At 42.7% G+C, this 144,179-nt stretch overlaps 2 protein-coding genes and 1 long non-coding RNA gene across 21 annotated transcripts in view; 2 read left to right on the top strand and 1 right to left on the bottom strand.

Annotated features, from left to right (window-relative positions):
• Window positions 1–5,244, top strand: part of rsrp1 (arginine/serine-rich protein 1) — a 17,441-nt gene extending 12,197 nt beyond the window's left edge. Inside the window, exon 6 of the mRNA XM_068011345.1 lies at window positions 4,674–5,244. Coding sequence (XP_067867446.1) covers window positions 4,674–4,820 — 147 coding nt within the window. The 3' untranslated portion in view covers window positions 4,821–5,244. The remainder of the gene's footprint in view (window positions 1–4,673) is intronic.
• Window positions 5,245–25,503: 20,259 nt separating this feature from the next.
• syf2 (SYF2 pre-mRNA-splicing factor) lies at window positions 25,504–44,539 on the bottom strand. Of its 2 annotated transcripts, none has more exons than XM_068011343.1 (7): window positions 44,438–44,539; window positions 38,030–38,128; window positions 36,799–36,924; window positions 35,647–35,764; window positions 32,627–32,717; window positions 29,255–29,353; window positions 25,504–28,109 (listed from the first exon to the last, which is right to left on the bottom strand). In XM_068011343.1, exons 1-7 carry the CDS (start codon window positions 44,453–44,455, stop codon window positions 27,944–27,946), a joined length of 717 nt encoding a protein of 238 aa, XP_067867444.1. In that variant the 5' UTR covers window positions 44,456–44,539; the 3' UTR covers window positions 25,504–27,943. The 2 variants fall into 2 exon arrangements, with proteins under 2 accessions (XP_067867444.1, XP_067867445.1); XM_068011344.1 differs by lacking the exon at window positions 44,438–44,539 and adding an exon at window positions 44,272–44,431.
• On the top strand, window positions 44,353–131,308 carry LOC137347170 (uncharacterized). Of its 18 annotated transcripts, none has more exons than XR_010968895.1 (9): window positions 44,353–44,600; window positions 45,901–45,932; window positions 50,383–50,411; window positions 53,382–53,599; window positions 73,760–74,030; window positions 74,152–74,245; window positions 74,515–74,658; window positions 113,728–113,842; window positions 129,063–131,308. It is a non-coding gene; the product is annotated as an uncharacterized lncRNA (long non-coding RNA). The 18 variants fall into 18 exon arrangements; XR_010968886.1 differs by lacking the exon at window positions 50,383–50,411 and adding an exon at window positions 46,467–46,595; XR_010968887.1 differs by lacking the exons at window positions 50,383–50,411; window positions 53,382–53,599 and adding exons at window positions 67,117–67,234; window positions 93,442–93,619 and having other exon boundaries at window positions 44,487–44,600.
• The last annotated feature ends 12,871 nt before the right edge of the window (window positions 131,309–144,179 follow it).

The following is a 144,179-nucleotide window of genomic DNA, read 5'->3' as shown; positions in this document are numbered from 1 at the left end:
CCGCAAGTCCACCAACCTTTGTCATCCGCAAACTTTGTAATCAGACCAGCTACATTTTCCTCCAAATCATTTATATATACTACAAACAGCAAAGGTCCCAGCACTGATCCCTGCGGAACACTACTAGTCACATCCCTCCATTCAGAAAAACACCCTTCCACTGATACCCTCTGTCTCCTCTGATCCCGTGTGACTTCACCTTTTGTACCAGTCTGCCATGAGGGACCTTGTCGAAGGCTTTACTGAAGTCCATATAGATAACATCCACTGCCCTTCCTTCATCAATCATCTTCGTCACTTCCTCAAAAAACCCAATCAAATTAGTAAGACATGACCTCCCCTTCTCAAAACCATGCTGTCTCTAGCTAATATGTTCGTTTGTTTCCAAATGGGAGTAAATCCTGTCCCGAATAATCCCCTCAATAGTTTCCCTACCACTGACGTAAGGCTCACCGGCCTATAATTTCCTAGATTATCCTTGCCACCCTTCTTAATCAAAGGAGCAAATTGGCTATTCTCCAGTCCTCTGGGACCTCACCTGTAGCCAATGAGGATGCAAAGATTTCTGTCAAGGCCCCAGCAATTTCTTCCCTTGCCTCCCTCAGTATTCTAGGGTAGATCCCATCAGGCCCTGGGGACTTATCTACCTTAATGCTTTGCAAGACACCCAACAGCACCTCCTTTTTGATAATGAGCTGACTGAGACTATCTACACTCCCTTCCCTAGGCTCATCATCCACCAAGTCCTTCTGTTTGGTGAATATTGATGCAAAGTACTCATTTAGCACCTCACTCATTTCCTCTGGCTCCACACACAGATTCCCATCTCCGTCCTTGAGTGGGCCAACCCTTTCCCTGGTTACCCTCTTGCTCTTTATATATGTATAAAAAGCCTTGGGATTTTCCTTAATCCTGTTTGCCAATGACTTTTCATGACCCCTTTTAGCCCTCCTAACTCCTTGCTTAAGTTCCTTCCTACTGTCTTTATATTCCTCAAGTGCTTGGTCTGTTCCTTGCCTTCCAGCCCTTACAAATGCTTCCTTTTTCTTTTTGACTAGGCTTACAATATCTCGCGTTATCCAAGCTTCCCTGGTGATAGTTGAGCCTAGGTAGGTGAACTCTTGAACCACTTCCAGAGTGTTTTCGCCGATATTTATTGATGGGGCATTTCTGACGTCCTGTCCCATGATCGTTTTCTTGAGGCTGATGGTTAGGCCAAATTCGGTGCAGGCAGCCGCAATCCTGTCGATGAGACTCTGCAGACACTCTTCAGTGTGAGATGTTAATGCAGCATCGCCAGCAAAGAGGAGTTCCCTGATGAGGACTTTCTGTACTTTGGTCTTCGCTATTAGACGGGCAAGGTTGAACAACCTGCCACCTGATCTTGTGTGGAGGAAAATTCCTTCTTAAGACTTGAACGCATGTGAGAGCAGCAGGGAGAAGATCCCAAACAGTGTAGGTGCGAGAACACAGCCCTGTTTCGCGCCACTCAGGATAGGAAAGGGGTCTGATGAGGCGCCGCTATGCTGAATTGTGCCTTTCATATTGTCATGGAATGAGGTGATGATACTTAGTAGCTTTGGTGGGCATCCGATCTTTTCTAGTATTCTGAAGAGACCACATCTGCTGACGAGGTCAAAGGCTTTGGTGAGATCAATGACAGCAACATAGAGGGGCATCTGTTCACGTCATTTCTCCTGTATCTGGCGAAGGGAGAACAGCATGTCAATGGTGGATCTCTGCTCGAAAACCACACTGTGCCTCAGGGTAGACATGCTCAACCAGCATCTGGAGCTTGTTTAAAGCGACTCAAGTGAAGACTTTCCCAACTGTGCTGAGCAGGGAGATTCCACGGTAGTTGTTGCAGTCACTGCGGTCACCCTTGTTCTTAGAGGGTGATGATATTGGCATTGCGCATATCCTGTGGTACTGCTCCCTCATCCCAGCACAGGCAAAGCAGTTCATGCAGTGCTGAAAGTATAGCAGGCTTGGCACTCTTGATTTCAGGGGTAATGCCGCTCTTCCCAGGGGTTTTTCTGCTGGCTAGAGAATCAATGGCATCACTGAGTTCTGATTTTGTTGGCTGTACGTCCAGCTCATCCATGACTGGCAGAGATTGGGCTGCATTGAGGGTGGTCTCAGTGACAACATTTTCCCTGGAGTATAGTTCTAGGTAGTTTTACACCCAGCGGTCCATTTGCTTGCGTTGGTCAGTGATCATGTCCCCTGATTTAGATTTGAGGGGAGTGATCTTGATGGTTGGCTCAAAAGCTCTCCGTGCCATCATACATTCCTCTGATATTTAGTTTAGTTGTTTAGTTTAGAGATACAGCACTGAAACAAGCCCTTCGGCCCACCGAGTCTGTGCCGACCATCAACCACCCATTTATACTAATCCTACACTAATCCCATATTCCTACCACATCCTCACCTGTCCCTATATTTCCCTACCACCTACCTATACTAGGGGCAATTTATAATGGCCAATTAACCTATCAACCTGCAAGTCTTTGGCATGTGGGAGGAAACCGGAGCACCCGGAGGAAACCCGTGCAGACACAGGGAGAACTTGCAAACTCCACACAGGCAGTACCCAGAATTGAACCTGGGTCGCTGGAGCTGAGGCTGCGGTGCTAACCACTGCGCCACTGTGCTGCCCTGGTGTCTGATGCCAGCTGAATATGACTGCATAGGTGTTGCCAGTAGTCATTTGCGCAGCGCCTGGCTGTTCTTTGTGCAGCAGTTCTGGCTGCTTTAAGTGTTACGGATGTAAACTCGCTGGGGGCTTGTAGTTCAGCAGTGCTATGCGCTTAGCGGCTTTGACAGGTTCCAGCTCTTCAAAGTGAGATTGAAACCAGTCTGCATTCCGCTTCTCACGTTTGCCATCGGTGGTCGTTGCTGACTCATAGATGGCGTCTCTGATGTGGGCCCGCTTGGTCTCTGCATCCCCTGTGGGAGTGTTTTGAAGGGCTTTTTCAAGTGAATTTAGAAACTTGCGTAACAGCTGTGAATGATGTGTGGGCGGCCTTTCTGCTTGGAGTGATGCAGCTTCTTTGGTTTGAGGCTAACCTTGCTGCACACCAGGGAGTGGTCGGTGTCGCAGTCCACACTGGAATCTGCATGTAATTTGTACGCTCTTTTAAAGAGGCTCGCCTTGTGACGATGTCCAGCTGGTGCCAACGACGTGATCTTGGGTACCTCCAAGAAACCTGGTGACAGTTTAGTATGAAAGAATGAGTTGGTGATGCAGAGGTTATGATAGGTACACAAGTCAAACAATCTCTGTCCATTCTCATTCTACCAATGCCATAGCACCCAAGGCAAGAGGGCCATGAGTCATGGTCGGCCCTAACCCTAGCATTAAAGTCCCCCAGCAGGAACAGGTGTTCGGTGTTGGGGATGCTACTAATTATGGAGTTCCTGGTCTTTAGCTTCAGGTGGGGAGTGGAGTGTTGGAGCATAGATGCTGAGTAGGTGTACTAGACCAGAGGCGGTGAACAGTCGGATGGACAGTATGCGTTCCGAGCCATTTGAGGGTGGCTCTATATTGCTGAGCAAAGAGTTTCCCTGCCAGAAGAAGGTGTAGTCTTGCTCTCTTCGAGATCCGCTCGCAGGGAGGCGTGTCTCCTGAAGTGCTGCCATGTCCACATTGAGTCTACTGAGCTCGTTGTTAACGGCGGTCTTCTGAGAATCGTTGATTTGTGTAACGTCTCCCGACAGGCCAGGACACAGTTCTGACATTCCAGCTTGCAAAACGAAGGGCTGGTACCTTCTTTCCTTTTTTGGTCGTACTGTTTGGTGTGGTGTTACAGTCCGCTTGTCGGGCAATGACCCTGAGCTCCAAGCACCTATTGAAGTGGGTGGACTGTGGCGGGACAGAACCTTACTGACCGGGGGCTGCCCGGTTTAAGGTGGGCGGTAGCTGTCCAGTGAGATGCGATGACCCCTCCCACCGACAAAGGCGCCCAATCTCTACGACAATTGAGCTGGACCTATAACCTGTAACTGCTGCCTTCTGTGTTGATTTGTTCACTGTGGCGACTATGGAGTGAACTCTCCATGGCGCATGCCTGGGCGGATGTGTAGAGGTTGTGAGTTGCCCAAGCGTCAAAACCCCCCTCTCGGCCTTCCTGGTGGGGTCCAAAGGAGTGTAGAGCACGACTTATAGCACCGCAGTATGGCTGCAGGAACTGCTGGAAACATGCCAAAGGTGACACATGACTGCCTTCAGGGTTCAGCTCCGGATTTTCTGTTGGGGTTTACTCCCTTAGCCTTTGTCTCTCCTGAGACGCCCACAAGGCAGTGGGGTTGTTAAGTCCCCTACACAGGTAGGTGGATGCCGGTGGGGGGGGGGGGAGGGTGCAGGTAATAAAACATTTCATCAGCTCCCACCATTGTCCCTTTTACAATGATGTACTGCTACTGGGATCGGGATCCGGGAGCTGAGCCGGAGTTCAAACTTATTGTGATGCAATGTGTAATTCTATATAACTCACTGAAATGCCAACATGCAATCCCATTCTGGTTACAGTTGAGTTAGAATAAAGTTGACAAAGCCCAGGGTACTTGTGGGTTTAAATTATCACTTTAATCAACAATGGTAAAATAAAGCTTTTCTAGTTATGGTTGTTTTTGGCAGCTGCTCCCTGTTTAATTGACGTTTTCTTTTGCAGAATGCAGTGGCAAAACCATTGAATCAAAAAACTGCAAACACTTCTGCTAAAGAGTCTCCCGAGCACAAGCGGAAAGGAAGCCCATATGGACAGTGGGTACTAGTACATAATGGCCACAAGAATGCTGATAAAACAAAGGCTCGTTGAGGACCTTTTTAAAATGGATTAAATTATATTTTTGTACATAGGACCAGTTATTCTGATCAGCCTGACATAGCTGAGCAGAATATTGTGATAATACTCAGCTTAATTTGTGAAATGTATAGCATTATCTTGAGCTTGATCCAAAGTTTCCAATTTTAGTTTTGTGAAAGTTAAAAATGTAATTGGGCTAAACAGCATGTGTAGCAAAATGTGGTTAGCAGTTGTGCTAATATATTTCGGCTATGATAATTTTATGCCCAACGCAATATACTTCTGAAATAAGTTGCTGTTTTGCAGGTAAGATACTGGCGATTTACCCAAGATTTCAGGTGGGACTTTATTCTGTTTTTGCAACAAAATACTTTCATTTGTTTTGTAGATGTGTACCTTGTTCCAGAATTCAATAAAGATAATTTGAGAATTTAAATTGGTGTTTCTATGGCTTATAAATTATTTGTTCAAAGAAATGTTAATTACAAGGAAACAATAGCGTGGATTTTGAATGTTAAACTTTTACACCTTTTCTCTAATTTTGGGGAAAAGGAAGAGTTTTTAGGTTATTGCTAATATTACTGAATTTGCCAAGACTGACCATATTCAATAAATGTAGCAGACTTCGGTAATGCATCAGATATTCTGCAGCTCCTAACATGTGCCTGCCCATTATTGACTTCCAACAGCCAGAATTTTCTCTGCCTGCCTCGTTCTTATCTACATTTTATTTTATAATTTGAGTTTCATGTATCTAGATGCTATCTGAGGTCATTGTCAAGTCTTGCTTTCCCTAGATCAGAGTTTACTTTTGTATATTGTGTTACGATCAGGTGAGGAAGGGGTCTCTGGCTCCCCTTCTCCGGTTTGACAGCAACAGGGTTGATCTTTTAAACAGTGATTTAACTTAACTCAGTGAGCACTTGCTCCTGTTAACTTTAATTACAATTGCAAATTAACCAATCAACAGGTTTTCTTGTTTAAATAAGAAAGATGTAAGTTTAACATTATCACTAAACTGGTTTAAATTACTAAAATGTGACTCATCCATGCTCTCATTCATACGCGAGCTGCACGCACACTGGAAAAAGATGGAGGGGAAAAGATAGAGTTGGGAGGTTGAAGGTCTGTAATAAATGGAATTCAAATTGATTTTCAACATCCTTTAGTTGAAGTTAAAGTTGTGATGTCTTTGCTGGGCCATGCACAATTCAGGCTTGTTTCTCTGGTTCCGGAAGGCTGAAGAGAGGCTTTATCTGTCCTCTTGGTTGTTGCCTGAGCAGCTCTGTAGATTTGAGGTTTAGCTGCAGCCAAAGCTCCCCTAGGACTTTGCTGGAGATGGGGAGAGAGAGAGAGGTGCTTCTTGGCGTTCAGTTACTATCTGTCTTCTGGGGCACAATTCACAAACTGAGCTACACAGGCAGGTATGTCATGTGACCACCTCTGTTTGAAAACCAGTTCCTGGTAAGTTTTTTGAAATTCAATTCTTTCAAGCTGTGCAAACACTTGGTAGGGGGGTTTGGCTCTTTTAAAGTCAATGGATGTCGAGGCTTTTGATACTATTGACAAAACATTTCTAGGTAATTGAATCAGGATTTTTTGTCAATTTGTTGGGACATTAGTGATTTACTTAGTACAGCATTTTGTCTGAACAACTGACTTTATGGTTGTTGCAGTATTGTTACACATTTCCAGATAAGGCTAGGCTCCTGGAAAATGAACAAGATTCAATGGTCTGGTATGTTGTCTGGAGACTATGGATGCATGACTCCCTGTAGATAGGACAGTAGGTGTCTTGAAAGACCAGCATGTGAGGAAGAAGGATAGGTTTGGCAAATTAAAGGAACCTTGGATAATGCGGGATATTATGAGCCTAGTCAAAAAGAAAAAGGAAGCATTTGTAAGGGCTGGAAGGCTAGGAACAGACGAATCCCTTGAATATAAAGACAGTAGGAAGGAACTTGAGCAAGGAGTCGGGAGGGCTAAAAGGGGTCATGAAAAGTCATTGGCAAACAGGATTAAGGAAAATCCCAAGGCTTTTCATATGTATATAAAGAGCAAGAGGGTAACCAGGGAAAGGGTTGGCCCACTCAAGGACAGAGATGGGAATCTGTGTGGAGCCAGAGGAAATGTGTGAGGTGCTAAATGAATACTTTGCATCAGTATTCACCAAAGAGAAGGACTTGGTGGATGATGAGCCTAGGGAAGAGAGTGCAGATAGTCTGTCATCTGATTATCAAAGAGGAGGTGGTGTTGGGTGTCTTGCAAAGCATTAAGGTAGATAAGTCCCCAGGGCCTGATGGGATCTACCCTAGAATACTAAGGGAGGAAATTGCTGGGGCCTTGACAGAAATCTTTGCAACCTCATTGGCTACAGGTGAGGTCCCAGAGGACTGGAGAATAGCTAATGTTCCTTTTGTTTAAGAAGGGTAGCAAGGATAATCCAGGAAATTATAGGCCGGTGAGCCTAACGTCAGTGGTAGGGAAATTATCAGAGAGGATTCTTCGGGACAGGATTTACTCCCATTTGGAAACAAACAAACATATTAGTGAGAGGCAGCATGGTTTTGTGAAGGGGAGGTAGTGTCTCTCTAATTTGAGTTTTTTGAGGAAGTGACGAAGATGATTGAAGGAAGGGTAGTGGATGTTATCTATATGGACTTCAGTAAAGCCTTTGACAAGGTTCCTCATGGCAAACTGGTACAAAAGGTGAAGTCACATGGGATCAGAGGTGAGTTGGCAAGATGGATACAGAACTGGCTCAGTCATAGACAGAGGGTAGCAGTGGAAGGGTGCTTTTCTGAATGGAGGGATGTGACTAGTGGTGTTCTGCTGGGATCAGTGCTGGGACCTTTGCTGTTTGTAGTATATATAAATGATTTGGAGGAAAATGTAGCTGGACTGATTAGTAAGTTTGTGGACGACACAAATGTTTGAGGCATCTTGACAAATACATGAATAGGATGGGAATAGAGGGATACGGTCCCCGGAAGTGCAGAAGGTTTTAGTTTAGGCAGGCATCAGGATCGGCGCAGGCTTGGAGGGCCGAATGGCCTGTTCCTGTGCTCTACTGTTCTTTGTTCTTTGAAAAATCGCATGTGGAAAAGGAAAGTGGCTACTATGCTTGCTTATAATTGTCACTATTCCAAAATAATGTGAAGCTTTTGAGATGTGATGTTATGGAAATGTAAGCCTGCTTGACCTATAAATCCACTTCTTAAGTCAATGTTGATCCAGTTGCTTTAAACTCTGAGCTAAATGTAAGGGCCTCCACGTGTGAAACAGTACAATTTAGGTTTGTTTGAGAAAGAAATGATATAGCTGATCAGTCGTCAAAGATGACCCAAGATCAAATTATATAATGACCAAACTCAAGCTACTTTGTACTACTGTACCAATTCTATGCAGGTTAAGTATAAACAAATATTTTCAGATGTTGCTTAAATGCCTTTCTAATGACAATGAACTAAGCTGCCAGGCAACTCCTCATTCCATATTTAATACCAGCTTTGACTACAGGATCTTCACTCACTTTGCATGCTGATGCAAGTTCTGTACTTTTTCACATTGTATTTGCACTGATGAGTCCTTATGCAAGCTTTGGCCAAGATACTTCCAGATTTTCATTTACCTCCATGTTCCTTTGAAGTGCCATACAGATTTAAATTATATGGCAATCTCCATCTAAGAACTATTTGATCCTTTTGGTCATCCCCATCTTCAAGCAATCTGTTGCCAAATGGGATGAGTGCTTTTTCCCAACTCCCCTCATGACCTTTCCATAATTCTTTGTGGTAATGTTGGTTCAGCTGTGGCTCTTGATCTGGCTGAAGTGAGTTCATTCCCTGGTGAGAGTTCCTCTCACTCTCATGGTAGAAAGCTTTACTTACTCACTGCCACAGCAAGATTGGCAACTCACCAGAATAGGGCTTTGCAAACATGAGGCCAGAATGTAATACATTTCCCATCCCCCACACTGCCTGTCCCACCCCACCCCCCAGTTTAAAGGGATGTCTTTGCACTGTAATTTGGCTTGCATTAAGCCACCATGTAGAGTAAAAGCTAATCTGTTTAGGTGGATGAAGATAATTTGCATACATCTATAACTGACTTGTGTAAAAATATGAAGTAAGCACCATGTGTAGAGGAGGAATGAAAAACTGTTCCAATAACCTTGCAAAATGTAACTATTAAAAAAAAAATGTACAACAGAAAAACTGGCTTCTGTTCTTTTCATTCATGGGATGTGGGCATTTCTGGCTAGGCCAGCATTTATTGCCCATCCCTAATTGTCCTTGAGAAGGTAATGGTGAACTGCCTTCTTGAACCACTGCAGTCCTTGGGATGTAGGTACACCAACACTGCTGTTAGGAAGGGAGTTCCAGGATTTTGACCCAGTGACTGTGAAGGAACGACAATATCGTTGCAAGTCAGGCTGGTGTGTGGCTCGGGGGAATTTGCAGGTGGTGATCCCAAGCATCTGCTGCCCTTGTCCTTCTAGGTTGTAGAGATCGTGGGTTTGGAAGGTGTTGCAGGAGTCTTGATGAGTTGCTGCTGGTTGGATTTTGAGACTCCCAACAAACAGTATTCCTGACCAGAAACCTGTGAGCATATCTGTTGTATAAGCAGCCTATTCAAATGAAAGGGAGGGTCTTCACAATACTGTGACAGCATCTTCCTCCGAATATACCCATGCCACATGCAAGCTCTGATCTTTGGCAATCTTCTGAAAGTCTGGCTTAATCTTTAGTTGGGTCTACCAATAATGCTATCCACAAAAGGCACTTCAGAATACTATTCTTAGCCAGCTGTGGCTGCACCACTTGAAGAATTGGGCAATGCTCCATCGCTAAAACTGTTAAGTATTCAAACATTTTAGTGGAGATGCTGGCATAGTGGTAATGTCATTGAACTAGTAATCTAGTGGCCTAGGCTGATCTAGGGATATGGGTTCAAATCCCACCATGGCAGCAGGTGGAATTTCAATTCAATTGATTAATCAATCTGGAATTAAAAACTAGTCTCAGTAATGGTGCCATGAAGCTATCATCGATCGTTGTAAAAACCTATCTGGTTCACTAATGTCCTTTAGGGAAGGGAATCTGCCACCCTTACCTGGTCTGGCATACATGTGACTCCAGAACCACAGCAATGTTGAAATGGACTGGGGAGCCACTTGGTTGTGAAGGGCAATTAGGGATGGGAAACAAATGCTGGCTTTGCCAGTGATGCCCACATACCATAGAAGAAAATATCCATAGATTAAAATATTTTAAACAAAATTCAAGAATGCAAAGATGATACCTGTTGCCTTTTTCTACTACAAACTCTTGTCTTAAACCACACTTCCTTGCTTCCTCCACCCTCACCTTCAGTAAGTGCAACCTTTTTGTCATGATAAAATCCATCCATTCAGTTGCCTCTGTCACTTCTTCCTCCACCCCTAGCCTTTGGGATAAACTTCCCAAACATTCTCTGCTGCCCTGGTCCCATACTCACCTCTTTCTCTAGATTCCATCCCATCTCCTGCAATGCTGTCTTTGACCTTATCTTGTCTATCAGATCATTTCCTGCACCCTTGACCCTATTACAATCAAACTATTGACCACTCAGCTTTCCTTACTGGGCCCCATGGTAGCTGATATCATTAATAGTTCCCTTTTTTCAGGTACTGTGCCCCCTCATCCCTTCACGTCTGCTGTCGTGTCTTAAAAAATCTACTCTTGATCCCTCTGTACCTGCAAGCTGTTACCCTATTTCCAACGTCTCTTTCCTCTCCAAAGACTTGGAACACGTTGCTGCTTTCCAAATCCATGGCTGGTCTCTCTCAGTTCCATGTTTGAATCCCTCCAATCAGGTTTCTGGCCTGGCTGCAGTACTGAAACAGTGCTTGTAAAGTCACAAATGACATTCTTTGTGACAGTGACCATGGTGAACAATTCCCTCATCCTTCTCGACCTGTCTGCAGCTTTAATCAGCTGGCCATACCTCCTCCAACACCTCTCCTCCCTCGTCCAGGTGGGTGTGGAGCTGCCGTAGTTCAGTTTCATTCTTATCCAATCATGCAATAGCTTCTTTTCTGAATGTTGCTTTTTTACCTCTGAGGTTCCCCAAGAATCTATTGGATTTCTCATCTACATGCTACCCCTTGGTGACATTATCTGAACACAGCAGCTCCCACATGTATGCCAATGACACTCAGCAGTATCTTATCACTGTCCCCATGCACCTCTCAACCGTCTGATTGGTAACACTGCTTATTAGACATCCAATATTGGAAGTAGAGAAATTTCTTGCAACTAAATATTGGGAAGACTGAAGTGGTTGGACTGAATCTTCCCAGGCCATTGGAGACTGGCTGGGAGGGCGAGCAATATGGCAGGGGAAGGCATCGGGAGGGGAGCCCAATGCCTTCCCGCTGCTGTGGCATATCGCCAGTGGCACGAATCTTCGCACGGCCGTCAAAGACCCCACGGCAACAGTGCTGCTGGTACACCCCTCCGCTCCACCTCCCCCACCCGATCATCAGGGCCTACCTGCCTGGCCCCGGCTTCCCCCAACCAAACACTCGAAGGTGCCCCACCATTGAGGTGCTCTCATCCTGGAGCTGCAGCCTCAGTACTGGCCACCGCTAGTGGTGGTGCGCTGAGGCTACTGAATTGCTGGTCCTCTGATTGGGCCATTGTCCTCAATTGGATGGTGACCCCGGCGACAGTATGCTGCTCAGGGTCCTGCTGCTCGCCAAAGCAAGGTTGTTTCCCGCTGTCATCCCCGGCTGCAGGACTTGCAGATAATCTGAAAAATTCAGCCAATTGTCTTTGGCCTCCACCACAAACTCCATTCCCTGTTCACCATTTTCATCTCTGGTAACTGTCTTGAGCTGAGTGTGGTCGTTTGCAACCTCGGTATTGTGTATGGCCTCGAGTTTCCAACCACATGTCCACACCATCACCAGGACTGCCTACTTCCATCTCTGTATAATCCCTCGACTCTAACCTTTGCTCAGCTCATCTGCTGCTGAAACACTCACCCATGCCTTTGTTACCTCTAGACTTGACTATTCCAACGCTCTCTTGGCTGGCCTCCCATTCCTCCACCCTACATAAACTTGTGCTCATCCAAAACCCTACTCCCCATATTTTAATGCATTCCAAATCTCATCCACCCGTCTTCCCTATGTTGACCTTCACTGGCTACCCATCTGACAATGCCTCAATTTTAAAATCCTCATCCTTATTTTCAAATCTCCTATGGTTTTACTCCTCCCTAACTTGTGTCGCCACCTTCCAGCCCTACAAGCCTACAAGATCTCTGTGTTCCTTCAACTCTGAAGCATCCCTGACTTTAACTGTTCCACCCCTGGAAGCTGTACTTTCGGTCGTGGCCCTGGTTGGTTGGCATCCTTCCATCAATGAAAGATGATGGACATGCAGCAAACAATCCATTTAGGGCGGGTGTCTTCTCAATAGGCTAGGTGGTAACAGATGAGTTTGCCTTGCTGCTCTTCTGAGAAATACAAGTTTTGTGAGTCTCTTATTTACCCTACCACATCTTGTAGCTGACGTACAGATGCCAGGAAAATCTTAAGCTTTGTCCAACTACATCCACAGCTTCTAATGAGGCACTGGGATCAAAAGCTGTCTGAACATTGATGTCAGACTTGCCCTCGAGAATTAGAACACTTTTCAATGTAATGTAAAGCCACAACCCATCTGCGCAATCACAAAACACAACATCCAGCCTGCTTCTTTCTGATACTCCTTGACCCTCCAAAGCATTTGACATACTGCAGAAAGTCAAAGCCACACTGTCAGTGAGGTTTCCCTGTAGTTTTCAGGCTCTTAAGTACCCCCTAGTGGACAGAAAGCACAACTGTGCTCTAATAATATTGGCCTCAAGTAGAATTCTATTCATCTGCCTGATGAGGGCAACTTTATGGTGTGTGAGATTCCTGCCACTGTCCTCCAAAGCCATTGCTTTTCCTAACCCGATACCCAGGGCAGCTTTTAGTAGTTTGACAAAAATACTGTCCATGCATGCTGTCCTATCATTCGATAGGCAAAGCTGTGCAGAATCCATTTCGTCCTGTTGAACTGATTTATTAAGTTCTCTTCTCTATGCAGCACACTCCACTAGCTTTACCAACCTCCATACAAATGGTTCTTACTGCAAGCTTTTTGGTCAAATGCAGCTTACCACAGTGGTCTCTGTAGATTTTGTGGGTATAGCACCAAGCTTGTCAGTTATTGACATAAAGCCTTTTGACTATGATTTGACAACAGAATTTGTCTCATGGAAAAACAATTTTTGTAGTATTTCTGTGTAGTTTGTGCCTTTGTGAATGATCGCACCCTACCAGTACTGCTTTTTCTTCCTAATGGCTCTTCTGGCTTCATCATAATCTATCTTTATAGCGGATCTTTATTTCTATGACAATTTAAAAAAAAATTTATTTTAGAGGTACAGCACTGAAACAGGCCCTTCGGCCCACTGAGTCTGTGCCAACCAACAACCACCCATTTATACTAATCCTACATTAATCCCATATTCCTACCACATCCCCACACCACCTACCTATACTAGGGGCGATTTATAATGGCCAATTTACCTATAAACCTGCAAGTCTTTGGCTGTGGGAGGAAACCAGAGCACCTGGCGAAAACCCACACGGTCACAGGGAGAACTTGCAAACTCCACACGGGCAGTACCCAGAATCGAACCTGGGTCCCTGGAGCTGTGAGGCTGCAGTGCTAACCACTGCACCACTGTGCCACCCAACAAAGGGGCACCTGGATGTTTCAAGCACTGCTTTCATGGCCCTTTGCTTTTGCCTGACATCTTGCCCTCCCTTTGCAGTTTGCTAAATAGGCCACAGCTTAGTAGACTAGGAGGCTTTAACTTCAGTACGTTCATGACATCAGTTGTAAAGACAAGAAAATCATCTGCTGTTGACTTTGTCCTATCAGCAGTCACAAAGAAAGAGTTCCTGGTATCATGGTTAGCTGGAAATGGCCTCCTTGTAGTTAATCACCTTGGCCCAATTGTTTGTAGCACAGTGACCATCAGCCAGTCTGACCTGGCAGCCACCATTTGTCATGAGGCTGTCATCTTATATAAGACACCTAAAACTGCCTTCTTAACTAAGAAGATAACTAGCCAGTGGTGTTAAGTTTTCAAGTTGGATATCAAATTGATTCAAATTTTACTGAAAAGACATTGTGTAAAATTACCACTAGAGGGCAGCAACACAACAGTATACTGAAATACACTTAAGACTTATTAATTTTGGTTACAAAATTTAATCTTCTATTTGAAAATCACAATTGAAAATGAAGGTAGGAATACAATCGACTCATTTAATGTACAAGATTCAAATCATTTCTTGTTCCTTCGTTACATGTATGAACCTTTTACTATACACTTTAGAGCACTAAATAAATGCCAAATTAAATTTTACCTAACTTTTTTTTTAAGTGCTGAAAAGCTACCTAGGATTGCTTGTATTAAGCGAAGTAATGACTAATGAGTTTCTCAATCGTGTTGAGCAAAGTGTAAAATTTAATTATCTGTTTAATGATTATACTTCGATTTGCCTTATCTTGTCAATCAATAATGTTTCTCATCTCTGTGAAATAATAGGGTAGATCTTTACTGCCTGGGTGTTAAGCATCCCATAGGTGGTGCGCAGAGGGAAATTGGGTGGGGGAGAATGGCACAGATCCCATCCAATTTTCCTTCCATTAATTTGAATGGAAGGAAAATCAGGCACATTTTATTAGGGATATCGAATCCTCCTGCTGGATTTTACTTTCTGGTGATGCTTAATTCCTAGGCTATAAAGACAGGAAAAAAATCCCATTGTAGGAGCCTTGAGCCCATAATGTAGTCTGACTCTTCAGTGCGGCACTGAGGGAGAGCTGAACTGCCAGAGGTGCCATCTTTTGACTGAGAGTCAATCAGGGAACTGTCTGTACTCAGTAAATGATCCCATGGCACTATTTGAAGACGATCAGGGGCAGTCTCCCCAGTGTCCTGGCCAATATTGATCCCTCAACCAATGTCGCTAAAAAAACATTATCTGGTCATTGTTTCATTGCTCATTGTGGGACCTTGTGCATGGATTGGTTGCTGCATTTGTTACATTACAACAGTCGCTACACTTCATAGAAGTTGCTAAGGTCATAAAAGATGATATATAGAGATGCAAGTCTTTAAAAGAACATATCTATCAAATGATTCAGCAAATCTTTGACAATGAAAAAATTAAGAGATGTGTCATACTCAAAAAAAAATACAGAATTTAATTCCATCATGACTTTTTGAAAATAAAGATTTAAATTCTAGTATTAATATATCATGTATTTACTTAAACAGAATTGACTGAAGTACCTGTGTTGGTGTCTAAGTGCACTTACACAAACTTGATTTAAATCCAGACATAAAAGAGAATCATTCTGAATTGAGTTGAACCTGATCAGAGTTCTCGCAGCTGGACAAAGATCTGCTGCTCTTTTACCAATTAATGTGATGATGGTTTGATGTTGGTTTTGGCTCCTGCACAGGAATCTGTCACAAGGGCAGTTTTTATGTCTGTTCATCAATAGCAATTTGGTCCTTTGAACAAGTCCCTTCCTGATCCCTTGGTGAACAGGTGTGCTGTGGAACAGCCAAGATAATTTTTTATATGAAAGTGCTAATCTCATTTGCTTTCTACAGAAAAAACCCCTAAAATCTACTTAACTCCAAATATATATTTCATGCCTTTGGATTGAATTTTTTGCTTAAATGTGAGGCCAAGTTGCAATTTGGTAATTGAACTCTTAGTATTATCTTTCTCTTCTTAAAGACTTTGGCTGAGAAAGGTATGATACTGAAATAATAGAACACTGATGGAATTCACATTAATTTTTCAGAGGTTTAGCTATTTCCCTACAAATCAAACCAACAACTCTAGTAAGTAATGGAAATGCCTGAAGTACTTAGGAGTAAGAGTTGTAGGGATGCAGTCCTCAAAGGATTACGCAGGCTATTAGTTATAACCCTCTTTATCTTAACCTTATCTAAAGGTTAACCCCGATTGCCAGTTCTTATGTATTATAGTGTACATGCTGTCCTCAAAATGAGACACAATTTTTTAAAGATATTGTTTTGCATGATTGCCTGACATCAGTCATTTATTTATTAGAAATTATGAATTAGGATGCTAAGCATAATTATTTTGTGCAGTTTAAATCCAATGGCAACGTATATAAGACACCAACCAAAACAAATGGTAATCTGCCTCTAATCAGGCAATTACTCTCTGAGATGCCATAAAATGGAATGTTTTAACAAGGTTAAAGTTTAATGAATGTTGACAGGGAATTAGACAAAGTGAGAGAACTCTGAATTGCATCCTTGTTACTGATACTTGGTGACTCCCCGTCTGAAATAAAGTGAAGATACAGATTAGAGGTTATGGAATCCAGAAATAAACATATTCCACAGAATATCATGAATTTGGAAAATATATCAAACAGCATCAGTTATTTACATTGTTTTAAATTGCTTGCAGATTAATTGTATTAATCATACATATCAGGTGGTAGTCTTGGCTCAGTGGAGGTACTAGGCTCTGACTCAGAAGGTCGTGGCTTGAAATGCCACTTTAGAGATATGAGCATATAATGTGGGGCAAACACTGAGAGCGTGCTGCACTGTTAGAGGTGCTGTCATTTGGATGAGATGTTAAAATAAGGTCCTGTCTCCCCTCTCAAGTGGGCATAAAAGATTCCATGACGCTTCAAAGAAGAGCTGTCCTGATGTCATTTCAATATTTTTCTCTCTACTAACATGATTAAAATGGGTTATAAGGTTATTTATCTCTCTGTTGCTTGTAGGTCTGCACTATAGGCAAATTGGCAACACCTTTGCCTGTAATATAGCAGTGACTGCACTTCAGATCATATTTCATTGGCTGTGCAGTACTTTGGGACATCCAAGTCACCTAAAAGTCGCTATATAATTGCAAGTTCTTTATATCATACATAGTCTATTCATTGAGATAAATTGAGAGAGCTGCAGAATGGAGTATTTTTTCCACTTTTTAATCCAATGATATAATCAGCAACCAAGAAGCCATGTATTGCATGCATCCGATGCAATAATAAAATCCTATTGCCTTATTCTTAGCCCCAAGCTTCCGAAAAACATATCTACCACAGAACATACACTACACAGTACAATGAGAAAACCATCACAGAATGTATCTGAGCTGCAATTAACACCCAGTGGCTTATTAACATGTTCCTCATTTGGAGTGAATGATGATTTCACAGAAGCTTTGGTTCTGTGAGAAGAAGGGGCACTTTGTAAATAATACCAGTTGGGAAGTTAGATGCTATGTTATTTTAAAGGGTAGTCAATCTGAAATTATCATTGTCCAAGCGGTCTAACTCCCAAATGAGATGACAGTAACTATCGTATGAAACTTGACAAAGTAGTTGGTCACAAAGTATAACTTTTGAAAAGAGATTAGCCAAGACATAAATTTCTTGACATATATAAAAATGTGTTTTTTGTATTTTGCATTTTTGCATGATTCCCTTTGCTTCCGGTAAGCATTTCCTCTTCCTTGCCCACCTAAACTGATAGGTACGCAGCTGAAAGTGTGGGTGCGTAACCTGCTGCCAGTCTATCACCAGCTCATCCTTCATCCACCTGGCAGGTGGGATTGCCCAGGTATGATTCTCCCCTCTTAAATTCAGTCCCTCTCCCAGTTACACACCAGAGCTTTTGCTCAGTACCTCCCCAGTCAATGTAGCTGAGAACAAAGACTGAGTCTGTTCCAGTCCGCTAATGCTCAGTAGCACAACTTCACATTTACATTTTAAAAAACATGAACACCAGAAGTTCAAAGTGCTGTTGGCAACTATATGGATTTTATTGGATCAGATTCTCTTTCAAAAGTCCTGCAGAAAACTTGATTGATTGCATTATGAAGATATTACACTTGCAAGGAAATTTAAGTACTGCTGGCATTTTAACCATTTGGTTTTGAATAAAACGACATTTTTGGGTGATATTTTTCCTGAAATTTCTTATCCGCAAACATGCACACTTTGCAAGTGGTGCCTCACGTGCTTCCCGATTATCTCCTCTTGCTTCTCTCCTCCATCTCCTTGCTGAGCGGTCATTCGGCATGTGAGCCTATTTAACAAACATGTTAATACAATCAATATATTACAATATTCCATTGAAAATGCAGATGTTATGGCCTCTTGCTAGGTTAAATATGTCCACACCTCCCTACTCTGAAGCATCTGAATGTTACCCTTTTCTCTCTGATGCCTGTAGGCAGTGCTGTTGTACTTGTGGCACGTTCTGGATATTGTAAAAGTCTCTGACTGCAGTTCAATTAATTTCTAGCAGCCTTTCCTCAGGTGAATGCTATATGCGAATTTGTGCTCTGGTGAAGATTTCCCATTTTTGTTTGGCTGTAAGTTTGCTTTACATTTAAACATTTGAGTTTCCATTATAAGCATTTAACAAAGAATTTCATCTAAATTCAATGTTTTTCTGAGGCAGATAGCTTTTTATTTAAAATGAAAATACTGTGGTGCACTCCTCTGCTGTTTCTAAGGCCTTTTCTTGTCCTAATTTACTCCCACAATGTTCTTTCCCTCCCTACAGTTTTCTGACAGAATTCCAGACACCCACCACCCTCTGGGTGAAAAAGTTTTTCCTTATGTCCCCTCTAATCCTTCTACCAATCACGTTATATCTGTGCCCCCTGGTAATTGACTTCTCTGCTAGGGGAAACAGGTCCTTCCTAGGCCCCTCATAATTTTGTACACCTCCATTAAGTCACCCCTCAGCCTCCTCTGTTCTAAGGAAAACAACCCTAGCAGATCCAATCTTTCCTTATAGCTGCAACTTTTGAGCCCTGGCAACATTCTTGTAAATCTCCTCTGTACTCTCTCCAGAGCAATTATGTCCTTCCTGTAATGTGGTGACCAGAACTGTACACAATACTCCAGCTGTGGCCTAACCAGCGTTTTATACAGTTCCAGCATTACATCCCTGCTCTTGAATTCTATACCTGGGCCAATAAAGGAAAGCATTCCATTTGCCTTCTTCACCACTCTATCTACTTGTCCTGCCACTTTCAGGAACCTGTGGACATGCACTCCAAGGTCTCTCACTTCTTCTACCCCTCTCAATATCCTCCTGTTTATTGTGTATTCCCTTGCTTTATTTGCACTCCCCAAATGCATTACCTCACTTCTCTGGATTGAATTCCATTTACCACTTTTCTGCTCACTCAACCAAACCATTGATATCTTTCTGGAGTCCACGGCTATCCTCTTCAATATCAATTACACAGCCAATTTTTGTGTCATCAGCAAATTTCCCAATCGTGTCTCCCACATTTACGTCCAAATCATTAATATATACCACAAACAGCAAGAGACCCAACACTGAGCCCTGTGGAACGCCACTGGAAGCAGCTTTCCATTCACAAAAACCATGCTGACTATCCCTGATTAATCCGTGCCTTTCTAAGTGGCAGTTTATCCTGTCCCTCAGAATAGATTCTAACAATTTACCCACCACCGAGGTCAGACTGACCGGCCTATAATTATTTGGCCTATCCCTCACACCCTTTTTAAACAATGGTACAATGTTCGCAGACCTCCAATCGTCTGGTACCTCTCTTGTATCTAGTGAGGATTTTAAGATGATCCTCAGTGCATCGGCTATTTCCTCCCTGGCTTCCTTTAACAACTTGGGATAAAATTTGCTGAGTCTATTCGGAAGGATGCGGGCATAAGAGGGGTGACAATCCCAGGCAGCGGAGCCACTTAGGTTAAAACCTCCCTGTACATGGACGACGTTGCCATCTTCTGCTCGGAACCGCTGTCCGTTCACAGACTGATGAGCATTTGCGACCAGTTCGAACTGGCTTTGGGAGCTAAAGAGAACCACGGCAAGAGCGAGGCCATGTTCTTTGAGAACTGGGCTGACCGATCCTTTGTCCCCTTCACCGTCAGGTCAGACTACCTGAAGGTGCTGGGGATATGGTTCGGAAGGGCCGGGGCGTGCACCAAAACCTGGGAGGAGCGAGTAGCCAAGGTACAACACAAGCTAAGCATGTGGGAGCAGCGATCTCTCTTCATTGTGGGTAAGAACCTGGTCATCAGGTGCGAGGCGCTCACATTGTTGCTGTACGTGGCGCAGGTCTGGCCCATACCCCACTCCTGCGCTGTGGCGGTCACCCGAACCATTTTCTGCTTCATCTGGGGATCTAAAATGGACTGGGTCCAGAGGGACATGATGTTCAAACCTCTAGATAAGGGCGGGAAAAATGTACCCAACATCGCCCTCATCCTGATGACCACCTTCGTGCACGGCTGCATCAACCTGTGTGTAGACCCCCAGTACGCAAACACCAAGTGTCACTACGTGCTGAGTTTCTATCTGTCCCCGGTGTTGAGAAGGATGGGACTGGTTACATTGCCGCAGAACGCTCCATCCAGTTGGACCGTGCTGTACCACCTATCCATCGTGGAAAAGTTTTTGCGGAAAAACATCTTTGACCACCGATCCATCAGGCAGTGGTCTGCACGGAATGTCCTCAAGGCCCTACGGGAAAAGAAGATGATGGATTCTGTCGGATGGTTCCCCGAGCAGACTGCCAAAGTCATTCGGCAGAATGCTTCATCATCCGAACTTTCAAACAAGCACTAAAATGTAGCTTGGCTGGTGGTGAGAAAAGCCCTCCCCATCAGATCCTTCCTGCACGCCTGTAGTCTCACCCCCTCCGCACAATGCCCCCACGGTGGCTGTGGTGGGGAAGAGACAGTTGCCCACCTCCTTCTGGAATGTGCCTTTGCAAAGCAGCTGTGGAAAGAGATGCAATGGTTTTTGTCGAGGTTCATCCCAAGCAGCTCTGTAACACAGGAGTCTGTGCTCTACGGGCTGTTCCCAGGGACGCACACCGAGATAAACATCAACTGCTGCTGGAGGACCATCAATTCAGTGAAAGACGTGCTTTGGTCTGCCCGAAACTTGCTGGTCTTCCAGCGCAAAGAGTTGTCCACGACCGAATGTTGCAGACTGGCACATTCCAAGTTCCAGGACCATATGCTGAGGGATGCACTAAAGCTTGGGGCAGCTGCGGTAAAGGCTCAATGGGGAAAGACCACAGTGTAAGGTCCCCCCACCAAAGTGAATTGAGAGGCTGGATCCATGGGAAACCCCTCGGGCTGTATCCAGAAAATATGGGTTTGCTGCAAAATGTACATGGCATGTAAAATGAAATGGAAGGGTTGTGAGGCAACCCTCCTGTATTGAAGGAAACTGATCTCCTTTGCACTCGTTGTATTGTCAACTTGGTGCTGTTTTGCTGTTTTGGACTGTTTTGTAATGTATTTTTTACAGATTTTTATGAATAAAGTATATTTTGGAAAAAAAGAATTGTTACTTGCTGGCTAAAAAAGTTCTCTTGAACGTAGTTCAAGAATTTTGTCCCCTCTGTGCCCTTTACACTGTTTGTATCCCAGTTGATATTGGGATAGTTGAAATCCCCAACTATTATTGCCCTATAGTTTTTGTACTCATAAATTTGCCTACATATTTGTTCTTCTACCCTCCTCTCACTATTTGGGGGTCTATAGTACACTTCTAGTAATGTGGCTGCCCCTTTTTTATTTCTGAGCTCCTCCCATATGGCCTCATTTGATGATTCATTTAGCATATCATCCCTCCTCAAAGCTGTTATTGATTCCTTAACTAATAATGTTACACCCCCTCCTTTTTATCTCTCTCTCTATCCTGCCTGAAAACTCTATATCTAGAGATGTCGAGCTGCCATTCTTGCTCCACTTTAAGCCAAGTTTCCATTATAGCAACGATATCGTGTTGCCATGTGTCGATCTGAACCCTCGACTCATCGGCTTTATTTACTATACTCCTTGTATTTGAATAAATACCCTTTAACACTGCCAAATTCCTGTGCTGCACACTTTTTAACCTTTGCTTCTTCTGTCTGTCAATCGCTAATTTTCTGCCTCCTGTTCCCTGCCCTGAAATTGTCCTATCTAAGACTGCACTCAGGTTCCCATCCCCCTGCCAAACTAGTTTAATCCATCCCCAACAGCACTAGCAAACCTTCCTGCAAGGATATTTGTCCCAGTCCTGTTCAGGTGCAGACCATCCAGCTTGTACAGGCCCCACCTTCTGTAGAACCGGCCCCAATGCCCCAGAAATCTGAAGTCCTCCCTCCTGCACCATCTCTCCAGCCACGCATTCATCTGGTGTATTTTTCTATTTTTATACTCACTAGCAGGTGGCCTTGGGAGTAATCTGGAGATTACTACCTTTGAGCTCCTGCTTGCTCATCTCGTTCCTAACTCCCTAAATCAGCCTGCAGGACCTCATCCCTTTTTCTTCCTCTATTGTTGGTACCAATGTGGACAATGACTTCTGGCTGTGCACCCTCGCCCGCCAGAATGCCCTGCAGCCTCTTGGTGATATCTATGACCTTTGCACCAGGGAGGCAACATACCATCCTGGAATCACGTCTGCGACCACAGAAATGCCTATCTGTTCCCCTAATTATAGAATCTCCTATTGCTCTCTTGTCCTTTCTCCTCCCTCCCTGCACAGCTGAGCCACTCATGGTGCTCTGACCATGACTCCTACTGCATTCTCCAAAGTAATCCTCTCTCCCATCGGTACTCAGAACTGAATACCGGTTAGAAAGTGGGATGCCCTCTGGGGACTCCTGCACTACCTGCCTTGACCTTCTTGTCTGTCTGGCAGTCATTGGGTCCCTCTCTGCCTGTGCTCTCTTAAGCTCCGGGGTGACTACCTCCTGAAACGTGCTATCCACATATTTCTCTGCCTCACGGATGCGCCAGTGACTCCAGCCGCCGCTTGAGTTCCGAAACCCGGAGCTCAAGCTTCTGCAGCTGGTGACACTTGCTGCAGCTGTGTTTGTCAAGGACACATGGTGCGTCAACGACTTCTCACATGACACAGGAGGCACATTCCACTTGGCCAAGCAGCCCTGCCATTACTTAGCTTTACAAACTAACTATTGCTAATGTAATATGGGAATAACTTAACAGTTAATTTCCAATCAGCTACTTCCCCTGTATCGTGGAGGCTGAAAAGACAGAAAAGAAAGACTGCAAAGAGCACCTCTTTCCCCTAGTCAGTAAAATCCCTCACACACAACTCTTCATTTGATGTGATTTTTGAGTGTTTCACTTTAGAAGTGTGATTTGAGTATATGTATGGTATGCATTGTATGATTAATAAAGAAGTTATTTTATATTTATTTTCCTTTATTTTTATTGCTGCCACTTTTTTGTGAGTAATTTACAGAGGATTTGCATCTAAATAGATATGTTTGTCGCAATTACAACTACGCACAGTAACAGTTGGTTTGCATTCTATGTATTCAGGCTCACAGAGTAACGGGGTTGCCAATCAGGTAAACTGTTGTTATCCTAGATGATGTCAAGATTCTTCAGTGTTGTTGCAGCAGCATCCGTCCAGGCAAATGGGGAGTATCCTATCATACCTCTGGCTTGAATCTTGTAGATGATGGAGAGGCTTTGAGAGGTCAAAAGGAGAGCCACTCACTGCAGAGTATGCAGGCTCTGTCCTGTTCTTGTAGCCACAATGTTGAAATGGCTGTCCTGTTAATCACATTCTTTCTGTGTCACACTTGCCTCCTGACACACGAGATGTCATATTTCAGTGCATCCTCTGTCTCACTGTGAGCAATGATGCAGAAAATCTGCTAGTATACATAGATGACAGCCAAGCCCAGTAATTTTTAGTGCCCTTACACATGCACTTCCAAAGGTCATCACTATATTGGAGTTAGAAACTGGCCAATCTTATTTGATACAGTGACATATTTTACAACAGCTGTCTACCATGTCACTGAAATGAAGCAGATACAACTACAGAAAACAAAGAGAGTGTGAGTGCCTAGACAGTGGATATTGGCAAGTTAAATAACAGCACAGGGCTTCCCAGCTGAACCCAATCCTGACTTCACCCATATATGTATATTTCCTAGAAGGTTACAGGATAATGATCAGGAATAGTGCCTAGTTGATTCTTCACTTCCCCAGCACAGGGCTGTTGAAGCTCTGGTCATTATCACATTGCTGTTTGTGGGAGCTTGCTGTGTGCAAATTGGTTGCCTCGTTTCCTACGTTACAACAGGGACTGCACTTCAAAAAGTGCTTCATTGGCTGTAAAGCACTTTGGGATGTCCAGTGGTTGTGAAAGGTGCTAGATAAATGCAAGTCTTTAATTTATTTTTATGCAACAGTTCTGTAGTGTCTTGACATTTCTATTCAGCTATCACAGTGCATGTCTTTGCAATTTGAAATTACTGTTCAGAATTACAATTACTTTAGTCCCTAATCAGTGCTAGAAGTGGAGGCACATCAGTAGGCCTCCACGCCCAAGGGCCAGGGAATTCAGTGGGATTTTCCACACTCAGTTGCTGCTCTGTGATTCCAGTATGTACGTTTGGTGAAAACAGGCTCAGTTGAGATTCTCTCCAAGCTCATCAAAGAGTCTCCTAGCACTCAATGTGCAGGTTCATGCATGAACAGCTTCTTGGAAAAGGCACTGACTGCCTGCAAGCATCTGTAGAGGCATACTCCTACACAATTCATTACCTTCAGAAAAGGCAGGAAGAAACTGGGGTGGGGTGGGGTGGGAAGCAGCTCCTACAAGTTAACTTTCTGGGAGATTTCCTTTGTGGAGTACATTCTTTATAAACAGGTTGATGATTTTGTTACACCCACTGAAAAGGAAATCTTCTCCCTTGCTTTTACAGCCAGAACAAAAAGTGATAATGCTGGCTTCATGTACTAGTTGTCAGGTATCCCTGGGATTACAGGACTGTGAATCAAACATCTTTATCAGCTACGTTACTTTCCCCTTAAACAAATTAAAAGATACTTTTGTTCATAATGGTCCTGTAGCAATTAAAAGCAACTAATTTTGCAGATCACAATTTATTGGATTTTGCATTAACATAGAATTGGGGCATTGGAATGAACAATGAATACAAGGCCTTCATTTGTCCCAGATGTATTTTGTAAACAATTTGTCAATAATGGTAGTCTTAAAAGATTCATTTGTGGACTTTGGGTGTCTTGACATTACAGTGAAGAATCAAAGTGGACAGTTAGGCAACAGGAGCAGTCATCATTTTAAAGTTGGTTCCCGATGACTGATGCTGTACTCCCAGCTAATTAACAGCAAAAGGTCATTTAATGGAAACAAAAACATTTAATTGTGACCAATTGTAGATATGGATTGGTACTCAAAAACAAATTAACTGATCATTCACCTCATTTGTTGTTTATGGGAACTTACTGTGTGCAATTTGCTGCATTTGCCTTGTGAAGTGCTTTGGAATATTTTAAGAATACGATAGTGAGTTCAAAGCGGTACTGAAGGAGCACTGCACTGTTGAAGGTGCTGTCTTTCCAATGAGATGTTAAATCAAAGTACTTTTTCCCCTTTCAAGTGTATGTTGTTACGACCGAGGTGGGAGGAGTGCACTGTTTATTCTAGTCCCACTTCTCCACAGGTTACAACATATATTTAAATTTTCACACTTACCGCTAAAGTCAATCATATACTCTTTTCCAGAATAAAACACACAACCAGGTTTCTTTAATAAACATCAGTTTATTATAAAACAAGTCTTAACCAGTAACGAAGTTAAGCATAAACACAAATTGAAATATTAAGATTCCCTTTTTACCGTAGCCCCTCAGACACACTGGTTAACTGGAAAAATAAGAGATTTTTACCTTAGAGCTGTTACAGAAAAAAGACACTTGGATGAATACTTGCTAATTCTTGAAGAAAAATGAGATATAGAAAGATTTTCTTTGTTTTTGGTTTGGCAATTGCATATAGACGGCGGTCACTAGAACCTTTTAGTATCAATCTGCGCATAATTCAGCTACAATTGGAGAAATGTTGTGCTCCTAGCCAAGCTGTTCTAGTAGTTCCAACACAGGCATCTACCTTACAATGTGGAAAATTACCCACCTCTCTTCCCCATAAAAAGGACAAATCCAATCTGGCCAATTACCACCCCATCGACTGATCAATCATGAGCAAAGTGATTGAAAGTGCTGTCAACAGTGCTATCAGGCAGCACTTACTCGGTTCCGCTAAGGTCAATCAGCTCCAGACCGTATCACAGCCTTGGCCCAAACATGGATGAAAAGCTGAATTCCAGTGGAAAGTTGAGTCACTGCTCTTTATATCAAGGCAGCATTTGACTAAATATGGCATCAAGGTGCCCTAGCAAAATTGAAGTCAATGGGAATCTGGGGGAAAACTCTCCACTGGTTGCAGTTGTACGAAGCACAAAGGAAGATGGTTGTTGGAGGCCAATCATCTCAGTCCCAGGACCTCGCTGCAGGAGTTCCTCGGGGTAGTATCCTAGGTCCAGCCATTTTCAGCTGCTTCAATGCCCTTCCCTCCAACATAAGTGGGGATGTTCACTGATGATTTGAGTGTTCAGTACAATTCACAACTCATCAGATACTGAAACAGTGTCTGCATGCAGCAAGACTTGGACAACATTCAGGCTTGGCTAATAAGTGGCAAGAAACATTCTTGCCACACAAGTGCCAGGCAATGCCCATCTCCAATGAGAATCTAACCATCTGCCCTTGACATTCAACAGCATTACCATTGCTGAATCCCACACCGTCAACATCCTGGGGGAGGTTACCATTGACCAGCAACTTAACTGGACCAGCCATATCAATATTGTAACATGAGGTCAGAGACAGGAAATTTTTTGGCAAGTAACTCACCTCTTGACTCCCCAAAGCCTGTCTGCCATCTACAAGGCACAAGTCAGGAGTGTGATGGAATACTCTCCACTTGCCTGGATGAGTGCAGCTCCAATACTCAAGAAGCTTGACACCATCTAAGAAAAAGCAGCCCACCTGATTGGCACCCAATCCACCACCTTAAACATTCAATCCCTCCACGACTAATGCACCATGGCAGCTGTGTGTACCATCTATAAGATGCGCTACAGCAACCGCCAAGCCTCCTTCAACAGCACCTCCCAACAAACCCATGACCTCTACCACCCTAAAGTACAAGCCCAGCAAACGCATGAGAACACCACCACCTGTAAGTTCCCATCCAAGTCACACACCATCCTGACTTGGAACTATATCGCTGTTCGGTTACTGCCGCTGGATCAAAATCCTGGAATTTCCTCCCTAACATGTGGGTGTACCTACACCAGGTGGATTGATGTGGTTCAATGCGGCTCACCACCTTTTCAAGGGCAATTAGGATGGACAATAAATGCTGGTCTTGCCAGGAATTCTCACAGCCCCGATAAAAAACAAGTATCTTCCAAAGAACTATAGTTGGGAAGTTCACTTCAATCCCTATCAATATGTGTAAATAGCTTAGAAACAGAAAACAATTTACTGTGAAGCTTTTTTTTATGTATACAGCTTATAGCACACCAATGCAAGATATTTACAGAGAAACAAATCTTACAGAAAAATAATTCTGAAACAGATTTGTGTCCAATAATGAGTTTTCTAGCTGACCAAGTTATTCAAAGAAACTATACGTCAGGTAACCAAGCTGTAACATCGACAAGAAATCAGCATCTTGCATTTGTGTTCATTTATTTTTGTAAAAGTTTAGAATGAAAAAGTTTCATAACTGATAGAAGCAAGCTTTGTTCCACAGTGAGTATTAAATCTTCGTAACAAAAAAACTACAAGACCTTAACCAAAAAATCTTTAACTTTATACAAAACTTCCTTCTGATGAATAGGTAGCAAGTACAAGAGCCAAACAATACTAATTGCTTGATACACCTAACCAAAAGACATCACGATCCCAGCAAGACCTTTCTGAAAAGCATATTCCACTAAGTGACGTGACGAATGGTTGCTCTGTTAGAGAGGGATCCATAAATGATGCTCATTGCGTTAAAGATTTTGCTACATCGGTTAATGGGTTGTGTTTATACAGGAGTACTGGATACAAAGCTCATCACAACCTCTACATAGCATAGGAGGATATGCCATTTGAGTGTTTTAGGAGGACAAGTTAGACAGCAGTTCCTCTTTCCAAATTCTGTTTGATCTCTGCAGTGTATTTTCCATAGAATCGTTCTGCCTTCTTATTGAAGTTGGCATTTCTCTCATTAATGTAGTCAATGTCAGCGTCATCATTGTAACGGCGCCGTCTACTGTATTTGGCACGCTTCTCAATTCTGAAAAAAAAATTAAACTTTGTGCTACTGCAAATGACAAAACAAAGGAAAACAATATACCAGAAATTGCTCAGCAGAAATTTATCTATGCTAATTTGAAACACATAATTGTTGCTAACATGGCAAAGACTGTATCTTGGTTGAAAAATGTGTATTTACAGACAATACTATTTCATTAAATACTAATTTCAGTAAATACATTTGACATATAAAGAAACTGGAGCTCTTAGCACCTCACTGGAATGCAGTTTCCCCAATGGCTCCCAAAGGAGACATTATAAATGAGGTACGTATATTTCAGAAACACTGGAATTGTGCAGCATATCTTGTATGCTGGCAGCCTGGTTAGCCCCTGAAGCGTTTTCATTTGATGGGTGTAATTAGAACTTTAAAGGGAAAAATTCATTGGGATGGGATGATGAGGAGTACTTTCAGAAAAGTACTTCTCTCAAAATGACTGTAAAAGAACAACCTTATTTGTTCCAGCTCAACTGCAGCCTCATGGAGACCCACTCTGTTGGGTTTGTTGGCCGGAAAAGACTTGCTTTCATAATGTATTCAACGGATTTGTTTCCTGACAGCTGTCATTGAGGCGAGATGGGGAATTAGCTCCTTCCAGGAGTTCTGGATGCCAATCTTGGCACTGGGAAACAACTCTAACATTCAGAACCAGCCAACAGCCTGTCCAGAAATTTGATACACATTCCTCACCAATCCACAGATCCGAACAACTTGGAAATTGGGCGTCTTCCAGCAAAAAAGAGACACAACAGATATGCTAACTAATTATAAATACAGCAGACACTAATCCCTGGCAGTATCTCAGAAAATATTTTAAAATTGCAAACTATTACAGGACACACCTGGAATTATCTAGTAATTGCTCTAGTGTACAGTCACACCTGTTTAATGTTACACAGAGACACCACAAGCTGACTAAAGCATGAGGCGATAGCTAAGCACTTTAAGCAGCACTCATTGTCAGTTCCCAGCACAGTATTATTACAACTACACACAATGACCATTAGTCTATATCAGTCGTGTTCACTGATTTTGTCCTTCCAGTTCTGCAAAATGAGCTACTGCTGTATTATGCATATTTTAAAAATACATCATAGATAATAAAGCATTAAACACACACTTACTGCTTTTCAACATCTGCCACTAGTCTGTCCACGCCTGCTTTGGACGGAACATGGGTGCCATGCATCAGACTGTTTGCAGTTGCGTAGAATTCCTCTCCACTGTTGGTGAGAAATAAAATAAACCCTTAGCACATGTAGAAAGACGTTTCTAACTATAATAAAAAAAACAATAATGCTCTCAGTAATTCCAATGTGATATTAATGGAGGCTTTTCTGGAAGCCAAACAATTCAAATGCAATGTGAAGAAAGGAAAAATACATTGTAAATAGAAAACCTTAGTGATCATCAGATTCATTCAGTAGCATGTTTTCTGACATTAGTATCTGAGGCACTAAGAATCAGGCTTGGATTTGATGCCATCATAGTCAAACAGGCTACCACATTCATTTTCAAGGTGCACATTAGAATGGCCCATTGGGGAAAGTACAGCGGGCCACTGGAACCTAACAATGGTACACCTAACAAGAATCAGTACCTTTCAGACAGTTCGCAATCTCAAAGTCCTATTCGTGCCTGAGCTGCATTTCTGACACCAAATACTCTCCATCACTAAGACTGCCTATGCCCACTTCTTCCATTGCCAGCCTCTGGCCATCGGCTGCTGAAACCCTCATCCATGCCTTTAGTCATCTTTAGGTTTGACTATTCAAATACCGTCCTGGCCAACTCCCATTCTCCACCCTCTGAAATTCAGCTCATTCAAAACCTTGCTGCCTACATGTTAGCCTGCACCAAGTTTACCTCACCCATCACTCCTGTCTGATATTTGTTCCCGATTCCCCCAATGCCTCAAATATAAAATTCTCATCCTCATATTTGAATTCATTCATAGCCTCGTCCTTGCAGATCACTGTAACCTCTTCCAGCGCTACTCAAATGCTCCATTTCTTTGAGTCTGGCGTTTTTGTGTCCCCCTTCCACTTCCCTTTGCACCACTACTGGTGGGTGTCCTTGCAGCCATCTAGACTCCATACTTTGGAATTCCTTCCCTAAACCGCTCCACCTCCTTCCCTTTCTTAAAACCTACCTCTGACTAAAGTTTTGGTCATCCCTTTTAATTTTTCCTTCTTTGTCTGGCATCATTTTTCTGAGTATGGCTTTTGTGACTTGTGCTGAGATGTTTTCTACATGAAATATACATTTCTGCTATATAAATATAAGTTGTTGTTGAGAGGAGATTTCAGAGATTTAGGGGATAGGGAATGGATGTTTAATCACAACATTTGACTGAACAGATATTCTGCCTATTACTGTTGCATGTATTCTATTGTCTCTGTCCACATTCCCTTCATCAGTTTAGTTCACTTAGCTTTCTGGCCTGGACAAGTTCACACTATTTTTTCAAACTTTCTAATACTACAGTACCCTGAAAATGAACAATGTAAGTATCGAACACCTAGAAGGATAGTCACTTATGAGCAGCTGATATTGAATTTGAAACTATTACAATGGAATTAAGTTATAACTTTATACTTAATTTAAAGAACTGCAGAGCCAAGGCCAAGACTAACAATTTTGTGAACCTTTCTGGGGAGTATTCCATTAATTACAGTTGGCTACTTTAGAAGGGTCTTTAAAGTCCAGTCTGGTTGCAGATTTGTCTGTGGTATGAATTACTATTATGCTTGTCATTATTTTAGGATTTAACTTGTATATAGTCTGGACAACAATTAGCCACTTTGAGAACTCCTTTGACATTTAATTTGAAGAAAAATAAACTTTTATGTCTGGGTTTGAGATGCATTGCATTTGTTCTTTTTCTGCATAAGGTAGAGCTTTTAAAATTACTCATGTTATTTAAAGACTCTTAGTCAGAATCTAAAAAGGTAACTATTTGTTGCACCAAGACAGTCTACTTCCACATTCTATAATATCACATGTCTCCACCTCTGCCTCAGCCCACGGCTGCTGAAATCTCATCCATACTTTTGTTACCTCCAGACGCGACTATTTCAACGCTCTGCTCGCCAATCTCCCAACTTTCTAAACTTCAACTCATTCAAAACTTTGCTGCCTGCATTATAACTCACACCAAGTCCCTTTCACCCATCAACCCTATGCTCACTGACCTACATTGGCTTCTGGTTTGGCAAAGCCTTGAATTTAATATTCTCATCCTTCCACCCTTCACCTCTGTAAGCTCCTCCAGCCCTACAACCATGAGATCTCTGTGCTCCTCCAATTTTGGCCTCCTGTGCATCCCTGATTTTAATCACTCCAGCACTGGCAGTCGTGCCTTCAGCTGCCTAGGTCCCAAGCTCTGGAATTCCCTCCCTAAATCTTTCCACTTTTCTACCTCTTTTCTCCTTTAAAACATTCCATTAAACCTACCTCTGTGACCAAGTATTTGTTCTAATGGCATGAATTAGCACAGTCAGCAGCAAAGCAAGGGTCACCACTGACCTGAAGAAAGGTGCCCACAAGGAGCTTACGATCTCTGTGGCTTGGACTTCCCCCTTCCTGACAGCAGTTTAAATCTGATGCCAAGTCATGGGGATTTCCAGGTATGCTGCAGCAGTGATATAAGCAAGCAGGGAAAGCAGTCAACCACAATGAATTATTCTCACAGACAGCAAACCAGCAAGTTAAAAGCACTTCCTATTCTTCACTTTTAATTTAAATTTTCAGATAGCAAAATATATAGTTATGTTTGGATTTAGATAGTAGCCAAAATATTAATATAAACAAACTGTAGATTATTTAAAAAATGTGGAGTATTTTTTATAGAGAAATTTGACATTCCATAAATATAAAATTAACTTTTCAGGGACAGTGAGGATGTTTAACAATAAGTATGAAGTTAGTACACCATTAAAAGCCCAGTTACAACTCATGTAACAAGGTGTGACTTTTTGAAGCACTTTTTTTAAACGCAAGACTAAGAACGTTACTCACAGATTTCCTATTGATTGCAGTCTGGCAGTACCTCAACCGCACACCCTCTGAAGAAGCACTGAATCACTTACTGGATTTCCACATTATTCTGCACATGTGCAGACTCCCAAAGTTGCTGTTAGTTTCAGTGGAATGATGACAGTGAATGCTGACAGTTTTGCTGTCATTACCACCACAAAATCTGGGTCATTATCTCTTTATGTGGCTTTGTGTCCAATTTATTCTGATAACATTCACCTGAAGCGCCTTGGAATGTTTTACTAGGTTAAAGGCGCTCTTAAAAATGGTCTTAAAAAGTGACGTGGATAGACCCGAGAGCCATCAGCTCAAACTCCCCATGGAATTCTTCTGTGGCCTTATACTGGTAAATCTTTTCTTTATGGTTACTGGTTGTTTGCCATCCTCATCTGCAATTTTCTCCCCTGTTCACCGAATAGGATGAAGATCAGAAGGTATATTTTTAAAAAGCAACTCACGCATCATCCTTCTGCATCGCATATTCCTCCATGTCTGGTTTAATCTGCTTCACTAATCTCTGATACTGGCGGAACTGAGCAGCTGCAAAATCTGAAGCAAAAATTTAAACATCATTTAACAAGCATCTTAACATTAGAATTACAAACCCAGTTTGGAACTTAACCAAGTATATGATAATGTAATTATACAAACATTACAGAATCTCATATGATGGTTCATATGAAAACATTTTGTCTTGGTAAGAAGCCTCAAAATGTTCAATAAATGTAAAATCAAAATAAAATTGTAATCTTAAAAGCCTTTCACTGTTTACAATAGACAGAACACAAAAAAGCATGACAATCATATTTTACGAGTTTGAAAGTCTAAGTGATGTTTAAAGCCGCCTCTGTACATATGAAATTGAACCACTTTTGCCTATGTAGTCAGATATGCGGAGATGGTCTTGAACATCACTTCAACCAGTTGCCTCCTAGACCATTTCAGGTGGCATACAATGCTGTTATATCAATATGCTGTGTCACAAGGAGTAGGATATGCCTGCAATTTTAAACACTGCATTCTTGATTTCAGCTGAGATACCAAAGAAAGGAGCTTAGTTGGGTCTAGGGATATTCCTAGAGGAAACAATCTGGGAGGAAGGGAGCTCCACCATTGTTGGCTGTGCCTTAGCTGCCTGTTAGGGTCTGAAGTTTTGTTAATGGATGATAAATACCTAGCAGTTCAAGATAATAGGGTGAACGGGTGTTGGGTGTTAATTAGTTAATTGTATTCAAATGTGTATATATAAAGAGGAGCCAGCCAGCACTGCCTGGTGGAGTTGTTGGGAGAGCAGAAATAAGCTCTGTGACAAGCACTAAACAATCTACACCGAAGCATCCTAGTCTCAGTGTCTTCTTCACAAACAGGCTTGGAGATTTCTCTAACACTGCGTAGGCCCTAAGCTCTGGAATTCCCTCCCTAAACCTCTCTGTTTCTCTACCTTGCTGTCCTCCTGTAAGACACTCCTTCAAAAATACCTCTTTGACCAAGCTTTTTGTGTCCGCATATTTATTTATTTTATTTAGAGATACAGCACTGAAACAGGCCCTTCGGCCCACCAAGTCTGTGCCGACCATCAACCACTCACTTATACTAATCCTACATTAATCCCATATTCCTACCACATCCCCACCTTCCCTCAATTCCCCTACCACCTACCTATACTAGGGACAATTTATAATGGCCAATTTACCTATCAAACTGCAAGTCTTTGGCTGTGAGAGGAAACCCACGCAGTCACAGGGAGAACTTGCAAATTCCGCATAGACAGTACCCAGAATTGAACCCAGGTCGCTGGAGCGGTGAGGCTGTGGTGCTAACCACTGCGCCGCCCCCTTATTATATCTCCTTATTTGGCTTGGTGTCATATTTTGTTTTATGATACTTCTGTGAAGCACTTTAAGATGTTTTAATATGTTAAAGGCGCTATATAAATAAAAGTAGTTATTGCTGTTTAAGTCACTTGGGAGATCCTCACACAGATCATATGAAGCTGTATTGGCAGAGGACTAGATACAGGTTTGCTGCCTATGCTCTTAGCTACTGAAGGATGCTTGGAGAATTTTCAGTGGCATAACGAATCATATATAGATGACAAATCAGGCCTTTGATTAAAAACAGATCTTTCCATTCTTACCTGAATTTCAGGAGAAAAATTAAATTTGTTAGGATGTTCAATAAGTTTCTCTAGAGTTGCTGAGCCAAACAGACCAGAAATGTCCCAGGTTTTATCCTCAGCCTATGCTGTTAGCTGATCTCAGCCAGTGTAGCAGTTGGGGTTTTACAATTAGCCTCAGCACCTCAACTGGAGGGGGAAATAGGGGAGAAAAAAGCCAGGCAGAGTTTCAATTTCTGATTGTTATCCAGTGGCCCCTACTCGACACACAAATGAGTGTGTTGGGGGAAGGACAGAATCAGGTTCTGAAATGTTCACAAATGAATAATGACCACATGGGTGAGGTACCAGAGGGCAGCCATGAAAGCCATATACCAGCAGTGTCAACCTTTCAGCACACGACAATGAGTGGCAAAATAATTTTTTTTTAAACCTCTTGCCTGCTGAGTATATTTAATCAATTTTTAAAAAATAAAGCACCAGCCAGTTACAGGAGTCACTATGCTACCTCTGGGCGTGCAACGTTTTCCAATCTGATTCTTTGGAATATGCTAACTAGAAAAGGTGGGGAAGAAGATGCGGCCACATTTCCATCAGCTCATCTATACAACCCCATAAGAGTCAAACGATACCAGTTTGGATAAAATCAAAATATTTTTAAGGTGATTTTAACACAGATGGCTCCATAATATAAATTCCCTGAATTTCAAGCATAGAATGGCTACAGCACAGGAGGTGGCCATTCAGCCCATTTTGTCTGTGCAAGCTCTTTGCAAGAGTAACTCACCTAGTCCCACTCCCCTGCCTTTTCCCCATAGCCCTGAAATGTTTTTCTCTTTAGGTAATTATCTAATTCTCTTTTGAAGGCCACGATTGAACCTGCCTCCACCACACTCAGGCAGTGCATCCAAGATCCTAACCACTCTCTGCGTAAAAAAAATTTCCTCATGTCACCCTTGCTTCTTTTGCCAATCACCTTAAATCCTTGTTCTCTGGTTCTGGATCCTTCCAAGAATGGGAACAGTTTCTCCCTATCTATTCTGTCCAGACCCCTCATAATTTTGAATACCTCTATCAAATGTCCTCTTAATTTTCTCTTCTCCAAGGAGAAGAGCCACAACTTCACCAACCTCTCCACTAATGTTCCTCATCCCTGCAACCATTCTCATGAATCTTTTCTGCACCTACTCTAATACTTTAACATCTTTCCGAAAGTGTGGTGCCCAGGACTGGACACAATACTCTAGTTGAGGCCAAACCAGTGTTTTATACAGGTTTATTATAACTTGCTTACTCTTGTACTCTATGTCCCTATTTATAAAACTCAGGATCTCGTGAATGGTCATTAAAGCGATCAAGTACCTGAAAATCCAGGATCTGAATTTTTCTTTTTTTTCTTTCGTTCCCATCGCTCTGCATCATCAGCGCTGATTTCTAACAGCTTAACTCGTTCATAATCTTCTCCCTTATCCAGACACTCCTACAAGGTTAAGCAGGAAATACAGATGGGAATCATTGCTCCAGAACTATAATACACAATAGCTTCAGACTCAGGCACTTCCTCAATAAATCAAGGTCCAAACAAATATGTTCCATCAAACCCACAACAACAACAATATTCTGAGTTTTACTTAAGAGTTAAATAATGGATTTTCCATACATTGTTATGAAAATATTGGGCCAAATGGCCTCCTTCTGTGCTATACAATTCTATGATTCTAATTTCATACTGTATTTTCAATACAACCTCATTTTCTGAAAGAGATGGCATCAAGCCTGGTACACGGTTATATTCTTAGAACAAGCTCAACTGTGGTAAATCAGCAGTTGTATACAACCTCTGTACTCATTTCTGTTACAAACATCCTGGTGTTTTATACTGTAATAAGAGACCTTGAACAAATTAAAGCACCCTACTGCACTTCATACTTTGATCACTTCTAAGTTTCCTATTTCAGCACACATCATGATGGGACAATCAAAGGCACAATATTTGGTGAGCTGGTAAGGAAATAGGGCGTTACCACTCCAATTTCTGTCCCACAAACAAAGGATTTGTAAATTCCACACACGGAGAGTCTTCCTAAACCACATTAGAAACAAAAGGAAAAGACATGCATTTATTGAGTCCCATTTTATGTCTTTGAAGTATAGGGACTGCTTTGTAGATAAATGTGGAAGTCATTTTGACACATAGCCCCATGTTTTTCCTGAGTGTTGTCACTAACAATGGTGCCTTGCTCTGAATTTCTTTTTAATCTTAAACTTTCATGTTTGATAAGAGCTGGTCTAGTGACTAGTAAAAACTGAAAATCTGATAAACTTCATATTTTAATGTTAAATTTCAGAGAAAATCACTTTGCGTGAAGCTGGAGATGGTGAGGTGTTTTATATCAGAAGATCAAAGGGAATGATTTTAAAAATGTTAATCCTTAGCCTCCTATTTATGAATTGCTTCAAAGTATTCAACAGTCAGATTTTCAGTGAGTCATGGGTTAAAAATATTGTGAATACCTTTTTTTTCTCTTCCACCTTTAACTCCCACTCCAATCGTGCTTTTTTGGACTCCCAGTTGGCCGGTAGTTTCAGGACCCTGTCTTCCTCTGCCACCGCCTGGTGATTCAGTTTCCGAGATTCATTCTGTGAATAAGTAACAATGCTTTTTACTGCTTGAGTCACAAATCCAAGAGTTTTGAAGGAAACTGGTGCAGTTGTGGAACTTGTGCAGCTTTTGAATCTGTAACAGGATAACTTCACATAAAAGGCAACAGCAGTCGCAATATGATGAGACACAGGATAATCGGAAGCATGGGCCATTTCATAGCAACAGACTACTATAATCTGTATCACCCAATGTCAAACGGTAAAATTAATAAAACTATTAAGCACTAAACATTAGCCCTCTTGCCTCTTACTGTACACACTAAAATCCAACAGTAGGTCATTAGATTAAAGAAATAAATTGGACCCATGACCTGACATTCAGAATCCAATTACCATGTGGAATATAAAGTTGGGTAGCTGAATGTTTTTTTTAAGAACCAATGACCCACTGTTGTATCATCTCTGTTTCTCGAATGGGCGCTCTCAATTTAAAAAGGCTGGAGTGCGATTGTCCAGCAGCATCTGAACTCTCACATAGTGTTGCTATGAAGCAGAGAAATAACCAGTAGAAAGAGGAGGCTAAACAACTTAATGGAACTTCAAGCCTACACAAATTGCATCACCCCACCAATGGCTTGGCAGCAGTAAACTATTACATTTGTTCAAACCCTTTGGTGACTGCCCAAAGGCTATAGAACTGTGGTCATATTACCAAAGAAAATCCTAAGACATTTGAATTTCCGGCAACAAGCCCACACCCCTTGCAATTCCAACAAAAATCCACCACAATGCAGATTATTGAGGAATATCTCCTGCCTACAACCATGAAATCTACAATACCATGTGCCAAGCATAAATTAATAATTTCCCATACACAGTATTGGAATAGTTGACTGAAATGAAGTACCATATATTTTAACAAGTTAAAGGGAATGGTTAAAATTGTCCCAATTTGACTTGGCTCAGACCAAAACTGGAAATTCAGAATAAAATGGACTTCATTCATGAGGAAGTTTCTCTTATTGGCTGTTTGCATTGGTTTGATAAGTTTGCCAACTATTGGTCACTATTCACATTAAGAGAGCACCACCTAGCCTGAGTGAAACAAATGAGCCATTTAAAATAGTCATTAATTTCTCACCCGCTTAAGATGGAGATCTCGGAATCTCTTCAGTCTTTCCTCCCGTTTCTGCGCTGCTGAGATCACAGGCTTTCCACTGCTGCTAGCGATGTCCTGTACCTGTAAATATTAAAAGAAAACTAAATTCTGACAGAAAGTCAACTTTATTTCTAAAACAAGATAGTTTCTAAATGTGGTTTGATGCAGAGGAAAACTTGGATTAGGAAGTCAAGTCAGTGTGTTCATTGAAAGAAGGTGGCTATATAATCCAGGTGCTGAGCTAGGGAAGGGAGGTCAGGAGTTGGCAATGTCCTCTAGTTCCAGACTCTCCAGCATCTACCCTATCGAAATCTCTCAGAATCTTACACGTTTCAATTAGATCACCTCTCATTCTTCTAAATTCCAGAGTATAGGCCCATTCTACTCAACCTCACTTCAAAGAACAACCCTCTCATCTCAGGAATCAACCTAGTGAAGCTTTATTGCATCGTCTCTAAGGCAAATATATCCTTCCTTAGATACTGAGGCTAAAATTGTATACAGTCAACCAGGTCTCACAAAGACCTGTATAATTGCAGAATGATTTCCTTACTCCAACCCCCTTGCAATAAAGGCCAACATACCATTTGCCTTTGATTGCTAAGGGGATGTTTGGCTGTATAAGATTTCATAGGTAGGAAAGAAAGAGACTGTGGAAAGTACACTTTTTAACTGTCATTACAGTGAAACAACCTCTCCAGCACTGAAATCATTACAAGTGTGGAATCTCATTCCTTTAGCTTTTAATTGTTGTTGGAGACTTTTTAACTTTTGTTTTTACTTTTCTGTCTTTTTTTTTCTCTCCCTTAATTCAATATTCTTACATATCCTGGCTCAGATTCTGCACTGTTCATTCACAATTCTTCACTCAGTTTGGTTAAGGATACACAGTTGTTTGCCCTGTAGAGGGCGGTGTACGATTTTGATCTTCCACTTTCAGCAACTTGCTGCGCAAAAGCTCATGGAAATTAAACGGGCAAAGGCAAGCAGGTGCTATTCCTTTGTCAGCTACGGTAATTTCTGGCCCATCATCTTTGGTCCTCACAACAAACTCCATTCTCCCTTCACTGATTCCATCCTCCTGCTTGGCTTCTTTCTCAGACTGAACCAGAACGATCACAGCCTTGGCATCATACTTGACCACAACCTCAGCTTTTGATCCCATATACTCTCCATCACAAAGATCTACTTCCATAACGACGGCCATGTCCACCGCTGCCTCAGCTTATCTGCTGCTGAGACCCCATGCTTTTGTTACCGCCAGACTCAACTATACCAATGCTCTCCTGGCTTGCCTTCTATCTTATATCCTCCATAATCTTGAACTTCTTCAAAACTCTGTGGCCTGTAAGTTAATCCACATCAAGTCAGCCATCAACCCAGCGCTTTTTGACATCTAGATTAAAAAATTTTCATCCTCCCGTTCAAATCCCACCATGGCCTCTCCCTCCCCAATTCTGTAACCTCCTCCATCCCTACAACACTTCAAGAACTCTACATTGCTCCAACTTTGGCCTCTTGAGTATCACCTGCTCCCTTCAGTCCAATGACGAACATGCCTTCAGCTATCTAGCCTTTAAGCTTTGGAATTCCTTTCCAAAACCTCAGTTTCTGCATGTCTCTCTTTTAAGACACTCCATAAAACCAATAATTTGGTCATTTGTCCTAATATCTCCTTTTTTGGCTCAGTGACAATTTTAGTCTGATTACTCTCCTATAAAGTGCCATGGGGCATCTTACTACGTGAAAGGCGTTATACAAATGCAAATTCACAATTGTTATAGTGCAGCAGGAGGCCATTCGGCCCATCGTGACTGCACTGGCTCTCAATGAACAATTCACCGAATGCCATTCCCCTGCCTTCTCCCTGTACATTCTTTCTTTTCAGATAAGTCTAATTTCCTTTTGAATGCCTCGATTGAGCCTGCCTCCACCACACAATCAGGCAGTGCATTCCAGATCCTAACCACTTGTTGCGTGAAGAAGTTTCTCCTCATGTCGCTTTTGCTTTTTTTTGCCAATCACTTTAAATCTGTGCTCTCTCATTCTCAATCCTTTCACGAGTGGGAACAATTTTTCCTGATCCACTCTGTCCTGACCCCTCATGACTTTGAATACCTCTATCAACCTTCTCTTCTCCAAGGAAAACTGTCCCAACTTCTCCAGTCTGTCTTCATAGCTGAAGTTCATCATTACTGGAAACATCATCATGAATCTTTTCTGTACTTTCTCCAATGCCTTCACATCTTTCCTAAAGAACAATACTCCAGCTGAGGCCAAACTATTGTCTGATACAAGTTTAACAATAACGTCCTTGCTCTTGTACTCTATGCCCCTATTAATAAAGCACAGGATATTTTATGCTTTATTAACTGCTCTCTCAACCTGTCCTGCCACCTTCAATGACCCATGCACATATACCCCCAGGTCCCTCTCCTCTTGCAAACCCCTTTAGAGTTGTACCCTTTATGTTATACTGCCTCTCCATGTTCTTCCTCCAAAATGTCCTTCCTCCATTGTCCTTACCTGGTCTGGCCTATATGTGACACCAGACCCACAGCAATGTGGTTAACTCTTACATGCCCTCTGAAATGGCCAAGCAAGCCACTCAGTTGTATCTAACCGCTACGAAGTCAATAAAAAGGAATGACATCGGACGGACCACCCGGCATCGACCCAGGCACCGGAAACGGCAAACCCAGCCCTGTTGACCCTGCAAAGTCCTCCTTACTAACATCTGGGGGCTTGTGCCAAAGTTGGGAGAGCTGTCCCACAGACTAGTCAAGCAACAGCCTGACATTGTCATACTCATGGAATAATACCTTACAGACAATGTCCCAGACACTATAATCACTATTTCTGGGTATCTCCTGTCCCACCGACAGGACAGACGCAGCAGAGGTGGCGGGTCAGTGGTCTACTGTAGGGAGGGAGTTGCCTTGGGAGTCCTCAACATCGACTTCGGACCCCATGAAGTTTCATGGCGGCAGGTCAAACATGGGCAAGGTAACCTCCTACTGATTACCACCTACCGCCCTCCCTCAGCTGATGAGTCAGTACTCCTCCATGTTGAACATCACTTGGAGGAAGCACGGAGGGTGGCAAGGGCACAAAATGTACTCTGGGCGGGGAACTTCAATGTCCATCACCAACAGTGGCTCGGTAACACCACTACTGACCGAGCTGGCCGAATACTAAAGGATAGTGCTGCTAGACTGGGTCTGCAGCAGGTGGTGGGGGAACTGACACGAGGGAAAAACATATTTGACCTTGTCCTCACCAATCTGCCTGCCGCAGATGCTTCTGTCCATGACTGTATTGGTAGGAGTGACCACCGCACAATCCTTGTGGAGACGAAGTCCCGCCTTCACACTGAAGATACTGTCCATCGTGCTGTGTGGCACTATCATCGTGCTAAATGGGAAAGATTTCGAACAGATCTAGCAATGCAAAACCGGGCATCCATGAGGCACTGTGGGCCATCAGCAGCAGCAGAATTGTATTCAACCACAATCTATAACCTCATGGCTCAGCATATCCCCCACTCTACCATTACCGTCAAGCCCGGGGATCAACCCTGGTTCAATGAAGAGTGCAGGAGGGCATGCCAGGAGCAGTGCCAGGCATAACTCAAAATGAGGCGTCAACCTGGTGAAGCTACAACCCAGGAATACTTGCATAAGCAGCATGCAATAGACACAGCTAAGCAATCCCATAACCAATGGATCAGATCTAAGCTCTGCAGTCCTGCCACATCCAGTCGTGAATGGTGGTGGACAATTAAACAACTAACTCCACAAATATCCCCAACCTCAATGATGGGGGTGCCCAGCACATCAGTGCGAAAGATAAGGCAGAGCATTTGCAACAATCTTCAGCCAGAAGTGCCAAGTTATGATCCATCTCAGCCCCCTCTTGAAGTCCCCACCATTACAGATGCCAGACTTTAGCCAATTCGATTCACTCGCCGTGATATCAAGAAACGATTGAAGGCACCGGATACTGCAAAGGCTATGGGTCCGGACAATATTCCGGCAATAGTACTGAAGACCTGTGCTCCAGAACTTGCCGCACCCCTAGCCAAGCTGTTCCAGTACAGCTACAACACTGGCATCTACCCTGCAATGTGGAAAATTGCCCAGGTATGTCCTGTACACAAAAAGCAGGACAGGTCCAACCCGCAGCCAATTACCGCCTCATCAGTCTACTCTCAATCATCAGTAAAGTGGCGGCACAGCGGTTAGCACTGCAGCCTCGCAGCTCCAGCGACCTGGGTTCAATTCTGGGTACTGCCTGTGCGGAGTTTGCAAGTTCTCCCTGTGACCGCGTGGGTTTTCGCCGTGTACTCCAGTTTCCTCACACAGCCAAAGACTTGCAGGTTGATAGGTAAATTGGCTATTGCAAATTGCCCCTAATATAGGTAGGTGGTAGGGGGAAAGTGGGGATGTGAGAGGGTATTGGGATTAATGTAGGATTAGTATAAATGGGTGGTTGTTGGTCGGCACAGACTTGGTGGGCCAAAGGGCCTGTTTCAGTGATGTATCTCTAAACTAAAATAATAAAATAAATAAAGTGATGGAAGGCATCATCAACAGTGCCATCAAGCAGCACTTACTTAGCAATAACCTGCTCAGTGACGCTCAGTTTGGGTTCCGACAGGGACACTCAGCTCCAGACCTCATTACAGCCTTGGTTCAAACATGGACAAAAGAGGCGAACTCAAGAAGTGAGGTGAGAGTGACTGCCCGTGACATCAAGGTAGCATTTAACCAAGTATGGCATCAAGGAGCCCTAGCAAAACTGAAGTCAATGGGAATCAGGGGGAAAACTCTCCAATGGTTGGAGTTGTACCTAGCGCAAAAGAAGATGACTGCGGTTGTTGGAGGTCAATCATCTGAGTTCCAGGACATCACTCCAGGAGTTCCTCAGGGTAGTGTCCTAGGCCCAACCATCTTCAGCTGCTTCATCAATGACCTTCCTTCAATCATAAGGTCAGAAATGGGGATGTTCGCTGATGATTGCACAATGTGCAGCACCATCTGTTTCTCCTCAAATACTGAAGCAGTCCGTGTAGAAATGCAGCAAGACGTGGACAATATCCAGGCTTGGACTGATAAGTGGCAAGTAACATTTGTGCCAGGCAATGACCATTTCCAACAAGAGAGAATCTAACCATCTCCCCTTGACATTCAATGGCTTTACTATCGCTGAATCGCCCACAATCAGCATCCTAGGGGCTACCATTGACCAGAAACTGAACTGGAGTAGCCATATAAATACGTGGCTACAAGAGCAGGTCAGAGGCTAGGAATCCTGAGGTGAGTAACTCACCTCCTGACTCCCCAAAGCATGTCCACCATCTACAAGGCACAAGCCAGGAGTGTGATGGAATACTCTCCACTTGCCTGGATGGGTGCAGCTCCAACACTCAAGAAACTCGACACCATCAGAACAAATCAGCCCGCTTGATTGGCACACCATCCACAAACATTCACTCCCTCCACCACCGACGCAGTGGCAGCAGTGTGTACCATCTACAAGATATTCTGTAGCAACGCACCAAAGATCCTTAGACAGCACCTTCCAAACCCGCAACCTCTACCACCTCGAAGGACAAGAGTAGCAGATGCATGGGAACATCACCACCTGCAAATTCCCATCCAAGTCATAAACAATCCTGACTTGGAACTATATCGCTGTTCCTTCACTGTCGCTGTGTCAAAATTCTTGAACTCCCTTCCTAACTGCACTGTGGGCGTACCTATCTCACATGGACTACAGCGGCTCAAGAAGGCAGCTCACCACCACCTTCTCAAGGGCAATTAGGGATGGGCAATAAATGCTGGCACAGCCACATCCCATGAATGAATAAAAAAACAGTCTAATACTTCATCTTTATCAATTTTAAATCCTTCTAGTGTATTAATTACCTCCTCTTTCACTGTGGTCTGTGTAGCATCTTCTTCCTTGGTAAATTATTGCTGAGCTGTACCCTAAAGGGTGATGGGAGTCAGAGAGTGGCCAATAGAGTCCGTGAATCACATTCCATTATTATGCAAGCACTCGAGGCCTGAAGGAAACATTGCTGTCTATCTATGCTATTGTATGCAGAGATATTCAACCAGATTTTATTCTGTATTCAATATCAGCCCGGTTACTTTATTGGACACAACAATCAATTGGAGTTTTTTTCTAACACACACTGGTATTCAATACTGCCTCACCATGAAACCCCGTTTTTGTACAAATCGGTGAATTTATTCGGCCTGTAAGCGGTAACAGAGAGTGAGGCTCTGCCGCCCGTCGCTCGCTCTCAACACATTCAACGCTTTATTTTTAAGCCCTGATCCACTCAGAATGCTGACAAACTGCGCTCAATCTACTCCTCACCTCAGAAGCCGCCGCCATTTTCGCTCCCCAACCCCTCGTCCGCACGGAAATGATGTGATAATCCGGCGTCTGAAACGACGTGCTGACGTCATTAGCGCGACAGCTCTGCGCCATGGATTGGTGACGCTTTCGTTGCCATGGCACCAAGCCTCCGGCTCCTCAGGTACAGTAGGCCTATTCTGTTTTATTCTACTTCTGATGGTAGTGGCCCAGGCCTTTGGGCTCAACGACTGGTGGGAGTGCGATTTCCCGAGGGGATCAGCCTGGGACAGAGAGACCGAAACCCGGGAAGGTGGTGCCGCTCGCTGGGGTCAGGGTGGGGGCAGAATTTGAAGTATCTGGCTCCTCGGGTTTGGGCTGCTCAGCACCTTCCAAACTTCTGAGGCAGCTCCTGGTTTCGGGAGGCGGGATGTCTAACAGTTCACAATCTGCAGAGCTCCGCTTTGATTGAATTACCGTGTCGAGCCGCCGTGAGTCGTGGTCACTGCTTTATTCTGAACCGTATTCTTGCTCCCTAAAAATTAGCAACAGAAGTAACCAGGAGCTTTAAAGTCATTCTCCTCCCCCCAAAAAAAAGTTGATCATGGGAAAACTGCCCTGGATATATATAGGCCCATAAAGTAAAAACGTGCAATTAGATTGAGTGTGTATTGGGACAGCGTAAAACTACAACTGTAACCAAAATTATATTCCAAAACTCGTTTTGCACCAGTGATGATTTAACAACTATCTGAATGAGTTTGTTTCCCCTTTCTGAGGATTGTTGAGTTTACTGTAATTCTGACTTCAAACCAAAAATTATCATTGAAGCCATATAGAAGTCTTAAATTTGAAGGTAAAGTAGTTTGTACAGACTTGACCTGCTAATATAACGCAAACGCTCCGTAGTAATGCAATTAAAGATGAAATTACTTGGATTATTCTATAGTCTTAGGAACATAGGTACAGTGAAACTCTGATTAACTCGTATATTGGAGGCTGTTCAGCTGTGGATAATCATAATTGGCAGATAATTGAGAACCCCTACATATCTTCAACGGTTATTGTAAATGAACATCCCCATTTTATATTAAAGGATGGTATTTCAAGTGTTTCTGTCAGTTATACTGACGGTTCCCTTTACCAGTACTTCAGTGGGAACAAGGAATGTGCCTTTTCCTTTTTGTGAAAAAAGATGATGAACCAAAGTTCCTCAGAACACAGCTTTCAGAGAGGCAAAGCAGAGCAACTCCTAAGACCCCACTGAGCCAGCGAGAATTGGAACACTGAGTAAAAGCTGTCCCACAGTATGCGGGAGTCATCTGTTGCCATAGCACATGTGCATAAGAACATGGTTTCTGGGATGACAGAGCAGGAAGCTTGTATCGACATAGGTTTTGACCTGGAAAGGTGGACAACAGGACTGAAATTCTCACTATGTGAAAGACAGATGACTGGCATGTTTGTTGTATTTTTCCCCTTAGATATTGTTTGATAAAGTATTCAAGTATCACAGGTAAGTGCTGTTTATTTTCTTAGATCAACAGCAGTATAAAAATTAACAGAAAAGGAAACTTTTATCATTCCTATAAGTACAATTTTTAGGCATCTAAGGAACTATGAAATTACCTGAGTTCACTTGACAATAAATATAGTAATAGACAAAGACAAACTCAAAGTTATGGACAACTTAGCTTAGATTTCCCTCTGAAATAGAATTGGAGCTCATCTTTGGGATTGCAGGATTTTCTAGATGTCTCTGGCCTCAGGTTCTGTGACAAAAATTTACTCTTTTGCATATGTTGAGTTTATAATTTCTATTTTGTATAGATGGCGACAGCCTGCAGAAGGTTAACAGCTGAGGTCACACAAAATATTTTTCAACTAAAAAGCCATCAGCTCAGCTCAGATAGGATGGCCCATTACATGCCTTCACAAACATCTTTGCCATTGGTAAAGGTTGCCTACTAATTCAATAATAATAAATGGCTGTTTGAGCTAATGTAATTATGAAAGACACAATTCTAATCTGCCTTTTGTTCCACTATAGCTACAGATGTGGTCTCAGGCACCTTGACATGGAACAAAAAAACAGGCAACTGCCTGGCACACTGAGTTGTGTCGGAACCTTTGGGAAGGGTTGAGGATTATTGATTGGCTGGTTTCATCTGACCGAGAGGTTGGTGATCAAGTATCTGTTATTGGATCTGGTCTCCCCAGTGTAGAAGAGACTGGACAGTTAGTAATGGATGTAGTATACCAGGTTGGTGGAAGAACAACCTTTTTTTTTTACCAGTTTTATCCTATTTCACCTTCTGAAGATGCTGACATTTTGTTGGGGTACAGTTCCACAGGCACTGGTTGCTCTCCAGTGCCTTGCTCAAGTGGTCACCAATTCACATGTGAACTTTGGTACTAAGTGTTGGCAGGTCAATCGAATATGGGAGCATCATAGGCAAGCTTGATCCTGCCCTCACCTGGTGTCTAATACATGCACACTTCCAACAAGGATCACCACATAATGATTACGAGAGGCTGATTTTCTTCTCTAACCCAGAGGCTCTGAGGCCCCAAAAAAGCATCCTTTCTGAGACAAGGTAACATTTCTTCCTGGCCTGTATGGCTCAGCTGTTGTATCTATGAGCCGTTGGAGTAACTCACATATAGAATCATTGACTCTTACAGCACAAGATGCCTATGCTGGCTTTTTGAAAGAGCAGTCGTGCTTAGTCCCACACCCCTGCGTTTTGTACATCACCCTGTAAATTCTCACTCTCAAATACCTGTCCAACTCCCTTTTAAAAATTTTTTGAATCAGCTTCCACCACCTTTTTAGGTAGAGTGTTCTAGATCCCGACAACACTGAGTGAAAAAAACTTTTGAACTCCCCTCTAGATCTTTCTTGAATGATTTTGAATCCATGACCTCTAGTTATTGGCCCACTTGACAGAGGGCATATTTTTCTCCTATTTGCTCTATCAAAACCTCTCATCATCTGAAAACCTCTGTACATCACCTCTTAACCTTAACTGTTCCTAGGAGAACAGTCCTAACTTTTCCATCCTCCTCATAACTGAAGTCTCTCATCCCTGGTAATATCCTGGTAAACCACCTCTGTTCCCTTTCTAATGCCGTTACATCCTTCTGAAGCATGATACCTAGAATTATCCACAATATTCCAGATGAAGCCTAACCAGTGATTTATAAAGTTCTTGCATAATATTTTTCCTTTTATATTCCATTCCTCTATTTATAACCCAAGCAACCCATATGTCGTTTTAACCACCTGATCAACTTACCCTGCCACCTTTAAGGATTTGTGTATTTGACAAAGTCTCTGGTCATCTACGCTTTACAAAATTGTGCCATTTTACTGTCTTTCCACATTAGTCCTCCCAAAGTGTATCACTTAACATTTACATAACAACATACATAAGAAATAGGAGCAGGAGTAGACCATACGGCCCGTTGAGCCTGCTCCGCCATTCAATATGATTATGGCTGATCTTGGGTTTCAACTTCACTATCCCTTGATTCCATGAGACCAAGAATCTATCTATCTCATCTTTAAATTTATTCAATCATGTGCATCCACAACTCTCTGGGATTGAGGATTGCAAAGAATTACAACCCTTTGAGTGATGAAATTTCTCCTCATTCTCAGTCCTAAATGATCGGCCCCTTATCCTGAAACTGTGCCCCTTTGTTCTAGATTCCCCAGCCAGAGGAAACAATGTCTCAGTATCTAACCTGTTAAGCCCCTTCATAATCTTGAATGTTTCAAAGAGATCACCTCTGATTCTTCTAAACACCAGAGAATATAGAACCAATTTACTCAGCCCCTCATCCCAAGAACTCATCTAGTGAACCTTCACTGTACTGCCTCCATTGCAAGTATATCCTTCCTTAAATATGAAGACCAAAATTCACACAGTATTCTAGGTGTGGTTTCACCAAAGCCCCGTACAATTGTAGCAAGACTTCTTTATTCTTGTACTCCAATCCCCTTGCAATAAAGGCCAACATGCCATTTGCCTTCCTAATTACTTCTTGTACCTGCTTGCTAACCTTTTGTGTTCCTTGTACAAGTACACCCAAGTCTTTCTGAACATCAACAGGTGCAAGTTTCCCGCTTTTTAAAAAATATTATTTTCTATTCTTACAAAGTGAATAACCTCACACTTCCCCACATTATACTTCATCAGCTGCCTTGTTGCCCATTTACTTAACCTGTCTATATCTCTTTGCAGCCTCTTTCTGTCCCCCTCACAGCTTGCATTCCCGCCTAGCTTTATATCGCCAGCAAACTTAGATACATTACTCCCTGTCTCTTTGTCTAAGTCATTAATATAGATTGTAAATAGCTGAGGTCCCAGCACTGATCCTTGCAGCAGTCCACTAGTCACAGCCTGTCAGCTTGAAAATGCCCCATTTATCCCTGCACTCTGCTTTCTGTCTGTTAACCAATCCTGTAACCGTGCTAATATATCACCACCGAGTCCATGAGTTTTTATCTTGCCCATTAACCTTTCGTGTGGCACCTTATTGAATGCCTTTTGGAAATCTGCATTGAACTCCATCGTCATGCTTCTATCCATTGCACCATCCTATCTCTGTCATCCTGAAGCCTATAACTGTCCTCAACACGACTTTGCCGCATTTTGTATCATCTAGAAACTTTATAATGCTACTTCCTATATCTGAGTTTATTGCGAAGATTAATGGACCCAAAACTGACCTTGGGGAATACCACTGCACGCTACCTCCCAGTCTGAAAAACATCCATACCACCACCACCCCTTTCTTCTTCATTGAGCTAATTTTGTATCCATACCACCACTTTCCCCTTAATTCCATGGGCTTTCATCTTTTTAATAAGCCTTCTATGTGGCAATTCATTGAATGCCTTCTGAAGGTCCATATATTCAAAATCTACTGCATCTGTTACCTCATCAAATAATTCAATCAAGGTAGTCACATACAGTTTCTTCTTCTCCTTTGGCCTCCTTGTCTCGAGGGACAATGGGTAAGCGCCTGGAGGTGGTCAGTGGTTTGTGGAGCAGCGAACTGCTGCCTTCCATGTTGTTTCGGTCGTTCTGAGGCGACTATGGAGTGACCTCTCCATGGCGCATGCCTGGGCGAATGTATGGAGGTTGGGAGTTGCCCAAGCGTCAAAACCCCCCTTTCGGCCTTTCTGGTGGGGTCCAAAGGAGTGCAGAGCACGACGTTTGGCACCAGTATGGCTGCAGGAACTGCCGGAAACATGCCAAAGGTGACACATGACCGCCTACGGGGTTCCGCTCCGGATTTTCTGTTAGGGTTTACTCCCTTAGCCTTGGTCTCTCCCGAGACGCCCACAAGGCAGTGAGGTTGTTAGGGCCCCGACACAGGGGTAGGAGGATGCCGGTGGGAGGAGGGGGTGCGAGGGGGAGGGGTGGAGGGAAGGGGGCTGTAAGGGGGTGGGGGGGTTGCAGGGGAAGGGGGTGCAGGGGGAAGATGGTGCGAGGGGGGAGCTGGGAAGGGGTTGCGAGGGGGTGGGGGAGGGGGGTGCGGGGGGGGGGTGAGCTGGGAGAGTGGAGCTGGGAAGGGGAAGTGGGAAAGGGGGTGCAGGTAATAAACCATTTCATCAGTTCCCACCATCGACGCCGGGAAAGCTCATCTGCGTCCTCCGGGAGGTGAGCGACAGCTCACATACAGTTTACCTTTTACAAATCCATGCTGGCTGTCATTGGTTAACTCATGCCTTTCCAAATGAAAGTTTATTTTGCCCCAATAATGGTTTCCAATAACCTCCACACCATTGATGTTAGACTGACAGGCCTGTAGTTTCCTGGTTTATCCCTCTCTTCCTTGAATAGTTGTATAACGTTAGCAACCCTCCCGTCCTCAGGAACTACTCCGGTATCCAATGACGATTGAAAGATTGTGACCAATGCTTCTGTTATTTTTACCTTTGCTTCTTTCAGCAACCTAGGATGCAATCCTTCTGGACCAGGTGACTTACCAACTTTCAATAATGATCTTTTTAGTACATCTTTATCCATTATTATCCTGTCCATTGTTAATTGTGTTTAATCACATGCAGATAGAGTGTGTTAGTTAGAGTCTTACTTGAGTATATATAAGGAGATACTTACTGAAATTGGGTGAAGGTTTGAATGAGGAGCTGCATGTTGGTGGTAATCTTTCTACTTTGTAAAATAAATGCAAGACTGATTAAAGTATAGCTTCAACATAACCTTTCAACACCATGCTTTCTGCAATATAACATCCATAACTTCCCTCTCATGTTTTAGTATAACCTTCACATCATTCGCTTCCTTTGTGAAGTCAGATGCACAATACTCATTTGATACTTTTGTCATGTCCTCTGCCTCTACACGATTATATTATATGCATATAAATGTTTGCTGTGACTCAGTTGTAGCTCTCCTGCCTCTGAATCACAAGGTTCTGGGTTCAACTCCCACTGCAGGACTTGAGTATAAAATTCCAGGCTGACGCTCCAGGGCAGTACCGAGTGAGTGCAGCACTTTGGAGGTGCTGTCTTTTGGATGAGGCATTAAACTAAGGCCTCCTCTGCCACCTCAGGTAAATGTGAAAATTTCCATGGCACTATTTTGAGGAAGAGCAGGAGAGTTATTCCTGGTGTTCTGACCAATATTTATCTCAACACTAAAACAGTTTATCTGGTCATTATCACATTGCTGTTTGTGGGAGCTTGCTGTGTGCAAAATTGGCTGCCACGTCTTCTACATACATACAAATATATGAATTAGGAGCAGGAGTAGGCCATTGGCCCCTTGAGCCTGTTCCAACATTGGACAAGATCATGGCTGATCTGAATGTGGCCTCAACTCCACTTTCCTGTCTGCCCTCCATAACGCTTGACTCCCTTGTCTATCAAGAATCAACTCAGCCTTGAATATATTCAGTGACCCTGCCTCCACTGCTCTCTGGGGAAGAGAATTCCACAGATTAACAACCCTCTGAGGGAAAAACTTTTTGCTCATCTCCATCTTAAATGGTAAACCCCTTATTTTTAAACTGTGTCCCTGAGTTATGCCAGGTGAGTAGCCTCTGCTGTGCTCACCCCATCATCAGCAAGATTGATCGGAAGCAGGAACGTGTCGTGTAGCCAACCCAATGTGCTGTTTTCCCCTTTTGCTCCCGGTCCTGCACGGGACCAGGAAAATTCAGCCCTTAAATTCTCATTAAATTGTCCCAAGTGTTGATGTATTATACGGGCTGTCTGGAGGTGCAAGTTCATTTTTAAAATTTTGGAATTAGCATAGCTTTATACGGAGTCTGGAAATTGCAATCTTTCTTTGAGCATAACTCTACCAGGAGATTATAAATAATGGGAAGTGAAATTGCATAGAATGACCTTTACCATCGTCCTCTTTATTTGGAGGAACAAGATAATAATAAAAGACAGTAATCAGATTACAAAATGTGAAGAATGGGGGGTTATTATTGGATAAATAGTTGAAGAGAAAGAAAGGCAAGGCTAAGGGAAAAGAACAGGGGATTGGGACTATTTGGATAGTTCTTTCAAAGAGTAGACACAGGCAAGATGGTCTGAATGGCCTCCTTCTGTGCTGTCTCATTCTATGATTGCATGTCTCAACCTCCTTTCCTGTTGCATATTAGAATTCTTAGTGGTGGATGGTGCTTAATTAGCTGAACAGTAATTAAAGAAATCTTTGTTACCTATTAGTATCTGTTCATTCTCACCTTCCTGATATTCAAGTGTGTGTTTTTGAATCTGAAAGACCATGTAGTTTCCCAGAAACTAGCTCTAATTCTCATTGTCTAAGTGGAAGCAAATCCCATTGAGGGAACAAAATTAATCCCATTAAACCAATCTTCTGCAGAATTCCCTAATGGCAGCTTTGGCTGCATTCACATACATCTCACAGACAGTAAGGCCCTGATAAAGTAGTGCCATGGGTAGGAGCTGCTGATGGATTCTCTGACAGCTTTAAAAGCTATCACTCACATACTTAAAACCCATTCAAAAGATCAGGTTGACAAATATTGATAAATGATTTCCCGGCATTACGTTGAATGGCATACCAGTGTATCGCCACAACTGGCTCCACATTTAACACTCCCATCTCTCTTTGTTTAAAATCCAGAGTTCAAGGGCATTACTTGTGCATCTATACAATCAGCCATATGTGCTGGTTCTGTAATACTCTTCCAGTTATCCCCACTTCCTGTCAAACACTGAAGTTTTCAGCGATTTACAGAAAAATAAAGTGTTAAGCATAGATGAAACATATGAGAAACTGAAATAGTTTGTGGAGACTTTGTTTTAACAATGGATTGTGTCTTACAAATCCAGTCAATGTTTATTAATGGATAAGAGCAATACAATTTATATGATTCTTTGGATTTTCAGGAAGGATTATGTAAGATCTGACAAACTGTTTTCTGAATGTGTGGAATTCAAGGGGTACACGTATTGATAGAAAAGGATGGTTATAAAATAACACTTCTCACATTATGGAGCAGTGACTAATAAAGTTGGGAATTGGTATTTAAGTGAAATTGTGTGTATGGCTCATTGTGTTATGATGATGGAAGTTCTTGAGAATGATGTAGAGGTCAAGAACTTGAGAAAATTATTGGCAAATCATGTTTATGATGAAACTAAAAGTATTAACTATAGCTACACAAGAAGAAGCATAACTTTAAATGAGTTAGGACATAAGGATCAGAAATGCAAAGTCCCAAAATATGAGATTGGAAGTGACTGGCTAACACATTTTAATCTAGAGATCTGGATTATAGAGGAACGATCTAGAGGAGCATTTCCTGAATTTGTTATGGTCTTAACTATTCCCTTATAATCTGAAATTAGGCCGGACAGATGGATAGAGGAAATAATAGATAATGAAAACAACTAGTTCTGTTACTGAAAAATTTTGATTTTTATTAATGTTTTCTTTTGATATAGCACTTTTTTGAATAGTCTTAACTACATGAAGCTCCAGATGTAGAGCTGAGGAAAGCAGATGTCATCTTGCCCTGTGAGAAGTGCCCAAAGGAAATTGAGGATGAGCTGTAAACAGGAAATTCAGTTCTTTTATGTTCTGTGCACATTCTAACCTAGGAATCCATTTCAGCTGATCTGATAAACTATTTTTATGATAGGACATGTAATGTACATTCAAGGTGAATATATATAATACCTGTTCAGTTTGTTACTGCCTACCCACAGTTTTCTTGGAGGTGATCTTGCTAGTCATTAACCTGAATCTACCTGGTCAGTTAGAAATTATAGGTATGATTAACATTATGCTTCATGTTTTTATTTTATTTATCACATAAAACGCTAGTATTGAATATCTTCTCTGCTAACAGATATGGATGCCGAAATTTCACATTCTGCACAGGAGCAGGGTGGTGGGGGGGAGGGGGTGTCGTTCCTGTTGCCTTCCTGCCCCTGCTGCAATTTTACGAGCGGCGACAGCAGCAAGAGGCAGCCCGCCCACACCCAGGCCAATTATGGCCCTCAAGTATATTACCAGCAGCGTGCAGGCGGCTCAAGACCTCAGGAGACCGCTCAGTAAAACCTGGCGGCCTCCTTGTGGGCTGGCTGATCGGGAACCCTGTGCTCCACGAAGGGCCCCCCATGGCACAAGCCGCCCCCACTGCACTAGATTCCCACCCCCCCACCTCCAGCTGACCACCCCCCCCTTGCCTCACCAGGGCCTGACCAATTGTCCTCGCTGAGGCCTCACACATCTGGGACCGGCGTCCCTCTTGCTGTTCTGGCTGGGTGCAGTCCCAGCCGTGGCCACTGCTCCCAGTGGCGCCGCTGGGGCTGAGATCTGCTGGCCCATTGATTGGGGTGGAAGTCCCAGTCGATGAAGCCTAGCTCGGGTATAAAATTAAAACCCGACCCAGGTCTGACCCGACCACAGCCAACCCAACACGAATCGCCTTCATCCGTTCCAGCAGCAGGCTATTCCTGCAGCTGAAGTTGTGGGGAATCATGGGTAAGCCTGATCCTGTGACTTCCCGGAAGCAGCATCTAGCCCGATCTGATCCGAGCCCGAATGCTGGACTCGGAATTTCGACCTGACCCAACCCGAACCCGACACGTAGTCAGGTCTAGTCGGGTTCGGGTCGGGTAGCCAGGCTTTACTGCCCAAGGCCAATTGAGGGCCCGGCCATGTAAAATCATCCAGGCGGGCTTGTCCCTGACTTTTTGGCTGGTGGGCAGGGCCTCCAGCCCAACGTAAAATTCCATCCGTACTGTAATAGATTGTTATTTAATTCAAGGATCATTCAATAAAGAACTTCTATTGAAATGGTGGGGGGGACTTAAAATACATAAAAGCATATTTTGAAGCAGTGATGCATTGATGCATTTAGAAATTATTGAAAAGGATATATGTACTGAAGACCTGGGATTTCTTTTTTAGTGGGGTCTGGGCACATATCTGGCCATAACAAAAAAATGATTTTTAATGCTTTATTTGATTCATTATCTTGTGTTGTAGACACTATTTTAATTCTGAATTCAAGCCAAAAAACATACCCAGAAGAGTTAGATCTGAAAATAGTAGTTGTAGCAATTTGAACCCAACTTTACAAGTATAATTCTTCTGTTGCATTAAGTTAATTTGTAAATGCAAATATATTATAATATATTATATTATCAAATATATTATAATAAGCAAGTAGTAAGAGGTGGAGTGGGGCCTATTAGGCACAAAGTAGATAGTATATGTTTAGAGGTGCTGGGCAAGGCTAATATACTTAATGAGTACTTTGTGTCAGTGTTAACTAAGGAAATGGAGGCTGACAAAATATCAGTAGAAGCAGTGAGAGTAGAGGCAATGGATAGGATAACAATTGAGAGGAGGAGGTACTAAAAAGACTGACTGTGCTTAGGATAGATAAGTCACCTGGTCCTGATGGCTTGCATCCCAGGTTGCTAAAAGAAGTGCGGATGAAGATAACGAAAGGGCTTGCCATAATCATCCAATCTTCCCTGGATACCGGGGAGGTGCTAGAGGATTGGAGTGTGGTAAATCTGACACCCTTATTCAAGAAGGAGTGTAAGGACAGTCCTAGCAACAACAGGCCAGTTAGTTTAACATCAATGGTGAAGTAACAGAGAAGGTTGATGAAGGGAGTGCAGTGGATGTTGTTTATATGGATTTTAAGAAAGCATTTGATAAGGTACCACATAAAAGGCTGGTTAACAAAACTGAGGCTCATGGAATAGTAGGGTCAGTGTCCAATTGGATACAAAATTGGCTTATGGACAGAAAATAGAGTCAGAGTAAATGGTTGCTTTTCCGATTGGAGGATGGTTGACAGTGGTGTTCTCTAAGGGTCAGTGCTGGGAACACTTTTTTGCTTTATATAAAAATTATTTGATCTTTGAATACAGAGTAGGATCTCAAAATTTGCTGATGACACCAACTGATTTGATTGGTTGATACTGAGAATTTCTGACCATATGTGGATAAAGCTGACTTTTCTTATGAAATGCTAATAAGCTGTTATATGAGTTAAATACTGTAGGTTTAAAACATGGACCATTGGCATCTATAAAGTATTGAGGGGTATCCCATTGTAAGGGGACACCCAGGGCCTGTTCTTTCCTCAACTTCCAATAAATTCTAATAGATTGTGATTTTAAAGTACAGTTTTATATTTTACTTTCTTGATGTTCTGTTGGTCTAACAAGACACAGCACAATGCTCAGTCTCTTAGCATTGACATCATTCTTCACAAGATCACACATTACACATAAGCAGGCCAAAAATGGCAGATAACCAAGTTAGTCTGTAGAGCGAACTGTTGTTAAGCTAATGATACTTTACTTAGTTTTGAACTTGCCCATTACACTTGTACCTTAAGGGAGTCAGCGGAAATAAGTTTTTCAACTTTTAGGGGCATTGTTTTCCTTTCCTGGTTTATATCAGTTTGGGATTGTGTAGATTAATTGGTCCACATATCTAAATATTAAGTTTACCTGTACTGGGTTGACTGCCCTCATGGAGTCTTGACCCCATTTCTTGAAAGTGTTCTCGTCCCAGTTTATATTTTTCTTTTATATTCTATTTGCACATCTGTTAGTTTTATCTGTGCTTAAAAAGTTTTGGTATTGACATGTGAAATGGTCGGGGAGATAATATTGCTAAGGCTGTCAAAGCACCATCCATGCTCATTCTAGACAGAGTAACCGTTTAATCACATGCTATTTTCCACTCTTGCATCCAAGGATCAATCTGGACCCGAAAGAACTTTAGTTCTAGTGACAAATATGAACCTGAAATATTGTCAGTCTATTACCATCACAGATACGAATTGACCCTTTGTGTGTTTCCAATTTTATCTATTTTCGTTTTAGATTATCCATATTTGCAGTACTTTTGAGTAGTTTTGATATTTTATCAACTAATTCAGTGAATTATGCAGTGGAATAGGGTAGTTTGTTAGCTGTTCATTCTTCAGGATAGAACATTTCTTGACAAAAACTGAAAGCTAGTCATGAACAGTTTGGAAAAAATTACTACTGTGTTTTCATGGAATCAACAGTTACTACACTAATCATCAGATCATTTGTAGCCTGGTGGTATTATTTATCAATGTTTGGGGCTTTATGTACCAGAGACTGGATAATTTAAAGATATTGTAAGATTTGACGATTAATCTTTTGCTGATCAAATATTGACTACATGTAAATATGCCCTAGCATTGATTTTAATTTTAACTTAGCAAGCAAGGTAACTGCCAAGACTTCATGTAAGTGGGATCATTGGAAGGCTTGGAATGAACAAAGTGTGTTGAGTGAATGAGAAATATTGTTGAAAATAATAGCATTGAAATAGTTAATTTTGCTGTCAGTAATTTCTTGAAAAGCAACAGGCTAAAGATATCAATTACAAAAAAAATCATGTGTTTTCCAGTATTTTTCTATAGGTAGTAATAGCAGCCAGTGGGAATTGAGAACCATTAACTTGCATCAGTGAGATCCCTATTTCGGAACCTGATCAGCACTGCAGCCTGCAAGTACTCATTTACTTTAAAGATTATTCAGGCTAATGACCTCTTTGGAAGCTCAGGTATCCTCCTGAGGTCTCTGTTTACAAATCCACCCACTCTTCAATATTTTTATAACATCACTGATTTTTGTCAAACAGAAAGTTTAGTGGGAAACCTGATTCCTAGATGTAAATCTTAATATGAACCTGTTTTCAAATATTGAATGGCTTGTTGTGTGGACTGTAAAATGGGTTTTAAAAAATATTGGAAGTCAGTTAAAAATGTTATACCAACTAGGTATCCAGCCAGGTTGTCAAGATAAACTTGTAGCATGAGTTTGTTGCGTAAAATATCCATGTTACAGAGGAACTTAAAATGACCACCTATCTCTCTCTGCTGATTGTCAATAAAAGCTATATGAAATTATATAACTTGAAGGTAGCACTGAGCAATGTTATTTCATGCTTTTCTATCAAATTCCTTTGTCCTCTATTTTAATTGATCTGTTAATCTGTTTATTTTTAACAAGTTAAAACTCCTTTAAAATACTAAACAATAGCATTAGATACAAACACTGTGCCACACGATGAGCTTCTTAAGGGTATTTCACAATACTCCACTTGTGGGTATGAAAAGGAAAAGCTGTTTGAGTCATTTTTACAAATCTCTTTGCAACTGGTTACAGAGTGGTGTTGACATAGGCTGGGGAGTGGATCCTCTGCCCTTTTGCATAGGGAAATGGAAAATAATCTAGGAAGCTAAAAAGAAGTAAAAATATTGAAAGAATGGGTTACAAAAATAAGAAAGAAAACTGGCTTAGAGAGTGACTGAAAATTAATAACACAACTTGAAGAATTACAGAATACAGAACAATATGGTAAAAGGAGAAAGCAGTGAATAGTATACAAAGCTGGCATTTTAATTAGTGTTAATGTGGTAGCTCTTTGGTGAGACCACAAAGATAGAGAGTGTAGGAAATTGATAGGTTGCACTATGCTTTAGCTGTCCCAAAGTTAGGATTGAAGGGTGTTTCCATTGTATCTCTGCTATGTTTTCTTTGCTTGCGGAATACTTGATGCTGTTGATAATTACAAACAGGAAACCAGCCACTCCAGTTTCATTCAATGCAGAGGCGACAAATGATAACCACAGATGAGGGAGGCCACTCATCCTATAAAACAATGAATTGTAATAAATATCTGCAGGATCAAAGAACCAGCTTGTAGGTCATTCATGTTGTACCTTTTTCATGAATTCAAGTCAACATACGGACCAACACTTTTGGGTGGATTTGGAATTGCTGTCATGTTAAGTAATCATCATCTCAAAGCATTTTGCAGCCAATGAATTACTTCTGCAAGGCAGTCACTGCTGTTACCTAGGCTAAGCAGACAGCCAATTTGTCCATGGCGAGATCCCACCAAAAGAAAATAAGATAAATGTTCCATTGATCTGTTTTTGGTGGTGTTGCTTGAAGGACGAATAGTGCCATGGACCTTTTGCATCCACCTCAATAGGCAGAAAAAGCCTCAATTTAAATCTTCCTTGAAAGACAGCACCTCTGGCAGTGAAGTACTATTTCTCTATTGTGCTGAAGTGTCAGTCTAGATTCTATGCTTAAATCCTAAAATGAGGTTTGAACCAAAAACCATATGACTGCAAGGGGAAAATGTTATCACTAAGGCAAGCTGATTCTTAGCAGCTGTTTTCAAAATGGCACCTTTTTATTGGACCTTTGTATCCCTTATGAGAACCTAATTAGTCAATACAGCATGTGTCATGGTGGAGAAAGCTGTGGAAAGTATTTTGTCCTGACTGAAGGATATGGTGAAGGGACCACAGTTTATCCATTCTCCCTCCCAGCAGAAAGATTCAGGGTGGAGAAAGCTGAAGACGTTCTGCCCCACCCCATTCCAACTGAAAGAAGATGTGTAGGACCATGGTTCATATACATTCCTTTCCACATAAAGCAGGCAACACAGAGATATGTTTTATTGTCCTCTTTTTCTTTGGAGCCTTAAAAAACATCTTTCCTTCCAGCTGAAGCAGGCTGTTCCAAAATCTCTGTTTGCATGTCTTTCTAAAATGAAGTTGCTTGGTTGGTGAATCTGACTTCTTCAACATCTCAGTTGAAGGTCACTGATGTGGATGGGATAAAAATTGAATCTTTCCTCTGCTGTCCTTAGCACATAGGTAACTTTGTGGTAGAGATTGTGCCCCACTCCATAGCTTTTCAAGCTGAAGCAGGCTATTTGTTGTTGCAAACACTGATGGGGTAAAAGAAGACTTGAAATGAATTAAAAAAGTGAATGATTTGATCATATGGCCATTCTTCTGACTACGGAATAAAATAACATTAGCTGCAGTACAGCTGCTTCACATCTGGAACTGTCGTCTAAACAGTGAGGTTTATAAATCCGTTCCGTGCTCTTAATTACTATTCCTGTAATTTCCACTCCGAGTGCAGAGTTATTCATGGGGTTCCAAAATAAACACACTTTGGTAAAAGCTAAGAGTCTTTAGGAACAAACTCTCCTCTCTCCTCTACCTGTTTTTGAGCTGCAGAAATTCCAAATGTCATTTGAAACATGCAGACCTGTTTTTTAAAATAGCAAAGTCCATCTGTGTGGGCCTTTCAGTGGAATGTTCTGGCACGTTCCAAATTAATTTTAATACCCATTTATTTCTCCTTGTCCTTGAGTGATTAAAACACACAAAGAGAAGTTGATTAATTGAAAATGTATCAGTATCCTGCATCCTGTTTGCAACTCTTATTCTCCCCTCTAATTTTTCTAAAGAGGTGGTAAGAATTGTTATTAAGGTACAAACAGCAGTGATAATATTGGTGTTACCTCAAGTACAGAATTGGTCAGATGAAATAAAACCTCATCCTTGGTACGCAGATGCTCAACAACAGAAGAAAAATGTTTCTGTGCCAGTGTGACTTTCCACACGTTTTGTTCTTCCAACCTTTAAGAACCAAACTAGTACCAGCTAGGTACATTTCCATGATGTCTATACATGCTTTGAGGAAACTGTTCAAAAAAATTAGCATGAAGTATAGGTTAGGATGGTACCAGAATCTGCTTTGGTACATATTTTTATTCAGTACACACTGACACAGAACTGTACCATCGAAGTGTATTGTACAATTAGTCGTAGACATAGAGTTTTGCAGCACAGAAACAGGCCCTTCGGCCCAACACACCTGCGCCGACCATCAAGCACCCGTCCTAACTAATCCCATTTCCCCGCACTTGGCCCATAGCCTTGTATGTTATGACGTTTCAAGTGCTCATCTAAATACATTTTGAATGTCATGAGTGTTCCTGCCTCTACCACCCCTTCAGGCAGTGTGTTCCAGATTCCAACCACCCTTTGGGTGGAAAAAAATCCTCCTCAACTCCCCTCTAAACCTCCTACTCCTTACCATAAATCTATGCCCCCTAGTTATTGACCTCTCCGCTAAAGGAAAAAGTTTCTTCCTATCTATTCTATCAATGCCCCTCATAATTTTGTATACCTCAATCAGGTCCCCCCTCAGCCTTCTCCGCTCCAAGGAAAACAACCCCAGCCTATCCAGTCTCTCTTCATAACTGAAATGCTCCAGCCCAGGCAACATCTTGGTGAATCTCCTCTGCACCCTCTCCATTGCAATCACATCCTTCCTATAGTGTGGTGACCAGAACTGTACACAGTACTCCAGCTGTGGCCTAACCAGCATTTTATACAGCTCCATCATAATCTCCCTGCTCTTAGATTCTATGCCTTGGCTAATAAAGGCAAGTATCCCATATGCCTTCCTAACCACCCTATCTACCTGTGCTGATGCCTTCAGTGATCTATGGACAAGCACCCCAAAGTCACCCTTGACCCTCTGTACTCCCTAGGATGCTACCATCCATTGTATATTCCATTGCCTTGTTACGCCTCCCGAAGTGCATCACCTCACACTTCTCAGGATTAAACTCCATTCGCCACTGTTCCGCCCATCTTACCAGCCCATCTATATTGTCCTGTAATCTAAGGCTTTCCTCCTCACTACGACACCACCAATTTTTGTGTCGTCTGCGAACTTACTGATCATACCTCCTATATTCACGTCTAAATCATTAATGTACACTACAAACAGTAAGGGTCCCAGCACCAATCCCTGCGGTACCCCACTGGTCACAGGCCTCCATTCATAAAAACAACCCTCTACCATCACCCTTTCCCTCCTTCCACTAAGCCAATTTTGAATCTGATTTGCCAAATTACCCTGGATCCCATGGGCTTTTACTTTCTTAACCAATCTCCCATGTGGGACGTTGTCAAAAGCCTTACTGAAATCCATGTAGACTACATCAACTGCTTTACCCTCATCTACATCTCTAGTCACCTCCTCAAAAAATTCAATCAAATTTGTTAGACACTGTTAGGAAACAGTGTGAGAGCTAAGGTTTTTAATTGGCTATCACCCTTCTGTTATTAATACAGGCACAGTACCACTAGCATTATTCCACTATCAGTACTACTTTGTCAGCAATTATGACCATTTAATACTTGTTGAAAAGAGATAGGAAGGATGGATGCTTGCCCTGTTGGAGTCCAAAAGATGAAAAGGATATTGATGTTTTCATGCAGACTTAGCAAGTTTGTAGGATACTGAGAGTGGAGACCAAGAAAGTTACAGATTTGACTCCTGGCCATAGCCAGGATGCTGGTCGGGGAGCTCTTTAAGGCCTCAGTGTGCTGCCAGAAAATTAGCCTGACACTTTTTCCTGGTTGTTATCTATAACCCCCTGGAGGAGGTTCTTACGTGTCGGCATCAGATGAGGCAGAACCAGGCTTGGCTGTGTTGCCCCCTCCACATTCTGTATTCAAAAATCTCACCAACACTTAGTATTGAGAATCATACTTGAGTAGTGTCCAACTGTCATGCTAGGCCCCCACCTGCCAAGAATGAGGCACATTAATTTTGTCATAAACATTGATTTTTAAACTGTTACTGGAGTGAAGAAAGGCCTTGTTAAATAGATCAGCCGTGGCTGGAAAAGACATTTGCATATTAACAGATGGTGAATGGAAGGGCAAAGGACCATTGCTTGACACATTCAATCTACAATGGACCTTGATCACCAGGTGTGAGAGGAGCATTCCAGACTGCTAAGGCGATATAGTCCAAGACGTGGTCAGACCAGTTAGTCACATGATTAACCTCCTTGGCAACCTGGGTTTTTCTGAATTGTACAAAAGTTTGAACTCAGAGAAAGTCTGTTTGCTCCTGGACTGAGAAGATCTCTCTTGTCTGCTCCCATCTCTTTCTCACAAGCCTCTGAATCCACTGAAGACACATGAACCCCAGGAGAGAAGAGTCCTACAGTGAACAAGGTTTAAGAAGAATACTGGGCCCCAATGAAAAGCAAGATCTACCTGCAATCAAGGACTCTACAGTGAGCTCGAAGAACCATAACAAAAACTTCAGATATTGCATCAAACTTTTCACTTTATTTTTCTTCTGCTCTTTTCTGTCCCTATTTGCATGTATCACGTATGAATGCTAGCAGGGGCTTAGAGTTTAAGTTTAATAAATTTCTTCTTTAAACCTAAGAAAGTCTGTTTGTACTGGTTTCTTTGCCTTATAATTGGAAAGCGGTGAACAAGGATTCACCAAGGGGGAGCGAAAAACATGGTGTGTTTAAAAATAAATCCCTGTTATGGTAAGACCAGGTGAAGGCTGAGAGGGACCTGGTCCTGGTCATAACATCAACAAAAGGTTAATGCCTTAAGGAGAGGAGGGGAAGGCTATAATTGGCACGGTAAAAATATGCTGATTTTTAAAAAGTGCCCCCATAATCTAACACCCTTCTTATTTTACTAGCAGCTAACTGAAAGTAAACAAAAAATCCAGATTTTGTATTTCTGCTTTTTATGAATATCTTCTCTACTAACTATAAAATTACCAAAAATAGTGAACAAAATTAAATAGATTCCTGGAGAAGAAAAATCGGGTTTACAAAACAGAAATTACTAGATAACAAATGTAGTTGGGGTTGCTTAGTTTTAATTGTTCAGGCCATGTAATTCTTTGCTGACAGCTTTGGAACTACTCATTGCTCAGTTGTTGAGTATATTCAAGACAGATAGACAAAATTTTGGTTCCTAAGGGAATGAAGGGATATAGGGATAGTGCGGGAAGATGGACTTGGGGTAGAACGTCAGCCATGATCTTATTGAATGATGGAGTCGGCTCGAAGGGCGGAATAGCCTACTCATGCTCTTATTATTTTATAATTGGGTGTACCTGTGATTCAAAGCATACCCTGTGTTGTTTCAGCTGGACTACACCTTGTACCCAAGTGTTTTAGAAGCTAAAGACACAGTATTTACTTTTAGACTTTAACCACATTGCAGTGTTTCTAAATTCCCACATTGTAGTGTTTCTAAATTCCTGGTTAGGATTAAGCCAACATTCCCAGCAGTGTGTGAAAATCCACAGTAACCACATTCTACCTCGCTTGTTATTTCATTGAACAAAACAGTGTATTGGGGTTCAGTCATGTTCTTGAATATCTTTCTGTCCCAAAAGATTATACGGTACAAGTTAGGAAAGACAGATTTTGTGAAATCTTCACAGGCACCTTGTGTTGACAAAAATACCTCTGATTACGATGCTAAATGCAATCAGTATGAATTTTTTTGAGATGTACTTCAGTTATACAGTTTTTTTTAAACGATTAAATTTTGCTAATACGTTATCTGAATTTACAAAACAATTGTATATTGGGCTTCTCATCTAGAAACAATTTTTCTTTTACTATTTATACTGTTGTGTGAAGTAATTGTAGAATACACTGTATCAGATCTAATTTGAGAAAGTGCCTTTTATAATTGTAACACAGGCCAGTTCAAGGAGCATGATCCCAGACAATGTCCTAGACATTTGTTGATAGCCATTTCCATTTCACAGGCATAAAATGGGTGCCTAAGCATCCAATATTGCAGGTACCTGCACATTGTACGCCAGAATTGCACCGCCCTGCTGGTAAAGACTCCACTATAGGTGCCCCCCCCCTCCCCCATGCAGATCTACCTGAGGCTCCAGTTGGCGATGAAGTGGCCTAAAATTTGCATTTGTTTCACCACTGAACTGCCTGGAGATGTGCAGCAGGTGCCCATAGAAAGGTTATGACACAGAAGGAGGCCATGCAGCCCATCATGCCTGTGCCAGTTGAAAAAACTAGCCGCCCAATTTAATTCCACTTTCCAGCACCTGGTCCGTAGCCTTGCAGATTACAGCACTTAAGGTGCATGTCCAGGTACTTTTTTAAATGAGTTGAGGTTTCTGCTTCCACCACCGATCCGGACACTGAAATCCAGACACCACCACCCTCTGGGTGAAAATGTTTTCCCTCATGTCCCCTCTAATCCTTCTACCAATCACCTTAAATCTGTGCCCCCTGGTAATTGACCTCTCCGCTAAGGGAAACCGGTCCTTCCTGTCTACTCTATCGAGGCCCTTCATAATTTTGTACACCTCAATTAAGTCACCCCTCAGCCTCTTCTGTTCTAAGGAAAACAACCCTAGCCGATCCAATCTTGTTAGTCTAATTTAATTGAGATTCGATGCCCAATTTCAGCAAGCAAGCCTGGAGAATGGAGGAATACCAGGCCATGTGGTGAGATTGTCTTCAATACAGATGAAACCAGTAATATAATAAAAGCAAAATACTACAGATGCTGGAAATCCGAAATAAAAACAAAAAGTGCTGGAAATACTCAGCAGGCCTGGCAGCATCTGTGGAGAAAGAAGCGGAGTTAATGTTTCAGGTCTGTGACCTTTCATCAGAACTGGCAAAGGTTAGAAAAGAATTAGGTTTTAAGCAAGTGAAGGGGTGGGGGGTGGGGGTGGAAGAGAACAAAGGCAAAGGTTTTGCAGAGGGCAGGAGAGATTAAGTAACAAAACTGACCTGGGACAAAGGCAAAGAGTGTGTTAATGCTTGTGGTGAAAGACAAAGCATTAGTCCAGAGAGACTGTTAATAGCAGAATAATGAGCAGCTCCGACTACATGAAAAACAGGCATATGGTTAAAAAAATAAAATATATAAAAAAATATAAAGAGGCCAGTCATGATCTGAAGTTATTGAACTCAGTGTTCAGTCCACAAGGCTGTAGAATGGCTAATCGATAGATCAGGTGCTGCTCCTCGAGCTTGCATTGATGTTCATTGGAATAGTGAAGCAGGACAAAGACCAAAATATTGGAATGAGAACAGGGGGGAATATTGAAATGGCAAGCAACCAGAAGCTCGGGGTCATGCTTTCGGACTGAGTGGAGGTATTCCATGAAGTGGTCACCCAATCTGCGTTTGGTCTCCCCAGTGTAGAGGAGACCGCATTGTAAGCAGTGAATACAGTATACTAAATTGAAAGAAGTACAAGTAAATTGCTGCTTCACCTGAAAGGAATGTTTGGGGCCTCGGATAGTGAGGAGAGAGGAGGTAAAAGGGAAGGTTGCATGGGAAGGTGCCTTGGGAAGGGGATGAGATGTCGGGGGTAATGGAGGAGTGGACCAGGGTATCACGGAGGGAAAGGCACTCTTTGCCTTTGTCCCAGGACAGCTTTGTTATTTAATCTCTCTTGCCCTCTGCCCTATCAAACACCTTCGCCTTTGTTCTCTCCCCCATCCCCCTCCCTTTCACTTGCTTAAAACCTAATTCTTTTCTTTGCCAGTTCTGATGAAAGGTCACAGACCTGAAACATTAACTCTGCTTTTCTCTCCACAGATGCTGCCAGACCTGCTGAGTGAAACCAGCAATATTGTCAAAGAATGCATTGTCAATATTATTAGAGGGGTTGATTATAATTATCCATTCTGGCCCAGGAATTGTTCCCTGTGCACAGTTCACTGGTGCTTTCCAATTTTACACCCTAGTTGAACAGATAAAAACTTGTAAAGATGGGAACATGGACTGCAATTCTAAGACAGTACACTGAAAGAAAGGTGTCCCTTTTTTCATGGTACTCTCAGTAGAACTGGTTTACAGAAGTAACAGTGTAGCTGTGTATGGTGCTGGAGTTCTGGAGAGTGGTAGGATATGGTTTTGTGTCTACGATCCATCCCCACTGTGAGTTACCAGTATCAGTGCTCTGTGTGATGAGGCAGTGAACAGAGGCCAAAAGATGGTATGTGATTTGGGGTAGCTAAGCAAAAGAGAAGGGGAGAAAAACCTTGTATATATAAAAAAAAAATTAAATTGAGTGCAAGTTTCAGTTTCAGTTTTCAGTTTTAAAAATGGATTGATATTTAATCTTAATATAACAAACTTAATTTAAATATATTGTACACAAATGTAAGGTAACGCATATCCAAGGTATTATTTAAAATGTGATAATCTGTTGGGGGAGGGTACAACATGAAAGCTATTTCATGAGAAATGAAGTCTCAGATGAGTTTAAGTGTTATGAGTTGAAAGATTTCTCATATTGCACTCTTACACTGGATTCTGCTTATCCCACAAGTTTATCTGTCCACCTATGTACAAAAAATGTTTTGCATCTAGAACATCATCAGACTTCAGACACTACCTTTCAAAAATGTTACATTTTGTATAAATTACCAACACATCATGATGGAACAATATATATATTTTTTAAATGGTTTATAAAAAGAGAAATCTGTCTGGTCATTTCCTGTTAAGGTTATCTAACAGCGTTAACCCGACCCTGTCCAAGAAGAGGAGCTGAGCAACTGCCACAGAAATGGCAACAAACCTCTAAATGACTTCACGATGTGCCTATAGAAGCCATTTTCTCACAGTGAGTACCTAAGCAATGGCTTTAAAGATTTAGGGCAGGTTAGCAGTTAAAAATCATGGCCAAGAGTTTCACCTTTGGCCACATTCGGTGATTCAAGTGCAAATTGTGCTCAAAATTGCACAGCTTTCAGAAGTGTTTTTATTCCAAAGTTTCTGTTCAAACTCATTTGCTATTGCCGAACGTAAAATCTACCGTGAACTAGGGCAATTGTGCAACGTTTGAAATTTAATTTTTTAAAAAGTTTTATTTTTTGCATTAAAGAATGCATTTGCATGGTAACTTGGTGCAGCTTGATTAAGACAGCTGAAAATAGGTTTATCACAAAAGATAAATATTTTAATCACTAATCCACCAGCTGTGAGTAACTCAATTTTAAATAACTGAAAATGACACTTAAAAAAAACTATACAGAACCATTTACTAGTTACGTTAGTGTAAAAATGTAAAACCTTTAAAAACATGCCTATTAGTGTTTTGCGCCTTAAAAAAAACTTAATTTTAAGAGCCTCCTCGAAGACTTGCAAACGGGCACAATTGACCAAAACACCCAATGGTCATTCATTCATCCTGAGGCCTGACCAGTTTTGTGGGCAGGGCCAACTTCTAGAGCGATGTTTTTAAAGTAGCGCAAAAGATCACGGGAACTCAATTTGCACTGAACATAATTTGTGCTTAAAATTCCGCGATCTTTTGTTCTGGTTTGGCTGATATTTAATGAATTGCACTAAATAAAGGCGCAATCTAGCAGCAATTCCTGCCCCACAACTTTGCCCTAGACATAGGCTGTCTGTGGTCAGTGCCATGGAGATTGGCTAATTGTTATTTAAAATGTTTTCCTTTGATTGTTCATTTGAAATGGGTTCCATTGGAGAGGCTGGTGACTTGTTTAATATTCTTTAAGTCACGTGAATTTGACCAACATTCCTCCCTCAACCAAAGTCACCAACAAAACCAGGTTATCTGGTTATTCATTTGCTGTTTGTGGCTGTTAAATTTGTCTCTATCATAGTGACTACACTTTAAAAGTAGTTAATTGGTTTCAAAGGACTTTAGGACATCCTCGGGACATGGTAAGGTGGTATATAAAGCCAAGTTCTGTCTTTCTTACTGGCTGCTTAGTGTCCACTGCTTCTCAAAAGATCCTTGGCACATTGTGCTTTGTGAAAGGAGCTATACGAGTTGTTGCTGATAATATTACACCTCCAGAGCTATAGGAAATCATTCCATGTGTTATGAGCTACATCTGTGTTATATTGTGCAAACTATTATAAAGATCTGTGGTAATTGAAAGGTTCTAAACTATTTGCTATAAATAGTGACAGTAATTTTGTTTTCAACTCTTTACATGAATTTGTATCATAAAAGGTTAATGCAGCTGAATGGTATTATTATGGAGCATCACGTGTATAATCTTTGCAGGTAACACTAAAATCATATGTTTTTTTAGATAGTATTTACCTTTAAATAGTGCCTTTTACATACAACTGTCTAAACTTCACAAGTTTTCTTTTTCTGAAGTTCAGCAGCAGATCATGACCTCTTCTTCCCCATAATATTTCCATTTAAAGCCATCAGAGCTGAGTTATCATTCTTATCTCTTCCCTCTCCCAACAATTAAAAAAAGTCTACACCTATGTGAAGTGTTTGTACAAATTTTCAGTCCACTGATGTTTAACTGAGTGTTACGACCCGGTGAAGAAGGTGTCTAGGGGTCCCTCTCAGCCTTCACTTGGTCTTACCGTAACAGGGTTTTATTTTTAAAACACTGTATTTTTAGCTCCCTCTTGGTGAATCCTTGTTCACCGCTTTCCAATTATAAGGCAAAGAAACCAGCACAAACACGTTTTCTTAGGTTTAAAGAAGAAAATTTGAAATTTATTAAACTTAAACTCTAATTCGGTTGACGCCTATGGATACGTAATACGCCCCCGTTAGCATGCATACGTGATACACACATGCAAATAAGAACAGAAAAGAGCAGAAGGAAAAATAAAGTGAAAAGTTTGAGGCTATATCTGAAGAGTTTTTGTTACGGTTCTTTGAGCTCACTGTAGAGTCCTTGATTGTAGGTAAATCTTGCTTTTTGTTGGGGCCCATTATTCTTCTTTAACCTTGTTCGCTGTAGGAGACTTTTCTGTCTTGGGGTTCGTGTGTCTTCAGTGAATTCAGAGACTTGTGAGAAAGAGATGGGAGCAGACAGGAGAGATCTTCTCAGTCCAGGAGCAAGCAGTCTTTCTGCTCAAACTCTCTGTGGCTAGTTCATAAAACCCTGGAACAGCCAGTTAGTCATGTGACCAGCTGGTCTAACCAGTCCTGGATTGTGTCACCTTAGCAGTCTCTGGAAAAACTCCTCTTACACACAATACCTGGTGATCAAGGTCCATTGTGGGTTGAATGTGTCAGGGAATGGTCCTTTGGCCTTCCATTCACCGTCTGTTAATATGCAAATGTCTTTTCCAGCCACGGCTGATCTGTTTAACAAGTCATTTCCAAGCTCCAGCAACAGTTTAAAAAAACAATGTTCATGTCAAAATTAATGTGCCTCATTCTTGGCAGGTTGGGGCTTAGCATGACATGAGCATAATTGGTATTTAATCATTAACCTGGTCGGTAAACAGGGCCTTTTGGTTAGGATAACAATGCTACTCCTCGTGCTTTAATGGTTAATACAAATACAGCCAGAATGCATAACTCATTATTGGATAGAATGGCAATGCAGTAAATTACTTCCTGTTCACACCCACTAGGTACAGTTTTTAATCAGTCACTAGGAATTTGCAATCATCACAATATTGGGTGTGAGAAGTTCTTTGCTTATTTTTACTTGGGTACAGCAGTACCAGAATTTATTTTATTCATTCACGGCATGTGAGCATTGCTGGCAAGGCCAACATTTGTTGCCCATCCTTAATTGAACTTGAGAAGGTTGTGGTGATCTGCCTTCTTGAACTGCTGCAGTCCATCTGATGCAGGTATACCTACAGTGCTGTTAGGGAGGGAATTCTAGGATTTTGACTCAGTGACAGTGAAGGAACGGCAATATAGTTCCAACTCACGATGGTGTGTGACTTGGAGGGGAACTTGCAGGTGGTGGGGTTCTCATGCATCTATTGCCCTTGTCCTTCTAGGTGGTAGAAGTCGCAGGTTTGGAAGGTCCTATTGAAGGAGGCTCGGCGAGTTGTTGCACTCTATCTTGTAGATGGTACATACTGCTGCCAGTGTGCATTGGTGGTGGAGGGAGTGAATGTTTAAGGTGGTGGATGAGGTTCCGATCAAACGGGCTGCTTTTTCCTGGATGCTGTTGAGTTTCTTGAGTGTTGTTGAAGCTGCACTCATCCAGGCAAGTGGAGAGTATTCCATCAAGCTCCTGACTTGTGCCTTGTGGATGGTGGATTTGGGGAGTCAGGAGGTGAGTTACTCACCACAGAATTCCCAGCTTCTGGCCTGCTGTTATAGCCACAGTATTTATATGGCTGGTCCACTTAAATTTCTGGTCGATGGTGGCCCCAGGATGTCGATGGTGGGGGATTCAACGATGGTAATGCCTTTGAACATCAAGAGACGATGGCTAAATTCTCTCTTGTTGGATATGGTCATTGCCTGGCACTTGTTTGGCATGAATGTTACTTACCCAAGCCTGAATGTTGTCCAGGTTTTACTGCATGCAGGCAGAGACTGATTCAGTCTCTGAGGAGTTGCAAATGGTACTGAGCACTGTGCAATCATCAGTGAACCTCCCCACCTCTGATCTTATGATGGAGAGACGGTCATTGATAAAGCAGCTGAAGATGGTTGAGGCTGGGACACTGACCTGAGGAACTCCTGCAGCACTGTTCTGGGGCTAAGATGATAGGCTTCCAACAACCACAGTCGTCTTCCTTTGTGCTTGGTATGACTCCAACTTGTGGAGAGTTTTTTCCCCCAGATTCACATTGACTTCAATTTTGCTAGGGCACTTTGATGCCACACTCAGTCAAATGCTGCCTTGATGTCAAGGGCAGTCACTATCATCTCACCTCTGAAATTCAGTTCTTTTGTCAATGTTTGGACCAATGCTGTAATGCGGTCTGGAGCCTGGTGGCCCAGTCTGAGCAGTTAGATCTGTCTGAATCTGTCCCATTTAGCATGGTGATAGTGCCGTACAACATGATTGAGGGTATCCTCAGCATGAAAACTGGCCTCAGGCTCCACAAGCACTGTTCAGTGGTCACTCCTATCTATACTGTCATGGACATTTGCGTCTGCGACAGGTAGATTGGTGAGTGTGAGGTCAAGTAGGTTTTTCCCTCTTGATAGTTCTCTCTGCTGCAGACCCAGTCTGGCAGAAATGTCCTTCAGAACTTGGCCAGCAATGGACATTGAAGTCCCCCAGCCAGAGAACATTCTGTGCCCTTGCTACCCTCAGTGCTTCTTCCAAGTGGTGTTCAACACGGAGGAGTACTGATTCATCAGCTGAGGGAGGGTAGGTGGTAATCAGCAGGAGGTTGCCTTCCCCATGTTTGATCTGATGCCCTGAGAATTCATGGGGTATGGAATCAATGTTGAGGATTCCCAGGGCTACTCCCTCCCCACTGTATAACCACCTCTGCCTTTGGGACATACCCAGGAATGGTGAAGGAGGAGTCTGGGAGATTGGCTGTAAGGTATGATTTGGTGAGTATCGCCCAATTACAACTCTGCCAGTTTTGGTACAAGTCCCCAGATATTAGTGAGGAGGACTTTGCAGGGTCGACAGGGCAGGGTGTGTGTGTCTTTGTGTTTTCAGTGCTTGGGTCAATGTTGGATGGTCTTATCCGGTTTTATTCTTTTTCAACTTTTTTTAGTGGTTTGATACAACTGAGTGGCTTGCTAGGCAGTTCAAAGTGAACCACATTGTTGTGGGTCTGGAGTCACATGTAGGCCAGACCCTGGGTAAGGACGGCAGATTTCCTTCACCAGATGAATTTTTACGACAAGCTGGTAGTTTCAAGCTCATCATTACTGATGATTAGCTTTTTATTCTAGCTTTCTTAATTAATTGAATTTAAATTCCACCAGTTACCATTGGTGGGATTTGAATTCATGTCTCCGGAGCATTAGTCCGGCCCTGTGGATTACTGGAGATACATTACCACTATGGTACCGTTCCTATTGAACGTTTAACACCTAATGCAAAAGTTAATTCTTGCTCATACATTCTGCAGTAGGTTAGCATTTACATTCAGTTACTGAAATAATGAGTAAATTGTCTGAGGTGAAAAAGAAAATCGAATTGAAAATGTAATCTGTTGGTATCTGACAGGAAGGATATTGTTGTTGGGTGAGGATGCTTCACCATCAATTCTGATGAATTGAACTGACCTAAACCATAATATGACCTTTCTGTTTTCAGATGCAGATGGATCTGCTGTAGGTTTCTAGTACTTCCTAAAGATGTCTGTGTATTTTCTAAATTGCCAAAGTTCCTCTTCAATTTTGCTATAAAATTCTTTATCAAAGTAGTTCGCTTAAGCATATACACCAGTTATTCATGCTTTCTATTGCTTATTACATGTTAGTCTTGACTTAGTGGTTGCACTCTTCCCTCTAAGTCCGAAGGTCATGGGTTCAAGCCCCGCTTCAGTACTTAAGCACACAATCTTGGTTGATACTTCAGTGCAGTTATGAGGGAGTGCTGCACAGTTGGAGATGCCATTTTCAGATGGGATGCTCTGTCTACTCTCTCAAAGAGTTGTAAAAGATCCCATGGCACTATTTTAAAGAGCAGGGGAAGTTCTCCCCAATGTTCTGGAAAATATTTATTCCTCAACTAACATCGCTAAATTAATTGGCTATAATGCACTTTGGGGTGTCCCAAGGACATGAATGGCATTACATAAATGCAACATGAATTCAGAAAGGAAGATCCTGCCTGACCAACCTACTTGACCTTGTTTGAAGAAGTGATCTCTCAAATGGATTAAGGTTTGTAAAATGATGAACCTTGAGTTCCAAAAAGCATTTGATAACATTCTGCATGAATGCTTACGATTTAAGGTGAAAGCTACAGAGATTAAGAATAAAACCTGTGAATGAATAAGAAGTTAGCTGCAGAGTAGGAAACAGTGGGCACTTGTTAAGGGATTAATGTTGAAGTTGTTGGAATTGGGTGCCTTGATGTAGGCACAACTACTGTTTCTAATTTGAATTGACAACTTGGATTGAAAAGCTGAATGCAAGCTAGTCAAAATACTAACCTAGGCGGGCTGGTTAAATCTGAGGAGGCTGGTTTGAGTGACCACTACAAAATAGATAAGTGGGCAGCAATTTAATATGATTAAGTATAACGCACTGCCAATAGAGAGGAAAATAAATAGTACAGTGTGAAGCTGAAAGAGATCTAGGGATCTTAATAGACTCAGCGCTCAACATGGCCAAATACTGTGGAGCAGGATCAACAGATCAAATAGAATACTGAATTGTATAGCCAAAAAAGCAGAAAACAATTCAGGGGGAGAATTGCTCAAACTACACAGTGCTTTAATCAGACTGCACGTTTGAATACAGGTAATTGAGACACTTTCAAGCCCAAGGGATTCAGAGAGGAGCCACAAGACTGGTCCCTATCATCAGAGAAAAGACTGGAGCAGTTTGGGATTTTCAGCCTTGAAAGGAGGTAACAGAGACAGTCAAGATCGTAAATGGCATAGGAAAAGCAAATCTGAGACACTACTTCAAATTAAACTGACAATAGGACAAGGGAATACCAATTCAAACTATAAAAGGCAAAGTTGGTTCTTCACACAAAGAATGATCAACACAAAGAATGGACTTCCAGGTAAGGCAGTGGACCAAAAATCTAAGATATAGTTGGATGTTATGATCGGGAGAATGCATGGTTCTTCTGGATGGATAAATTAGAGTAGGCCGAATTAATTTTTTTTGCTTTTGGGATGTAGGTGACATATTTCTTCTAAAAGGGGAATTTCACCTTTTGCTGATCTGCTTCCAAGGCTCCACTAATGCCATAGAAGGTGCATGACAGGCAGTGAGGTAAGTAGTCTCTCTGAGAAGAATGTACCCTCCTTCAGAGCACGCTCATTATATTGGTATGGTCAATACTGTCAACTTTCTGTGTGGGGGATTACTGGCAAAAACCTGCAGTGGCAAAGCCATTGAAGCTTCAATATACTATTTTGTCAAGTCATGAAGTGAATTGCTCTTTTGGAGAGCCAGTGCGGACACGACAGGCCGAATGGCCACCTTTTGCGCGGTAACAATTCTGTGATTCTGTGAAGTTGTCCCATTAATTTCTTTTTCAGAAGATCAGTCTGTAGAACTCCTGATCAGTGTGCATTTTAGGGCGAAGTAGTTGAATTATATCATGAAATAAACACAGAAAGTACTGGAAATACTCAGCAGGTTTGGCAGCATCTGTGGAGAGAGAAGCAGAGTGAACGTTTCAGGTTGGTGACCTTTCATCTGAATTATATCCTGATTCAATTGTCCGGTATGGCAAAAATATTTTAATAGTAAGAAAAGCCATAGTCTGTTACTTTGGGCTCTTATTTGAAGAGATTTAAGTATAAATTAAATATGAATTTCAAAGTCTGGGATAAACTCTCTAAAGAGTTTTCAAATCGATCAACTGAACAAAATTCTTTTATATTTTTATTCATTTCCATCGCACACTTCAGTCTTTTGTGAGTCTGTCTGAAGTATTAAATGTACATGTGCTAAATGACTGAGTGTGGATGTGAATAAACAAAAACATTACCACATCATACGGCCATCGCCTGATCATGGTTGTGAGAAAGGGCGAGCCTATTTACCATGGAGAATTTCACTTGCCCACAGAAAGCGAGGTAAAATCAGCAAACTTGAGGCTAGACTTGCACGCTTAACCACTGGCTCCAGAGTGCCATTAGTAGAAACCTGGAAGTAGGATATGTGGAGTGGTGCAAGGGATGAAGGGTGGAACAAAGTAAACAAGTTAATGTAAGTGATCAAATGTTGTCTCGTTGCATTGTGCAACAAGTCAGGGAAGAAAATAGATTGCATACAAAGAGCACTTTTTAAGTTCTTTTCTAAGCAAAAATGAATTCTAATTTACACTGTTTATCCCAATATTTCAATTATTGCTTGGTTCTGTTTAACTGTGATATTCTCAAATTAGTTAAAAACAAGTGACATAAGAACTGGATGCTGGAGTGATTTAGGTACCTGATTTCAATTCCAGACCAGATGCATGTGGTTAAGTTCCCCTCTGAGAGGGTCCAGTGTTTTGGCAGTTTCAATCCAGTTCCTTGTGGTCATGGACCTAAAGCTTTCGCTCATATCAGTTGGCAGACCTAAGGATAGTTAATGTAAAGAATGGAACAAGAGGCACCTTGGTGCAGTAGGGGTACTCTGCTGAGGTTGGGATTGATGCACTAAATAGAGGGAGCCTTACTCACTACTTCACTGACACTGGGCACCAGAAATGGAAAGTGCCCCATTCCCCAACTTTAACTTCCCTCATCTTGATTTAAAAAAAGTTGTCGAAGTCACTTTTAAGACAAATGCGGCCAAGTACTTTCAGTAGGTCTCATTGTAATTATTTCCTGTAAATATTTATTTTGGCTGCATAGTTTGAATAGACTGTAGGTTTCATTTATATCCTGCAGAGGGCATCCCCATCTCAGGTTTGAGGTACAATCCGCTGCAGTGAAAAATTATACATGGTTCTTTGTATTTCAAATGCACCAAATCACTTCAAGATCACTCAATATATGGAATTTCTGAACCACGTATAATACTATATACACAATACTGATTCCAGAATAAAATAATTTCAGGTGACAAATTTGTTTCAAATGTTAGCTTTAAATGTTCTTTTATTTGTGAACAATGTTATGTTTATGATAGTAAACCATTTTTGGTTTAATTTACATTGAGGTGGAATAGGTCATTTAATGGATTGAGGCATACGAATTAAAGCGAGTCTTTTATACTCTTTGTAAACCTCTTAATCAAGCAATATGCCAAGTTAATGTATGTATATTCATACCCCTTTCCTTTATTGCACCAATGGTGGCACAGTTTTCCACCTCCATGCTCCTACTTTCTGGAACTCCCTCCTTAGACATCTTCACCTCTGCCATCACCTTTTAAAAACCTATTCCAAACTGGATTGTTTAAGCAAGTTTTCCAATACTTGCCATCTATCTGCCATCTTGCCATCTGTCTTCACAATAGAGGGTACAAAACATTCCAGCAATAGCTGTAAATCAGGAGGTGGAAGGAAGAGAGGAACTTGGTGAAATTACGATCACCAGGGAAGTGGTACTGACCAAACTGATGGAGTTGCAGGCTGACAAGTCCCTGGGTTCTGATGGATTTCATCCTAGAGTCTTAAAAAAGGTGGCTAATGAGGTGGTAGATGCATTGGCGTTAATTTTTCAAAATTTTCTAGATTCTGGAATGGTTCGATTAGACTAGAACGTAGGAAATATAACCCTTCTATTCAAGAAGCGGGGAAAGGCAGAAAACAGGTAACTAAAGGCCAGTTAGCCCTGATGTCTGTCGTGGGGAAGTTTTTTTTTAGAGATACAGCACTGAAACAGGCCCTTCGGCCCACCGAGTCTGTGCCGACCAACAACCACCCATTTATACTAATCCTACATTAATCCCATATTCCCTACCACATCCCCACTATTCTCCTACCACTAGGAGAGCAATTTACAATGGCCAATTTACCTATCAACCTGCAAGTCTTTGGCTGTGGGAGGAAACCAGAGCACCCGGCGAAAACCCACGCGGTCACAGGGAGAACTTGCAAACTCCGCAAAGGCAGTACCCAGAATTGAACCTGGGTCGCTGGAGCTGTGAGGCTGTGGTGCTAGCCACTGTGCCGTTAGAATTGATCATTAAGGAGGTTGTAGCTGGGCACTTGGAAAAACTTAAGGGAATCGGGAATAGTCAACATGGTTTTGTGAAAGGGAAATCATGTTTAACCAATTTGTTGGAGTTCTTTGAAGGAATGACATGTGCTGTGGATAAAGGGGAGCCCATTGATGTACTGTACTTGGATTTCCAGAAGGCATTTGACAAGGTGCCACATGAAAGGTTATTGCACAAAGTAGGAGTTCATGGTGTAGGGGGTAACATATTAGCATGCATAGAAGATTAGCTGGCTGGCAGAAAACAGAAAGAATGCATAAATGGGACCTTTTCTGATTGGCAGGATGTGACGAGTGGAGTACCTCAGAGGTCTGTCCTGGGGTCTCAACTTTTTACAATTTATATCAATGACTTAGATGAGGGGAGTGATGGCATGGTAGCTAAATTTGCAGATCACACAAAGATAGATAGGAAAGTATGTTGTGAAAAGGACATAAGGAAGTTGCAGACCGATATAGATAGGTTGAGTAAGTGGGCAAAAATCTGGCAGATGGAGTATAATGTGGGAAAATGTGAAATTGTTCGCTTTGGCAGGAAGAATAAAAATGCAGAGTATTTCTTAAATGGAGAATGACTGCGGAATTTCGAGGTGCAGAGGGATCTAGCTGTTCCAGTGCATGAGTCAGAAAAAGTTAGTATGCAGGTCATAAAGAAGGCTAATGGAATGCTATCCTTTATTACGAGAGGAATGGAAAATGAAAGTAAGAATGTTATGCTTCAGTTATACAGGGCATTGGTGAGACCACATCTCGAATACTGTGTGCAGTTTTGGTCTCCTTATTTAAGGAAGGATGTAAATGCGTTGGAGGCAGTTCAGAACAGGTTTACTAGATTGATGAAAGGTCACAGACCTGAAATGTTAACTTTGCTTCCCTCGCCACAGATGCTGTCAGACCTACTGAGCATTTCCAGCACTTTTTGTTTTTATTTCAGATTTCCAGCATCTGCAGTATTTTGCTTTTATTTTACTAGATTGATACCTGGAATGAGTGGGTTGTCTTATGAGGAAAGGTTGGACAGACTGGGCTTGTTTTCACTGGAGTTTAGAAGAGTGAGGGGAGACTTGATTGAAGTTTATAAGATCCTGAACGGTCTTGACAAGGTGGATGTGGAAAGGATGTTTCCTCTTGTGGGTGAGTCCAGAACTAGGGGGCACGGTTTTAAAATTAGGGATCACCCTTTTAGGACAGAGATGAGGAGAATTTTTTTCTCACAGAGAATTGTGTGACTTTGGAACTCTCTGCCTCAGAAGGTGGTGGAGGCGGGGTCATTGAATATTTTTAAGGCGGAGGTTCTTGTTAGTCAAGGGAATCAAAGGTTATCTGGGTAGATGGGAGTGTGGAATTTGAAACACAAGTAGATCACCCATGATCGTATTGAACGGTGGATCAGGCTCGAGGTGCCGAATGGCCTACTTCTGCTCCTAATTCATATGTTCGTATGTATCTGTTTCTGGCTTGTCTTCCATTTCCTCCACTCATTTGTGACTCACCTAGGGTGTATTCCTTAGACTACTAAAGCTGTTCATAAAGTTTTGTACAGCGTGATGTTGCCTCAGTGTCAATAGGAACAGGGTTGAAGCAGCTGGGATACACTTCTTTTGGGATCCTTGCAGTCAGGAAAGAGTTCCTCATTTCAATCACTGTGAATAAAATTCAAACCGTGTTCCTGAAGTGAAAGGACAATGTTCTAAATGACTGTGCCACCCAGTTACCCATAATGACAGCTACTAAAGACGAGGGGTGGGATTTTTAACTGATTGAGAGGGCGGGATCTGGCGGGCGAGCACTTAAACCCGTGCTCTGTGTCATGTGCAGATTTCCTGACACAGAACCAGCCCACTCCAAGTTTAAAAGGCTGTGACAAAAGCCGGAAGAACCTACGTAGGGTCCAAACTGCTACAGGGAGGAGGAGGTGCAAACAAAGTGGGAAGCCACTCAGAATGGCAGGATAACATTAAGAGGGTCCATCAAAGAGGGAAGGCTTAGAAAAGGTCCTCATTCGCAGGTAAACAATTGGACAGAGCTATGAAAATGATCTGCTATTTCTCTTCACTGTTGTCTAGGGCATTTTGGGGGGTGGGGAGGGAGATGTGGTGTGGTTTTTTGTTGGGGGGAGGGGGAGGGTTTTGACTGGTCCCTCTGCTCATGGGCCTCATGGGTTCATGCGAGGAGGGCTTAGGAAGACTGCAAATACCAGTAGAATGAAAGGAAGGACATAAAAGGAAATTAGATTAAGGTACTCCAAGTTAGGGTCAACTAGTAATGAGGAGCAGCATCCCCAGGAGCAGAGGCAGACCCATGGGCAACAGGGGTGCAGAGGTCAAGAGCAAGGGGCAGGAAGGCAACAAAGGCAAGATCCTCAGCAGAGGGTCCACTGTCAATGGAGAAGCTGCCTGGATATCTCAGAGCGTCAGTGCTGCAAAACTCTGCGCCTGTCCAAGCAGATGGGTTGCTGACTTGTGTGCCCTTGTTGAGGGTCATCTGAGGGTTCGTGGCAGTCGTCACCACGATGAAACAAAGTCACACAAGTCTGCCTCAGTGCTACTACATGCCTAGTACTTGATTGAAGTACAGTGTGATGTTATTTACAACCAACATACCCAAGTGTCCTACAGGGTAGCATTACCGACGTAGAAGCCACGCTCATGACCACTGCTACGAGGTACATCCCATGTGGCTGAGGATGTTTGGTCTAAGATGCCTGTGGTGCTTGGCTTATTGTGGAGGTGCTGGGGGAGCAGTGCATCATTTCAGGGGCAGCCTCTGTCACAGGGCGTGACTCTACAGATGCTTCATCCATCAGAGGGGCCATGGAGGTGGATGAGGATGAAGGACCCCTGTGAGGGGTGCCTCCCTCATCGCCATCTTTTGCCACCTCACCCCTTTTCTGGCATCTTTGATCACTGGAGAGAAACACCAGCTGGGGCGCAGCTGGCGTCCACTCCATGCTTCGTTGTGCCATTTGTGCCTTTGACTGATCAATGCTACAGACTGCGGCATGCATTCTGTGCATGTAACTGCGCTGTTCCTACATCCACTCTGAGCGATGCCACATATGGCTGTCCATGAGATTGGCACTCTCTCACACGCTCAAAGCACTGTGATATTATGAAGCACATGAGATGAATGGACTCCTCCATTCTCATCCCTTGACTCTGCAGTACCTCAGGTAACTCTGATATGTGGGCACACATCTGACGCCGGTTCTCCAGGTAGAGCCGTCTGGCTCTGCATCTCTGCTCTGCTGAGCAAGGCTGTACCTGTCCTCCTCCATGCTCCGAGGGGGACTGGCCAGAGCTGACTTTGCTTCCTCCATATCCTCCTACTCTTGTTGTGATGTCACTTCACCCCGTCTAATAATGCTCACTGAGGTGCGAGACTGTGCTGGTGGAGAGTGCGCAAGAATGATGCGACTGTGCACGCTCCGAGGTGTCTTCCTCCTCTGGCTTCTGGGAACTTATTTATCTTTGTGTGGGCTCCTACCCCTCTGCAGCTGGACCTGTGGGAGACATAAGAGAAGATGGTGATGAGAGATCGGGACAGTCAACTGATGCTCACACTGTTAAAAAATAAAGAGATGACAGCTCGTGCTTTGACAACTCGTTGCATGGGGAGCATTGCCATGCATCCCTTGAACCTGGAGATGTTGAGATGTTTTCACTCTGTCGACGGCGGATCCCTATTTCTTCATCCCTAGCCTCTCTGTGTTTGACACCCTGTCCACATCAAGGGCCAGCTCCTCAAAGTAAGTCAGTGATGTGAGCTGTGGCATCCCACCGTCCAGACGTACCCTCTCATTCTGTCTGCCGTTCAACACCTGTTTGGCCTGCAAGATGAAGAAAGATGCAGTTAGGACAATGCCTCTCCCTATCACCACTCACAGCTTTTCAATTGCATAAGCTGCTGCAGTCTGCACTCCAACCTCCTGTTCAACAGCCCTAGTGTTCTGACCTATGCTTATGGGCCATCAATGCTGCTGAGCACACATCTCTCCCATGGCTAGGAGAATTCTATGCACCTTCAGAATGCCCCTCTTGCGCTTTGCTGACCAGAAGGCATGCCATCTGGGTCTATCTTTGGACTCACCTTTCCAGACCTGACACAGTCATTGAAACGTTTCCGACACTGCACCTAGTTCCTCCTCCCCACTCCCCTGCTGCTGACCTTGTTAGTCATTTCCAGCCATGCCCTCTTGGTAAGCCTTGCAGGCCTTCTGTTGCCACTGGCACGGAGCAGGATGGTTCTGTGCTCCATCAACTCCTCCAGTGAGGTATCAGAAAAACGGGGTGCTGCGCTGGTACAGAGGGGCCTCCCGTCTCACTTTCCTCAGTTCTGCTCCTTCTTCCATCCCTTGGACGAATGGCAACCTCAGCAACGGCTGCTGCTTACCCTTTAAATCAGGCCCACGGCTGCCTATGTCCCCCCTCCTTTCCATGAGTGGCGGCTAACGTGACCATAGGGCAATTAGCTTCTTTACATATTGAAATTGCAACACGTACACGTTGCAGATGCAGTGCAAGGTTGGGACCATAAGTGACTGCGACATCAGGGTTCCGACCCGGAACGGAACTCCCGCCCACTGGACCTTTGGATCAGCTAAATTCAGTTTAACTGATGATGAATATTCAGAAAGCAGGTTCTGGTAATGCACTTCCTGCAGAAGCTGAGTTACCAAGCAAAGCAGTTCTTCCTAATAATATAACTTTGCAGAATTACCAGCAGGCCACACACGGTCAAGGGGAATCTAGATAAGTACATGATGGAGAAAGGAACAGAAGCATATGATGATAGGATTAGATGAAGTAGGATGGGAGGAGGCTCTTGTGGAGCATGAACACTGGTACAGACCAGTTGAGCTGTTTCTGTGCTGTTAATTCGATGTAATTCTATGTACCCTGTGTGGGAGGAACACTCCCAAATTTCTAGGCCTGTGTATTTAAATTTGAATTCAAATTCAATTTGTCTGGAAACACAAGGAAGTTTGATTTCCAGCATCTGCATATTTGCTTTTGAAATAATATGTGTGTCTGTTCACTTCACATAATCTTTTTCTTTTGTTTTCCATCATTGTCTTTTTTTTGTCTCCTGCTATTACTCTGGAGGGAAACACGTTTTTTGATTCATTTTACAGACATGGAATATTTTTAAAAGAAATAATGTCTGATCTTCCCACAGTGTAATGATGCTGAAAAGGATGTCCTGGGTGCAGATCAGTGCCAGGATAACTCGGCAGGTCTTATCTGAATAATACCTGCACAGCTGTTGTCTGATTGGGCAACTTTGAACTGAAAGAATTATCTCCTTAAAATGTGAATTTGATCGTTGAGACCCAGCCCTGTTAACCAGTCAAGTACTGAACATCCCACAAATCAGTCAGTACGTAAGTAAATTATCAAAGCAAGTTTGACTCGATAGGGTAACATCTGAAACAAAAGCTTATTTATCAGACGTTTTTCACACAGTGTTATTAGAACATGAACTGCTTTACCACAAGCATAGATCTTTGAAGGTGGCAGGACATATTGAGAGTGCTCCTGAGGTCCCCAGCATCACAGATGCCAGTCTTCACCAATTCGATTCACTCCACCTGATAGCAAGAAACAGCTGAAGGCACTGGATACAGCAAAGGCTATGGGTCCAGACAGCATCCTGGCTGTAGTCCTGAAGACTTGTGCTGCAGAACTAACCGCACCCCTGGCCAAGCTGTTCCAGTACAGCCACAACACTGGAAAATTGCCCAGGTATGCCTGTCCACAAAAAGCAGGACAAATCTTATCCGGCCAACTACAACCCCATCAGTCTACTCTCGATCATCAGCAAAGTGATGGAAGGTGTCGTCGGCAGTGCTGTCAAGCTAAACAGCAACAACCTGCTCACTGATGCTCGTTTGGGTTCAGCCAGTGCCACTTGGCTCCTGACCTCATTACAGCCTTGGTCCAAACATGGACAAATGGGCTGAACTCGAGAGGTGAGGTGAGAGTGACTGCCCTTGACATCAAGGCAGCATTTCACTGAGTGTGGCATCAAGGACTCCACTGGTTGGAGTCATACCTAGCACAAAGGAAGATGATTGTTTGAATGCAATCATCTCAGCCCCAGGACATCGCTCCAGGAGTTCCTCAGGGTAGTCTCCTAGGTCCAACCATCTTCAGCTGCTTTCACCAATGACCTTCCCTCCATCATAAAGTCAAAAGTGGGGATGTTTGCTGATGATTGTATGATGTCCAGTATCATTTGCAGCACCTCAGGTACTGAAGCAGTCCACGTCCATATGCAGCAAGACTTGGACAACATTCAGGCTTGGGCTGATAAGTGGCAAGAAACATTCGCACCACATAAGTGCCAGGTAATGATGATCTGCAACAAGAGAGAATCTAACCATTAGGGCGGCACAGTGGTTAGCACCGCAGCCCGGGTTCGATTCTGGGTACTGCCTGTGTGGAGTTTTCACGTTCTCCCTGTGACCGCGTGGGTTTCCGCTGGGTGCTCTGGTTTCCTCCCACAGCCGAAGACTTGCAGGTTGATAGGTAAATTGGCCGTTGTAAATTGCCCCTAGTATAGGTAGGTAGTAGGGGAATTGAGGGAAGGTGGGGATGTGGTAGGAATATGGGATTAACGTAGGATTAGTATAAATGGGTGGTTGATGGTCGGCACAGACTCGGTAGGCCGAAGGGCCTGTTTCAGTGCTGTATCTCTAAATAAATAAACTAAATAAAAAAACATCTCCCCTTGATGTTCAATGGCATTACTTTCGCTGAAACCCCCACCACCAACATCCTGGGGGTTACCATTGACCAGAAACTGAACTGGAGGAGCCACATAAATACTGTGGCTATGACAGCAGGTCAGAAGCTGGGAATTCTGCAGCGAGTAACCCATTTCCTGACTCTCCAAAGCCTGTCCACCATCTACAAGGCACAAGTCAGGAGTGTGATGGAATACTCTCCACTTGCCTGGATGAATGCGGTTCCAACAACTCAGGGACCTTGACACCATCTAGGACAAAGCAGCCCGCTTGATCAGCACCCCATCCACCACCTTCAACATTCACTCCCTCCACCACTGCACAGTGGCAGCAGTGTGTACCATCTACAAGATGCACTGCAGCAACTCACCAAGGCTCCTTCGACAGCACCTTCCAAACCTGCAACCTCTTCCACCTGAAGGTCAAGGACAGCAGACGCATGGGAACACCACCATCTGCCAGTTCCCCTCCAAGCCACACACCATTCTGCCTTGGAAATATATCACCATTCCTTCAGTGTCACTGGATCAAGATCCTGGAAATTCCTTCTTAACAGCACTGTGGGTGCACCCGCACCAGATGGACTGCAGAGATTCAAGAAGGTAGTTCACCACCACCTTCTTGAGGGCAGTTAGAGATGGGCAACAAATACTGGCCTTGCCAGCAACGCTCACATCCCATATGAAATGAATTTTTAAAAAGTTAGCAAAGCATATGTGCTCTTGGGCTTCATAAATAGAGTTATTGAGTACAAAAGCATGGAATCTGTGCTGAACCTTTATAAAGCTGGTTAGGCCACAACTTGAGTATTGCATCCAGTTCTGGTCACCACACTTTAGGAAGGATGCGAGGGCCCTGCGAGGGTGCAGAGGAGATTTAATAGAATGGTTCGAAGGGTGAAGGATTTTAACTACAAGGTTAGGTTGGAGAAGCTGGCATTGTTCTCCTTGGAACAAAGGAGATTGAGAGGAGATTTGAAAGAGGTGTACATGATTATGACAGGTTTAGATAAGGTAGACAAAGATAAGACTCCCCAAAGCCTGTCCACCATCTACAAGGCACAAGTCAGGAGTGTGATGGAATACTCTCCACTTGCCTGGATGGGTGCAGCTCCAACAACACTCAAGAAGCTTGACACCATCCAGGACAAAGCAGCCCGCTTGATTGGCACCCCATCTACAAACATTCACTCCCTCCACCACCGATGCACAGTGGCAGCAGTGTGTACCATCTACAAGATGCACTGCAGCACCTTCCAAACCCGCAACCTCTACCAACTAGAAGGACAAGGGCAGCAAATACATGGGAACACCACCATCTGCAAGTTCCCCTCCAAGTCACACACCATCCTGACTTGGAACTATATCGCCGTTCCTTCACTGGCGCTGGGTCAAAATCCTGGAACTCCCTTCCTAACAGCACTGTGGGTGTACCTACCCCACATGGACTGCAGTGGTTCAAGAAGGCAGCTCACCACCACCTTCTCAAGGGCAATTAGGGATGGGCAATAAATGCTGGCCTGGCCAGCGACGCCCACATCCCGTGAATGAATTTAAAAAAAAAATTAGCTGATAGTTCAAGGGCTAGGGGACACATTTAAGGTTTTGGACAAGAGGTGCAGGGGGGGATGTGAGGAAGAACATTTTCACAGTGAATGGTAATGACCTGGAACTTGCTGCCTACAAAGGTGTTGGCAGCAGAGACGAGCGATGATTTCAATGGGAAATTAGATGGGTACTTGAGAGAAATAAACTTGCAGGGTTTTGGGGATAGAGTAGGGAAATGGCACTGACTGCATTGCTCTGCAGAAAGCCAGCACAGACTCGATGAGCCGAATGGCTTCTTTCCGTGCCTTTATGATTCTATGGGCTGGATTTTACCAGCCTCTTGACATTGTGGTTCGTGGCGGGGAGGCCCGTAAAATACTTGCAGGAGAGCCCCGCCAAGACCCACAATGCCAAAAAGGCCCTACTGCATATTACCGGCGGCTGCAAGGCCTTGGTGTGGGCCCCCTGCCGCTGAGCGGCTGGGCCTTCATCTCAATATTAAAATGAGCTGAATAAATATTGAAATGAACCTACTTAGTCACGGCGGCTGTCCCATGCCGGTTTTACAGCCGTTGGCCGCAACTCCGTATGGAGTTCCGAGGCGAGACACGTGCGGAGGAGGGGGAAGAGTCAAATTATCAGGGCAGGAGGGAAGGAGTGGTAAAAACAATCCTTATTGGTGGTGGGAAGGGGTTTAGGGTCAAAGGGATTAAAGTTCGGGGAAAGGTCGTGAGTGAGAAATAATTTTTTGGGGGGGGGATGGGGCATAAAATTAAATGTTCATTCTTGGAAGGGGTGGAGAGGAGATTGCCAGTGTGCATGGATTATTACTACATTCCTGAAACAAACAGGTACCTTTAAACATGTAAATTTCATCTAAGAGTTTGAAGCCCTTTAAAAATGGCGCCAGTGCCTGTGCGGTGGCGCGGATGCCATTACTGGGGACGGAGCAGCCGTCCCCTCCCTACGTCATCGGGGGTGGCCATTCCGCCTCCTCCATTTAAGTGAGGCCCTGCGCCGAATATTGCGTGGGCTCAGCGGAGGTGCTTCCGTGTCGGAAGGCCGCAATGCGCGCTGCGTTAATAAAATTCTGCCATATGTCTCTAATGACAAGCAGCTTTTGACGAAGACATTTGAACATCATTTAAAACAGAATTGCCTAAGTGTTTGAAAAGAAAGAATATAAGAAGATATAAGGAGAAAAGAACAGGGAAATGGCATTAGAATAGCTCCAGTTAGAGTTATCACTGCTAAGAGAAAATTACTGAATAGGCTTCTTCCACACTGTTATTTATATCATTAAAACTACACATAAGCAAAGTACCGATCCAGATAATAAATATGATAATTATATGCTGTGCAAACAGTTTCTTCCCAAAAGTGTTCGATAGAATAAGTACTATTTCAACTCTTAATTTACCTCAAATTAGTTCAGATACTTGGGTAGAATTTAACTATGTGTTTGTTATAGTGCTGGCAGGTGGCCCAATCCACTCTGAGGGCGGTGCCTCATTGTGGGCAATAAACTGGCATCCTGCACCTACTTACTGGCTCTGGGCCAGTGCACTATCTTGTTGAGTTGTGAGTTGTAACTGTTTTGTACATATTATAAATGAAGGAATCGTGTGCAAGTGCGAGGCTTTCAGTGGCAGATGGAAGACCTTTATTATATGTATGTGTAAATGAAAGGGGCAATTATTTGAATGTGTGTTGCTGTTGCAAAAACTTACAGATTGGCAGTGCATGTAGGGAAATTGAAAACACACCCAGGATTTTCTGACCGACCATGTTTCCTTGGGGAATATTTAAAAAAATCAAGCTTGCAATGCATACTTTAGTTCTTAGTAATCTACTACTGCCAGCAGCACATGTCTTTGTGCTAATTTGGTGATGCCACTTCTCTTTTTTTTCTTGTATCATCACCTTTAGTACCTTTCACCGATATCACACTACTTCTGTAATGCTCACAACATGATAAAATAAACAGAATGATAAGACTTGCAGTGAAAACAGTTTATGCATATTTGGCAAAAGTGTATCTTAGACTAATTTATTTGAGTTAGTGTATATAGTATATCCATGATTTATCATGCTTTTATATTTGTGCAATGTGTAAAATGCTAAGCAACAAAATAGAAAGCTGATTTTGAGGTAAAATATTTAAACTCCTACACAATGTAAATGAAGGAATTCCATTGCTTGCCGTTTTAAAAAAAATTATTCAGGGCAATCTGTCATGATCGTAAACTTAATCCTTCACTCAACCTCCAGCAACAGGACATGTTGCATTTAATTGAAACTGGGGAAAAGAATAACTATTTCTGTGATAGTGTGGATAGGCTGATGAAACCTGGGTTTGAGATGAAGGAATTCTCCTCCCCTTCCCATTCTATGCATGCAAATATTAATGTAATGTTTAGTGGTATGAGGTCAAACTGGTGTCTAATACAGGGTGTCAGAACTGTTGTGTGATCTGTTGGTAGTTTGAGCTCATATTAATTTACCACTATAAATTGATGTTGTTTCACAAGATTTTCTGGTGCTGAGGTGTTAATGGATTATTGCAGATTATTCCTTCCTGATCAAGTCTAATAACCTGATTATAAAACTGAAACAACTCAAAATTGACTTGCCGATAATCTATATTTATCATAGAACCTTACAGCATGGAAGGAGGCCATTCTGCCCATAGTTCCCATGCCATCTCTTTGAAAGAGCTATCCAATTAGTCTCACTCCCCCACTCTTTTTCCATAGCCCTACTTGTTGCAGAAAGCTTTGGCTGAATTTTTAAAGCTTGCCGCCAATCTCAAAAGAGGCGCAGTGCACATGCGAGGTGTGTGCCGTGGAGCTGCCATGATATTTTGTGCAGTGGCTCATTTACACGGAGGGGGCAGAACGCCCACCCCCGATGACATAGAAAGACTGGCTAAAGTAAACAGGGAAATTATGTTAAGGGATAGGTCAGTAGAGATGCAGTGGCAGACATTTAAAGAGATATTTCATAACACTCAGCAAAGATACATTCCAGTGGGAAAGAAAGACTCTAGGGGAAGGACGCACCATCTGTGGCTAACGAAGGAAGTTAAAGATAGAATGAAATTGAAAGAAAATGCATACAATTCAGCAAAGAATAGTGGCAGGTCAGAAGATTGGACAGAATATAAAAAACAGTAAAGAATGACTAAAAGAATAATGAGAGAGAAATTAGAGTACGAGAAAGCTAGCTCGAAATGTAAAAACAGATAGTAAGAGTTTCTACAGGTATTTAAAAAGGAAAAGAGTAAGTAGAGTGAGTGTTGGTTCTCTAGGGAGAGTCTGGGGAGTTAATAATGAAAAATAAGGAAATGGCAGTGGAATTGAACAGATGTTTTGCATCTGTCTTCACTGTAGAGGATACAATAACATCCCAGAAATAATTGTGAATCAAGAGTTGAAAGGGAGGGAGGAACTTAAAACAATTACCATCACCAGGGAAAGGGTACTGAGAAAATTATTAGTACTAAATGCTGACACCCAGGTGCCGGTGGACTTCATCCTGGGGTCTTAAAAGAATTGGCTGTTGAGATAGTGCATGCATTGGTTTTAATTTTCCAAAATTTCCTAGATTCTGGAAAGGTCCCATCAGATTGGAAGACAGCAAATGTAACTCCGCTATTCAAGAAAGGAGGAGGACAGAAAGCAGGAAACTACAGACCAGTTAGCTTAACATCTGTCATAGGGAAAATGCTGGAATCTATTATTAAAGAGATTATAGCAGGTCATTTAGAAAATCTCAATGCAATCAGGTAGAGTCAACATGGTTTTATGAAAGGGATATCGTGTTTGACTAATTTATTAGAGTTCTTTGAGGAAGTAACAAGCAACATGGATAAAGAGAAATCTATAAATGTGGTGTACTTGGAGTTCCAGAAGACATTTGACAAGGTAGGTGCCACATCAAAGATTACTGAACAAAATAAGAGCCCATGGTTTAGTGGGTAACATATTAGCATGGATAGAGGATTGGTTAGTTAACAGGAAACAGACAGTAGGTATAAATGGGTCGTTTTCAGGTTGGCAAGCTGTAACTAGTGGAGTGCTACAGGGATCAGTGCTGGGGCCTCAACTATTTTCAATCTATATCAATGGCTTGGATGAAAGGACAGAATGTATGGTTGCTAAATTTGCTGATGACATAAAGACAGGTAGGAAAGTAAGTTATGAAGAGGACATAAGGAGTCTGCAAAGGGATATAGATAGGTTTAATGAGTGGGAGAAGATTTGGCAGATGGAGCATAATGTGGGAAAGTGTGAACTTGTCCACTTTGGCCGGTAGAATAGTAAAGCAACATATTATTTAAATGGAGAGAGATTGCAGAGGGGTCTGGGTGTCCTAGTACACGAAACACAAAAAGTTAGTATGCAGGTACAGCAAGTGATTAAGAAGGCGGATGCAATGTTGTCATTTATTGCAAGGGGACTAGACTATAAAAGTAGACATGTTTTGCTACAGTTGTACAGGGCATTGGTGATACCACATCTAGAGTATTGTTTACAGTTTTGGTCTCTTTACTTAAGAAAGGATATAATTGCTTTGGAAGCAGTTCAAAGAAGGTTCAGTTAACTGATTCCTGGGATGAGAGGGTTATCTTATGAGAAAAGGTTGGACAGGTTGGGTCTGTATTCATTGGAGTTTAGAAGGATGAGAGGTGATCTTATTGAAACATATAAGATCCTGAGGGGTCTTGACAGGGTGGATGTTTAAAGGAGGTTTCCCCTTGTAGGAGAGACTAAAACTAGGGGGCACAGTTTAAAAATAAGGGGTCACCCATTTAAGACAGAGATGAGGAGAAATATTTTCTCTTAGGGTCACGAGTCTGTGGAACGCTCTTCCACAGAGAGCGGTGGAGGCAGGGTCATTGAATGTTTTTAAGGCAGAGGTAGACAGATTCTTGACAAACAAGGGAGTCAAGGGGTAGGCAGGGAGGTGGAGTTGAGTCCACAAAGAGATCAGCCATGATCTTATAGAGTGGTGGAGAAGGCTTGAGGGGCTGAGTAGCCTACTCCTGCTCTTAGTACATATGTTCAAATGTAACAGCCAAATGGCACTAAAATCTGTCTGGTTTCTACATCATTTGTGTTAACTGATGCTTCCACCAAAATTTGATGCCAATCTAGTCAGTGTACTCTGGAACATAAAAACTGGCATAAACAAGGAGAAACAATTGGGCCCGAGGAAAGTATGGAACTTATGCAATATTCCTTCTTTAGGTCCCTATATGATAATAAAAGTTTTAAATCATCAAGCTATAATTTCTGTACATTAGTCACTGTATGTTTAAGAACATTGTGGAAGCTTTTCAATTTTTAATTTAATGCATTCTAATGTCATAAAATACATTCAATATTCAGACAAGTAAAGTTTAGGTCTCAGTGAGGAGAAATACAAAATAAATCACTAAAAAATGGCCATAAAACACTAGGTATATGGCGTTGGAACATTTTGCATCTAAAATTTTGGGCATAAATTTACAGCCTGTTTAGAATTGGTGTATATGTAGGAAACTCGTATTCTGTGGTCCGTTAAATGGAGTGGGGTGGAGTGGGATGGTGGAAGGTGGGTGCACGGGAAGTGGTGAGGTAAGCTATGTGAAATCTGGCTGAGGTTTCGCTGAATTCGTGCAAATAACTGAGGAAATCAGACATTAAGTAACAACCCACGTAAGTCACTTGCACACAAATTTCCTTGAACATTTGCGCTGAAAATTGGAATTAGACCATATTTATGCCTTTGTTTTGGCACAAGTATGCAAATTTTGGAGCAACAGACTCATACAAATATGTGCATGTACAATATTATTGAACAGTTTTATATTTCTTTGAATCTATAGTCTTTTGGTTTCAGTACTTGCAATCTGGAGATTTTCTATCCCAATTCATCTGCTAACAATTTATAAAGATCAATATTTTTAATAACAGACAAAAGTGAAAAGATTTCTTCTGCTTTTGTTGCAAAGATTTAAGAAGATGATTTCAATACACATTGTAAATCAAGGAAACTAGCTTACAATTTTTGTTTTAGGGGCAAAGTTTAGAGGGGATGTGCGAGGCTAGTTTTTTACACAGAGGGTGATGAGTGCCTGGAACTTGCTGCCAGGGGAGGTGGTGGAAGCAGATACGATAGCGACATTTAAGAGACATCTTGACAAATATATGAATAGGAAGGGAATAGAGGGATATGGGCCCCGGAAATGCAGAAGGTGTTAGTTTAGGCAGGCATCAAGATCGGCGCAGGCCTGGAGGGCCGAATGGCCTGTTCCTGTGCTGTACTATCCTTTGTTGTTCTTTACAATAAAATAAAATTGAAATCCAGCAAACCAGGAAGTTAGAAGCACTTTATTGTTCATTTTTAATTTAAATTTTCAGGTAACAACATAAATGATTATGATTGGATTTAGATGGAAGCTAAAATATCAGTATAAATAAGGTGTAACTTCTTCAAGGGTCTTTACAGCGAGACTAACAGTGTAAAAGTGGAAGTTCTCATCAATTCACTGGTTGCTTAGGGATTACATTTTGGGGGGGACCTCAACAGTGCACCTTTTAGAGTAGCGTAGAATCACTGAAAGCAACTTTTGAATTTCTGTGTTGTTGTGCATGTTTGTTTCAGGGGAATAAGAACCACGAATATTGATAGTTTTGCTGTCATTACCACAGCAAAATCTGGACCAATTTTCTTTATTCTTCCATGGAATGTGAGCATCACTGGCAAGACCAGCATTTGTTGCCCATTCTTAATTGCCCTTGACAACTGAGTGGCTTGCTAAGCCATTTCAGAAGGCAGTTAAGAGTGAACCACATGGTTATGGGTCTGGAGTCACTTGTAGGCCAGACCAGCTAAGGACAGCAGATTTCCTTCCCTAAAAGACATTAGTAAACCAGATAGGGTTTTATGATAATCAATGATAGTTTCATGGTACCATTACTGAGACCAGCTTTCAATTCCAGATTTTTTTTAAAGTTAATTAATTGAATATAAATTCCACCAGTCGCCATGTTGGGATTTGAACCCGTGTCTCCACCATTAGCCTGGGTCATTACCACTACACCACCATCTCCTGTACTACTATATGTCACTCACACTGTTATGTATTCAGGACTACATTGTTAGGACAATCACAGATTGAAGAGCTACATAAGCTGCCCTGGAGAAGGTGAAAGGAAGCTTTTGCTGTATTAGATTAGATTAGATTAGAGATACAGCACTGAAACAGGCCCTTCGGCCCACCGAGTCTGTGCCGAACATCAACCACCCATTTACACTAATCCCACATTCCCACCAAACATCCCCACCTGTCCCTATATTTCCCTACCACCTACCTACACTAGTGACAATTTATAACGGCCAATTTACCTATCAACCTGCAAGTCTTTTGGCTTGTGGGAGGAAACCGGAGCACCCGGAGAAAACCCACGCAGACACAGGGAGAACTTGCAAACTCCACACAGGCAGTACCTGGAATCGAACCCGGGTCCCTGGAGCTGTGAGGCTGCGGTGCTAACCACTGTGCCACTGTGCCGCCCTATTATTTGCTGTAATTGTAAATCACATGGTTGGTCCCTGTCATAAGTTGGGACATGGATCAGATCTCATTCTCAAAATGAGTTATTACTTAAATTAAGGCTTTCCTGCAAATAATTTTTGGCAAAATGAAAGGTATAAGTCTTCTGCGCTGTAACAGTTCTGTGATTCTGTGTTTTGGCAATTTGTTCATCAGCTTGGAAATTGGTCGATAATGATTTTCCACTTTCTTAAATGTATTTAGGTTGTGTTCACTTAACAAATGTGATTGGAAAGTCCATCCATATTGTATAATCTATTTGGAACATGGACTTAGAGAATAATTTAGAGGATAGGGGTGGGAAGATTCCCTCTGTGCATTACGTGTTGAATGTGAACTTGAGTCGTGGATAGAGAAATAACATGGTTCTCCGACCTACACTCACTCTTAGTAATGCTCTGTGCCGGCAGCATAACTTCAAAAGATTACCCTTCATGGATAAAGACACACAGGTAGACAACAGAGTCAAGCAATTAAGCAACAATGGACAGTTATTGTTTTGCCAAACTGTCACTACATACCACAGAAACATTCTGTTCCTCGACTCTGTCATCTTTCTGCACCTGGATGAACTGATGTGCAAAACAAGTGAGTGAAATGAAAGGAAATCTATTTCTGTGAAATATTAGACAGTATTGTTTAAGCCCCAGCCCAGATGTTGATGAAAGTTGGGATTTCATTTCTGACGATCAAGTGGGCACATTTGAAGTTGTTGGCGGAGGGCCAATGGGTAAACAGTTTTCAGCGTTGCTTCAGATTCTCAGACTGTTTCTTCTTCTGCCAATTTCTGCCACACTCTGTGGGAATAAACAAGATCTAACTGAACTCAGAATATCAGGTTTCACGATCTGAACTAAGTGGTACACAATACATGCATAATACTGCACCATGTGATTATTTTAATATTTTGTATTTTTCTTACTATTTTTGTGGGAATTCCCTTTTTCCTACTGTTTCATGTTTATGACATTTTATGTATTATTGTGCCTGCTGAAGTAAGGAATGGTGGGGTTGTCTTGGAAAACAACTATTCAGATTGCCTTACTAGATTTTCTTGTAGCTCACAGATGCCATTAAGATACTAATTATTTTCTGATGTTAGCACATGTGCTATGGAAGATTAGAGTTCAGAGGTAGGGGAACAGAAATATCCGTGACAAGGATTTAATAGTAAAATTTTGATTGAGATATATAATACTTTAATGGAGATTCACTGTTTGTATGCTGAAAAATCATCAGCAACTTTAAGGGAGCAGCTGCTAATTTAGTATGTCTTTAATGTTGATAGCAGAGGTTGCTACCACTTACATTTTGTCCCTGTTGCTGGTGATCATAGGTATTATTGGGTGTGTACATAGAAATAGCACAGTGCTCCCCATGCTTCTCTATACAAAGGAAAAATAGGTAAATAGGATCATTGAAGAAAGAAAGAAATAAAAACAAGAAATGCTGGAAATACTCAGCAGGTCTGGCAGCATCGGTGGAGAGAGAAGCAGAGTTAATGTTTCAGGTCAGTGACCCTTCATCAGAACTGACAAATATTAGAAATGTAAAAGGTTTTAAGCAAGTAAAGTGGGGTGGGGCAAGAGATAACAAAAGAGAAGGTGTTGATAGGACAGGGTCACAGAGAATAACTGACCAGGAGGTCAATGAACAAAGGCAAAAGGTATGTTAATGGTGGGGTGATAGATAAAGGGTTAGTGCAGAGGGTGTTAATTGACTGTAAAATGAAGAGCCCTGGCTCCAAGCATAAACATTTAAAAAAGTGGATAGGCACTGTAGAAACAAACTAAAATAAAATAAACAAATAAAAAAGAAAACAGAAAAAATAACTAAAAATAAAAAGGGGGGCCCGTCATGCTCCGAAATTATTGAACTCTGTGTTCAGTCCGGCAGGCTGTAAAGTGCCTATTCGGTAAGTGAGTTGCTGTTCCTCAAGCTTGCTTTGATGTTTGCTGGAACACTGCAACAATCCCAGGACAGAGATGTGAGCATGAGAGCGGGGGGTTGTGTTGAAATGGCGAGCAACCGGAAGCTCAGGGTCATGCTTACGGACTGAATGGAGGTGTTCCACAAAGTGGTCACACAATCTGCATTTAGTCTCCCCAGTGTAGAGGAGACCACATTGTGAGCAGCGAATACAGTATACTAAATTGAAAGAGTACAAGTAAATCACTGCTTTACCTGAAAGGCGTGTTTGGGCCTTGGAAAGTGAGGAGAGAGGAGGTAAATGGGCAGGTATTACATGTCCTGCGATTGCAGGGGAAGGTGCTGTGGGAAGGGCACGAGGTGGTGGGGGTAATGGAGGAGTGGACAAGGGTGTCGCGATGGGAACGATCCCTTCGGAATGCTGACAGGGGAAGGGAGGGGAAGATGCACTTGGTAGTGGCATCACACTGGAGGTGGCAGAAATGGCGGAGGATAATCCTTTGGATGTGGAGGCTGGTGAGGTGGAAAGTGAGGACAAGGGGACCCCTGTCGTGGTTCTGGGAGGGTGTGGAAGGGGTGAGGGTAGAGGTGTCGGAAATGGGACGGACACGGTTGATGGCCCTGTCAACCACAGTGGTGGGGGGAATCCTAAGTTGAGGAAAAAGGAAGACATATCAGAAGCGCTGTCATGGAAGGTCGCATCATCAGAGCAGATGTGTCGGAGTTGGAGAAACTGGGAGAATGGAATGGAGTCCATTACAGGAGGCAGGGTGTGAAGAAGTGTAGTCGAGGTAGCCGTGGGAGTCGGTGGGCTTATAATGAATATTAGTAGACAGCCATTCCCAGAGATGGAGACAGAGAAGTCGAGGAAGGGATGGGAAGTGTCGGAGATGGACCATGTGAAGGTGAGAGAAGGGTGGAAATTAGAAGCAAAGTTGATAAAGTTTTCTAGTTCTGTGCAGGAGAGAAAGAAAGAAGTTGCATTCATATCGCAGATTTCATGACCTGAGGACATCCCAAAGTGCTTTACAGTCAATGAAGTACTTCTGAAGTGTAGTAACTGTGGTAATGTAGGACAGTGGTTTTCAAATTGAGGCTCACTGACCCTTTCCAGACTCCATCCAGAGTTCTGTGGCTAAGGGGGTGACGTGTAAGCAAATGAGCGACACTGGGGGCGGGCTTTGTATGAGCCAGGAGGTGGAAGTGAAGTGCAGCTGCCACAAGAGCAGCACTGAGTGGACTGGCTATCTCATCCAGAAGGAGAGCAAGCAAGGAGGAGTGCTGCGAACAGCACGAAAGTAAAACTATTGTTAAAACACTCTTCACATGTAGCACTTGAATATTATAAATAACAAAGTATTAGATAGGGTTCTGTCATTACTAATCCATTTGAAGAGATCCTTCAACCAAAAAAGTTTGAGAACTACCGCTGTAGGATATGCAGCATCTAATTTGCACACAGCAAGGTCCCACAAACAGCAATGAAACATTGACCAGATTTTTTTTTTTGTTGCTGTTGGTTGAGGGATGAATATTGGCCAGGACACAGGGGTGAGTGCTCTTCAAAAAGTGCAGTGGTATCTTTTGTGTCCACCTGAGTATTAAAGGGATGAACAAAAATATAATGGAATGAAAGATGGATATCTAAAAAGGGTGAAAGAGAAAATCCGGTAAAAAATGTTGAAAGACAAACACGTTAAAGAAACAAATGGTAAAATAAAATAGTGGAGGGAAAGAGGATTTGTGTATCTATATGTGTGTGTATGTGGATTGTATTTAGTGAGTCAAATATCCTACTAATGATCTGCTATGAGGAAACCTTATTCCTGGCAAACAAAGGTGGTCATTTCAGCAACTTGCAACTCGAATCTTAGATTTATAAGGATGATACCAGAACTGAGAGGTTATAACCATCAGGAAAAACTGAACAGGCTGAGGATGTATCCTATAGAATAAAAAAGGCTGAGGGGAAACCTGATTTTAAAATTATAAAAGGGTTTGATTGGGTAGATATAGAGAAGATGTACAGGAGTCCAGAACTAGGAATCAAATATAAAATAGTCACTAATAAATCCAATAGAAATTCAGGAGGAATCTCTTAACCAGGGAGTAGGTGAGGTGAATAGCAAAGATGGATTTAAGGGGAAGATAGATAAAGACATAAAAGAGAAAGGAATAGAAGTATATGCCAAAAAGGTGAGATGAAGTTGAGTGGGAGGAGGCTCTTGTGAAGCAGAAACACCAGCATATAAACCAGTTGGGCTGAATGGCTTGTTTCTGTGCAGTAAATTCTATGTCATTCAAAGAGGGGTATCTCTCGCTCTCTTTGGCCTCCTTGTCTCGAGAGACAATGGGTAAGCGTCTGGAGGTGGTCAGTGGTTTGTGGAGCAGCGCCTGGAGTGGCTATAAAGGCCAATTCTAGAGTGACAGACTCTTCCACAGGTGCTGCAGAAAAAATTGTTTGTCGGGGCTGTCACACAGTTGGCTCTCCCCTTGCGCTTCTGTCTTTTTTCCTGCCAACTGCTAAGTCTCTTCGACTCGCCACTCTTTAGCCCCGCCTTTATGGCTGCCCGCCAGCTCTGGCGATCGCTGGCAACTGACTCCCACGACTTGTAATCAGTGTCACAGGACTTCTTGTCATGTTTGCAGATGTCTTTAAAGCAGAGACATGGACGGCCGATGGGTCTGATACCAGTGGCGAGCTCGCTGTACAATGTGTCTTTGGGGATCCTGCCACCTTCCATGCGGCTCACATGGCCAAGCCATCTCAAGCGCCGCTGACTCAGTAGTGTGTATAAGCTGGGGATGTTGGCTGTCTCGAGGACTTCTGTGTTGGAGATACGGTCCTGCTACCTGATGGCAAGGATTTTCCGGAGGCAGCGAAGATGGAATGAATTGAGACGTCGCTCTTGGCTGACATATGTTGTCCAGGCCTCGCTGCCATAGAGCAAGGTACTGAGGACACAGGCTTGATACACTCGGACTTTTGTGTTCTGTGTCAGTGCGCCATAGCGTAACACAAACTGTTGCTCAGTGGGGGAAATGAAGGGATATAATGAGAGTTTCTTCTGCCTGGCTTCACTAGGATCAACTTTTCCTTTCCAGTTCATTTAAATAAATGGCATTTGTTTTAGTAACAGGTTAATGAAATGTAATAATTAACAGCAGTTTCTTTGAACTGAATCCAGGATTAAAGATGAGAGGAAATAATTTCAAAATTAGGAAACCAAGAATTAAGTTAACTTGTGGAGTAAGCTGCTACACAGACAGAGCTATGCTTTATTTTGCTTCAAGTTTAAGCATGTCTTAAATGGATAAAATGTAACATTTCAAATCACAATAGAGTAAAAGTAAATGTATATTAGTTAAATAAGCATCTAAATACATGGACTGCATTCTTATAGCAACATAGGACATTTTTTCTTATCAATGCACAAATAATATAAACTTGCTTCACACATTTTAACCCACACAACGGGTTATTAAACTGCTAGGAATTCGAGGGAATAATATTTGTAAGCAAGTAGTTAAATGTTTGAAACAGAAGATGGTCCAGACTATGGGAGGATAACAGGGCAGAAAGAGTAGGCTTGGATTGCTTTAACAGTAAGTGCTGGCACAGACACAATGGACAGAATTCTAACATTTGGACCTGCTCGCAGTGGGGGAGCCCAACTGTGGGTTGGAAACCCAAAGGTTAGTGGAGTGGACTTTCTCATGGCTTTTTAGCTCATCCACGGCATTAACATTCTGCTTCTGGGTTTCCTGACCAATTGAAGTAGGCAGGCATAACCTGCACCTGTCTGTTAAAACCTCACTATGTAGAGGGACCCTGGCAAGGATCAGAATGAATCCATCGTAGAACTGTAAGGACAGAGAGAGCAAGTGCAATGAAGGAGACTCAATGTGGGAAGGCTATCCCCCATCCACCCCCTCCCCCATGCCCCCAGGTTCTCTGAGGCATTCCTGGAGGTCATGATAGAGACACAGAAACAGGAATCTGAAACAAAGGTGTCATTCAGCATGGGCTGAGCTAGCTGGCCAATCAGGTGTCAGGCCATACTATCACTCAGAGCTGGCCCTGCCCACAGTGGACCCCCCCCATTTTAAAACATGTTCTTTGGACTACTCTTCCCCCCACTCAGAACAGGGGAGAGGGGTGGGGCCTGAGGAGAGGGCAGATAAATATTCTTCCCAGCAGACACGAGGAAGAGGTCAGCCTCTGAAACCAAGCAGACATGGATTGAAGTGGCTGAGGTCAGCAGCAGAAGTGTGGTGCCTCACACATAGATACAGCGCTGAAGGAGTTTCAATGACCTCACCAGTGTAGGAAAGGTGAGGTGGCCTCACATTCAAATGCCAACCACCAACTCTGACTTGCCCAACATTCTCCTGCACAGAACCCCCCCAGATCAACACACCTTGCAGCTTCACCCATTCCTGACTCTCAAGGCACCTCCTCACATCCTCATCTGTTACCCCTGAAATTCAACTTCATCTTATCACCATCTCACGCCCATCCCTCATGGTCACCATCCACAAATGTTGTCCTTCCATCCTCTCAAATCCTTCTATTTCTGATGCTCATAATTCCCTGCTTTCCCTTTTTGCAGGGGAAGACAGCAGAAAACTCTAGGGAGAGGCAGAGAACCAGGGGTGGCCCTGCAGTAATCACCAACCTGGCTGCTGCAGAGGATGATGCAATGGAGATCAGCAGAGTGGCAGAGTGCATGGTCATTGGAGATGGATAAAACGGGGTCTCCCAGATACTAGGAGACAGAATTAGATATAACACAGCCACATGGTACAACATTCACTCATGTTGAATTGATGTTGGCATGAGCTGAAATATCATCATCTGCACAGTGATAAATTTGAACCCTTTCCCATGTCGGTTCTAATTCATGTCTTTCATCTCCCACAGGTCCTTCAAGCATGACACAGGAGCTGGAGCAGGAGGAAGCCGAGGAGTCCTCAGGGAGATTTGCACACTCTGAGAAACCACTGGCACACGACTGATGCACGCCCTCCATCAGTTCAGATATACACACCCCCAGTGGGGCCTCCAAGGTGGGTAGCTATGTTGTCATACAGTAAGCCACACATCACAACTAAGAAGGAGCAGGTATTGAAAACAGGGACAGCAGTGGAGAATCCCCCTCAGAGGGTGCAGGACATTCTAAGCTCTACTCAGCTGGACGCAGATGCTGAGACTTGGTGAGGTTATGCATTAAGGGGACTATTCTAGAGCAGCAACAGAAAATGTATGAGGCTCTATCAGCATTTTCATAAGCACGCGCATCTTTGGAGAGAGATTGGAAGAGTCTGTCTCCCGCATGAGATCCATGATATCTCTGGCCTTTGTGTTGATGTCCACCCCCATGGAAAGAGTGGCCACCTGCGTGAAGCATCAGATGCGGCAGGCAACTGAATGCGTACTGGCTGTCACTCAAAGGCCTGCACACTCAGGGCAGAATTTAATTTACCTCACAGGAATGCGTTGTGAGGTGGCAGGGGCCGTAGAATCAGGAAGGAAGACAGAGGCTGGCATGCTCATTGCCTTCCTGACGGCATACAATTTTCGCAGCAGCAGGGAATGTCGTGGACGGTCTTCCCATCCAGAGGCAATTGAGGCCCATAAGCAGCCAATTAAGGGCCACTTAAGGGCCTCTTGCAGCCACTGGCATTTTGGCCAGCAGTGAGGGGATTTCCCACTGCTTGGGAGACCGCCCCATGGAAGCTGGCAACCTCCCTCTGGGCTTGAGGGGGGACTCTCCTGATTAGGTACCCTATGGCCCCTGGCAGCAAGAGCCACCCTGTGAAAACACCTCTTCCTGCCTTCACCAGCCCACTCTCCAGATCATGACTGATTGGCCCTGGCAACTCCGACCCACTCACCTGGATTCCAGGATGGTGTCCATGATGCTACTCCTGGCTGGGTGCAGTCCCAGAAGTGGCCACCGCTCCTGGAGGTGCTGCTGGGACTGAAGAACTGCTGGCCCTCCAATTGGCTGGCAGCACATGGAGGTGGGATCTCTGCCCTTAAAGGGACTGGAGCCCTGATGCAGGCACTTAATTGCCTGATGTATACAGAATCGGGTCTCCTGGAAATGGCTAAGGTGGTGTTGCCCCTAGCATTTTGACTCACCACCACCCGAATTAAATTCAGCACTCAGGGTGGAATCTTACTGGCTTTGAAATATTTTTGTCGTTTGGACCAAGTGTGGGTCCCGACCACCCTGACATCGACTAGCTGCAAGCATCGCGATCTTCAGGGAAGCGTTCAATTAAGAGGCTGCCTCTGTGCATTTATGGTTGATTAGCAGGAGACAGGAAGCCCAATCAGAGAACCCAAAGCTCTGGACAGCCGGCAGCCCAACCAGGAGAGGTGGGCACTGCTGAGGCAGGCAGGGCACTGCGAGGGTGCTTCAATACGGAGGTGCCCTCTGAAGCCTTCTGAAATCTTAAAAGGAGTGACTACAGCTGTCATTGCATCATTGTGGACGGGGAGCCCCTGCACAGGATTGCATGTGGTCGCAGCTGTCTCATCGGAATGGAGGGATTCAGAGGAGGCATCGATGGCTCCCTGGCCTGCTGCTGGTAGGCCGCCTCCAGGTACCTGCCCTGCTCCAGCCTCAGTGGGGGGCCCGTTTGACATTGAGAAGATCCCGGTGGTGCCATCCACTTTCCCCCAGTTGGGCTCTTAATCGATCTAGTTGTCTACCTGCCACTACCGGGCGGATAGCAGCTGCCGCATTGACCCCAACTCCAGCAAGATCACTCGGAGGCAGGAACATGTTAGAGAGCCAACCTGACACGCTATTTTCTAATTTTGCCACCTGTCCTGCCTCCAACCCCACCTCCGCGGGCCTGATAACTTTCCACCCTAGGTTGGCCATTTTAAGTAGGAAAGCCTCGCCTTGGCTGTTCAGAGCCTCACTGAAGTGCAACAAAGTACTGTCCAGCTGTTGGCCAGCAGGGAAGTGCAAATGCACCTGGAGAGGGAAGATGGAGAAAGGGCATATGGAAGTGGGGACTATGCTCAAGGTGCTCCCTCATGCCCCCTCTCAGTCAGAGCCCCACATGCTGACTCCTGTCACAATGGCCAAGTCTGCTCCTCCAGAGTATGTTGAGCATGAGCATTTCAGTTTTCATAGCAAGGAAATAAGCAGTCTTCCTCTAGCTCTGATGAAGTCACAAGGTAACACCACGTGGAAGTAATTGGAAATGGAAGAAAAAGTCTTTGCAGTTTCAGACTGGGAATTACTTGGATGTTTACAAGTCTGTCACTGTGTCAATTTTATTGTCAATGTTTACGAACTACAAACTTTATTTCAAGTCTTCATTCACCTGTCATCTCCATTGTTGCCTCTCGCATGCCAGGTGGCCATTCTTGAGGAAAATAGTGTGACCAGTGTAGGAACAATGAGAAGGAAGGATTACTGGGTGTGGAAATGCTTTGTGCTGGAGGTGGGGGATGCCCAGTGGATTCAGCATTTGTGTGCCATATGATTTCATAGCCTCAGGTTAGCTGGATCGTGGCTGTACGAGTCCGTCATGGGTATATGTGGCAGCTAGGTGAGCGGCTGCAGGGACACTCTCCACATCAGGCTCCTCCTCCTGCTACTTCTCCTCTCCCTCCTCCTTCTCTAAAGAAGATGCAGAACAGTCATCACCTTCCTCCTCCTGCAGCTCCAGTCCTCTCTGCGATGCTATGTTTTGCAAGACATAGCAAACCACTACCATTTGGGATACTCCACTGGTGTCTACTGAAGTGTGCCCCAGATTTGTCCAGGCAACTGAATCACATCTTCAGCAACACAATGGCTTGCTCTATGACCACTCATGTGGCTCCAGTTGTACCTTTCATGTTCTCTAGTTGTAGGGTTCCCCATTAGCCACGTCCTTAAAGGATATCCAAGGAACCATCTGCCGGGGGCCATAGGGCAGTTCGTTGCACAATGATACTTTGAGTCACATCTGAAACACCTACTAACTGTTCCTTGTGCATTCCTGAGATTCATTCGCCTATGATTACTGTTCCAATTCTGTCTTCCATTGTATTGGTCAGACCTGCTAAAGGTGCTTTCATCCTCGTTCCTTTGGTCTTTATTTAACTCTTCTGTTGTACTTCTGCCTGCTTCCAGTATCTGGAAGTCCTCATGGCTGAAGTTTTAGTGGTTGCCAATTAACTTGAGGATGAACTAATAAGAGAAAGAAAACATAAGGAATTAGAGAAATGATGAGAATTTGATGTTTATTCTGAGGTACTAGATAGTGGACAGCCAGCCTTGTCACATAAATGGATTTGTACTGAAAAAGTCCTTCCCAATGGAACATATAAGGCTAAAGCAAGGCTAGTTACAAGGGGTTTTGAAGAGAGTGGATGATACCGATGTTAGAGTGGACTCTCCTACAGCTGGAAAAGTAAGCTTGAAAATCTTTTTAGCTCTTTTGGCCACATATTCATAGGAGTGTAGATCCATTGACATAAAAGCCACATTTCTGCAGGGTGATACTTTTCAGAGAGAAGTGTTTCTGAAACTGCCCAAAGAGGCAGCACGTGCCGAAGGAAAACTATGAAAACTGAACACATGCGTCTATGGGCTTAATGATGCTTCCAGGGTGTAGTATTTCTCGGTGAGATCTGTTTTGTTGAAAATTGGTTGTGTTCAACTAAAAGCAGATCCTGCAATGTTTTATTGGTATCAGAAAGGGAAACTTTCAGGCATCTTTATGATGCACGTTGATGATTTCTTATGGGGTAGTACTGTGGATTTTCAGAAATATGTTATTAAGATTAGTGCAGAATTTAAGATTGGGAGTTAGGCTTGTTTAAATACATTGGTTTAGATATTAAGCAGAATAAATCTGGAATAACTTTAAATCAACAATCCTATTTAGAGAGCGTTACTCCCATCCTGATTAATTGTGTTAGGTCATCACAGAAAGATGATGATCTATCTAAAGCAGAGACTGAGCAATTGCGAAGCTTGATTGGTCAATTAAACTGGTTGTGCTCTCAGACTAGGCCTCATGCTAGTTTTGATGTGCTGGAGTTAAGCACAATGATGAAACATCTGAAAGTTGCAAATGTTTTAAGGGCAAATAAAACATTGAAAAAACTAAATCTGGAGAAATGTGTACTGAAGTTCCCATCCTTAGGTGACCCAAAGAATATGAAGCTAATAATTTTTAGTAATGCTTCACATGCTAATCTTGCTGATGGGTATTCAAGTGCAGCTGGTTTCATAATATTTCTGATGGGTGAAAATGGGAAATGTTGTCCTTTAGCTTGGGAGGCTAAGAAAATAAATCATTAAAAGCACTTTCGGCTGCAGAAACACTGGGTCTTGTGGAGGCAGTGGATATGGGGTTCGATTTGTCAAATATTTTGGGTGAAATTCTGAACAAGGTACATATTGAAGATAGGATATCCATTGAATGTTATGTAGATAATTGTTCTTTGTAGGACAATGTACACTCTACAAAAAGTGTGAGTGAGAAAAGACTATGTATTGACCTTTCTGGATTGAAACAAATGCTGGAGAGAAAGGAAATCTCCAAACTCAAATGGTTAGATTCAAGTCATCAGCTATCTGATTGTTTCACAAAAAGAAATGCTAGTACAAAGAAATTGTTAGTGGTGGTTGAGGAGGGGCATCTCACAATGTAATACTTTGTACTCAATATGGAATTTGATTTATTTTGAAATGTTCTTTCAGCAGGTTAATAATTTGTAAATAATATGGAATTTATTTTGAAGTATTATTTGAGCATATTAATTGATGTTGTATTATAAACGAAAGAAGGAAAACTGTTAATCCGATAATTGTGTATCATTTATTTGATTGTTCGCAGGTGGAGGGTGTTAATTGGGGTCTTATTTGAGCACTTATAAGCAGACACTTACTGAGACTGGTGGAGGGTTTGAGTAAGGAGCGACATGTTTGTAATCCTTTTACTCTGTACAATAAGTGTGAAACTGAGTAAAGTTAGGCTCCAGCATTATTCTTCCAGAACAAGCTTTCTGGAGTTTAACAGCTTATACTATCTCGCCATTACTGTAAACTCTGTATAAACTGGCTTTATATGAAACTTAAAGCAGTATAACATTTTCCAAGCGCAAGACCAGATAAATGCACCTTTAAACTTGTTACAGCCAGGAGAGTGCAGAATTCTGTTATGTTCCACTTCACAGCACAATGTTCTCTAGGTCACTCCATTATGTCTCGATCATGCCCTGTGCCTGAGTTGCCCTGTTTTGATTGAAGTGTTAAATCGGGACTTGGTCAGATCTGCGATAAAAATTGGAGTTCAACTGGTTGCCCATTATAAATAGGGCTAGTGTGTCTCACTCTCTTAATCACCTGCCACTATGAGTAAGATTTGGATGAATGACTATAAGTATTGAATTTGCTAATTAAACAATGCTATCTTCATATAGCCATCTGGTGAGAGTAGCAAAAGAATTCATTTATAATATTTATGTTGTCACTTAAACTGCTAACAGAATGGGTGCTGCGGACCACGTAAGAGTGGGACTTTAATGGATATCTGAGTGAAAGTACAAAAAGGATTTTTCTCCTGAAATGTTTAGCATTGTGGCTTTATTCTTTCCTTAGCTAAGGCCTTCGATTGCAGGGATCAGTAACCATACTGCTCCTAGTCTGAACTCTGCAAGGTGAATGCTGAACATATCCAGAAGGAATTTTTATCTAATATCAATAGTGGGTTTCTAAGTTAAAACACTTAATGGCAGTTGTGAAATTCAATCGTCAATACTCTAACTTTAGTTGCAATAATAGATATTATCAGTAAAACCATCGCTACATTATGCTGTCCTAGTACTCATTGACATTTTCCAGTTCAATAAAACATATCGGCATTGTTTGTTTAGTGGATTATAAAAAATGAAAAAGTAGATGAAGCCAGAGATGAGATCAGCCTTTCAAGTATGCACACTAATGTGATTTTCAGAGACCCAAGAGTGATACCTAACATGTGTGAGAATGCACATTATATCATGCACACACGAAAATATCCCTAGATTGATGTTACCAGATGTGGGCATTTGAGATCATTGCTACCATGCTCAGTGATCTAAAATCGCTTGGAATTGCTTAGACAGATTTAAAGTGATTATGCACTTAAATAATCAGTCCTCAAGCAACTGACATAAAATGTTCTGGATTTAATCAAATTGCCATTTTCCTAATCCTCTAAATTTAAATGTCGTAACAGCATGAAAAATTATTCCTTCATTTTAAAGTAAAACTGAATCTGCTACCCATTAGCTACTGCTTGTCACTGTCCACCGTGATTCTCACCACCACTTAAAAGAAAAAAATCAAAATGCTTCTCCCTAAAGAACTCCAACTGTATCTGTACAGAAGGGCATGCATTCAAAAATGTTATACATCTCAGGGTTCAGATGAAATTGTCAACCCCTCTTCTCAACCTGTTATTGTTAAAATCTGATAAGAAAAAGAATTTACACTTGGATATCTTCTTTCACATCCTAAAATGTTTCACAGCCCATTAATTATTTTTTAAGTGGAGTCACTGTTATAATGTAGTCCCAGTGCAGATTGCCAGATTGAGGCCTCAAGATCGGGCAGAAGGAAGGTAGGTTGCAGTGGGAGGTGGGTGATTGTAATCATGGAGGTTGGGGTCCCGGTGTAGCAGTGATTCAGAATATTTTTATTGGTCCCGGAGGACCAAAAATAAATTGACAATTGCCTTTGGCGGACTTCTGTGGTTCCATTGCATGCGAAACTGATAGAAATCTGCATGGCACAAGCTCCTACCAAAAATGTCATATGACCCTGATTTCCACATTAAAAAGGGTTTACCTTTTGAAATAGGCAGGTGTTGTGAACACCTGGCGGCAGTTCCCTTTCGAAATGGAGTTAACCATGTCACCAATATTAACAGATCGGTAAGGATGTTGACCTCATTTTGAGACTTAACCACCCCATTAATGCCGGGTGAAAGTGGTGAAAATCCATTCCAATGTATTCACTATCATCCTTATTCCATTAAGAAATAGTCTGCTTCCCCAGCAGTAACATCCTCATGCTGCAGAAAAGTATAGTGAGGAAGCTTGGTGTATAATTATTACAGTATAATGGTTTAACCCTGATACACGAGAGTTGCAAAGCCGACAGTAAAACAATTACAAAGACCAACATCAAGTACTGAAAGAAACCAAAGAAACACCACGTTTCATAGAGCATTTGATTATCTGTCACTGTATTTATACATAGAACTTTTGATCCATTCTTAGACAGATAATTGTCCAGCTCCTTTTTGAGACAGTTAATGAGACTATTTTTCTATCCTTCAAATTGCAAAATAGTGTTGGATTGGTCTAATTACAATCGTGCACCAGAAGAAAAATGTAACTCCATCTTTTATGGATGAGATTACTACTTAAAAACCTTCACAAATGGGAGTCTTTTGTTTCCAATCTACTTCTAACAACACTACTCCTTCAAATTGAAAGATTTCTATATCCATAAAATTGATCTATTTTCAAATTCTTCATATTTAAGTTGTCTGAAGCTTCGAAACTTATTTGCACACTCTGGCAGATCAGCTGCCTGCCTGGAAATTGTGGTATTTATGATGTGGAAGACTTCACTTCCTGTTACTCCCAACTAAAGGTGAAGCTGTAAACAGCATTTAATTCAAAGCAGGCATTTAAAAATACATGTCAAATCAAAAGCGTATATAACCAGGTGATGAATTAGCCATTAACAACTGTAATAGGATCAAACTAAATGGTCTATATTGAAGTAAATATCATACAGCTATACAGATCAGTACCATGTTAGCAGGAATTGAGTTTATTTTTGGAGTATTTATTACTTACTTATGATGTACATTAAAATTGAAAAAAATTGGACCCATGATGTGATCTGTGACATGCAAAATCCCATTTAATCTGGGAGTTCATTTTGTCATGCAATTCACATTGTTCCTGAAATTATATCGTGGGATACTAATGTATAATCCCCATGAGTGTCTGAAATGACAGTATTCACCCAATTATTTCTTGAATGGGTTCGTGTCTTTGCTAATATAGAGGGGAGAAGAATTTCAGATTTTAGTATCCCAGGTCATCATTTCAAAGCCATTGCTATTTTTTAAGTTTTGATCTTTGAATTGGACCAATGTGGCTTAGAACTGACCTCCAGATAATGAGACTAGCACTCTCATCAGTTGGAGACAACACAAGCTCTTACTGATGGTCCGTGAGCATTCAGTGTACCCACGATTAAAAGCAGCTTGGAGATGTCAGTGTGGATGTGCTCCCCAATAATTAAATCTTCTGGTTAAAATGGGATTAGTAGAGTCAGTGTATCTAGTAATAAACTGAGAGTCTATCTATGACATAGTTACTGGAATGATACAGTAATTGATTAAACCTTTGCTATTCTGTTGGAAATTAGATAAAGACAGTCCAACATTCCTGAATTTACACATTCTTGTATATCCCATGTGCACAGAATGAGTTACCTTTAACACAAAACTCTCCATTAAAAGGAAATGAAAGAATGACCAGAGTTAGTGTCAGCACTTGGGCATAGTGAACTCATCCTATATTTTGTCCACTGCTCCTGCTATGGTGAACATACAGGTAATCTATTGCAATTCACAGTCATATTGAAATACAACTAAAGCTCTTGGTCCTCCTTGGATACTGTTCTTGGATAATGCAAAAGTGTTCAAAAGGGTTCAGCGGAACTTTTTATAAAGGCTGTAAGAAAGAGCAGACTTCACTTCCCCACTGGATCATTCAGGTAATTCCAGTGCAGGACATCTATAGTGATCAGTAGTGCCATGCCAACTCTTGAGATTGAAAAATATTGTAGTTTATCTGGTAGCAAGTTACGTTACAAGAAAACTCAGACTGTAGCTTTGGTAATCCTACATTACAACAATGATTACAAAAGTAAAGCATTTTGGGATGTCCTGAGGTCATGCAAGGTACTGTATAAATGCAAGTCTTTTCTTCCTTTTGTTTTCTTTTAAACCTTCACAGCAGAGGCTTGCACCATTATTCCTTCAAATGGCTGTTAGCAGGATTCAAGTTTCTTTGGTCTAAATGTGACACCCCACCCCGCTTTAAAGGGGCTGTCAGATCAAAAAGCCCAATATGCTCTGATTGTACAAAAGCAAAATACTGCGGATGCCGGAAATCTGAAATAAAAACAGAACATTCTACGGGAAAAGGAGACGGTGGATCCTGTTGGATGGTTCCCCGAGCGGACCGTCAAAGTCATTTGGCGGAATGCCTCATCACCAGAACTTTCAAACAAGCACCAAGACGTAGCTTGGCTGGTGGTGAGAAGGGCCCTCCCTGTCAGATCCTTCATGCACACCCGAAGTCTCGCCCCCTCCGCACAATGCCCCCGCGGTGGCTGTGGTGGGGAAGAGACGGTTGCCCACCGCCTACTGGAATGTGTCTTTGCAAAGCAGGTGTGGAAAGAGATGCAGTGGTTTTTGTCGAGGTTCATCCCAAGCAGCTCTGTAACACAGGAGTCTGTGCTCTATGGGCTGTTCCCAGGGACGCACACCGAGACAAACATCAGCTGCTGCTGGAGGACTATCAATTCGGTGAAAGACGCCCTTTGGTCTGCCCGAAACTTGCTGGTCTTCCAGCGAAAAGAGTTGTCCACGACCGAATTTTGCAGACTGGCACATTCCAAGGCCCAGGACTACGTGCTGAGGGACGCACTAAAGCTTGGGGCAGCCGCAGCAAAGGCTCAATGGGGAAAGACCACAGTGTAAGGTCCCCCCACCAAGCTGAACTGAGGGGCTGGATCCATGGGAAACCCCTCGAACTGTATCGGAGAAATTTTGTGTGCTGTAAATGTAAAAATGTACATGGCATGACAATGAAATGGAAGGGTTGTGAGGCAACTCATGATTGTATAGAAGGTAACTGATCACCTTTGCACTGTTTGTATTTTTTGACTTGATGCTGTTTTAAACTGTTTGGGAATGTAATTTTTACAGATTTTTATGAATAAAGTATATTTTGGAAATTAAAAAAAAACAGAACATTCTGGAAATTTTCAGCAGGTCTGATGGCATCTGTGGAGAGGGAAAGTGAGTTAACGCTTCAGGTCTGTGACCTTTCATTAGAACTGGGAAAAGTTAGAAATAGATTTTGAGCAAGTGAAAGGGGGGAGGGTGGGAAGAAGAACAAAAAGGAAGCTCTGTGATAGGGTGGAGGGCATGAGAGATTAAATATCCAAAAGGTTTCATGGCACAAGGCCAAAAGGAATGGTTACGGGACAAGTAAAGAAACAAAATATATGTGTCTAAAGGAGGTGTGACTAGCAGGGTAGCTGCTGTCCGAATGTTTCTTTCTTATTTCCTTTACTTTGCATTCGGACAGCAGCTATCCTGCCAGTCACACCTTCTTTAGACACATATTTTGTTTCTTTACTTGTCCCATTACCATGCCCTTTGGCCTTGCACCATAAAACCTTTTGTCATCTAATCGCTTCTGCCCTCCATCCTATCACATACCTTCCCTTTTATTCTTCTTCCTACCCTCCCCCCTTTCACTTGCTCAAAATCTATTTCTTACTTTTCCCAGTTCTAATGAAAGATCACAGACCTGAAGCGTTAACTCTGTTACTCTCTGCACAGATGCTGCCAGACCTGCTGAGTATTTCCAGCATTTTCTGTTTTTATTATGCTCTGTTTGTACCTGGCTCTGGGGGAAATGTTGGTCTGCAATGGGTTAGCATCCAAAGAAACTTAAGGTTTTTTTTTAGGAAATAAAAGGTTGACCATTGCTCTATTTGTGAAAGCCTGTAGAGTGAAGTCTTTAGTACCTGCTTAAATCACTGGATATGATTGTCTTATTTACTAGCAATTACAATCCTTCAGTTTAGACACATAATCATTGCAAAGGAAAGGGAAAGAAGGCAGAGTAATGTACTTAAAGAAAAATTAACCTGGTTACCGCCTTGCTCTGTAGAAAATGAGAAACTGCTGATAGCAAAAATCAATCTCGTTAGGACAAAAAGTTAGTTCTTGGATGGGTTTGGATTTCAACTAAATGGGAAAACCGAAAAATACAGATACTAATCCTGTTAAATCAGATTATTTATCACACAGCTGAAATAATTTTTTAGTTAATTATATTATCTTTTTTGAAAAGCAAAGATGACTGCTGTGTGGAAAAGTAGGTTCCTATAAAGGTATGAGCACCACTTGTAAAATATCCAAGATATCATCATGAAGCACTTCACAACGTCTACATCCTGTTGACATTCTGTTTCAGTTTGTCTCGGCTCACTATATTTTACAGAAAGTTGTAGTTGTGTCTCGGAGGCTGCTGTCATTCACGTCTCTGTCACAGTTAGGTTGCACTTGGACAAGTCTGGGTCACGGCATTTCTAAGTGTCAGCCTTGGCTCAGTTGCACTCTCATCTGAGTCAGAAAGTTATGAGCTCAAATCCCATTTCAGGACTTGAGCACAATAATCAAGGCTAACATTCAAGTACAGCACTGAGAGAATGCTCTGCTGTCAGAGCTGGCGTCTTTCATATGAGATGTTAATCCGAGGCCTGCCCGCCCTCTCAGATGGGCATAAAAGATCCCGTGGCACTATTTTGAAGAAGAGCAGGGTAGTTTTCCCTGGTGTTCTGGCCAATACTTATCCCTCAATCAACATCACAAAAATAGATTAAAAGCAAAATACGGCAGATACTGGAAATCTGAAATAAAAACAGAAAGTGCTGGAAATACTCAGCAGGTCAGGTAGTATCTGTGGAGAGAGAAACAGTTAACGTTTCAGTCTGTGACCTTTCATCAGAAATCAGCTGACCTGCTGACTATTTCCAGCACTTTTTGTTTTATATCACAAAAATAGATTATCTAGTCATTATCACATTGCTGTTTGTGGGAGCTTGCTATGTTCAAATTGACTGCCGCATTTCCTACGTTACAACAGTGACTTCACTCTAAAAGTTCTTCATTGGCTGTAAAGCATGTTGGGAACCCCTGTGTTCATGCTATATAAATACAAGTCTTTTTTGTGGGTTGCTCAATAGAAAGGAACAGTAGAAAAGAACTGTCTCTTGTCACAATTATTATTTTGGATGTGATATTGTAGTCTGTGAATTGCAGCTTGATTTAATGCTGTGTGGTGGTAATCATCAAAAAGACTGAGGCTCTTTAAAACCAGTAACTCCCAGGCGTCAAGTCCTTCAGCGTCTCCAGACTGAATGAACTGACTTGCCTAGATCTCTCATGAAGCAGGGGGAAGGTTAGCAGAGGTTCCTGCTGCTGCCATTTTCTGAAAATTGCCCTGTGATGAGTTGAACTCCTCTTGGATCTTAGTGCACAGCAGGAGAGTATCACTGTCTCAGCCATTTGCTATATATGCAGAACCCTCCATGTGTTTGATGCTCTGCTCGCATTTCTCTATGTGGCAAAACTGCGACTACATCCGACCCCACTGACATTTCTGCATCTGCATGCTTTGACTTCCTTGTGCTCTGTCTCACCTGGGCCAGTTCTTCATCCACACAATCTGTACCCCCTCAAGCAGGTCTCTGGAATGCTGAGTGCAAGGGAGAGGGTGAATGTAAGGATGGGCCAGTGTTGCCAGACTGTAAGGCCACACTCTTCAGTAATCATTTCCACTGTATCTGTTAACTATGTAAGTTCCATCAGTGACAATAAGACAATATGCTCTTAAGCAAAGTTTATTTATTCAAAGAATTAATACCTCAAATAAACTTAAGTACTTACAATCAGGCAAATTTATTTGGGGAAATTTACATCTTTTGAGTTACAGTATTTGACCTCAATCTTACTGTGACAAATCCAAATTACTGTTGCAATAGCATATACCATAATTTTTTATGTCTCTTATCAAAATGCCTTTATATGGCTTGTTCAGCATGGCAGCATGACCTAATCATGCCTGGTTCACATGCATCTGTACATACTGACTGACTGTGTACATTATAAAATATTCAACCTTCAATTGTTCTGCTATCCACCCTATTACAAATGAAAGTAAGGAAATTCTTTTATATTTACTCCGGACCCTCTTTTAATTAAGCTTAGTATTTTCAAGATCCAGAGAAAAAGCAATTCCATTATTAGGCTGCATATTGTGTATTCTGTCTATATTCTTCTGCTGTCTCATTAGGAAACGAGAGTCAGCATTCTGCATTTTAACACTTTTCAACTGTGTCTCCCAACATTTTCGGGCTTGCAGCCTCCACAGCAAAATAAACAGTGCTGTTTACTGTGCTCTGCTGAAGCAACATTCTAACTTAGTGAATCTCTTAGAAAACTGGTAGCTGGTGAAGAGATTGAAGAATAAATAGAAACATTAAATAAGGAAAGGTAGACATTTTCACAAACCCAATAAGGGCACAGAAACTCCCAAATCTCCATCCCTATAGTTGAAGCCAATTATTTCCATTACTTCCTTGCCATGTGCTGTTATATCCCAGATGTGGGAACATCCTCCTGACATTCCCTCACATTGTGTGTTGTCTTCTACTGCAGGAGGAATGCACAGTGCTAATCAACTGCTGGAGTCTCCAAGGAGTAGGAATTCATCTTGGGCGGTAACACAGACCGGGCAGCTGATCTTACTCTCTGTCCAGTTGTCTTTTCCATTGATTTTAATGGTAAAGGAGATTGGGCAGGCTGTTGTAGGCTGCCCATTTACTATCACCAGTTTTGCACTATTGACTGAGATGTATTTCTACCCCCAGGTGCTGCAGTCACAATCAGTCAGGATTTGTAGAATGGAATAAAAACAAAAAGTGCTGGAAATACTCAGCAGGTCTGGCAGCATCTGTGGAGAGAGAAGCAGAGTTAACGTTTCAGGTCAGTGACCTTTCATCAGAACTAGCAAAGGTTAGAAATGTAATAGGTTTTAAGCAAATAAGGTGGGGGTGGGGAAAAAGAAAACAAAAGGGAAGGTTTTGATAGGATAGAGGGTGAGAGAGATTAACTGACAAGGAGGTCATGGGGCAAAGGCAAAGAGTGTGTAATGGTGTGGTGAAAGACAAAGCATTAGTGCAGAGAAGGTGTTAAATGATAGAATGATGAACAGCCCTGGCCCAAAGCACAAACATGAAAAAAAACAGTGGGCAGGCCCATGGTAAAAAAATTGAATGATGAAACAAACTAAGAGAAAATAAAAATTAAAAAATTGCCTGTCATGCTCTGAAATTATTGAACTCAATGTTCAGTCCGGCAGGCTGTAGTGTGCCTAATCGGTAAATGAGGTGCTGTTCCTGGAGCTTGCGTTGATGTTCACTGGAACACTGCAGCAAGCCCGGGACAGAGATGTGGGCATGAGAGCAGGGGATTTTGTTGAAATAGCAAGCGACAGGAAGCTCGGGGTGATGTTTTCGGACTGAGCGGAGGTGTTCCGCAAAGCCATCGCCCAATCTGCATTTGGTCTCCCCAGTGTAGAGGAGACCGCATTGTGAGCAGCGAATACAGCATACTAAATTGAAAAAAGTACAATCGCCGCTTCACCTGAAAGGAGTGTTTGGGGCCTTGGATAGTGAGAAGAGAGGAGGTAAAAGGGCAGGTATTACACCTCCTGCAATTGCATGGGAAGGTGCTGTGGGAAAGGGATGAGGTGTCAGGGTTAATGGAGGAGTGGACCAGGGTGTCGCGGAGGGAATGATCCCTTCTGAATGCAGACAGGGTAGGGGAGGGGAAGATGCGTTTGGTAGTGGCATCATGCTGGAGGTGGCAGAAATGTAGAATGGATGCTCGTAAAGGTAGGTGTAAAGGCAGAAGCTCCTAGGATGAGACATTAATGTGCGAGCATGCATTACAGGATGTGAGGCACTTGACATAAATGTTGCCAAGTGACTGTTTCTGGTATCAGGAGCCCTAAAAGGTGATACCCTAAAGGGCAACATATTCTAGGGAATATCCATGCCTTCTCTGTGATTCAGTTACCTGCCTTGTTTTTCATCTGTAAACATTGTCACCTTTGTTGACGTGGTGAGGTCATTAAACATTTTCTAACACTGCAAATGGGTCCTTGGGATGATGGAGGTGCCACTCACAGCCACCTCCACCTCCACCCATATGACCCATGCTGCTGAATGTAATGGTTTTTTTACCCAGTACACTTATTCTAATTTGTGCCAGTGGCATTTTCACCTAAGCTTTAGAGGAGTTAGAAGCTCATCTTTTTCCTTCTTTAGCACTGTTCCAATTTTTCTTCTAAGCGTCTGCTCAGTCCTTTAACTGCATGCAGCTCTTTAAATATCAATGTTGCACCCTTGCTCCGCCCTCTTCAATTTTATGGGGCTCCTCTTGTGTACCTGGTCCCCTGCTGATAGATTTTTCTGCTGTTAATATTTAAATTGGTGGACCTGGCATTCTTGGTGGGATCAGCTTCTCTCATTTCATAAGTTCCACTCTGCCTTATACACTGGCAGAACAAGGCCCCTGGAATTTCCACGCCTCAATCTATAGCTCTGGAATGCTGAAATATTGAGAATTTGATCATACTATTTCAAAATAGTATTCTGATCAGGTAACTAAATGCTATAGGTTCAAACTTGACTGAGGACAATTGGGTCTGACTGAGGGCACCCTCAACAGATGCTCTCACTTGTGACAAGATGCCAGACCAAGGTTTTGGCTCAAACTCTAGCCAAAACTATGATCAAGTACTAAGAATAGGTGCCAATGTTGTCCAGCACCTGAAGATATCTGGTTAACTGAGGAATTGGACTTTTAGATCAATCTACTTATCACCAGTTCCTGGTACATTACAGAGGATTGTTGTCCTTTTATATTTGCTTGGCAACACAGAGGTACAAGTCCTCGATAAGTCAAACAGTTGTCCTCCTTTGCCAACTGAAGAAATTTGTAATACATTGATAGCTACTATAGAATGCTGTCTAAGACAGCAATGTGAAACTGTAAGCTTGTACATGCCACCAGTAACATTGCTGTTGATTTTATTCCCACAGCGAATTTTATTTAAAAAATATAAAACATAGTTATCGACAGTAGTAAAAGAATGTCAGTTGTACATTGTCGCTTTGGAGCCTGGTGAGCTGGCTCTAACATCCTGAAGAGTTAGCTTGGACTTCCACTCAGCCACTTCAGACCCCACTGGAACCCACAATTGTTGGGAAACATTTGAAGGAGAAAACAGTGACAAAGCATTTATTTTAAATACATCATCCAAAAATCAAGCTTGCACTAGTTGGTTGTAAGCTGCAAGCTGGTTGAAGAACTTTGTGGTCTTGTCCTGCCTGTCCTTAATTATAGCTCTGCCATTAATACTTAAAAGATGCACAGAAGACATGTGGCGACAGTCTGTTCAATAGAAACTCTGACCTTAAAATAAACACAGCAATGTTCCTGTTACTCAGTGTGTGAGGCAGCATGAGCAAAATCCCATTAATTTCAAATAGGGAAGAAAATTTGGGAAACACATTTCAAAAGAACAAAGAACAGTACAGCACAGGAACAGGCCATTCGGCCCTCCAAGCCTGCGCCGATCTTGATGCCTGCCTAAACTAACACCTTCTGCACTTCCGGGGCCCATATCCCTCTATTCCCTTCCTATTCATATATTTGTCAAGATGTCTCTTAAACGTCGCTATCGTATCTGTTTCCACCACCTCCCCTGGCAGCAAGTTCCAGGCACTCACCACCCTCTGTGTAAAAAATTTGCCTCGCACATCCCCTCTAAACTTTGCCCCTCGCACCTTAAACCTATGTCCCCTAGTAACTGACTCTTTCACCCTGGGAAAAAGCTTCTGACTATCCACTCGGTCCATGCCGCATATAACTTTGTAAACCTCTATCATGTCGCCCCTCCACCTCCGTCGTTCCAGTGAAAACAATCCGAGTTTATCCAACCTCTCCTCATAGCTAATGCCCTCCAGACCAGGCAACATCCTGGTAAACCTCCTCTGTACCCTCTCCAAAGCCTCCACGTCCTTCTGGTAGTGTGGCGACCAGAATTGCACGCAATATTCTAAGTGTGGCCTAACTAAGGTTCTGTACAGCTGCAACATGACTTGCCAATTTTTATACTCTATGCCCGGACCGATGAAGGCAAGCATGCCGTATGCCTTCTTGACTACCTTATCCACCTGCGTTGCCACTTTCAGTGACCTGTGGACCTGTACGCCCAGATCACTGCCTGTCAATACTCCTAAGGGTTCTGCCATTTACTGTATACCTCCCACCTGCATTAGACCTTCCAAAATGCATTACCTCACATTTGTCCGGATTAAACTCCATCTGCCATGTCTCCGCCCAAGTCTCCAACCGATCTATATCCTGCTGTATCCTCTGACAATCCTCATCATTGTCCGCAACTCCACCAACCTTTGTGTCGTCCGCAAACTTACTAATCAGACCAGCTACATTTTCCTCCAAATCATTTATATATACTACAAACAGCAAAGGTCCCAGCACTGATCCCTGCGGAACACCACGAGTCACATTCTCCATTCAGAAAAACACCCATCCACTGATACCCTCTGTCTTCTATGACCGAGCCAGTTCTGTATCCATCTTGCCAGCTCACCTCTGATCCCGTGTGACTTCACCTTTTGTACCAGTCTGACATGCGGGACCTTGTCAAAGGCTTTACTGAAGTCCATATAGATAACATCCACTGCCCTTCCTTCATCAATCATCTTCGTCACTTCCTCAAAAAACTCAATCAAATTAGTAAGACACGACCTCCCCTTCTCAAAACCATGCTGTCTCTCGCTAATAAGTTCGTTTGTTTCCAAATGGGAGTAAATCCTGTCCCGAATAATCCTCTATAATAGTTTCCCTACCACGGACGTAAGGCTCACCGGCCTATAATTTCCTAGATTATCCTTGCCACCCTTCTTAAACAAAGGCACAACATTGGCTATTCACCATCTCTGGGACCTCACCTGTAGCCAATGAGGATGCAAAGATTTCTGTCAAGGCCCCAGCAATTTCTTCCCTTGCCTCCCTCAGTATTCTAGGGTAGATCCCATCAGGCCCTGGGGACTTATCTACCTTAATGCTTTGCAAGACACCCAACACTTCCTCCTTTTTGATAATGAGATGACTGAGACTATCTGCACTCCCTTCCCTAGTCTCATCATCCACCAAGTCCTTCTCTTTGGTGAATACTGATGCAAAGTATTCATTTAGCACCTTGCCCATTTCCTCTGGCTTCGCACATAGATTCCCATCTCTGTCCTTGAGTGGGCCAACCCTTTCCCTGGTTACCCTCTTGCTCTTTATAGATGTATAAAAAGCCTTGGGATTTTCCTTAATCCTGTTTGCCAATGACTTTTCATGACCCCTTTTCGCCCTCCTAACTCCTTGCTTAAGTTCCTTCCTACTGTCTTTATATTCCTCAAGTGCTTCATCTGTTCCAGCCTTCCGGCCCTTACAAATGCTTCCTTTTTCTCTTTTTGACTAGGCTCACAATATCCCGTGTTATCCAAGCTTCCCGAAACTTGCCAAACTTGTCTTTCTTCTTCACAGGAACATGCTGGTCCTGGATTCTAATCAGCTGACGTTTGAAAGACTCCCACATGTCAGATGTTGATTTACCCTCAAACAGCCGCCCCCAATCTAAATTCTTCAGTTCCTGCCTAATATTGTTATAATTAGCCTTCCCCCAATTTCACACCTTCACCTTGGGACTACTCTTATCCTTATCCACAAGTACCTTAAGACTTATGGAATTATGGTCACTGCTCCCGAAATGCTCCCCCAGTGAAACTTCGACCACCTGGCCGGGCTCATTCCCCAATACCAGGTCCAGAATGGCCCCATCCCTAGTTGGACTATCTACATACTGTTTCAAGAAGCCCTCCTGGATGCTCCTCACAAATTCTGCCACATCCAAGCCCCTAGCACTAAGTGAGTCCCAGTCAACATAGGGGATGTTAAAATCACCCAGCACCACAACCCTGTTACCTTTACATCTTTCCAAAATCTGTCTACATATCTGCTCCTCTACCTCCCGCTGGCTGTTGGGAGGCCTGTAGTAAACCCCCAACATCGTGACTGCACCCTTCCTATTCCTGAGCTCCACCCATATTGCCTCGCTGCATGATCCCTCTGAGGTGTCTTCCTGCAGTACAGCTGTGATATTCTCCTTAACCAGTAATACAACTCCCCCACCCCTTTTACATCCCCCTCTATCCCACCTGAAGCTTCTAAAGCCTGGAACATTTAGCTGCCAATCCTGCCCTTCCCTCAACCAAGTCTCTGTAATAGCAACAACATCATATTTCCAAGTACTAATCCAAGCTCTAAGTTCATCTGCCTTACCTGTTATACTTCTCGCATTGAAACAAATGCACTTCAGACCACCAGTCCCGCTGTGCTAAGCAACATCTCCCTGCCTGCTCTTCCTCTTAGTCCTGCTGGCCTTATTTACTATGTCCTCCTCATTTATTTCACTAGCTGTCCTGCTGCTCTGGTTCCCACCCCCCTGCCACACTAGTTTAAACCCTCCCGAGTGACGCTAGCAAACCTTGCAGCCAGGATATTTGTGCCCTTCCAGTTTAGATGCAACCCGTCCTTCTTGTACAGGTCCCATCTGTCCCTGAAGAGAGCCCAATGGTCCAGATATCTGAAACCCTCCCTTCTACACCAGCTGCTCAGCCACGTGTTTAGCTGCACTATCTTCCTAGATTTCAAAACACTTCATGATTGTTTTTCTAAGAGCCTCCACTATTTGGAATATTGCAGTGGAATCAATGAAAGAGTGCAGCATGCTGGAGGATTGATATGTAATGGAATACAGATTTGAGTTCCTGACACTACTGGACTCTTGACTGTAGCTGTGTTTTGTGGAGGAATGAGGAATTGAGAGCAGGAACACCCTTGGGGAGTGGGGGAAATTTTCAGGAGGCTAATCCCTGTGGTAGTGTATTCTGCCAACAGTGCTGAATAGTTATATTGAATATTTTGGGGCAACTATGATGCGTGATCTCTCAGGTGCATGCAAGGAACTGGATGCTAGAATCTAAAAAACTGAGGGTTCTAATGATAATTTAAAGTTGATATTGTGATCTATAAAAACCTTAAGGGTTAAAGCTTTGTCTTTAATAGTCTCAGTGCAATGCTTCATAAACTGGGTTTGCATAATTTTAATGGTCAAAAAATAGTAGACCCAAGTTTCTGATGTATGATCTTGGCATGAAACTCTGCATTTGGCATGCCAAAAATAAAAATGTGCTTCTTCATGTTTCTCCTAATATTGTGATAGCCACAAGCTATTCTTTACAAATGAAACATAAAAAATGCTCTTGATACTCCAAAAGTGCTTTTATATTCCAATTGCAGCATTGGCATTAAGCTATAGTAGAAATGTGGAGTGAAACTCAACCTAACTCCAAAACAAAAGAGTATGAGGTTTGCTTCTCCAGGTTCACTCCAGAGTCAAATTGGGCCTTGACTCTGAACTCGCATTTTAATGCAAAGCAAAACTACTTCATTCTGGCATTAGTTATGGTACAAGTGTAACCTTAAAAGTACAACAGGCACTTATAGCTGTAATGTGCGCAGTAAAGGAAGAAAATGTAGGGCAGCCTTCCAACACAGAAGTGCCGCTGCACAGCCCCCGTGATATTATGCACGGGGGCCCATTTAAATGGAGGGGGTGGAGCGTCTGCCCCCGATAATGTCGAGGGGGAAGCTGCCACGTCCCAGCAATGGTGTCCAGCGCCACCGCGCAGGTGCCAGTGCCATTTTTAAAGGGCGTCAAGCCCTTCAATTAATATTTAAAGGTGACGGTGAGCTTAAAAACATAAATAAATGTTCAATGTAATGTTGAATCCACTATCCCACCCCACCCCCTCCCCCCCACCGAGTCCTAAACACATGACTTGACCTATCCCCCCAAAAATACACTTTTTGAAATTCTGAACTTTCCCCCCCGAAGTTCAGTATCTTTGACCCTTAATGCCTTCCCACCATCCCCACAACCAATAAGAATAGTTTTCCCTGCTTCCCCCTCCCCCCACCGCCCTGATAAATTTTATTCCTCTCCCCTCCCCACCAGTGTCTCGCCTCGCAACTCCAGCTGAGTTCTGAAAGGTGTGCAAGTTGCAGGCGGTTGGCCGTAAAATCGGCATGGGACAGCTGCCGGCGGCAGGTAAGTTCATTTGCATGTTAATTTCAATATTTTAATGAAGGTGGTGGGGGGGCCACACTAAGGCCTGTCCGCCGTTGCTAATATCCGGTGGGGCCTTCTCGGCGTCGTGGGTAGTGGCAGGCCGCTCCAGCTAGCATTTTACGGGCTTCTCCGCCACAACCCACGGTGTTGAGGGGCTGCTAAAATTTAGCCCGTAATGTTTAAAATAAAACAAAACATGAAGAGCTTGATTTATTGGTCCGGATTTTGCAGTAATAACGAATGGTGAGGCTATCAGTGTTCATTGTTATCAGGGAGTAAATCAGACAGCAACTTCTGGCGACTGCATTTGTGCAGCAAAATGCGGAAATCTGGAAGTTGCTGTCCGAGTTGCCCTGCCTCTTCATGAGCTCCACTTTAACATCACCTTGAGAGACTCGACATTCGACATAGGCGTGACTTTGTTGTGCTTACCCACTAGATACCCACTAAACATGTCGTAAAAGATTAGTCCATTCAAGTGTAGGTGAATTTCTAACAGTGTGATAAGTCTTAAACTATTGCCAAACAACCTCCCTGACGTTGAAAATTAACTTTTACGCGTGTGGAGTCGCATGGTATTGGATTTTAATTATTGTTGGAGATTTAAAAGAATTTTTTAAACTTTTCTTTCAGTCTTTTTATCTCTCAATTTCATCTTCCTCTCTTTTTTTCTCTATCATTTTTAATGATTTTACATTGAATTAAATATTCTACTTTACACTTACTGGTTTAGATTCTGTTGGGGAGAAAGGCCACTACCAGATAGGCCCATGTAGTGCTCTTCATTAATATTAATGCTGTCTGGCTTTTTTTTAAGCATGGTTATTATGTCCCAGTGTCTCTGATACTGTGACATTGCCCCAAATTGTAAATTTTCTGCTTCCACTTTTCCTCTTCATGTCTGGGACTTTCCTTCCAACAGTTTATTGAAGCACGTACGGGGCAGGGTGGGGGAATATAACATTTGACTAGAAAATTCTGGGATATTAGATCCCTCCGCATAGCGCTATACATGGAAATGACACAGAAAGTATGTTCTATGGAATAAGGCCTTTCAAACGGCTTGTGTTTAGTTTATGCTCCTCTATTAAAAGAGCTAACTACAAGATATTTGGCATTAACCGTTTATCTTAGCCAAAGTAATGGAGCTGGAGTAAATACTCTTATGAGAATTGCAGCAGCAGTTTCCAATTTTAATCTTTATTGTCCCCAATTTTTAAAAAGTAGAAGCATTTACTTGCTGCAACATTATGACACCCTTCATGCTAGCACCCTTCCACCATAGACTTGCATGACATTGGCATGATTTGAACTTACAGACCTGAAGTTGTTGACAGAATTGTTTTAGTGCAGCCTGAAAGCATACACTCCTGAGCAGAAATGGAGAAAATATTTTCACAGGTTAGGATATGTAGAAAACCTTGGGGTGAAATTGGTTATGGGAAGTAGTGCAAAAAGGACAATAGCAAATCAACTACCTTTTTTTTTTATTTGTTCATGGTCTTGGACATCTCTGGCAAGACCAGCATTTATTGCCCAGCCCTAACTGCCCTTGAGAAGGTGATGGTGAGTTGCCTTCTTGAACTGCTGCAGTCGAGTAACGATTAGGAAAGAGTGATATATTTCCAAGGTAGGATGCTGTTTGACTTGGGGAGGAATTTACAGGTGGTGGTGTTCCCATGCACCTGCTGCCGTTTGTTCTTCTAGGCAGTACAGGCTGTGCATTTGCAAGGTGCTGTCGAAGGAGCCTTGGTGAGTTGCTGCAGTGCATCTTGTAGATGGTACATTTCGACATTCTACCCAATATTCTTTTCATTGTAAAAGAGATGGTGTGGCGTGCAAAACAAGCTGCTGATTCACTATCGACTGTTCTAAGCTGCTGCCCAAAATGAACATTATCCCCATTTTCTGCATCAACATGGAATCTTTGGGAAGTCATTATTTAGCAGGTTGCCCAGTTCCAGTATATACATTTTCAGCTCTATATTCCACCTTGTTTAGGATACTGTCGGCTTCATGTCAGGGGGAGTGGATGATACATTCACTTAAGTCAGACCCCTCCCACAGATTTGTAAATTAAAAATGGCAAATCTGTCAAGCATTTATGTAAGCTCTCCAAATTGTTCAATTTCTTGTGCATTGCTTGATGGCTATATAATAAAACATTTTGTTACTTTCTAATTGCAGTATTATTTTACAATGAAATTATAGCAAATGGAGTCCCTCCTTTTAAAGGGGAACCAATAAATGATTTGTGTTAAATAATAAGGGACTATATTCCTAGAGATGCACAAGACCTGCATAATACAAAACTGCCTCCACTAGTATTGCATAGCACCATGTTCAAGTGCTGCTGTGCTATTTTTCTAGACTTGATCCATTTTCCCCCTTGACATTGTAGCATAGATAGGTAAAAGCAGGCTTCTACCTATATTAAAGCACTGAAGGTGCTAATGCCAGGCATGCGATTTTCAGCTTCTCCCACCATATGAGCTTGTGTGGGTGGACTGGTATATGTTATTTTATTAGATACAGCACTGAAACAGGCCCTTCGGCCCACCGAGTCTGTGCCGACCAACAACCACCCATTTTATACTAACCCTACAGTAATCCCATATTCCCTACCACCTACCTATACTAGGGGCAATTTACAACGGCCAATTTACCTATCACCTGCAAGCCTTTGGCTGTGGGAGGAAACCGGAGCACCCGGCGAAAACCCATGCGGTCACAGGGAGAACTTGCAAGCTCCGCACAGGCAGTACCCGGAATCAAACCTGGGTCCCTCGAGCTGTGAGGTGCTAACCACTGTGCCGCCCCATTAATTAAATTCAAATTCCACCTTCTGCTGTGGTGGGATTCGAACCCATGTCCCCAGAGAAATACGCTGGGTCTCTGGGTTACTAGTCCAGTGATAATACCACTACGCCACCGCCTACCCCATGTTTGGAAGATCTAATCCTGCTTTTGTTTCTCTTCTTATAATGGCTCAGAATATAATGTGCATGAATTAAATTCATGGAAAACTGAGCTCCTCTGTTGTTTTCTTCTTAGAAGAATATTTAAATGAAGAACTACAACAGGACTGTTCTGAGATATTAAAGATTATGATTACACCTTTTCGCTCCTTTAGGTTAAGAATAAAAATTATTTTGAGCTTCTATCTGAAATTTTGCAGTTGTAACCTATTTCAGCTCCTTATTTCTTGTCAGAGGAAAGTCATTTATTATGGTAGCAAATTTGTTAATCAGCCTTTTATATCATATTTCAGCAGCTTAAATTCCAGCATCACTTCTACAGGAGATTATTTCATGTCAAAAGAGCCTAAAGTATTAAAAATATATAAAAGCAGTCTAGTTTGTTGGGTTTTTCCTCAGTCTTAACCTTTATAGATCTGCTGATCCTCTTCTGGTTTGTGTGTGGCCACTACAGCAGGCTGAATTACTACAGAGATCCCACATCATAAATTTATAACAAAACCTTCATGCCAAATATTACAAAAGTGGTGAAGTTACAAAGGAATTGTTTAAAACCAAATGATTTCATCTATTTTTCATGAAGAGCCACATTTGTGATCCCTACTATCAAGAGACTTAAATGTTATTTTTAAAACCTAAAAACATAAGAAGTGGAGCCAAAAATGCCTTTGTATACACAACTCTTCTGAGTAACTAGCCGTATCTCAAGGCTCAGGATTGGGAACGATGACAATGAATGACCAGCTAAAGCTGTACCTTTAATGGAAGACATCATTAAACTGAAGAAGTAAATTGGATCAGCAAGTTAGACAATCTGTTTTCGTTAGGGTTCCTTATTCTTGCTTAACGAGTATCTTACCATTGGAGTTGAACTAAAGTTTCAGATTTGACAGAATTCCTTAAAGAAAATAAAGCAATCTAAAGCAAGGTCGGAAAATCTTGTACACCCTAAAATGGAATCAGTAGACGGACTGAATGCTAGGAAATGCTTATTAAACCATGAAGACATATATAAACAAAACATTTTCTACCAGGGCTAGAAAACAAGCCAACAAACCGCAGACTCACAGATGGCTTGTTAAGGGTTCTATAAAGACGTGGTAACTTACCTGGACCTATGTGTGACCCTTTATTTTGCAAAGGCCTGAGAAGCTAGGGATTAAACAGGTGACCTGGCATGTTTAAATGCTGGTGCTTCATTGATTGCAATCAAGGAAAACAACAATTCATGTGAGGTGATTGACACTAGAAGGGCTGAGCTCTTAACACACATATCACTCAGATTGGTGAATAATTGAGGATATATAAGATAGTCTCTGTGCTAGTTGGTTTTTATGTGTGAAGTCCAGGACAGATCATCGCTGACAGATCATCGCTCCCAGTTCAGAGTTGTCGATTTCACATAGAACTAAGAGTCCGAGCAGATAACAACAACAACTTATATTTATATAGCGCCGTTAACATAATAAAATGCCCCAATGTAATTAAAATCAGGGATGCTCAAGAGGTCAGAATTAGAGGAGCACAGATATCTCAGAGGGTTGTGGGGCTGGAGCAGATTACAGAGATAGGGATGGGTGAGGCTATGGAGGGATTCGAAAACAAGGATGAGAATTTTAAAATCAAGTCGTTGCTTGACCGGGAGCCATTGTAGGTCAGCGAGCAAAGGGGTGATAAGTGAATGGGACTTGGTGCGTGTTAAGATACGGGTAGCAGAGTTTTGGATGTCCTTGAGTTTGCAGCGGGTAGAATGTGGGAGATCAGCTAGGAGTGTGTTGGAATAGTCAGATCTAGAGATAACGAAAAGGAGAATCTAACCATTTCCCCTTGACATTCAACAACATTACCATCGCTGAATCCCCCATCATCATATCTTGAGGGTTACTATTGACCAGAAACTGAACTGGACCAGCCATATGAATACTTTGCTACAAGAGCAGGTCAGAGGCTGGGAATTCTGCGGCGAGTAACCCACCACCTGATTCCCCAAATTCTGCCCACCATCTACAAGGCAGGAGTCAGGAATGTGATGGAATACTTTCCACTTGCCTGGATGAGTGCAGCTCCAACAACATTCAAGAAGCTCAACACCATCCAGGACAAAACGGTCCACTTGATAGGCACCCCATCCACCACCTTAAACATTCACTGCCTCCACCACCGGCGCACAGTGGCAGCAGTGTGTACCATCTACAAAATGCACTGCAGCAACTCACCAATGCTCCTTCGACAGCACCTTGCAAACCTGTGACCTTTACCACCTAGAAGGACAAAGGCAGCAGATGCATGGGAACAACCGGCAAGTTCCCCTTCAAACCACACACCATCCTGACTTGGAACTATATAGCCATTCCTTTACTGTCACTGGGTCAAAATCCTGGAACTCCCTTGCTAACAGCATTGCAGGTGTTCCTACACCACATGGACTGCAGCGGTTGAAGAAGGCGGCTCACCACCACCTTCTCAAAGGCAATTAGGAACGGGCAACAAATGCTGGTCTTGCCAGCAATGCTCATATCCCGTGAAAGAATAAAAAGAAAAGCATCAAGTAAGTGTCCTTACAAATAAATTAATTAATTAATTTGACCATGAAACTGTATTTGCCAATTTTGCTGATACAAAGATAATGCTATGAAAATAGAATTATTGTAGCTTGTAGTCAGGGCAATTCCATAGGAGATAACAATTGTTTAATGCTTCAGATGTCAATTACAAAAGGTTCAATAAAATAAAACAAGCTTCACTTTCTTTCATCGCACTCATTTTCCTCTTTCCCTGTTTCTTATTCCTTTGGCCAGAGCACTCTGTACCATTTATTGAGGATGGCTAGTTGACCATAACACAGCATTCTAGCTAAGGATTACAAATGAGATTTGACTGCAAGGAGTAAATTTCAGCAGCCCTCCAAGTTAAAAATTGAAGAAGTTATGAGGAAGAGGAGAGGTTAGGACCTTTAAACTTGAAGTGCAATAAAATGAAATAAGTTACAAGAAATAGCCACTGGAATGGGCAGTATATATAAATGGCTCAGAGACAATTTACTGCATTTTTTGAGAGAGAAGGAACTGAACAACATGATGATGGTGGGTAGGCAGTATTAAACTGTGATAAAGGGACAGAGTTGTTGGTCCTAAGGAGCTTTTTCTTTTCCTAAAACCTGATTCTGTAAACTATGTCAGTGATTAAAGTTGACCCACTATGACATTGTTTTTATTTTCATGGTAAAGCTGATGCTGTAGATCTTACATAAAAACAGGCATCATCAGTTATATGATTTACCTGTAATTCTTAGTCAGAAAAATGTCATGGTAACTCAGGGGTTCTAAATACGTGAGCAGAAAATAAAAAACAGTAATTAAATGGTTGCAGGAGTGCGTAATGAAAGGAATGTCTTTACCACTGACATTCATTCTCGCTTGTAATGTATCGGTATGATGCATATGTGCTTTTGTCAAAGCCTGACTACCTGCATCAAAGTAGAAACAATTCTAGTCACATGGAAGGTGCCTAAGTTTTTGGTGTGCTTTCAGGAGTGTGACAGGGTTTGGTCCTTGCTGCTGATCTTAAATAATCCAGCCTTTTTATCTCTTTAACAAAATAGTACATGAGTAGTGTAGTGAATCCTGCTGGGGGTTGGCATCCTTCCAACTATGAAAGATGATGGAAATGCAGAAAACAATCCATTTAGGTGGGGTAATAAAAACAAAATACTGCAGATGCTGGAAATCTGAAATAAAAACAAAAATGCTGGAAATACTCAGCAGGTCTGGCAGCATCTGTGGAGAGAGAAGCAGAGTTAACGTTTCAGGTCAGTGACCTTTCATCTGAACTGGCAAAGGTTAGAAATGTAATAGGTTTTTTGACCTGAAACACTAACTGTGCTTCCCTCTCCACAGATGCTGCCAGACCTGCTGAGTATTTCCAACATTTTCTGTTTTCACTTAGTTGGGTGCACCTTTGCTGATGGCTGTGAAGGCCAATCCTTGAGAGTCAGGTTCTGCCACAAGTGCTGCATGTGAAGCTGCCAAGTGATGCTGTGAATTGTTTTTGGCATTGGTGCCTTTTGCCAAGCTGCTGTAGTAACTAGTCCACAGGATATATCTCCATTTCCCTCTTTCTCCGGCTAGTGACTCCCAGGTGCGATAGTCAACATTTAGAGTCTTCATGTTAAGCTTGCAAGCATCCTTGAAGTGGGGCTTTGGATGCCCCACCGGGTTGTCTGACCCAGGCTACCTCACCATACAGAAGGTCCTTGGGTATGCGACCATCTTCCATCCTGTGGACGTGTCTGATCCACCGAAACCGCCTCTGTTTGATTAGTGCCAACACACTTTGGAGCTCTGCCTTTGAAAGGATTGCTGCATTTGTGATCTTGTCCTGCCAGGATATACCCATAATGTACTCCAGACAGCAAAGATGGGAATTATTGAGCTTCTTTTCCTGGTAATTGTAAATTGCCCATGTTTCACAGCCATACAGCAAGGTGCTGAGAACACAGGCCTTATACACCATCAGCTTGATCCTAAGGGTCAGCTTGGTTTTATCCCATGCGCATTTTGCAAGTTGGCCAAAGGTAGTAGCTGCTTTCCCTATCTGTGTATTGAGCTCTGCATCAAAGGACAGATTGTCTGTCACTGTGGACCCCAGGTAGCAGACTTTACTAACCATTTCCAGTAGGGTGTTATTTAGTTTGATCAGGGGTGGAGATAGAGCATCTTGTCCCATGACCACGGTTTTCTTGATGCTTATAATCAAAGAGAACAAGTTACAGGCATGGGAGCGACAGTCCATGAATCTTTGTAGCTGAGTTTCTGTGTGTGCACTTCTGAAGGAGAATGAGTCACCTTTACTACGTAAAACCGACAATTGATTATTTAAAAAGGTACAGCTATGTGGGCCTCTTTCTGTAAACTTAAAAACTCACAGGCATTTGCTGATTATTTTACAGACTTTCAATGCGATATGCTGAAGCTGTGTCAGATGGTTAAGAAGGCGATGCTGCAGTCCATGCTGTGATGGTCCCAAAGGGCAGCCAGATACGGGCAATAAGTGCCAGCCTTGCTAGTGACACCGACATCCCAAGGATACATTTTAAAAAAAGTTTGCGGCACATCCTGATCACCTATCCAGTATCAATACTCATTCAAATGCAGCCAGCTGCACAGAAAAAAGCAAAGTCAATGCTGCACTTTAAAGTGGTTGATGTTCCCAAGTAGTGGAATTCACATAAAGAGAAGAGTTCATGACACACTTTCTTCCTCCTCAGAAATGGAAGACAATTTGTAAACTTCGAAGTGGAGATCAGGGAGGTGGTGGATGATGGAAAAAATGGAGAAACTGAAAGAAAAGGACAAGAAAAGGAGAGTAAGGAAGATAGAAAAAAAGAGACTTGTAATTATTTAGCACTTTTCACAACCTCAGGATGGTCCAAAGTACTTTACAGCCAATGGATATTGGATAGGGCACCAGAGATAACTCCCCTACTCTTCTTCAATATAGTACCATCTTTTATATCCACCTCCACCTGAGAGGGCAGATGGGCCCTCAGCTTCTCACCTCATCTGAAAGACAATCCCTCAGTCCTGCACTGGAGTGTCAGCTAGATTTTTGTGCTCAAGTTTTGGAGTAGCATTTGAACCCACAACCTTCTGACTCAGAGGTGAGAGTGCTGCCAACTGAGCCACGGCTGACAGTAAGCAATTAGCAAGATGGAGAAACAAAAGCACATAAATGTAGAAAGATAGATAAGCAGGGGATGAAAGATGTATACAAAGTAAGAAAAACAGAGGATAATAGCTACAACAAAGCATCAGTCAGCAAAAACATAACAGGTCCTTATTGGTAAAATAATCCTGCATGAGTCATAAGGAATGCAGAAATAGATTATTACCCTGTTACATTTTATAAAAACTCCATTGTATTCCATTTTGTCATTGGGCAGAAAACAGGACTGAATAAGAGGAGGTATGTTGGATGATTATATAAGCCTCTAAAATACTGGATGATTTTATTGGACCAACTCTCAGTACATTGGTATGCTATTGCTTTGGTATTTTAGCAAATAATATTTTAGCATTTAAAGTAAATAAGAAATGAATAATATCTCATAAATGTGTTAAATGTTCATTCATTAATATTGCCAACATTCTTGGAATGAACTCATAAGTTAACAGCTTTCTAGTGTATTAGTTCTCTAATAACATACACAGGTAATGGGTTTGGTTTCGATGTTGCTGGACACAGTTTGCCCCCAATTGGTGTGCTTTGTTAGATTTTAGAAACATTTAAAGAGTAGGTCCAGTAAAGCATTTTACTTTGAAACAGAAAAACACTGATCTTTTCTACTACAGATTGAAGGATAAACACAGTGACAGTGGTTGTAGAGAAATCTGTGATCTCATCTACCACTCCCAGTTGGTTGTCTTGGATGAAGAAACATAGGAGGAGGCCTTATGGGAGCAATAAAGAGGATGCTTTAGGAAGAAGAATGAAAAACAAAAGAGAATGTTCATTTCTCCGCCACTGTCATCCTTCACCTTGATAAGCATCAAACCAATTTGGTGTGACAAGATGTGACAGTAATAGCCCATCGAAGTCACAAGCACTCGGTAGTATGGGCAAACTTCCTGGTCCAAATTCTTAATGCCTTATACTCAGGTTACCTCACCCTCTAATCCTTCAGGTTCCTCTTAATGCAAGGAGTACAACGGCTCCACTTTCAATGGGAACATGCAAGGAAATAGTCACATGATTTACTGTTGCTCAGGATGCACCTTTGGTTTTGTCTGAAAGCAAAAAAGGATAAAGTATCCAAAATTAAGCATTTTAAATACCACAGTGTTTGCCATTTCTGCCCAGTCCCTGCAATATCAGAACCATTTTCCATGCTCACACTGTTACCTTATACTTTGAAAATACATTTTTATTGCCATTAAATATTTATGAAGAACTTTAGCCCTGAAAGCAATATCTGTATTACAGAGTAGCAAATCTCTGCAATCATTGAATCAGACAAAATGTGAATGAAGGAAGCTACCATAACGAGAGCTTCTACCATACACTGCTGTAATCTGTAAAATTAGTAAAGTTGCATTTTTCTGTTAATTTTTTAAGAATTTAGCAAGTGTTGTTAACTCATTAAGTACTTTAGTAGTTTTTTTTAAATGCAAATAAAAACTCAAAGGTTATATTTTCCAGCTTATTTTGGGAATGCTGCAATTTAAGAACTGCTTGATGTCTTTGTGCTATTTGAAATCTTGCTACAGCTACTACAACTGCCCAAAACCACATTCTGTTTTTGGCCCCTGGACGCTTAGACATAAAACCACAGTGAATTGTTCTTTTCCACTGCTAAACCTGGACAATTGGGAAACAATTCCTGAGGTGAAATAGCTGCAGCTCAGGCCTTGCAGTCAGGCGATCGAAACTTTGGAAGCTTTGAGATGACCAACATTCCCTAAAATAATATTTTCTTTGGCAATTTACTCTTTATGTCAGCTAGTTTGAATAAGCTACGTGATTTAAGCAATGCTATCGACTGGGTCCAATTTACAAAATTCCATGAGGTACAAAGAAGTGTTGTCTCTAATGGCAGCATTGTATTGTCTCCTTAAAGATGAACCATGAAACACTCCAAATCCATGAAGATCATTGTGTTCCAAAGCTGTACAGCTGGCAGGCTAGAACTGATCTAAAAAATTCCTTCTCTGATATATGGAAATTGTAGGGTTCTGGAATTTAGCATGAGGAACATAATTTTAGGAAAATTTTTGCTTCAGTCGGGAAACCTTTAAGAAAATCTAAACTAATTGAAAAATTTGCAGCTTGACCATCAAGAATAATGCCCACGGCCCCAGCTCTCTCGGGAGGTTGTGCTTTAGTTGTTAAAAGACATTTGTTATTTAGGGATACTGATGGTTAACCCCAAACAGGAAGAGTCTTGAGTATTGACAACATTGTAGGTCACCCAGAGACTGTAGAAATTGCCATCTATTTCAAATAAAAGGCAATCTGACGACAAATGACTTGACTGTTCGGTTTGATTAGATTGCCATCAATCTAATAGGCAAAATAAATACAAGCAGAGTTTGGCGATCTTACTTTGCTAGCACCAGTGGATGCATGCATAGCAGTGAAAAGGAAATGCGCAGTTTCCACCCTGTTTAACCTCTATTATTGTTCCAATTGCCCCACTGTCCTGCTTCAAAATATCTGCAATGTCATGAATGTAGTTCTGGTGAATTAACAAGTAGATTGGTGCAAACATTGGCCTTGATTTGGGGGTAGTAATGATGGTAAAACAATCAGTATTTTTCACCATTGCTCCTCTGAAACTGAAAGACACCTCCGGAGTCAGCATATGCACGTTAAACATGGAAATCCAGAAGTTGCTGTCACTTGTTTCAGCACTTCCTCATAGGATGCATTATTGAAGTCCCCCAGACTGCAATCAAGTAGAAACTAAAGAACTGACAAGAACTTGCCTTTTTATTTATTTTTTATTCATTCATGGGATGTGGGCGTCACTGGCTATGCCAGCATTTATTGCCCATCCCTAATTGCCCTTGAGAAGGTGGTGGTGAGCTGCCTTCTTGAACCGCTGCAGTCCATGTGAGGTAGGTACACCCACAGTGCTGTTAGGAACGGAGTTCCAGGATTTTGACCCAGAGACAGTGAAGGAACGGCGATATAGATCCAAGTCAGGATGGTGTGTGACTTGGATGGGAACTTGCAGGTGGTGATGTTCCCATGCATCTGCTGCTCTTGTCCTTCGAGGTGGCAGAGGTCGTGGGTTTGGAAGGTGCTGTCTAAGGAGCCCAAATGCATTGCTGCAGTGCATCTTGTAGATGGTACACACTGCTGCCACTGTGCGTCGGTGGTGGAGGGAGTGAATGTTTGTGGATGGTGTGCCAGTCAAGCGGGCTGCTTTGTCCTGGATGGTGTCGAGCTTCTTGTGTGTTGTTGGAGCTGCACCCATCCAGGCAAGTGGAGAGTATTCCATCACACTCCTGACTTGTGCCTTGTAGATGGTGGACAGGCTTTGGGGAGTCAGGAGGTGAGTTACTTGCCGCAGGATTCCTAGCCTCTGACCTGCTCTTGTAGCCACGGTATTTATATGGCTACTCCAGTTCAGTTTCTGGTCAATGGTAGCCCCTAGGATGCTGATAGTGGGGGATTCAGCAATGGTAATGCCATTGAATGTCAAGGGGAGATGGTTAGATTCTCTCTTGTTGGAAATGGTCATTGCCTGGCACTTGTGTGGCACGAATGTTACTTGCCACTTATCAGCCCAAGCCTGGATATTGTCCAGGTCTTGCTGCATTTCTACACGGACTGCTTCAGTATTGAGGAGTCGCGAATGAGCTGAACATTGTGCAATCATCAGCGAATATCCCCACTTCTGACCTTATGATTGAAGGAAGGTCATTGATGAAGCAGCTGAAGATGGTTGGGCCTAGGACACTACCCTGAGGAACTGCTGCAGTGATGTCCTGGAGCTCAGATGATTGACCTCCAACAACCACAGCCATCTTCCTTTGCGCTAGGTATGACTCTAACCAGCAGAGAGTTTTCCCCCAATTCCCATTGACTCCAGTTTTGCTAGGGCTCCTTGATGCCATACTCGGTCAAATGCTGCCTTGATGTCAAGGGCAGTCACTCTCACCTCACCTCTTGAGTTCAGCTCTTTTGTCCATGTTTGAACCAAGGCTGTAATGAGGTCAGGTGCTGAGTGGCCCTGTCGGAACCCAAACTGGGTATCACTGAGCAGGTTATTGCTAAGCAAGTGCTGCTTGATGGCACTGTTGATGACACCTTCCATCACTTTGCTGATGATTGAGAGTAGACTGATGGGGCAGTAACTGGCCGGGTTGGACTTGTTCTGCTTTTTGTGTACAGGACATACCTGGGCAATTTTCCACATTGCAGGGTGAATGCCAGTGTTGTAGCTGTACTGGAACAGCTTGGCTCGGGGTGCGGCAAGTTCTGGAGCACAGGTCTTCAGTACAATTGCCGGAATATTATCAGGACCCCTAGCCTTTGCGGTATCCAGTGCCTTCAGTCGTTTCTAGATATCACGCGGAGTGAATCGAATTGGCTGAAGACTGGCATTTGTGATGCTGGGGACTTCAGGAGGAGGCTGAGATGGATCATCAACTCAGCATTTCTGGCTGAAGGTTGTTGCAAATGCTTCTGCCTTATCTTTCGCACTGATGTACTGGGCTCCCCCATCATTGAGGATGGGGATATTTGTGGAGCCACCTCCTCCAGTTAGTTGTTTAATTGTCCACCACCATTCATGGCTGGATGTGGCAGGACTGCAGAGCTTAGAACTGATCCGTTGGTTATGGGATCGCTTAGCTCTGTCTATTGCATGCTACCTATGCAGTTTGGCATGCAAGTAGTCCTGGGTTGTAGCTTCACCAGGTTGACACCTCATTTTGAGGTATGCCTGGTGCTGCTTCTGGCATGCCCTCCTGCACTCTTCATTGAACCAAGGTTGGTCTCCTGGCTTGATGGTAGTGGTAGAGTGGGGGATATGCCGGGCCATGAGGTTACAGATTGTGGTTGAGTACAGTTCTGCTGCTGCTGATGGCCCACAGCGCCTCATGGATGCCCAGTTTTGCATTGCTAGATCTGTTCGTAATCTATCCCATTTAGCACGGTGGTAGTGCCACACAACACAATGGACAGTATCCTCAATGTGAAGGCGGGACTTCGTCTCCACAAGGACTGTGCGGTGGTTACTCCTACCAATACAGTCATGGACAGAAGCATCTGTGGCAGGCAGATTGGTGAGGACAAGGTCAAGTATGTTTTTCCCTCGTGTTGGTTCCCCCACCACCTGCCGCAGACCCAGTCTAGCAGCTATGTCCTTTAGTACTCGGCCAGTAGTGGTGCTACCGAGCTACTCTTGGTGATGGACATTGAAGTCCCCCACCCAGAGTACATTTTGTGCCCTTGCCACCCTCAGTGCTTCCTCCAAGTGGTGTTCAACTTGGAGGAGTACTGACTCATCAGCTGAGGGAGAGCGGTAGGTGGTAATCAGTAGGAGGTTACCTTGCCCATGTTTGACCTGATGCCATGAGACCTCATGGGTTCCGGAGTCGATGTTGAGGACTCCCAGGGCAACTCCCTCCCTACTATAGACCACTGTCCCGCTACCTCTGCTGGGTCTGTCCTGCCGGTGGGACAGGACATACCCAGGGATAGTGATTGCAGTGTCTGGGACATTGTGTTATTAGTCTTGCTGCAAAAACCCTTTAAAAAGTTACATCTTGTTGAATGTGGTGTAACTGGGTTTTAGATGATGTATTAAGTTCATAATTGCTGCTGAACACCCTCACTGGCCTGAGAGGTCATTTTATATTTGTGGAATGTCAAATTTCTTCATAATGATGAGAATTCAAGGTTTTAATTTTTTTTGAAGTTCGTTTATGATATTTCATCTTCTATCTTAATCCCATGTGTATGGCCCAATCATTTAGTACACTCTCCATAAATTTTTTATTAAAAGTGCATTTCACTTCCTGGTTTGCAATTCTGTGAGAATACTTCAATGTGATTGGCTGCTTCCCCTGCCTGATGACATCACTATTGCTGGATATCCACTTTACTTTCGCCAGGTGAAACTAATGTTGGGAAAGGGGAAATTCATGCCATAGAGATTGCTAGATCATTGCAGGCAGCGTTTTCCGAGGTCAGCGAAGAGCACTGTCGCTTTGCCACTGACCGCAAAATCCAGGCCATTATTTTCCGATCTCCTAGGGGTGAGGAGAGTGTATGTACTTGCAAATCTTGTGCTTCTCCACTGCCGTATGTTATGAAAACATATTTAATTTGCAACTTGAAGAGATCAGGCAAAATTATTTACTCTCGTTTTTCCTGTATGCGATAGCAATCACAGATTGCCACAGATTTAACATATTTTCACAGTAAGAGTTAATCCTGCAATATTACAGTAATATAATTTAACTATGCTCAGCATAGTGGGGAAAGTCTTTGCTCGAGTCGCTCTGAACAGGCTCCAGAAGCTGGCCGAGCGCGTCTACCCTGAGGCACAGTGTGGCTTTCGTGCAGAGAGATCGACTATTGACATGCTGTTCTCCCTTCGTCAGATACAGGAGAAATGCCGTGAACAACAGATGCCCCTCTACATTGCTTTCATTGATCTCACCAAAGCCTTTGACCTCGTCAGCAGACGTGGTCTCTTCAGACTACTAGAAAAGATCGGATGTCCACCAAAGCTACTAAGTATCATCACCTCATTCCATGACAATATGAAAGGCACAATTCAACATGGTGGCTCCTCATCAGAGCCCTTTCCTATCCTGAGTGGTGTGAAACAGGGCTGTGTTCTCGCACCCACACTTTTTGGGATTTTCTTCTCCCTGCTGCTTTCACATGCGTTCAAATCCTCTGAAGAAGGAATTTTCCTCCACACAAGATCAGGGGGCAGGTTGTTCAACCTTGCCCGTCTAAGAGCGAAGTCCAAAGTACGGAAAGTCCTCATCAGAGAACTCCTCTTTGCTGACGATGCTGCTTTAACATCTCACACTGAAGAATGCCTGCAGAGTCTCATCGACAGGTTTGCGTCTGCCTGCAATGAATTTGGCCTAACCATCAGCCTCAAGAAAATGAACATCATGGGGCAGGATGTCAGAAATGCTCCATCCATCAATATTGGCGACCACGCTCTGGAAGTGGTTCAAGAGTTCACCTACCTAGGCTCAACTATCACCAGTAACCTGTCTCTAGATGCAGAAATCAACAAGCGCATGGGTAAGGCTTCCACTGCTATGTTCAGACTGGCCAAGAGAGTGTGGGAAAATGGCGCACTGACACGGAACACAAAAGTCCGAGTGTATCAGGCCTGTGTCCTCAGTACCTTGCTCTACGGCAGCGAGGCCTGGACAACGTATGCCAGCCAAGAGCGACGTCTCAATTCATTCCATCTTCGCTGCCTTCGGAGAATACTTGGCATCAGGTGGCAGGACTATATCTCCAGCACAGAAGTCCTTGAAGCGGCCAACATCCCCAGCTTATACACACTACTGAGTCAGCGGCGCTTGAGATGGCTTGGCCATGTGAGCCGCATGGAAGATGGCAGGATCCCCAAAGACACATTGTACAGCGAGCTCGCCACTGGTATCAGACCCACCGGCCGTCCATGTCTCCGTTATAAAGACGTCTGCAAACGCGACATGAAATCGTGTGACATTGATCACAAGTCGTGGGAGTCAGTTGCCAGCATTCGCCAGAGCTGGCGGGCAGCCATAAAGACAGGGCTAAATTGTGGCGAGTCGAAGAGACTTAGTAGTTGGCAGGAAAAAAGACAGAGGCGCAAGGGGAGAGCCAACTGTGCAACAGCCCCAACAAACAAATTTCTCTGCAGCACCTGTGGAAGAGCCTGTCACTCCAGAATTGGCCTTTATAGCCACTCCAGGCGCTGCTTCACAAACCACTGACCACCTCCAGGCGCGTATCCATTGTCTCTCGAGATAAGGAGGCCCAAAGAATGATAATTTAACTACTTCTGTTGTTCAGAAGGAGGCAAGCTGCTCCCCAATACAATCACTTATGATGTGGAGTGGAATTTTATGCTGGCGGCAGAGGAAACCGACGCCAAGATCCATGTGTCACCTCTTGTATGGAAGGCCCGCCGAATTTAGTGCTAATCAGGCACTTAACTTGACAGTGGCGGGCCTCCCATAGGATTTTGGAACCCATCGCTGGAAGTTCTGGCCTTGCAGAGCTGCCGCGCAATCATAGGCTGGCAGCTGCAGCGCCACCGCAGAGGCAGAGTAGCAAGAGCAGGGGTGGTGGCTCACAGTGGGCCACCCCGTCCCGATGCTGGGTTCCTTGTTCAGGCACTAAGTAACTTTGAATGAGGGACCCCGCCTCCCTTCTATCCTCTCCCCCCACCCTCCCCAGCAGATGGGAAGCAGCTTGCATGGTTTTTCATGCCGTGCTTCCCATGCGGCGACAGAGCCGTCTGCTGCATGGGTAATTGAGGCTGTGGCGGGAAGAGGACCTTAATTAGGGATTAATTACCCAGTTAGGGGCCTCGATTGGCGGCAGATGGGGAAGGCTGTTGACAAGCCTTCACGCCCCAGACTAAATGTTGCTGGAGGCAGGATGGTGGCGGGGTCCCACCTGATTTTATGCTCTCCCCGCCTCCAAACATGTCATGCGGGAGAGCATAAAATTCCTCCCAAGTTGTCTGTGTGTCTGACTGTAATACCAGGGAACAAGAGAAAATCCCAACACACTGTAGTGATGGGTGGAAGTGAGGAGTCTTTGTCCATATGGTAATGCACCCCCATGATAAATCAGAATTGCAAATGGCAGCATGTCAGATGAGACTGGTGATCCTGTTAGATTCGATTAGAGCCAACAACCTGTCTGATGGGTGTATAATGGATGTAGGGGATCAAATCCGATAGAGTTATAAAGCACAGCAGCATTGTAATTCTTGTCCACATTGATGAATTTCTTGTTTGGAAACAGAAGTATAAGTTCAATTAAAAACATTTTTTTTATTTCCAAAATATACTCTATTCATAAAAATCTGTAAAAAATACAATTCAAAACAGTTCCAAACAGCACCAAGTCAAAAAATACAAAGAGTGCAAAGGAGATCAGTTTCCTTCAATACAGGAGTGAGTTGCCTCACAACCCTTCCATTTCATTTTTCATGCCATGTACATTTTACAGCAAACAAATATTTTCCGGATACAGTTCGAGGGGTTTTCCATGGATCCAGTCCCTCAGTTCAGCTTGGTGGGGGGACCTTACACAGTAGTCTTTCCCCATTGAGCCTTTGCAGCGGCTGCCCCAAGCTTTAGTGTGTCCCTCAGCATGTAGTCCTGGACCTTGGAATGTGCCAGTCTGCAACATTCGGTTGTGGACAACTCTTTGCGCTGGAAGACCAGCAAGTTTCGGGTAGACCAAAGGGCATCTTTCACCGAATTGATAGTCCTCCACCAGCAGTTGATGTTTATCTTGGTGTGTGTCCCTGGGAACAGCCCGTAGAGCACAGACTCCTGTGTTACAGAGCTGCTTGGGATGAACCTCGACAAAAACCACTGTATCTCTTTCCACACCTGCTTTGCAAAGACACATTCCAGAAGGAGGTGGGCAACCATCTCTTCCCCACTACAACCACCTCAAGGGCATTGTGCGGAGGGGAGAGACTTCGGGCTTGCAGGAAGGAACTGACGGGGAGGGCTCTTCTCACCACCAGCCAAGCTACATATTGGTGCTTGTTTGAAAGTTCTGGTGATGAGGCATTCCGCCAAATGACTTTGGCAGTCTGCTCGGGGAACCATCCGACAGGATCCACCATCTCCTTTTCACGTAGGGCCTTGAGGACGTTCCGTGCAGACCACTGCCCGATGGATTGGTGCTCAAAGGTGTTTTTCCGCAGAAATATTCCACGAAGGATAGGTGGTACGGCACGGTCCAACTGGATGGAGCGTTCCGCGGCAATGTGACCAGGCCCATCCTTCGCAACAGAGGGGACAGATAGTACCTCAGCACGTAGTGACACTTGGAGTTTGCGTACTGGAGGTCTACACACAGCTTGATGCAGCCGCACACAAAGGTAGCCATCAGGATGAGGGTGATGTTGGGTACATTTTTCCACCCTTATCCAGAGGTTTGAACATCATGTCCCTCCGGACCCGGTCCATTTTGGATCCCCAGATGAAGCGGAAAATGGCTCGGGTGACCGCCACAGCGCAGGAGTGGGGTACGGGCCAGACCTGCGCCACGTACAGCAACAACGTGAGCGCCTCGCATCTGATGACCAGGTTCTGACCCATAATGGAGAGAGATTGCTGCTCCCACATGCTCAGCTTAGTTGTACCCTGGCTCCTCGCTCCTTCCAGGTTTTCGTGCACGCCCTGGCCTTTCCAAACCATATCCCCAGCACCTTCAGGTAGTCTGACCTAACGGTGAAGGGGACAAAGGATCGATCAGCCCAGTTCCCAAAGAACGTGGCCTCGCTCTTGCCGTGGTTTACTTTGGCTCCCGAGGCCAGTTCGAACTGGTCGCAGATGCTCATCAGTCTGCGCACAGACAGCAGGTCCGAGCAGAAGACGGTGACGTCATCCATGTACAGGGAGGTTTTAACCTGAGAGCCTCCACTGCCTGGGATTGTCAAACATAAGTTTGCTTGGAGAGGTCTGAAGCTAAATTGACTATAAGGTTGCCCTCTCCACGAATGCTGTTTGCTTGAATGCGCACGATCAAGAGGAGAGTGATGATTATCCTACTGCTGAATAACATCATTGGAAAGTTGGTGTAAAATACAACCAGGTATATTTTGCTTATTGTCAGCAGTATGTTTTGTATTTTTTTTGAAGTTTGCTTTGTCTATTTTTCTTAAAACTGATTTGCATAGGTTTGCTCTATTTGTCCTGGAAATGGGAGGTGTACCTCAATAGCATGTATTTGCATAACATTTTTGGATTGGTTAATTGAACTTTCTTCCATCATCCTGAATTTCCCAAGCCTTTAACACTTCAAATCAAATTAGTTACAATGTCCCCCACTGTCCTATTTTCTCATACTCCATCTTAAGATAGTAGTAAAAATGCTACATTTGTTTAAACAAGACTATACAGTTACAGAGTTTTGTCATTTTTTTTCGGGGAGGGAGGGGATTTCTGTGCTTGTCAAGTTGATTAATGTAAATGCTGGAGAATAGAACAGTTTTGCATTCAGTATTAGCATCCAACAATCCCTAACCAAGTGTGAAGTAAAGCTCCATCTACACTGGCTCAAAAATGAGGAATGATTTCCTCTGGTAGTTGTAGTGGAATCGTAAGTACACATATGAAGAACACAGGAAATTATACACCAATCCGCTTTAATCCAAGTTAAAGAAAAAACACCATTACTTCACTTCTGTAATACTTTTATTTTGCACACTAGCTATCCGAATGGTTGCCGATTTAGTACATATTTGTGTTAAATCGAGGGCCACTTAAAAATTAAATTGAGACCACCCAAACTCATTAGATTAGGGATCTTACAGCCAGCAAAGAGAGGGAAATGATTTTGTTTTCAATGTAGCTTTCCCATTGCCAATTTTTGCAAGTTAAGTATTTTATCCTTATTTTTCCCTTGGCACTGTCTTAAAAAGATACACAGTAGTAAGAAATGTATATCATCTATTGCAGAATATCATTGCTTCATACTAGCAGTTTGATGTGCATTATGCAGTTACGAATGTGAATGCAGTGCAAAAATTCTACTCGGGACCTTCAATCTCATGCTCACCACCTTTTAATGTTTAATACGAAACTCATACAGTTTTGCTTTTCTTATCCATGAAGCAATGAAATGCTACTTCTGGGGTTTCACACCTTTTCACACAGCAATGGCAAAGCTCATTAAGTCGTCCATTAAAACCTCCACAAAAGAGCTACAGCTGATGCACTAGAGGCCTTTTTCAATCCCATTATCCTGTCTAGCCTGTTATTGTTTCTGTTGAAATGCTGTCACTTTCAGCCTATAACAGTGTCAGTCATGTTTCCTCCAACAACCTGCATGTTATATGATGTCATAAGTAGAGCAATATTGAGAGCAGGGATACAATAGAACACTGGTGTGAAACTTAAGATGTATCGTCAAGACACAATCTCTTTTGAACATTCAGGTTTTAATAAAGAATTCATTAACTGCTTATATTTATAAATTCTGCTATTTGGTTAGAGATTTACATTCACATGACAATCAGTTGGTCTGAGTGTAAGGAACTGAACTTTGGCCCCACATCTTTTCTAATTGGGGGCAAAAGAAAGACTAGTTCAAGTGAACTGCCATTCTGTTTTTTGAAAGGTTGATATAATGTTCTAATGAAAACAGATTGTTGTCCATACAAACGTTATGAAAAAAAAGTGAGAAATGATTGTTTGGCCCATCAGTGCTTGCTCCCTCCACTAGATGGTGCAACTTTATACACTGCCCTCCCCAACTGTGAGCATTGCTAATTCCTAGGGAAGGCAATAAAAAGAGTAAAAAACTTGTTGAGAGTTTCTGGAAAAAGCACAGGAAATTCAAGGGTTTTTACAGCAATCCTAAGGGCGTAAAAAAGCAAGTTCTTGTCAGTTCAGTGATTTATTACAGTGTGAACTGTAATAAAAAAAGACAGAACATGCATGCTGGAAGTACACAGCACGTCAGTTAGCATCTGAAAGGAAAATATTTAGTCGGAATGTGTACAAACTGCAGTTTACTCATTATTAGCATTCTGGAGGCACCACTGCTCACCACATAACATTTCAGTCACATCAAATATTTATTAAACATATTCTGTAAAATTGCAATGTGGAAGAGTGATGAATCGCATGGAGACCGGAAGCCACAGGTAACACTTTGAAAGGCTCAGATCATGCCATAAACATATAACTTAAACTGAAGTTGTTCTAATGTGCCATTTGAAATGCAGTGATACTCGCAGTTATTTCACTAAATCATGTGGGGTATTACATTCCCTTTGTATAAGATATTAGCAAAATTGCTAGTAATACACTTAACAAACTTGAATTCTTCAGATTAAGTCAAGAGTTGTGGGTGAATCTGATCAATGGCTTTATTCTGGTTTGTACAATCCCATTTTTGTAAAAATATTTAGGCATTTATTTTAAAACAATTTTTCATTAGATTGTCATCTTTCAAATCAAATTCACAAGTACAGATTCAGAGTACAAACGTAGAGGAAAACAGGGCTGTTTTCTTATCCTTTATTGAACAGTAATATCATCACCCTCTATAAAAACAAAGGTGACCGCGGTGACTGCAACAACGACCGTGGAATCTCCCTGCTCAGCATAGTGGGGAAAGTCTTTGCTCGGGTCGCTCTGAACAGGCTCCAGAAGGCTCCTTCTCTGCAGCACCTGTGGAAGAGCCTGTCACTCCAGGCGCTGCTTCACAAACCACTGACCACCTCCAGGCGCGTATCCATTGTCTCTCGAGATAAGGAGGCCCAAAGAACAATACATCAGCACCTGCACTGCTGATATATGGGCTATATGGGAAAGCATCTGGTCACAATTGTGAGTGAAGAAGTTGAGTAAAAATTGGGTAGATGTGTTAATTGAATTTCAAGTAGATCTTCCAGCAATATAGTGTGGACTCCCCCAGCATTTTGGAACTTGCTGCAATTTTGAAATTCATAAGAACATAAGAAATAGGAGCAGGAGTAGGCTATTTGGCTCCTCGAGCCTGCTCCACCATTCAATAAGATCATGGCTGATCTGATCATGTCCTCAACTCCACTTTCCTGCCTGCCCCCCATAACCCTTGACTCCTTCGTAGATCAAAAATCTGTCTAACACAGCCTTGAATATGTTCAATGACCCAGTGTCCACTGCTCTCTGAGGAAGGGAATTCCAAAGATTAATGACCCTCTGAGAGAAGAAATTCCTCCTCATTTCCATCTTAAATGGGAAACTCATTCTGAACGTGTGCCCCCTAGTTCTAGATTCCCCCACGAGAAGAAACATCCTCTCAGCATTCTACCCTGTTAAGCCGCCTCAGAATCTGAAATGTTTTAGTTTTTAGTTTAGTTTAGTTTAGAGATACAGCACTGAAACAGGCCCTTCGGCCCACCGAGTCTGTGCCGACCATCAACCACCCATTTATACTAATCCTACATTAATCCCATATTCCTACCACATCCCCACCTGTCCCTATATTTCCCTACCACCTACCTACACTAGGGGCAATTTATAATGGTCAATTTACCGATCAACCTGCTAGTCTTTTGGCATGTGGGAGGAAACCGGAGCACCCGGAGAAAACCCACGCAGACACAGGGAGAACTTGCAAACTCCACACAGGCAGTACCCAGAATTGAACCCAGGTCACTGGAGCTGTGAGGCTGCGGTGCTAACCACTGCGCCACTGTGCCGCTATAAGATCACCTCTCATTCTTCTAAACTCCAATGAGTATAGGCCCAACCTTTCCTGATAAGGCAAACCTTTCATTCCAGGAATCAGCCTACTGAACCTTCTCTGAGCTCCTTCCAATGCAATTATATTCCTCCTTAAGTAG

The sequence above is a fragment of the Heterodontus francisci genome, chromosome 31 (assembly GCF_036365525.1).
Source record: "Heterodontus francisci isolate sHetFra1 chromosome 31, sHetFra1.hap1, whole genome shotgun sequence".
Classification (NCBI taxonomy): Eukaryota; Metazoa; Chordata; class Chondrichthyes; order Heterodontiformes; family Heterodontidae; genus Heterodontus; species Heterodontus francisci.
The sequence above is the reverse complement of the archived record's forward strand: the minus strand, read 5'-3'. Positions and strand labels throughout refer to the sequence as shown.

Excerpts from the sequence above, each read along its gene's own strand:
- syf2 (XM_068011343.1), bottom strand. Across the intron at positions 36,925-38,029 it reads GAGATCTCCATCTTAAGCGG|AATGAATCTCGGAAACTGAA; the intron begins GTGAGAAATTAA and ends ACTTATTCACAG. Across the intron at positions 29,354-32,626 it reads GCGATGCAGAAGGATGATGC|TGGAGAGGAATTCTACGCAA; the intron begins GTGAGTTGCTTT and ends TCTCACCAACAG.